The sequence below is a fragment of the Tachypleus tridentatus genome, chromosome 8 (assembly GCF_004210375.1).
Source record: "Tachypleus tridentatus isolate NWPU-2018 chromosome 8, ASM421037v1, whole genome shotgun sequence".
NCBI lineage: Eukaryota > Metazoa > Arthropoda > Merostomata > Xiphosura > Limulidae > Tachypleus > Tachypleus tridentatus.
The window spans coordinates 124939053-125063392 of NC_134832.1; the positions used below are offsets into that span (position 1 = coordinate 124939053).

The 124340-nt window shown below is 33.1% G+C and overlaps 2 protein-coding genes across 10 annotated transcripts; one reads left to right on the forward strand and one right to left on the reverse strand.

Moving 5' to 3' along the window:
* Positions 1 to 2304: 2304 nt before the first annotated feature.
* LOC143223421 (dual serine/threonine and tyrosine protein kinase-like) lies at positions 2305 to 26398 on the reverse strand. Of its 8 annotated transcripts, none has more exons than XM_076451369.1 (7): positions 26298 to 26396; positions 13260 to 13459; positions 12619 to 12787; positions 11905 to 12096; positions 10599 to 10917; positions 6294 to 6440; positions 2305 to 3604 (listed from the first exon to the last, which is right to left on the reverse strand). In XM_076451369.1, the coding sequence occupies exons 1-3, from the start codon at positions 26365 to 26367 to the stop codon at positions 12704 to 12706; spliced, it is 354 nt and encodes a 117-aa protein (XP_076307484.1). In that variant the 5' UTR covers positions 26368 to 26396; the 3' UTR covers positions 2305 to 3604; positions 6294 to 6440; positions 10599 to 10917; positions 11905 to 12096; positions 12619 to 12703. The 8 variants fall into 8 exon arrangements, 5 of the variants coding, with proteins under 5 accessions (XP_076307484.1, XP_076307482.1, XP_076307483.1 ...); XM_076451367.1 differs by lacking the exon at positions 2305 to 3604 and adding an exon at positions 5366 to 5501; XM_076451368.1 differs by lacking the exon at positions 2305 to 3604 and adding an exon at positions 5366 to 5501 and having other exon boundaries at positions 10599 to 10943.
* Positions 26399 to 47085: 20687 nt separating this feature from the next.
* Positions 47086 to 87254, forward strand: LOC143223422 (uncharacterized). 2 transcript variants are annotated; one of them, XM_076451372.1, is made up of 6 exons: positions 47086 to 47602; positions 57927 to 57983; positions 78615 to 78692; positions 79189 to 80473; positions 81274 to 81397; positions 82058 to 87254. In XM_076451372.1, the coding sequence occupies exons 2-4, from the start codon at positions 57963 to 57965 to the stop codon at positions 79450 to 79452; spliced, it is 363 nt and encodes a 120-aa protein (XP_076307487.1). In that variant the 5' UTR covers positions 47086 to 47602; positions 57927 to 57962; the 3' UTR covers positions 79453 to 80473; positions 81274 to 81397; positions 82058 to 87254. The 2 variants fall into 2 exon arrangements, with proteins under 2 accessions (XP_076307487.1, XP_076307488.1); XM_076451373.1 differs by having other exon boundaries at positions 80369 to 80473.
* The last annotated feature ends 37086 nt before the right edge of the window (positions 87255 to 124340 follow it).

The window sequence follows — 124340 nt, forward strand, 5'->3', positions numbered from 1 at the left end:
TGTTGACATCTTAACACCCAAGTGTCCAGCTGTTGGAAGGTTTTGGAAATAGACAGCTGCATAATGGAAGTACCAACTATTGTTGATATTTTTGTTCACTAGTCTTATTATTTTTGACATAACAAGCCCTCTTGTAGACATAATGAATCCCACTCTGGTAAACACATCTGTCTTCAGGTTGTATGGCACAACTAATTTGCTATCAGGATTTCTCAGCAATATTCTAGATCACTCTGTAATTGGTTTCAATATCATTTATTTCTTGAGCATCTTTTAGTTGAGTGTTGGACCATATTCATTCTTCTTTGTCACTTGTGGATATTACATCTTATAATTTGTTGTACCTCTTTTGTCATTTGTGGATATTACATCTTATAATTTGTTGTACCTCTTTTGTCACTTGTGGATATTACATCTTATAATTTGTTGTACCTCTTTTGTCACTTGTGGATATTACATCTTATAATTTGTTGTACCTCTTTTGTCACTTGTGGATATTACATCTTATAATTTGTTGTACCTCTTTTGTCACTTGTGGATATTACATCTTATAATTTGTTGTACCTCTTTTCAACATTTATACTCTTCATTATCATATGGTCTTCAAGAAAATTCACCAGGGTTTTCATGATTACATTTAAGGCAATGCACTACTGAAATTTCCAGTTTTCATCAAGAAACCTATAAACTGGTTCAATTAAATATTGAATCTCTCATTGCACTTGGTGCAGATGTGGTATTGTCAGCTAAATACATCCAAGTAATTTATGTTTCTCAATGTTTAGTTAACCCTTTGTTGTTTATTTGATCTGGTTGTGCTTTAAGGCTCATCCTTTTAGTATTGTCTCATTGGTGTGTTAATAACTGTTAGTTCCTCAGAGCCTTGGCTGTAATGACCACATTTAGTATATTCATACCATTTTTTACTGACATCCTTTGAGATGACTTGTTTTTCTCTATGAGTTTTTTGTAACCAATTCCTGGCAATACATTATTTCAAGATACACTTGAAACATTTATGGTCTGTAGTTTATTTCCTCCATGTTGTATAACTCATCCTCTTGGTTCTTCCAGATCAATCATCAGTTAGAGTTCGTGTTTGAGAACTGTTTATTTTAGCATTGTAAGTTCTGAATTGAGCCAGATATATCTCCAATTGTAACATTTTTATCATAGTCCATTATTTTGTCAACTATTTTCAATGTTATTGAATTGGCTAACTACATTCTGGAACCATATTTGGTAGTGATATGGCTGGATTATTCTAGGAAGGTCCTTGAATAACAGATGACACAGAAGTAGTAGTAACAGGTGTAGACCAATTAGGATCTATTAAATATTTAATAATAAATGGTATTTGCATTGGAACTCTTGGACAGAAGCAAAAAAAATGTATTTAGTTTGATCCTTGCATTTACCAATTAACTTTCTAATTTTTTTATTCTGTCACTGATGTTCTATTATACCTCACTGATTTTGCTGTTATAATCTTTCTATACTTCAATATTTTTGTTCTAATCTCTATACAAATCACCAATAGTTTCATCGTCTTCTATTACTCATTTTCGTTCTTGATTTTTCTTTAAATACTACACCTCTTTCTTTTAACACCTCCCAAATTCCTATTTCTAATCTCTTGATTTTATTTCAACTTTCTGTTTGATTCTAATTTTTATCTTTCAGTTCTTTCAATTCTCTGTCATTCTGTTTGTTCTTATTTCCACTGTATCATCGTCTATAGCTGGTTTTCTGGTGGGCACAAAGCCATCTTGAAACTTGAAATTTATTCAAAGTTCTATTTTATTTACACCAAAAGTAACCTCCCCTCATTGTGACAACAGTTTTGTAACATTCTACTACTGGGCAGTGTTCAACCCAAACATCACAGACAGAGTTTGTATCAAACTTTAAAACAGTAAAAAAAAAAAGTTAACTTTCAACTGTTCACTCATAAACAACATAAACATACCAAGTTTGTTTCATTCCCTTTTATGCCAGAAATTGCTAATGAAATTACTAGCCTATTTAATAATTTAAACATTGGTGTAAAAACTTTATTCAAACCTTCACATAAAATCAACCCGATACTACCAAAGTCAGACAAATGTTTTTTGAAATATGTAGTATGTTCAATTATCAATAAACACTCTTGCCTATGTTTATAAATTGTTTGCTTGCCTTTGTATGATTATTACATTAAGGTTAGGAACTCTGTCTAGGATAAATTTTAAGTTATAACAGAAATTGTTTATAACACGTTTGGTATGAAATGAAACAGAAAAATGACAAATTTCTTATATTTAATGGAAATTTCATTAGATTTTATTTTATCATAGTAGAAAAAATACATGCACTAGGAGACTTCAGTGTCATAATCGATACTAATAAAGTGTTATGTGTTTGAGCTAATATAAAACATTATGGAACAAACTTCACAAGTTAGTCTCAAATCAACTCAACTATATTTTATAAAACAAATGTGTAGAGATCAACACTAAAAGTTTAAAACTTCCATACAATGACTTTAGTATCATAACAACTTATTTACTTAATTATAACAACAGAGGTAGAAAAGTAAAAAAGATACATCCCTCAAACACATTCTTTGAAATAGTTTGTGATTAACACCAAGAATAATGTAAAACAGAAAGAAAATAGAATTACTCCACTTATTTTTCAAGTTTGATCTAGTAAACTTAAATTATGCAGTAACCAAACATAAAGCTTCTATATCCTTCCCAATGCACTGTACCTCCAGATACACTCTTCCTAATTTATTGTACATCCAGAGATACACCCTTCCCAATTTATTGTACATCCAGAGATACACTCTTCCCAATTTATTGTACATCCAGAGATACACTCTTCCCAATTTATTGTACATCCAGAGATACACTCTTCCCAATTTATTGTACATCCAGATATACCCTTTCCAATTTATTGTACATCCAGAGATACGCTCTTCCCAATTTATTGTACATCCACACATACGCTCTTCCCAATTTCTTGGTGCATCCACGGTGGAAACAGAAGTTATCTTTACAAATATTGCATAGAAATGCTTTACAATATTAACTTGTTCTGAACAGTTTTAAGCAATTCAAACATCATATTCACACACAATTATTTTATGTCATTTAGTTAAAACCAATTAAAATTAATTCTATAGTAAAAAAATAGTTTATATGTGAAAACCTTCAAAGGTAGTAATTCACTCATAGTTGGATGAGATGCCTCATATTTATTATACATTGAAAATTCATTTGACTTGTGTAAACCAGATTTTCAAAATGGAATATTCTCACTATATCAGATTTAACTGAAACAAAAGTTAGTGATGACACATTTCATAAACTTGTTTATCAAAATTAGCATCATCTCACAAAGTCTAACATTTAATTTCTGAAGGAAAGAAAGTGATACAAACTCAAATCTGTAGCAAATATAAATCTTGTTAAACTACAGTGTTGCTTCCATTTTGAGTAAAATCTATTTCAGTGGATTTTAAGATCCAATAACACCCAATGTGTGGATGTTCTGAGCCAAACATGGACTAGTTCAGTAAATGAGCAAGCTCAAATATTTTGTCATGAACACCAGCTGCCTGCAAACAAAATAGGTTAATGTGCCTGTTAAAAACACCAGAGAAAAAACGAAAATTACTACGACAATGAACTAGCTATAATATACAAATATGATTTTATATACAACATTTTTGGCACCCGGATACAATAGAGAAGCTGACTGTGTCATGAATACTGAATACATAGAATTCTACTAAATTCTACAAAATATCATTAACAACAATAATAAACATGTAAGAAAATAGTACTTTTTTAGTTTTGCTTGTAAGATATAATTCATTAAAGTTAACCTCACAGAGTTCAAAATTAATGGTGATTAGCTAGCAAAAGTTCCAATAAGGTTTAGAGTTTAGCTATCAATCACCAAAAAATACTGGAACTTAAAAAGAAATGTGGTTAAAAACCAAACACGTATAGGAAAACCACAGCATGATAATCAATCAACAAGCCTTTTCTGGTAGCTAGGTGTGTGTCATTTTCACTTATCTTTTATGGGACTCCCAAAGTTTAAAATACTAAATAAAAGGAGAAAACTGAAATAATGTCTGTCTGTTTTTCTATACACTTGTACTTTTAATTTAGATCTAAATGTTCATAACATATTAAGAACTATGAAACTGAAAACTTCCTGTGAATTTCAAATTTACAAAATGATAGTAAATTTTGAAATTATAAAAACATTTATAATAAGGATGTGTTTTTACAGATATTTTGGTAAAAATGTATAAGAGTTATGGGAAAATACTTAACATTATTAATAAAAACCGAATAGATCAGTAGTTATTACAGTGTGGTCACAAAAAAAAAAAGAAAACCTAATCTGTTAAAATGTACTTCACATTAATGAGTTAAATATACCTTTGACAAAATACATGAATTACTGATGGTTTCAAAACTAAAGCTAACTCATAACTGTTAATCATTGAATGGATTCTATTGGATTATTTGGTACAAATAATTCCAGGTCTGGTCCAGTAACAATAACAACTTCATTTGCTTATTTCTTAACATTTACCTAAAGCTACTGATACTTATAAACTGATACAAAAGTTGTGCCAATTTACTTCCAGTATTTCCTTGCTAAGTAATCAATTAAACATACATGATAGCTTGCACTGAAAACAGTTATCATTTCTCAGTAAATGAACTGACTTACTCAGTAATTTCTCTGACACTGAACTAAGTCACTCACTAATTTCTCAGTATATGCTCATTCATTACTCAGTGATTCACTTTACTTACCTATGTGCCTCTACTTGCTACAAGAATTTCCCATGTGTGCTTCTACTTGCTACATGAATTTTCTACACGTGCCTCTCTACTCACTACACAAATTTTCTACAGGTGCCTCTCTACTCACTACACAAATTTTCTACAGGTGCCTCTCTACTCACTACACAAATTTTCTACAGGTGCCTCTCTACTCGCTACACAAATTTTCTACAGGTGCCTCTCTACTCGCTACACAAATTTTCTACAGGTGCCTCTCTACTCGCTACACAAATTTTCTACAGGTGCCTCTCTACTCGCTACACAAATTTTCTACAGGTGCTCTCTCTCTACACAAATTTTCTGCAGGTGCCTCTCTACTCTACACACAAATTTTCTACAGGTGCCTCTCTACACTACACACAAATTTTCTACAGGTGCTACTGCTACAGATTTTCTACAGGTGCCTCTCTACTACTCACACAAATTTTCTACAGGTGCCTCTCTACTCACTACACAAATTTTCTACAGGTGCCTCTCTACACAAATTTTCTACAGGTGCCTCTCTACTCGCTACACAAATTTTCTACAGGTGCCTCTCTACTCGCTACACAAATTTTCTGTAGGTGCCTCTACTTGCTACACGAATTTTCTGCAGGTGCCTCTACTGGCTCCAAGAATTTTTCAAATGTACCCTCTAGCAAGCATCTAAATTTAAAACATTGAACACAGTATAATTATTTAGTCACATTCATAAGTAATTGACTTTAGAGAAAAAATATATAAAATTTGAACTTTATTACAAATAACATTTGAAATAATAAAAATAGTTGATGAACTAAAACATTTATATTGCTAGATATATTATTGACACAGTTTGGTAGAAGTAAAACTTTATTTAAATATCTTTGGTGACATTAAGTTTGTTTTACTTTTTCTTAGACACGTGAATGTAAAACAATATATATTTAAACATTAGAAGCAACGACCCTTGAATGATGAAGTATAAAAATTGTTTATATAAAACAACATCCTAGACACAGTAGTGTGAAGCTTAAAACAGTTTTAGTAGGACTAGTATTCAAACATGAAGACCACAATAAAGAAAAACTAACACAAAAATTAAATAGCTATTACTTTAGAGAGAAAGTAAGACACACAAAAGAAGGTTTAGAAAGTATTTGTAACATAGCTAGAGGTTGGCCCAGAAAAAGGTACATCAAAATGACACTTTAAATTGCTTTCAGGTTCTAATAGAAATATATGTAACATTGAACCACACTCAAAACAATGAATCACCTCAAACCAGTCCATTTCAATCATTGTTTTATGTTCATTCATGAAAAAACAGTGTGTTTTATGTAAATAAATATACCTGTTAGTATTGAAGTTATTTGTTAAAAGGTACTTCACATTAATGAGTTAAATATATCTTTTAGTACTGTACACAGATCTGAGAGTACCATATTATTTACGAGAAAATTCATGACAATTACAAACCTACAAAACTGTCTCTGAGACAATCAACAGATCCAATCAGCCTTGCAGCCACTGAGCTTTTCAGTTTGTTGAGAAGTCGGTTTTGAATCTCCATTTTACAAATTTGAATCTCTCATAGTGACTCTCTTTTCTCTGACAGACATAATCCTGGGGAAAAAACTAAACTTTAAACATTTCATGTTTTGTTTGATGCTAAACACAAAGATATCTGTGCTGGGGCCACCATGTTTATTGGAACCCAATATTTAACATTATAAGACCAGTGAATATTCCATGTACAGAAAAAGTATAAAAATGAATTAGCAAGTAATAATTGTAACATGTGATGAGTAAATAACAGAATGCTGAAATGCACAAACATAACATTACTCAGTCCGTGTTTCACTTAAAAAAATACACAGAGAAAGTATGCATTCAGGAGTATCAAGTTACAATAATAAAATATTGATGGGTTTGTAACATACAAAATAAAAACCTAAAATAAATACTAGTTACAATAAACACACCAAAATAAAAATTATTTAAGTTTAATTCTTGAACTTTTTAAAAGTATTACTAATAACCAAGAAACTGTTTTACTGTAAGTCAGCAAACTACAGAAAAATATAACATAAGAACAATGAAAATTATTTACAATAAAGTGTAAATTCGCACTAACAGAACAATACCACATTTATATAAGTTGTTTCTACGTATCAATTGCCATTTTCAGTCAAACACTAGACTGAAGAAGATATGCGAAACGTTGAAACTAGTATAATGTATCAATTTGAAATTGTACTTAGTGCCAATTTAAATTTTATTGTAAACTTCTTTAAACAGTATCACTTATTTACCTATTATTTTAATAATACCCATTCTTTACAATCTAGACATTAAAAATTGGTCAATAAATAATGCAATAATAATTCTTCATTAGCTGGATATTAAGTTAAAATAATAATGTAAGATTAACTATTTTCTATTACTTGAACACTAGGATAAAGCTGAATCTGTAATATAGGGAGGTGCAACATTATTTTCTAGAAGTTCAAAAAACTAACTAAGGAAATACAACCATGCTGTTTTCAATACATTGTAGTCCAATTCAAACAGTTTTTACTTATGTGTCTAGGCTTCCAAATGTTCACCGTTTGTTAGTACTTCTAACTAATATTTAATTTCGGTCCATATTCACTGTAACATGTCCACAGTTACAGTAACAATGGCAACTGTTATCCCAGTCTTTAGCTATCTGATGTTTATTTATAGGTATACATGATGTCCTTAACATACCCCCTATACTTCTTTCACGTAATGACACCTGTAATTACACTGCACCACAGTCATTGGCTTGGCCTTTGCAAACCAAACAATGCATTTAGGCTTTTCTTAACATGTCCTTAACATACCCCCTATACTTCTTTCATGTAATGACACCTGTAGTTAACACTGCACCACAGTCATTGGGCCTTTGCAAACCAAACAATGCATTGAGGCTTTTCTTGCACAGATGCAATTTCACAGAGTAATATTAGTTACTAGAAACAAGATGGCTAAAGAGCAACAGGAGGTTTGATCTGGAAAAGCGTGTTGTGATGTTGTTCACTACAGATTGACTGCCAAATGGCATAAAGCTGAGCCTTTAAATATGGGATAGGCATAGCTGGACAGCACTACAGCAGACAGTATGAGCTGCAGTATTGGTGAGTCCAGTACTAGAAATAACAACATGCCCAGGTATTGAGAAAACTGGATGGAAACAGAAGATAACGAAAAATTGGCCAGTCATTTTTGAACATTGACAAGAACAGGGTAAGAATAAATGTGAAGTGATTACAGAGCCAGTAGCAAACTAAGAAAGTCAGTGTAAATTGTACAATCAAAGTACTGCATAAATTCTGCATGATCCAAAACAAGATAAATGACATACAAATTGGCAGTGAACACAGAAACTGTAGAGGGGATCCTATGAGCAACCACTGAACCACAACAAACCACAGCATAGCCCCCAAGAGTCATCTGATTTTGAACCATCCATACAAATGGAAACAAAAGAATGGGTCGAAAGATGTTTGGCAAGTAGAAGACAATACTTCCATTCAGGAGTATTTGACTTTCTCAGGTAACTCAAAGAAAGGTTACAGGTGGGGATGGTAATAAGCCCTAGTGGGATGGGCTGATCAGTGGAGACAACAACGTCATAAAAGAACAGACACAATTCAGCCAACTGCACCTGGATACGAAGGCCAAAAGAAAGAATGGCAGACTGTCTATTCCAAAAAACCATAACCTACTGAGAAAGGAAGACACAACCCCAGGTGGGATGCTGTGGAAAGGATCAAAGTTTACAAGAACAATGCAAACAAAGATGCAAACAGTGGAGGTGAAGAAGAGGGGTTCATAGGACTATATGTACAAACTCTGACTGGAGGAGTGCAAAAAGCCTCCCCCCCCCTTGTGGAGAGCTGAAGCCCCCCAGATGGTGAATGAGGTCCAATGTGTTCAAGGTTAACGTACTGGCAGAACCCTAAACAGAGATTCCATAGTCCAGTTTGGATTAAATGAGGGCATGATAGATCTTGAGCACGAAATATCTATCTGCTCCCCAAGAGGTGAAAGAGAGGACACAGTAGATGTTCAGTGCCTTCATACACTTGACACATAACTGCTTTAAGTGAGAAATAAAGGTAACCCCCAAGAACTTTGTCACAGGAACCATGAGAAGAACATTACCCCCAAAATGAAGCTCAGGATTGGAGTTATACCCCAACAGTAACAAAAGTGCATGCAAATAGTTTTGGAGAAAGAAAGTTAAAATCATTTTCTGTGGTTCACTTTAATAAATGATTGAGGGTAGTATGAAACTGCCTCTCAGTAAATCTCATGTTCTTATATCCACAGAATGCAAAAATTCTTTAAATGGTGTAAGAAAAACACTGAAGGAGGCACAGAAAGGTCCATCTGTACTCCCACTGTAGCAGCAACATATGTCCGAGACTGAGTAAGAAACAATAACTTCTGAACCTCAAGGTAAGAAATGCTAACAGTTTCCAAATGCTCTTTCTTCTACATCCATTTAGGGAAAGAACAATAGTGAGAGGGATGGGACCACCACAATTAACACAGTAAGGATCCAGTTCACATTTGCAGGTGGTCATGGTCTTTGCAACCACAATGAGCACAAGTCACAGATCCATAACAAGATGACTTTGAATGACTAAACTGTTGACACTGGAAACATATATATCATTGGCAGGTGGATATGGCAGTGTAAAAGTCAAAATAGGAGGATTTATAAGTAGCATAATTCATTTTTTTGTTTTATGAGTGAAGATAGGTTGCATTTCAGAAACTACTTGGCTGGAGAAACCAAACAGAATATCTGACTCGGGGATGTTCTTCAAATCCCTCTCAACAATGACTCCTTATGAGAATTTCTAAGTAGTATAGGGAATAATCTCAACAGGTATATCCCCAATGGCCTTTGATTTCAGTAGGAGTTTCCTGTGTTATGGTGCAGATGTTTCCACAAAGATATCCTAAGACCATAGCTTCTTAATTGACTTTGAAAAGCTGACAGGCCTCTCTAATCTCTTCTGAACGAAAAAGGGAGGCATCTGCCCTAAAGTTTTGTCTGAAAAGGAATAAGGAATGCAATATAAAAAAATGAGGTGCATGCTCAGAATTGGTTGAAGATTGTTGGTCAGTCTTCAAGACTTTGGCATTTTCCAATTAGCTGTTATTTTTTTCTACTTTATTTTTTTGAAAATTTGGGAGATTCAATGCCCACTGAACCCATCCATCGTGAAGTCCTGTGAGGGGACAGACTAGAATACCAAACAAGGCTACTACAGCAATGCCAAGGCTTTGTGAGCACTATACCCAAACATCAGCATCAGACACAATGCCCATAACACCCATTGAGAATGTTCAACACTGGTACTCAGTTGACCCTAGCTCAAGAGGGCAGCCAATTGACCCTGAAGGGCCATCTATCTACAGGAATTTAAGGCCAAAAAGGTGTTTTGCAGCATCCCAGACACCCCTCAACTAATATAATCTCTCTCCTCCCCTTCATGGCTTGCTAAACATAGCAAACATATGAGTTGATGTTTAGATCCTAGAGAAAATAACTAAATATAATACAGAACCTTCCCTGGGAGTTCCCATCATCACATAATAGGAATCCACCTCGAGAAGTTTAAAATAGGAAAGATAATGTTTAATCACCCTGTATAATAAAAATGGTTCTATAATTTTCCTTTTCTTATCTTGTATCTATCCTGGAAACATTCAAGGTGTGATGGAAAATTGTGAACTTACCTTGGAAAAGTTTCAAAATTGACTACTAGTTTGCTTTCCACTTCATACGGTTCATTAAACCATTTTTGATGTTTCCGTTTTGATTGCATGAGCACAGAAGAAAGGTAACCTAATCCACAGAGCTGCTGATATACTGAACTTCCTTTCTTTGGAGAAGCAAGCCGAGATTCCTTGTGAAACTGTGAATGAGTACATAACAAAGCACTTCTGGCATGTTGTTCAGATTCATTTAATTCGCATGTTGGCAAAGGTTGAGAGCAAACAAAAAATACTGGATGTGTTGGTGCAATCTTTTTAGGGTAATCAGATCATCCAGTTCCTAGAAATGAGTGATTCCTTCATAATCTAAATTCCAAAATACAAGGTGAATAGAACTAAACAGCAAGTTGTTCAACTTAATGGAATAAAAGAAAAATGGGGAAAGATACACACTCTTTCTCAACTAAAAAGAAATCAAAATTTTGGTCAATGTATTTAATTTGATTTAATGATAACATATTTACCACTTTAACACATCAAACATAAATAATTTACGAAAATCACTGTTTTAGAAGTTAGTAGAGTAAAAAATAATTATATTATTAAATGATAAACACTAATAGAACAAATAACCATTCTTCAAACTAGCAAAAAAGCATTGCTTCTGATTACATAATGTAACAAAACTTTTACTTTCTCTTGTTCCTGGACAGAAAGTGTTATTTGCCAATTGCTTATGCCTAAAGTAAATGGAAAAGGCCTATTTTCCTCTTCAAACTTTGCTTTTGTGACCTGGGAGGGTATAATGAAAAATGTGATGGGAAACTATATTTGGGGACTGATACTGAAAGTGATTTACATTATAGTCATAAATCTCATAAAACTACTTACTTCTAAACATTTTTGTATAACTTTAGTACAAATACATGTAAATCTTGATTTATATATTGTTTTATTCAGACCTTATGTATATGAAAATGTGCAAATTTGCCTGTTTTTATTATCCAGGTCATAAAAGCAAAGTTTGAATGGAATAATGGCCATTTTCTGTACTTTTACAACATAAGGAATTAAGAAATAACACACTATCCAGAAACAAAATTTGTGTTACATAGTGTTATTGCTCAATTAATAACAAATATCCCATTTTCAATCATAAATTTTAGACATATTAACTGCTATTGTTTTGTTAATTAATTTTTAAAGGTGCAGAGAAAACTAGTTAGCATCTCAGACTTTAGGCCATTACACAATGAATTTTGTGAAACACTGTACCATTAAAATATATTATACAAAAACAAAAAGTGAAATTAAAAATAAACTGTACTTTTTCTGCTAACATGTCTTCCTTAAAACAGTAAATTATGACTGGAGTCAGTCCTTTGCAACATATTTCATACACTTCGCAAAACTGGGTGTTATGACTGGATAGAGACACTACCACGTGAACATCATCTCATAAAAGAGCATGTCAAAGATGGATTTGTAACACAACTGTATTTATGTCAGGATCTTCATTCTGTAACAAAGAAATCTGAACATTAATACTTCAATATACAAACACAAGTAAAAAGACAGATAGTTGAAGAACAAAACAACATATAAACAAACACATATATATTATTCTATCAGGCTTCCTTCTCCCACTTGTTTTTAAAACGTTTTCTGTTCTCTTGGTTGATTTATCTATATTATTTTATAAACTGTTAAAAAACAACTTTTAGGAACAGCAGTAAAATAAATAACAGCAGTTTTCAGTTTTATTATACTGTAATTTTCCAATTACAACATAACATTTTTTAGAAAGAAATAACTGCTATGAAAAAAACACATGGAATGTGTGTGAAACATTTTCATGTAAGCCGACAAATAACTTTACAAAGCTATGCTATGGACATGATTTAACGAAAAATTTGTTCTTTTATTTCTTGGTAATATTGGCTTGTAGAAGGTACTGCATGTATAAAGTGCACTTTATAATTCAAATATTATGGTAAAATATACCAACACTGTTAATATTACATGAAGAAAGTTTACTCACATGATATAATTAACTTCCTACTTATACTGACTTAATGTTTTTTCACCTGCATTTCAAGGTTGGCTGTAGGAACAGTATTCAAAGGTTAGTCAACTAATTGATCTACAAGTTCATAGCTGTTGGCTAAAGCCAGAGTAATCTGTGTCTGGCTACCATAGGAAAAGCAGACCTAAAGAAATCAGAATAACATCAAGAAACTGATTACAACTGGTACAACAACTTACAACTACCAGACTTAAACCCAGGTAACCACACTACCAACTGAACTAAATGGTTAAACTCTAGCTATTTGTTAGTAAAGCACTTTTAAAATCAAATTCATGCCCACTCAAATAATGAACTACTGACTCAGAAGAGAATCTGTATGTATGTCTAAAGGTTATAGTTAAAGTGGACATACTGAACTACTGACCCAGAAGAGAATCTGTATATATATCTACAAGTTACAGATTACAAGTGGACACACTGAACTACTACCCAGAAGAGAATCTGTACATATATATCAAAAGGTTAGTTTACAAGTGGACATACTGAACAACTGACCCAGAAGAGAATATATTTATATCTATAGGCTACAGTTTACGAGTGGACATAACAAACTACTGACCCAGAAAAGAATCTGTATATCTAACTATATATACCATTCTCCAGCTAAGAGATTTCTCCTCATAGTCTTGTGCAGGAAACAGCATTGGTAGAAGGGGCTGTCCAAACAATTCATTCACCACAGATGCTTTAGCCCAACAATTCTGTCCAAGAATAATCAAACCCAAAGGTTGTTTAGTAATCTTCCAAACAAACTCTTCTTCCCGAGTTGAAAGTTTGACTCTAAGTAACTGACCTAAAGAAACAAGCACAGTCTATAAGAGTGAATGAAACAATGTTATATGCTGGTTCTTATTAGTTTATTTAAAGACTACTGAATTTGTATGTCGACAACGTAAAGAATGAGTAAACATGATTTTGGAACACAAGTAAAAGATGCCATCATTCGTTTCAGTTCTAACAGCTATGTTATATAGTGATCTGGTCCAATCAGTTCTAACAGCTATGTTATACAGTGATCTGGTCCAATCAGTTCTAACAGTTATGTTATACAGTGATCTGGTCCAATCAGTTCTAACAGCTATGTTATGTAGTGATCTGGTCCAATCAGTTCTAACAGCTATGTTATATAGTGATCTGGTCCAATCAGTTCTAACAGCTATGTTATACAGTGATCTGGTCCAATCAGTTCTAACAGCTATGTTATACAGTGATCTGGTCCAATCAGTTCTAACAGCTATGTTATACAGTGATCTGGTCCAATCAGTTCTAACAGCTATGTTATACAGTGATCTGGTCCAATCAGTTCTAACAGCTATGTTATACAGTGATCTGGTCCAATCAGTTCTAACAGCTATGTTATACAGTGATCTGGTCCAATCAGTTCTAACAGCTATGTTATACAGTGATCTGGTCAATCAGTTCTAACAGCTATGTTATACAGTGATCTGGTCCAATCAGTTCTAACAGCTATGTTATACAGTGATCTGGTCCAATCAGTTCTAACAGCTATGTTATACAGTGATCTGGTCCAATCAGTTCTAACAGCTATGTTATACAGTGATCTGGTCCAATCAGTTTTAACAGCTATGTTATACAGTGATCTGGTCCAATCAGTTCTAACAGCTATGTTATATAGCGATCTGGCCAATCAGTTCTAACAGCTATGTTATACAGTGATCTGGTCCAATCAGTTCTAACAGCTATGTTATACAGTGATCTGGTCCAATCAGTTCTAACAGCTATGTTATATAGTGATCTGGTTCAATCAGTTCTAAGAGCTATGTTTATTGATTTGCACATATTTTGAGTCTTCACATTAAACAATACAGTAATAATAAAGAATTTAATGTTGTGATATCAGGAACATTACTGAATTGATGATAATACTGATGTGACATGATTTAAAAAATTACACTGTATTAAAACTTCTACAGAAAGTTTCTATGTTTAAATTAATAAAATGTAGTGACACATGCAAGTACAGTTACACCTAGTAGTGTAAAGTGTAGTAACTACTGTAAGAATAGTTACATCTAGTAGCGTGACGTAGTAATGCATGAAAGTACACTTACACCTAGTTGTGTGAAGTGTAGTGACGCATGCAAGTAAAATTATACCTAAAGTGTAATGACACATTCAAGTACAGTTACACCTAGTTATGTGAAGTGTAGCGATACATATAAGTACAGTTACACCTAGAAATGTGAAATGTAGTGAAACATGGAACTACAGTTACATCAAGTAGGATTAAATGTAATGACACATGCCAGTATAGTCATACCCAATAATATAAAGTTTAGGAACAGATTAAATTATAGCCATACCTAGTAATATAAAGTATATGTGACACTAGAAGGTACAGCTACCTCCAGTAATATGAAGTGTAGTGACACATACAAGCAAGGTTGTTAAAGAATGCAAAAATAAAAGATGCAACATTTCAAAGGAAAATTATTTTATCATTGAAAACAGACTTTAGGACAGCTATAAACATTAAAGCCATACAACAACACAATCCAAAGCACTGCACTCATGCACCAAATGAAGATTATGGTTACAAGGAAACAACAACACAACTCAAAGAACTATTCTGATAAAGGTAGACATCAAATGAAACTTCAAATTGAAAAGCTTTCACAAACACCTTAAAACCGTGTTCATGAAAAAAAAGTATTGAAGAAACAGAAATCACAGCAACCCCATCTCTTCCAACACACATGAAAGTCTACTAATACAACTGTATGGTGAATTTCTGGTCTTGGAGGTGACATTCTTAAGTGGTGTAGAAGTGACCTCTGTTTGTTTTTTTTGGCAGAAGCTCATTAAAATGTGAAGTGTTATCAATTTCAGCATAACGATTAAAGTTGCATAACACTTCTGTATAAAGTGTAAACAATGATTGCTTTATAAACACATAAAGATTGTAATATCCAGTACTTATTATATCTAAATCAGATACCGAACATGCCAGTAAAGTCACCATGTGTAAAATGATTCATGTAATGACACATGCCAGATACGTTACCGTAGATATATCTGTAGTCAAATTAGTTTCTTCATTGTAACAGCACTTATTAAAATACAAGATTTAAAAAATAACCTAAAAGAACTGCAGGCGCCAAAATCTATTTTAGGCCTAGCATAAGCCTTTATTGAGAACGGCTTATAATCAACAAATTAACTTTATAACTTGTGTAGGCTTTCGGCTTAAGTTTAGGTAGGGCTAAGCTCTACCAAACTTAATAATTTCAACAAATAAACAGTCTAACAAATTCACATTAAACGTTTTTAAATACTTTATTAAGCTTCTAATATGTTTTTTTTTTGTACAAAACTGTTTACTCGTGTACTTACAACTGCCTTTTATTACAATCCGTTGGAAGCGTACGTGCATGAATGCGCTTTTACACAGTAGGATACGCAGGCATGTTCAGGACAAGGCCAAAACCGATTAGAACAGCTACAGACGCATAGTCAGTAATGTAACCACAGATAATGTGGTTCATGTATTAACATGAAAACCGCATATATACAGCACTTATTGAAATAAGAATATTATGCCAATATCGATTTGTTAGTAAAACGTATAACGCATAAACATTCAGCTTTAACATGCGATTCATAAATCTCTCTCTCTCGGTGTTTAGGTATGATATCTTAGACTTAAAGGGTCAGGTTCTCTTTGACCTCTTCCTCCTTTCCGTATTTATGTGGTCGTGCAGTATTCGATAGTGGTAGTTACTGCATTTTTGGGTCAGAGTAAACTGAATATTACTCCGACCCTTTCAGGGCAATGTCCATGTATTGTTACACATGTACGAGGTATGTTCAAAAAATACGCGGACTGACGTCATAAAACAAAATGTACTTTATTTAGAAGTTACAGGTCTGGGACCCCTTCAAAGTACTCTCCTCCCCAACGCACACACTTATCCCAACGGTGTTCTCACTTGTTGAAACAGTCCTGGTACGCTTCTTTTGTAATGTCATCCAGCTCCTTCGTCGCATTTGCCTTAATCTCGGGAATCGTTTCAAATCTTCTTCCTTTCAAGGGTCTTTTGTGCTTGGGGAACAAGAAAAAATCGCAAGGAGCAAGGTCAGGTGAGTAGGGGGGTGGGGAAGAACAGTGATCGAGTGTTTGGCCAAAAACTCACGAGTTCTGAGGGCTGAATTTCGCAGCAACGCGGTGCATCTTCAATTTTTCGGTCAAAATCTCGTAACAAGATCCAACTGATATCCCACACTCCTCAGCAAGCTCCCTGACAGTCAGACGTCGATTTGCCCGCACCAGGGTGTTGATTTTGTCGACGTGTGGGTCGTCAGTTGACGTGGAAGGACGTCCAGGACGCTCGTGATCTTCAGTGGACTGTCGACCATCCTTAAAACGTTCATGCCACTTGAAACATGCCGTACGCTTCATAGCAACATCACCGTAAGCCGTGTTAAGCATTGCAAAAGTTTCAGTCGTAGAGTTTCCAAGTTTAACACAAAATTTCACAGTAAGTCGTTGCTCCTTCAGGTCATTCATTCTGAAATCCGCCAAACGAAAAAATCGCACTTCACTTAAAACCGCATAGCTAATTCACAAATGAAAATATCTGCAATCGGGAAATGGCGTCGTAATCAGCTGATCTGTGCGAACCTAGCGACACCAAGCGGATTCCCCTGGAACCAACTGGAGCCGCGCAATTCAAACAGTCCGCGTATTTTTTGAACAGCCCTCGTATGAGTATTGTTTTGCTCTATCAGTAAGATGTCAAGTTTATTGGTGGCACTTTTTTTATCATTATGTATGTGTGTGTGTGTGTGTGTGTGTATACACATTTTTTATTATATATTTATTATTATTTTTATTTATTTACTTAGTTATTATTATTTTTTATGTTTAAAATATATATTGACCGGGGAGAGGTGTTTAGGACTAACTTCATCATGTATGAGGTATCTGTCTGGTTCACACAGTAATTCGTTTTTCATCTAATTTTTATCAAAGTACGTTATTGTATTATGTAGGAGTCTATCTGGTATGGTTGGTATGTTTGAATATTTGTGTATGAATTGAGATGATGTTCTTGGAACTCTGTATGCTGTTGTGAGGAGTGTGGTTTGGATTGTTTGCAGTTTGGTTTTAATTATTTTGTCACTTTTGTTTCATGCTGGAGCTGCATAGTCTATTACTGGTCTAATATACGTTTTGTTAATTTTTAGTATGTTGTCTGTAGATGCTCCACTATTCTTGCCAGTTAGAATCCTAGTACAGTCGATTCATAAATGTATATATAGAAACTTCGTTTTAAAATTAACAAATTTTCTCTAGTTAAGTTTTAATACACCCTATGAGTGTATAGCCCGTCATTTTTGAAGGGGCAAGAACTACCATCACCCACCCGATGGAATACCCTAACCTAACAGTCAAATATCGCTAAAGTCCTTTCTAAGCTAATCAAAATTAATATCACCGAGGAAATGAATTTGTGGCGTATTCACTGAATAATTATCGGTAAAAATAAATGATATTAACAGCTTTTAATATATAGAAAAGCCGGTATGTTTTGATGATACTACGACCCAACACGGCTTTTTATGTCATATTACTTAGCGACTAAAGTATAACTAGTTTATACTTTTAGTTTATAGACTAAAAATATTAAGTGTATAAATAACAACTGGAAAAATATTTGTTGATTTCTTGATTTAGAGTCTTCGTTGATTAAAGAGGTTTGTTTGCTTAATTAAAAACGTTGGTGATATAACAGAAAATATCTTAATATAGAAACGATTTAAGTTTGATAAAATTGAACCAGTATTTTCACTTCCATGATAAATTTTATGTGCTTGTCCTCAGGCTAGGTGACTGCACACTACGTCTTTACTTTAGTCTTAGTGTACCAACACTCATTACACTTATAATGTTTCTCATCAAACTCACGGCCCCCCTTCATCCCTCGTCACTAAAAATCGTAACATGCAGACGGTAATCGAACTACTCTATCAGGATAAATGCATTTTGGAATTTACGACTCTCCCATTTCGAGAATTAAAGCGTGACGTAACACACTGGCTTTTATATAGGTTAGATAATTTATAAAAGGTTCTCCACCTTTGTACATACATGCACGTGTCTGGTTTAAAGTAATACAATACAAGAGGCTTGGAAAAAAAGTAACTTTTTAGATGAGCCTGTAAGATCCGGAGTTTGACCATTCACATGCCAAAGCATAAAGGCCTTTATCAGAAACATAATAATAAAAAGACTTGCATATATATGTGTGTGTGCATACATATATATATATATACATTTTATATGACTTAGGGGTCATTGTTCAAAAAGTTATGTTTTTAAAAAAATGCATAACATTTCAAACTACTGAATCAGTTTCCATAGTTACGAAGCATGAATAATATTCTCATTAGAAATACTGGCCATTTCGTATCCCCAACAGCGGAAATAATAATAATAATAAAAAAAGAGGCAATTTCAATAGTCACAGCACTTGAAATTCTTTTCAGCAGGGTTAGAGGTTTTCTCTCTTCCTCTTTCTCTCTCTCTATATATGTATACACACACACATATTTTTGTGTCCCAGCAATACCAGGCGTGAGGCGCGCGCATGCTCGATTCAAATATGTTACTCATCAGGATCTCTACCAGCCAACCCTGAAATTTAAATTATTTGAAGCATGTTAGAATAAGTTGATCTACGAGTCCTTGGACGTGGCCAAATACACTAACCGAAAGGGATGACCTCCTGAGTCCAAAACTACAACTAGATCTCAAATCGGTTCAAGTGAACTAAAGGTCTGTACTTGAAAAAAAAAAAAAAAAATGAAAAGGGAACCATCAATACCCACGGCTGTAATTAGATCTCAAAACGATTAATAGATGGAGCTATGAGCTAAAAGTCTGTACTTTGAAAACTTGGGGCCATTCTATGAACCGCTATGCTGCGGCTGAAAACAGCAACAACTAAAAAATAAATAAAAAACATAGGCGTTCTGGCCACTGTTTTGCGGCTAACAAAAACACTTTAATCAATAACTTCATGTCACGCAGGCACCAATATCGGTGGAATACGTGGAGCTTTCGTAATATTCAGACAATCACGGAGTAGGGTTTGTTGTTACCACTATGCACGTCAGAGGCCGAGCGTTACCGGCTCACAGCAAGTGGCCGTGCGATTACATTAGTCCTAAAGCGCACTTCTAATTATTTCTTCACTCCAGAACCACAAGGATGAAAGTTCATCCACGAGGACGTCACGCAAGCATTTTATTCGAGGGGGTGGGTGCGGTTCTAAGGAAAAACAAGCATCCACAGCGCCTGTTACATGTTAACAGTTTTAGGCAACTGTTAAATCCATGTTACAACATAAAACTTTGATAATATTTAATTGGTAAAGTTGCACAAGTTGAAAGGTACACTTTGCAGATATTAGATAATTACAGCGCAACAAGTGTTACATTGTTAAAATACATACAGCCAGGATATGCAGCGATAAACAGACAATCCGTTGATTAAAATGCATCATGTGCAGAATATGAAATGATAAACAAACAAACAGTGATATTCTATTGATTAAAATGCATCATACAGCTAGGATATGAAGTGATAAACAAAAACTGATAACTGTTGAATAAAATAATCATACAGTCAGGATTTGAAGTGATAAACAGACAAACAGTGATATCCTATTTATTAAAACACATCATATAGCTAGAATATAAAGTGATAAACAGAAAAAATTGATAGCTGTTGAATAAAATTCATCATACAGCCAGGATATGATGTGATAACGACAAACAGTAATAACCTGTTGATTAAAATACATCATACAACTAAGATACGAACTGTGAAAAGCTAGACATACAAAAATAAATAACTCTCTGTACAGCCACATACAAGGACGGTTTTTATGTGTTGTTTTTTAAGATGCTCGTTATAAAACGTCTGCAATAACGAAAATGTTCTTAGTCCCTTTACGTGTTTGTTTCATATATCAGAAACGGTCAGAGTTGGAAACAACACCGATATATTATTTTTAGTTGTTGATCGGCGAATAATACATTGTTTTCTTGTTGATATATTACACAAGTATTGATACATTGTTCAGTGTTCTGACACTATACATGAATTAACGTAAGTACAAAGCTTTCCAAGTGACCCTAATGAGACGGTTAAGCATGGCTCAAAGTCTACCCCTAAAGAAAACCATCACGGAGCCAACGACCCCAAGCAACGCTTTATTTGACTGATAGTAAAAAAAAAAAAAAAAATTCGTTGTTTTCTCTATACTCCCATAAGTCGGTTGATTGTTTTTGTTCAAATGCTAGTTTTTTTGTTTTTTTTTACAAGTCCTGAGACTTTTTTACAGTAACTGACCGATATGCAAGGGGGTCAAGTTCCGAGAACAAAACTACGTATTTCTTTTATTAACAAGAAGTCTTTTGGACTGTCTGACACACAATAGAAGAGGATCGAGTCGCGAGTCCCACGTGGGAAGCACAGAGCAATAAATAATGTGAAATGTCCTATAAATGTCGAGAAGTATATTCTATAAGCTTCGAGAAATTTCGGTAAGGATACAGGGATATTAAACAGGAGGTTTCTGTTTGTTTGAAGTCAAGGGCAAAGTTACACAATGGGCTATATATGCTCTGCCCACCAAGGGTATCGAAACTCTGATTCTAGCGCTGTAAGTCCGTAGACATGTAACTGAGTCACTGGGGGAAGATTAAAAGGGAAGTTACAAAAACAGTAAGTACAGTGGTTATTAAAGCAATTGTCAAAAACTAATGCAACTTAACTAACAACGCGATGTTATGTTGCATACGGAGCTGTTTTATAGCTAGTATTAACAATACGTAATGTTGTTAAATTAATAATAGAAACACATTTATGCAAATTATTAGCTGCTCACACAATTTCCAATGAAATAAAAATGTTTCCATGATACCCTGTAAAACTTTTAAACACGCCATTAGTAACACGAATGTTGTGAGAATTACCACAAGTTATCTGCGATGAACATGTGAGCTGTTAAAGTAGTCTTGTAATATGGAACTATTAAAAAAATGTATTTAGAAAGTCGGTTACTATAAAGTTGCGACTGTTCGTTTAATTGAAAACTTTAGAACGTTTGATCAATGTAACGCTTCATTATAAGCCTCAAACACCGACTGATTTATAACATTTTATTATAGCCTCACACCGACTAATTTGTATCATTTCATTATAGCATTACACCGATTGATTTATAACATTTCATTATAGCCTCACGCCGACTGATTTATAACATTTCATTATAGCTTTACACCGATTGTTTTGTAGCAATTCATTATAGCTTTACACCGATTATTTTGTAGCAATTCATTATAGCCTTACACTGACTGATTTGTAACATTTCATTATATATAGCCTTTCACCGACTGATTTGTATCATTTCATTATAGCCTTACACCGACTAATTGGTAACATTTCATTTTCGCCTCACACCGACTGATTTCTATCATTTTATTATAGCTTTACACTGACTGATTTCTATCATTTCATTATAGCTTTACACTGATTGATTTGTAACAATTCATTATAGCCTTACACTGACTGATTTGTATCATTTCATTATAGCTTTATACCGACTGATTTGTAACATTTCATTATATATAGCCTTACAGCGATTGATTTGTAACATTTCATTTTCGCCTTACACCGACTGATTTCTATCATTTTATTATAGCCTCACACCGGCTGATTTATAGCATTCGGAAGTTATATAAAAACTATTCAACAAAATGTAAGGTGCACATAGAAACAACGACTATTAGACTTTCCATTTCTACTGCTAGAGTTTGTACAATATATCTATAACCTGAACGCAAAGAACTGTTTTTCCATGATAACCAGCCGCAGTTTGTAATTTGCAGTCACAATAGAATAAAATATATTTAGTTAGGCAAAGATAACAATTGTCTAACGCAACATAAATGGACTCTGGATGCTATATTTAGATAAAGTGGACAGTCGTTTGGTGCAATAAAATAAAGGATAACAAAATAAGTTCACCAACAAATTTGTTTGATAATTTCAACGTGATTATATCATCTCTCTTTTTTACATTTCTTGTAATCAATTAAGTACCTCTGCTACGATTAGTCAACGGGAGAACATTCCTTTTATTTCTTTCACTCATTTTCGAAACAGAGTGCAAGTTGTTGTATTCTAAACCACCTGAAAACACGCCAGTTGTACTATGAAAACATGCAATAAAAATGTTTTTTGATACATTTACGGTAGAGAGACAAAATTAGTTCACGATAATAAGTAGGTGACACCAAACATAACAACGATTGACACCCAAACCGCAACTAATGTTTACACCATTTCAACATTAGTTACTTATTACTGAACCACTCATTTTTCCTGTTATTTATCATACGACATGTAAATTTGTTTACGTGATTTGTCGTCATTGCAACAGGTGACAGAGAAATCTAAAGTTTATATATGAGACATGTTGTTATTTATGTATATGCTGGTTTGGTCAAGCATGGCCCAGTGATTAATGTATCGGATTACGTATTTGGAAATCCAATGTTTGTGACCCGTCACCGCAAAATAATAATACAAAAAAAAAACAAATAGCGTTGCGAACTTTAGGGCTTAGGATTCTTTATAAGCTTGACAATTAATTCCCAATATTCGATTAGAGAAACCATAACATTTGGTTGTAAATGTTGTTAACTAGTTGCCTTCCATCTATGATCTGTCATTTAAAAATTAGGGATGTTTGTCATAAACAGTCCTCGTGTTACATTGCACGAATTTCTAAACTCATGATACTTGTATTGGTTATCACTGTATAATTTCAACTTTTTATTTGGGTGCCAATTATTACTTTTTACCCATTTTTGGTAATTACTGTACAATTAACATTTTTTTCTAGTGTTTCCGGAAAAATTCCCAGAGGAGCAGACGCACAACAACACGTGTCACCATATACATCTTTAAGTCCATTCATTTGAAAGCTGTGTTTTGTCCTAGACTTAATAAACAGGTGGCGTCATCTAAGTTCTCTATTCTATCACGTCTTTGCACTACGTACACTCCTTGTCAATTAATTTAATTTTTTTTCTATTCTTTTAGCTTCCGAGTCAATTTGTACTTGCGTGTTTTTTAGCTTTTTTCAAGGAAGTTCCATATTACTGACAGTATCTGCGATGGTTACACACCGTACGCGGCCCGGCATGACCAGGTGGGTTAGGGCGTGCGACTCATAATCTGCGGGTCGGGGGTTCGCATCCCCATCGCACCAAACATGCTCGCCTTTTAAGCCGTGGGGGCGTTATAAGTGACGATCAATCCCACTATTCGTTGGTAAAAAAGTAGCCCAAGAGTTGGCGGTGGGTGGTGATGACTAGCTACCTTCCCTCTTGTCTTTCACTGCTAAATTTGGGACAGCTAGCGCAGATAGCTCTCGAGTAGCTTTAGATAGTAATAATTGGACACACAAGTTGATTATTTTCATAAAAGTAATTGATTACTTTGCATGAAACTAACTGATGTAATCAATTCTCATAGGTATACAATTGTATTTCATTCTGATTAAGAAATTTTGAAATTTGATCATGAATCTTACAACAATAAGTTATTTTTTGATCTGGCCTAAAGCTGAGCAATGTAAATCTAAATCAGATAGTCAAAGTGAGAGAAAAATAGGGCCACCATCAATATAGACACCCATTTATTTTAGTTTCTGTTCAAAGACATTAAAATTACAATTGGTTGATATAAATAAATCAACTTTTTTTAGACTGTTTGCAAATTTTTAACACTGCTTCCACAAGCTAGACACCCAGGATTTATGCTGAATGGCTGGCCTTAATAAATAACATCCTTCTAGAATGAGCTGAAACTCACTTTTAGAGTTTTCAGGTTGAGCAAAAATCTCCCACAAAGTTTTATGAAAAAAAATATGCAGATTTAGTAATGCTATTGCAAGTTTTTGACTTCCATAGTACACAGTAGTAAACTTGGAAGATGTGTATGTTGTGTTATTGACTATTTGCTTTCATTTTTGCCTTTTGTTTTCAGAGTAGATACAAAGGCCATGACCTTCACATCAGTGGGATAGTTCTCATCTAGCTATTTCAAAAGTTTGTTCTTCAATCTATCTTTCATTTCTTTAAACATCATTGACTAGCATATCAGTGCAAGCATAAATTTCTCTGGCAAAATTTGTTGCATATTATTGGCATATGAGAAAAGATTTGTATCATCAGATTTAATTGTATTTCTAGTCATGTTCATAAGATCATCTGGATCCCCTGGAAGTAATGTAGTACTAAGAATCCTTAATCCTGCCATACAGAATGCAAGCAATCAACTGCTCTATTCAAGAGCACTGAAACTTGATCTTTTCATCAAGCTTCCTGATTTGGAAAGTTTAATGTTGTTGTGGATTCAATACCAAATTGAATTGGCATTGCTCCTGTGCCATGTTCAAATACCACAACAAAGTCTTGCTTTTCCACTTCAATTCTTGGATTATCTGCATCATTCATTCAGTGTCACAAACTCCATGGGATCCTCAGAAGTACTGCTAGGCATTTCATCTTCATCACTCTCCAGTGGAATAGATGAATCAGTCCTTCCTTTTCTCTTTCCTCATACTTTTAATTTACCTTGCAGCTCTTTCACACCTACTTTTTGTGCCATTTTGATCTCCAAGTTTGAACCATTGCATCTATACTGTCACTTTGAACTTACAAGCCACTTTCTTCTTTTCCTGTATTAATGTTACTTTATCAATAGAGGATCAGCACACTTAATCACTGAATGTTGTAGCATGTTGATATCTGTTTTATGGCCAGCTGTAGATTACACAAACTGTGTAACAGTTGTCTGTTTTTTTGCCAATGAGGTTTTGGTAAAGGCATCAGCCAATAAACAAAATATCCAGATTGACAGCAAAGTACAATTATCTACCCATGTTGTTTCTGGTCTTGTATCTGAATTTGTTTTAATGAAAAACTATTTAATATTATAAAAAATAGTTTTTCATAGTTTAAAACTTTCACATAAAGAGTCACTAAAGCATTAAAGTTAAAAGGAAAAGTACTTGTCCTATTAAGTACTCTTGATGATTTACTAGCTGCTTCACATGGACAAGTGACAGTAAGAATAAAACCATAATGATTTGTAGGACTCACTCAACAACTGGAAAAGCCTTTTTTTCTGATTACCATAGAGCCACAATTCAAAGTGATAGGACATGCACTTATTTCACCATTGCCTTTAAAGTTTAAAAATCGTAAATTTACAATTTATGTTGTTCCTACTTATGAGTTATATACTAATAATTTCATTTTAAAATGTTGTCCAAATCTATTTACATTGAACATAACATTTGTAATAATATTGCAGATACTACTTATAATTAGCATGAACAATTATTATGTAGCTAACTAACTCATTTTTGTATTAACACTCACAGACTGGAATTAGGCTTAGCCGCTACCGTAAATTCAAGGTACAGTATATTACTTTAAAGTACAAATATTGTACTGGTTACAATTTATACAATTCAGAATTTCAATGCCTATGTATACAACAATAAAATTTAAAATTGTTTTACTTTGATATATCTCATTCTTCTGATCAACCTTTTTTTTTCCTGGTTCGTTTGGTTTTCTCTTTGGAGACATCACTTCACTAAAATAAAACTATAAAAAATTGTCAGTTTCCTGCGGAGTAAGCTATCTATATATGTTATCAAGTGACCTCTACAGTTTCGAACAAAGAGTACAGCCGAATCTGCAAGAAAGTTCTCGTCATATTAAGAAAATAAAAAAAGCATACGTATGTTTATATTCTTATCATTGTCAGTAGAACAGAATATTTTGTAATATTAATAGTATTATTAGGTTAAAAGGTGAGAAATAGGACTTGACTGATATCATAATAGTTGTCTCCAGATCCTAAGATGAGTAATTAATATGATTTTAATCTGTAATTTTTGATATATTGCATTAGTTCTAGAACTAATGCTCATACCCACGAAATGTGTAAAGCTAAAATTCTATGTAGGATGCTAATCAAACTCAAAGCTGGTAGTAGAGGTAGTTGTAAGTTAATTATTGCAAATACAAATTATAAATTAAAGTTCTTCAAACTGTGTATGAGACTGGGATAAATGGCTCATTTATTATCTGAGTTCATAATATTTTGTGACACAATAGCTTGTAAGTTATTCAAAATTTCGAATAGAAAGACTTGCATTCTCAAAGCAGTATATTTTAATTTTAGATTATAACATAGTTTAGTAACAAACTTTTCAAATATTTGTTGGACATCAGTTTGTTTGTTTAGAATCAAGCACAAAGCTGCACAATGGGCTATCTGTGCTCTATCCACCATGGGCATCGAAACCCAGATTTTAGTGGTGTGAGTCTGCAGACATACCACTGTGCCATTAGGGGCTTGGACATCAGTATGAGCACTTTTCTAACATCTAAATTGTATTTTATTAGGTGTCAGTTAAGTCCTCAAATGTTACCTTGAGAGTATTAATAATAGACGTAATACATTTAGCAGATTAAGTAAAAAATGTTAATTCTTAAAGCTTTTGTCTTTGATTGATAATGTAGTACCAAAGAAACTGCTGTTGTGGCATATAACACAACTCATTAAGGATATTCATTTGAAGCATTCTTGGAAATTTCATACACACATATATATTCTTGTGGGATCACTGGCCATTAATAGGAAGCCAAAGGGTCTGATATTACTGAAGATGAAAACATTTTTTAAGTTGTTCAGTTACTTATTTTGCTTATGCTTGTGATTTTTTTTGATAAAATACAAATAATTTTCACAATAAAATGTTATTACCTAAATTTCAAATATTTTCACATTTTATAGAAATGTAATATAAAAACATTTTCACCATTTCAGTGTTAATTTGATAAAATATACATATATACTGAATATACTTTATATATGTATATATACAGTCATAAACTATAGCAGTTTATAAAATATTTTTTAAAAATATTTTAAGTGTAATATTTTTATCATTTCAGTTATATATGATTATACAAGATAACATCTACACTCTCATTTAATTTTGAAAGGTAATTTTTTTAAACATTTAATTATTTTCCTATTGTAAATAATATGATATGATGATGGATTTTTAATGAATCTTTGAATGCATTGGAACCTTTTTAACAATAAAATATTGTTTTCACTGCATAATACTCCTGTCTTACAGGTAAGTATCAGTTATTCTCTTTGAAATGAAACATCTGTTTTCAATTGCCTACCTTTAAACTTCATACAACTTTTGAACCACTTACTTAATCAAATGAGATTCTGGTTCTTATTCCATAGTATCAACTATTATTTGTATCTTGATAAAATTATTGCAAATATTAACAACAAAGGCACCATATATAAATATGTTTGGAATCCCATTGGAAAATAATGGTGGTGTAAAGGTTTAACATTATTTAAGTATGATTATTTACACACATTGAAAAACCTTCAGTAGTCTAATGTATTTGACTGAGGTGAAAAAAGCTAAAAGAATTAGGAATCTTTTTTTTAGAGAATATATAATTTGAAAACAAGAAGGCTATTTTAACCTTGACATAAGATTTTGATGTGGGCTACCATTGCATTTAATAGCTTATAAGGCTCACTGGCTTACAACAACTACAGTAGTGGTTGGAATACTATTGATGTGAGTAGTTTGTTATAACAACAGTTTTTATAATATGAAGTTTGTGAATGTTAACTTAGAAAAGGTATTCACTCCATAACAACTGTTATACAAGTGTTCATTGTCTGTTCCCTAGTAGGACAGAGGTAAGTCTTTGAATTTATAATGCTAAAATCAGGGTTTTGATTCCCCTTGGTGGACACAGCAGATAGCTCGTTGTTGCTTTGCTCTAACAAAACAAACACATTATGTCTAATATGTCTAGAATATTATCTACCATCCACTCACCATATTGTCTGACTGAAATTATATATGAATGAAATCATTAGATCATTAATGCATGTAATAAACCTTTGAAGTCCAAAGTACATGTGGTTTTTATTTTAATTAATGCATTCAGAGGGAGATTTTAAGTTTCTAGCTTGTTATATTATATTCATAAAGTTTATTTGCAATTTTTCTCTATTTTGTTTCACACAACTATTTAAAAGTTATCATATTTTATCAGAATATCTCTCCTTTATGATTGAACCTTTTTATATTTATTACTCATGTTAGATAATAGCATTTGGTCAATCTAGAATCTCTTAAAGCTGAAAAAAAATTATATCTAAGACAGCTCATATCCTTATGTTTTCATTATCAACTTTGAGGGTTATTTTTAGGAGTCACATATAAACAATTTGCTAACGTGTTCATGGGCTATGTAGCAGTGGTAGTGGATTTATCAAGTGGAAGCTGACGTATGCCTTCCATAGAGAGCCATTGTGTGGGTTTTCTGTACAATAAAACACAGCTGACTACAGTACAATGTTTTATCTCATTAGACAGGACTTAGTGTACAAATAGTACTGATATGTATTTTTTTTTCTGGTCACAATCAGCTATGTTTTTTTGAGTGGTTATGATACATGCTTTATTAAATAGTGGGGTTTAACTACATTGATTTAGTGATTATGTTGTGAATTTCATTTCCTGAAGAAAGGTAATTATAGCCTTTAGTTGTTAATTATCATCCCTATCTGGTGAAACATAACAGAAGTGATCATGTTGTATATTTTGTTTTTTAGTGAGGTATGAGTGTAATGCGTTATGTAATCATAGTATTTGATTTTTGTCCTGTTGAAATGTAAATCCAGTGTTTTGGTATCATGAAAATTCTAGTCAAAAATAATAATATCTAGATATTTTCAAACATTTGTTAACTTTTCATAAGTCTATACAATCACTGTCTTCAGCAATTTTTACTCGTGAAAAAATTTAAAGGAACTCAGCATTAACAGTTTTTATGCCCCTGTGAAAGTGTTTCATGTGCATAACATCAGGGTCATAAAAGCAAGAACTTGTTTACCCTTTTTAATACTACTAAAGTATTAGAGTATAAATATTTGATCATATTTTATATTTTGTAATGTCATTAAAACTTTTAATTACTTTTCCATTATTTACAATTTGTTACCCTCTTATAAGTTACAAAAAGCAATGTGCTCATTACCTTTGAAGGAGTTTCAAAATGACAGGGATTATAATTTTGTTGTTTTCTGACAATAATTATATTTGCTCAGGCTGCAAGCTGAGAAGTGATGCATTAAATTAATTTTGGTTCTCATTTATTATGTTTATAAAGAATACTTGATTATGAGTTCCAATAAAAATTGCTAAGTTTATCAGCAGCTTTACTTAAAACCTATAGATACCTACCTTGTAGCTTAATATTGGAAAATGTCACTACCACAGCAGCTTCTTGGATATAAAATATGGCAATTGTCAGTCAGGTTTTCAAAGAAATCTATGCAGTCTTGATGACATTCTGTAAGCCCTGACATAATGTGATTGGGATTAACTTGTTGCCGCTTGCTGATAATATTAGTAGCAGGTTACCACAGAGATGTATTGTTCTTAGCATACATATACAGTAAATGCCATTGAAATAATGTACTTTATGTAATTTCAGATTACTGTACCTATATAACCAGCTGTTTCATGTAGGGTGAAATTCTCCTGCAGGGTTAAGAACCTAAAAGAACAAACCAACATTTACTATTATGGAGTATATATAGTTGCAAATCTACAGTATGACTTAAATGAGTCTTACAAATCATAAATGTTCAAGTCTGATTGTAAGCACTTGTCTGTAATAGCAGATTCATTGCTCTTAACTTTAACCCTCTGTTCCAAGACACATTTCTTGAGACGTCTCTGAACCAAGTAGTTTAGAAATAGTAGATATTTTATTTTTACCTGAAAACATTGAATGAATTTTTATTTCTTAAAAAGTTATAGAAGTTGCTATTTAAGAGATGTTTCCTTGTAGGAAAGACAAATAGAAAGTTCACTAACATAAGTTTCAGTATTAAATGATAAAGATAAAAAACAAACCAACATGCAAATCAGGTATATATTGTAATGATGTAAGGAAAACACTAGGTAAAAAAAAATTAATTAAAGAAAAAACAAAATATAGGAGTTTGAAAGTGTTTACAAGAGGATAACTTATTGTTTAATTTTAAAAGTATAATAAAGAGAACAGACTACTAATATTCATCATTGGTACACCTCACCATTTCAAACAATACAATAGTCCTCTTCCACTAGATGGTTGGTGTTTAACCTTCCAGTCCTCTTTACCTCAAAATTAATATCTGTAATGCTAAACATCTTTTTTCTTGATCATTTAATGGGAGTGTGTACAAAGAAAGCATATACTCATATCAAGAATTTCAACTTACATTCTTAGTCCAGTGAATAATGTCACTCCATGACCTTTGTTCACTGACAGCATTGGTCATGAAACATTTTCAGTCATTATCATACTTGGTCAACCAGGAATATTTTAGTTATAACCCATTTAACCTGAACTCTATATACAGTACTAAAACATACCTAGGAGTGGATCCACTAAGATCTTACTATACCAGTTAAATGTCTCCTTTATTTCAATTAATTCTATAGCTACCCCAATGCACCAATTTTTTAATGATTTTTATTTTACGATTTTCCAATCTTAATTCAGTCCAACCCTTTTTAAAAACAAATAGATTTACTTTAGTTTCTCAGATTCGATTATTTTATTACTGTGATTTTATCTGAATCTTTTTCAGTCTTCGAATTCTATCGTATTCTCTGTTTCTGTTTCCAAAACTTAGTTTACTTCAAATGTTTAGAGTTCCCAAGTTCATGTTGAAAATAGTGTACTGAGTAAGAGAGAGAAAAATGATACTTTTCTATAGACCTTTACAAAGCAGAATATTTAGGATAAAGAACATTTTAAAGTCAAATCTAACACATAGTACCTCAGTACACACCCACACTATCCCCTTACTATGTGTGCAAAGTTTTAGGTTCTTTTCTCTTGGATGCATTGCAGTCACACATACAACTCGTCATAATGTTAATGGCTAACTCTATGTAACCAAGTTATCCAGCTCAGACAGTTCTTCTTTTAGATTGGCTCTTAAAACGTGTAAACAGATAAACTGTTGTTTCATGAACAGAAACCAGAAGTGTGTTGGTCATTAGTTTGGTGCCAAATCTTCTCACTACCTCCATATGATCATTCCAACGTACTGGTCATTCTGAAAGTCCATTGACCAATGAAACTAAAGTGGTGACCTGAAAATGAACATGTCCAGTAAGGTAAGGGACTGTACATTTTAACTAATGACAGCACCAGAAACAAACTCCTACGGTCAAGATTCTAAAGGTTGTCTTGTGGTCTTTCTACAAAACACGGTGATGTTTCCTTCTTCACCATTCAATAACTTTATTGGTGCTATCTTCCTCATAGTTCCAGGACCTACTAAAGCTACATCTTGTAATGTTCTTTGGAGAAACACAGTAAGCCAAAAATTAAAGAAAAAAAACAGGTAAAGACCTAACTATACCTTAGTAACGAATGACACCATGTGAACTAGATGTACTTCCAAACTGAAATTAAAAGAAACAAGTATTTTCATTTCATGCTTTTATAGTTCATATGTCATGCTGTGTTTTAGCCAAGAGAGTGCATAATTCTACTCGTGATTCATGGCATGCGCACGTTTTACTGATTTCTAGTACTCGTCTGGATAAATAGTAACCTATGTTTATATCTCTAGTATTTGCTTAGATAAACAATAATCTATGTTCTGATCGCTAGTATTTTACTGGATAGATACTGTTTGTGTTACGATCCTTAGCACTTGCCTGATTAAAAATATGCTCAAATTACGTTTTCTTACAATAAATAGTTACAGGTGTTCATATAGTCTATAGTCACTCTATAGTCTTAAATACATTGTTCCCAAACTTCTAATCTGTAACAGTTGGGGATTGTGAGTAATAAAATACCTCCAGATATTAGTATCATAATCACATTAAAATTTAACATTAATCCTTCTCTCTAAATATTCCACTTCTATAAATACACTATAAAACTGAATATGCACGTTTCGAACCCAAGAACTTTCATTTTGAGATCAGGTACAAGGTTAGAGGTCGTGAATCGCTGCACTACACTTTTCTGATAACTTATATACAGCTGTTGTATACTTGGTATGATCTTGTGTTTAAGGCGCTCGACTCTGAATTTAAGGGTCATGGGTTCGAATCTCCGTCACCAAAAATATTTGCCCTTTCATCCATGGGGCATTATATATGACGGTCAGTCCCATTATTTGCTAGTGAAAGCATAGTCCAAGAGTTGGTGGTGGATGGTGTTTAGCTATCTTTCCTCTAGTTTATGGTTGCTAAATTATGAAAAGTAAGTAGAGATAGCCCTTGTCCTGCTTTTCGCAAAATTCAAACCAAAGTTATATATTTGTGGATTTAGAAGGCTAAACACCAGGTTTCGATATCTGTGGTGGGCAGAGTACGGATAGCTCATTGTGCAGTTTTGTGCTTAACTTCAACCATTTCAAACCACATTTTATGTGTGTCCTATCCTCCGCTTGGGATGATTTGTTTTTGAATTTCGCGCAAAGCTACTTGAGCGCTATCTGCGCTAGCCGTCCCTAATTTAGAAGTGTAAGACTAGAGAAAAGGCAGCTAATCATCACCACCCACGGCCAACACTTGGGTTTCTCTTTTATCAACAAATAGTGGGATTGACCGTTACATTATAACGCCCCCAGGGCTAAAAGGGCGAGCATGTTTGGTGCGACGGGGTTTCGAACCCGCGACCCTCAGATTACGAGTCGAACGCCTCAACCCACTTGGCCATGTCAGGCCACGCATAGATGAACAATAAACTTATGCTATAAGAAGGCTTATTTCTTTTTGAAACATGTGCACCCTAGAGTAAAAGACAAAAGAAAAGATATAACATTATTTCATAGACTGTTTAGACAGAGTATTAGTGCTGAATCTAAGTTAAATGGACGACAACTATTGTAGAAACAAAAGTTTAGAGGAAGACGTTTCGATATAAGATTTCACCGTCCATTCAACTTAGTTTTAAAAAATATAATAGTTTGTGGGTTAAGCTCGACCGAGTGATTTTCATTCGGGCAATGCATCTAAAGATCCATAGTTCACGTTTCACCTGAATAAAAGCGCGCCAATAGTTTTAATAGTGGCAGTGAGATTGAAGAATTCGAATAGAGCAATTCCAGAGTTGATAGTAAATGCTGTTTGTATCTATCCATCTATCAGTTCAAAATTAGGGAAAGCTAGCACAGAGACCTCTTGCGTACTTATGTTCAAATATCCAAGTAAAACAACATTTCGTTTTGTCGCGTCAATAATAGTTCAGCGGGCTTATGACACTAAAGTCAGGGAATTCGATTTCTCGCTGTAGACAGAAAGTACATAGTAAAATATGTAGCTTTGTGCTAACCTAAGAGACAAACAAACAATCGTTTTGTTACATTTCAATGTCGACACCACACTGTTAAAAATAATTATAAACCATATTCCGAGCTATAAAATTCAAACCCAAAACAGTGTCATTAGTTACTTTCTTAAAAATAATGACAGAAATCTTCAGTAGTTGGCTCTGTTCACATACAGTAACAGATGAAATCATAGTAAACAAGACCATAACCGTCACAAACTCACTTCAATTTAGATTTATTACTAAATCATTGTTGCATCTGATAGATACCGCACCCTGCGATTTTTTTATCTGATATAGATGTGGGACGTTATGAGCTCCAAAACCCACATCTCGTTCTCCTGATTTCAATTGATTTTGATTATTTTATTGCTCTTGAATTTCTTCATGTGATTCTGGTGAGTGATGGTTAAAACTGATAGTCAGTGTTTCCAACCACAATGTGGTTTCTACGTCATCAGTCAGTGTTTCCAACCACAATGTGGGTAATACGTCATCAGTCACCTTCAAAATCTAGAGTACAGTTTATATATCACATTATAGCCTGTATGCTGGGGATCCTTTTAATTGGTGCAGCGTCTTTGATTTTTGTTCGGATTTATTTTTGTTTATTACAAATATATGATATACAATATACTAATTATAGAAATGTAAACTAATTTGTTATCGATAAGTGCTACACCTATGAAACGTTATAAATGTAAAACTATGCCATGCATATTAACTGTAGAACTGTTTGTTTATTTTTGTTAAAAATTAAATACACAATGGGCTATCTGTGGCTGCCCATCACGCTTACCTTGTTGTTGTTGTTTTGGATTAAGCACAAAGCTACACAATGGATATTTGTGCTCTGCCCACCACGGGTATCGAAACCCGGATTTTAGGGTGTAAGTCCGCAGACATACCGCTGAGCCACTGGGGACCCCACGCTTACCTGAACTTATTTTGTAGTATTATAAGTCCACAGAAATATAGAAGTGAAAGCCATTGAGTCATTGTTTAAGTAACACATATTAACATATACCTGCATAAAACATAGTGGAGTTTTATATAAGTAAAAAAATAACGTATTTAAAAAATGTAAAATATGTCACATATCTGAAGTCTTATTTTACAATAGAGTAAAACTACATTTACTAAAATCATATTGTGTTGTTGTTTTCAATCAGAAGATACTTTTAAAGTGACTCTAAAAGCGAAAACTATAAATCTAGTGTTATAATATGAAAAGATCAATGTTGACACTTCGTCTTGTGGTGATGGCATCACTTCTAGCAGCTCGCCCTCTGACATTAGTGACATGATCATATTATGCTGCCTGATAACATCCTCCTTTTTGGAAAAACATGGGTTTTCATATTAAGTATTTGAAACAAAAATTGATATTAAATTTGGTTATTACTCCAACTTGTATATTAATTAATTTAATTTTGCATATCACATACATATCCATCACCTAATTAATTTATTAATGTTTAATTAAATAAAGTATTACTTAGATATTGATTAAGAATTTGCACTTCACCATATATTAATCACATTATTAATTACTCTTTAATTAATAAATCTCCCCCAGTAACACCTCAACCACACTCCCTCCTGGTATTGTCCTTTGGCAGATAGTGCATGGCCAGCAAGATCTGCTCACATCTCTGATGATTCCTGGGCAATGGACATAACAAGTAGATCTATCTGCTATCTTCTTTGCTCTTAGATGTCCTTGCACAGTCAACTCGTGAATTTGTTTCATCAGTTGAGTCCTCTATTCTGTTGTTATGATTTGCTACACTTCCCCAGTATAATTTCTCTGTTTGATTTGGTACAGCAATTCCTTCTAATTCTCTGCTCTCTAAGTGCTTTACCCCTTTGTCTTCTGCTCGATTTTCTCCCATATATTGTCACAAAGATTGTGCAGTGAAAAGTGATTCTTTTACGCTTCCTTCAATTCCTGCAAACCTACATTCGTGATATCACCTTTTGATCTTTGTAAGATCTTCGTGTTATGTTTGCTCTTATTTTCTTGAGTTCTATTGGTGACTGCCAATGCTTCTTCGTTTATATATACATGCATATGTTTTTCATACATATAGTCTTTGATAGGTCTGATATAGCACTCCCTTTTGTTTCTCTATTCTGTTGGTACCGTCTCCTTTGTCTTCTGTTAAATTTTCTCCCAGGCATTGTCCCAAAGTTTCTGCAATGGAGGGACTTTCTTTCATGATTCCTTTAGTTCCTACAAACCTACATTCGGGATGTCCCTTTTTGACATTTGTAAGGTCTTGATGTCTTGCTTGCTCTTCTTTTCTTGACCACTAGTGGTGTGGTTTATTGATTATGGTTTATCAATTTTCTTTTGGTCTGGTATCTGAGTTTCTACTAGCTGGTATGTTTTAAACAATTTGGTCAAATTTGGATGTTTTATACTGTTGTCTCCAGGTCTCCCACATAATATAGTGCATTTATCTTTATTTTCTTATGGGACACTTTTTCATTGTCCCACCAATAAGTACACATACACATTCACATGTGTAGTTTGCCTCTCATTTGATCATAATATAGTAGACTGGTTCTCACTACTGCAAACAATTTCTTGTAGGCACTTCACTCTTTTGTCCCCAACATATTCTTCACTCACTGGCATGTTGTGATTTGTTGGTACTTCTGATAATCTGTAACATGCTCCAATCACTATTGGCACTGTTGATCCATTTGTTAACTTAAGTCGATTGTTAGTCGTGTACTGATTAACCATGGAAATGGAACTTCCTTCTCATAGTAAATCTGGCACCTTTTATTGATTCTCTTTCTTTTGGCAGCAGCATCTATGCTGACAGTCAAACTTTCTAGTTTCTTAACAACACCGGCTATAGAAGTTGCTATAGCAGCTTTATACTGAGATTTCTGCTGTTGCTTGTTAGTAATGGACTTCCATTCCTTCGCAACGTTACATATTTTATAACAAATATAACATTTCTTTACCCATTTGTCTGTTAACCCCATGTAACCTTTGGTAGACTCCTGTTTCTAGTCAAATACCAGTTGTTGTTTCAAATAATAATCTCTTCAAAATAAGACAAATGTGTGTACGAAAAATATTTTGTAATCTGAGGGTCGCGGGTTCGCATCCGAGTCGCGCTAAACATACTCGCCCTCCTAGCCGTGGGAGCGTTATAATGTGACGGTCAATCCCACTTTTCGTTGGTAAAAGAGTAGCCCAAGAGTTGGCGGTGGGTGGTGATGACTAGCTGCCTTCCTTCTAGTCTTACACTGCTAAATTAGGGACGGCTAGGTGCAGTGGGCTAACAAGCTACTCACTTAAACACCTGTTACGGAAACCGCAGTAATTGCGGCCCTATATTCCTCAAAGGAATTGAGTGGCAAAAAAAAAAAAACAATATAAATATTTTTCTCACAGTACTATTAGTAAATTATTCACTTAGTAAGTACCCCATGGGTTACAACAGTTGTATCATAACTTTAAAAAATTGTCTACTTCTCATCAAAATCCACAGAGAATTGTTCAATTAATATAGATCCCCCTTTTACAATACACATTATTATGTTTATTAAACTTTGAAACTAACTTTATCATATCGCTCGATATGGTTAATTATTCTCACACCAGCTAACTTCACGATTTCTCTCATTGACTAATTTTCTGAGAAAAGAACAATTTTTCTCAATCTAGCTCAGTTGGTTGGTAGCCCATATATTTATAAATTGTTCATTGAGGCCTCAAACTTTCTGTAAACTACGCAGTGACGTTTGAGTGTAACAATACAAACTTGAGGAAACATAAAAAATACAGTAACTTGGCGTCAATAATTGACTCACACAATGTATGACTCTTACAACGTTGGGCCTGGCATGGCCAAACGTGTTAAGAAGTGCGACTCGTAATCTGAGGGTCGCGGGTTTGCATCCCCGTCGCGCCAAACATGGTCGCCCTTTCAGCCGTGGGGCGTTATAATTAGACGGTTAATCCCACTATTCATTGGTAAAAGAGTAGCCCAAGAGTTGGCGGTGGGTGGTGATGACTAGCTGCCTTCCCTCTCGTCTTACACTACTAAATTAGGGCTATCAAAAAATGATAGCAAGAGTGTTGAAAGTGATTATTTAAGTTTGGTTGTATAACGTGGTAAGTTTGTTTGTTTGCCACGTCATACAACCAAAGTTAAATAATCACTTTCAACACTCTTGCTATTATATTTTTAAATCATTAAATATTAACTCACCAAATAAATTGAATAATAACTCTTAAACTAAACAGTTTTGTATATCCAAAAAATATTAATTACTAATTTGAAATCATTCTTTCCCCAACTTGTGTGTCTACAGTGAAGTTATAATTTATAAAGCTTCTTTAATAAAATATCATTTTCTTTGAAACAAACATGGATTCTCAAAGCGATAAAACAGGCAATTTTTAAATACTCTATAACTTTTTATTTTCTGTTTACATAGATTTTATTTCAATTTTTTATCGATGTGAAGTTTGTGAAAATTCGGGACAAGAAAACATAAATCGAGTTCCACTCTCTCTTATTAGTGAAGAAAATCGTCCGATCATAGAAATTCATCTGTTGTTGTCTTGTATCTGGCTTTCTAATTCAGTTAAACACTGGTCAAAATATTCTTGTGGATTTAAATATGTTTCAGGAGCTTACTTTTCTCAATTTTTCTATCTACTCTAGTTCTCGGAACCCTCTGAATCTGATGATTTCCTTTCGTGAAACAAATCTCGCAGTTCTTTGAAGTAAAGAGGTCTCATTGATTTGTATTTATTAAATTTGTTGTTACGTCTACGATGTGAAGATACCTTCTTCCTTTCAGTTAACAGAGTTTCTGATATATATGAGACTATTGGTTGATATTTATGAGGCTGTGTTGTTATAAAATATTTGGCATGTGATCCTTCAAGACTCGTGATAATGTTTGTTATTTTACTTGAGACATTACTATTTTGGATGTCCTTCCTATTAGTAAAAACATTCGCCTTTGTTTCTTTCTAAAAATAACAAGAATCAGGATAGGTTGATGTTAGTTATCATTACAGGGAAATTACCTTTTGGAAATTAATACAATGAAACTACCGATAACTGGGCTATATAAATTTAGTGGATATCAATTAAAATACGTTTTCAAACAACACTTTTATTGAAATATCCAAATTGTGAGCAAGCTAATTGACTCTATAAATTGATTTCTAATAAGTAAAATGGGAATGGAATGTTTATCTTATGCATATCGAAATATTTACAACTTTACTTCGGGGAAAAACTCTGTAGAAAGTATATTTCTCTGGTACTAAACAGAACAAAATGTAAACAATTACTAACAAGCGTTATCAGAAATTTGAGAATTTCAAAAATAATCAAACTAAAAAAGAAATTGAAATAAAAAACGTTGGTACAAACAACTATACTTTAGAGAATGATAAATAGCGTGATGTATATTTTAATTTAGTTGCTGCAATTGTCGAGAATTTTACTCTACGTTGTTTTTGTTGTTCTTTTTTATCGAAAAAACTTCAAAACGGACTATCTGTGTCTGCTCACCAAGAGCATTAATACCCGACTATTAGAGTTATAAGTATTCGGTCGTATTACTGGGCTCCACCAAATGTCCTTAATCTGTGGGTGCCTTTGTATTTAAAATTCGAATATTTTAATATTTGTTTGGAAGCAGTTTAACATCGAGATGGCGCTGCAAAATTCATCAAAATCGATTTGAACTGAAGCGCAAGAAGAATACAAACACGATAATAATGATGCTTCATAAAAAGTAAAGTAAAATACATTTTAACTCTATGTGGTGCGTAAATGAGTCCAGTGATTTTATATAGAAAGTTTCTAGCGAGCATAAATGTAAACTTGTTCGAGAATTTCTGCTGTTTAAAATTTTGGCATGACGAAAGGGGTGTTTGAACATCAGATAAGATACATCAAAGTTCTACAGTTATCCAAGCAAAGAAAATTTGGCTCATGCCGGTTTGTCAAACAGCAAAAGAAAATAAGCAAATATAAATGTCCCGGCATGGTCAGGTGGTTAAGGCGCTTGGCTCGTAATCCGAAGGTCGTGGATTCGAATTTCCGTTACACCGAACATGCTCACTCTCTCAGCCGTGGGAGCATTACAATGTGACGATCAATCCCACTGTTCGTTTGCAAAATAATAGGTCAAGAGTTGGCGGTGGGTGGTGATGACTAGCTGCCTTCCCTCTTGTCTTGCACTACTAAATTAGCAATTGTAGTGTATGAAGTCCTCACATACGTATAAATGTCTCTCTACTGCTAAATTGAATGAGTGAGAGCCAACTTTACGAGGTAATGACTCATAAACAGAATCATGCAGTACGAATCTATAGAATAAACATTTATGGTTTGGAGACGGGTTAAATGGTAATGAAGAAAATATTATTATATACTAGCGCAAGTACTAGACCCCTGGACGGAATTTACGTAAATCATAATTAATAAAAAGTTATCTAATGACATGAAGAATTGTCTCCCTTATATATGACCAGATCAATAAAAACCTTAAGATAAAATACTGATAAAACGCTTTCCTTTCCCCGTAGCGGTCTTAGATCCATAATTTGAAACAGCTTCTATCCAAGTGGAACGGTTTTAAAATGGTCATATTAGAAGCATCTTTCATATATCTTCCCAAATGTTAATACAGTAGAAAATATGTAATTTTTACAATTTTGTTGTTCATACATTTCACTTTATACTTTGAGTACATAGATTAACAAGAATATCAGGTCATACTTTTGTTGCTAAGCGACTTGGCATAAAGTTGTTGTTGTATACCTATACCAAGTTAAGATTCATCCGTAACTGTGTCAATAGCGCAATAACTGTGAAAACACATGACTCATAAACAGAGTCAATAGAGTACAACAATTTCGAAAATGTTTTGAGATGGCTGCAATGATAAAGAAGAAACCTGTATTATATGTATATATCTACACACAACGTCTCTAGAAGCTAGTTATCAAGTATCCATTTAAACCGACTACAATTTACTTCTAAAAATCGATACCATTAAATTTAAACGTTTCTTATAAGGTGGAAGATTAGAGTGTAAAGTTAATACATTATATTTATAACGGTGTCTAAACTTCACGCAGAACACCAGCATAAAAATGTATAGAAAGTAAGTAAACATATGTGACTGAAGGTATATTACATTCTTGTTATGTTCGTCTATTTGTGCTCTACCCACCACAGCTATCGATAGCCAGTTTCTAGCGTTGTAAGTCCCAGACACTCGGTATGAAATGTGATGACATTTCCCGTTATCACAATACTTACTTCAGGAAGATGAAAATTCTGGACTTTTTTGGCCCTCTTCTCTTTTACACTTTTACATTTTCTCTTCTCGTCTCTATTAACAGACTGATCTTCATCTTTTTGTGGTACAAGTGAATATTTAATTTTTTTTCTATCATCTTTATTTGTATGGTCTTCTGTGTTCACTGATTTAACTGTTTTACATCTACAACAATTGCACTTCCAAATAATGACACTAGAAAAGAAAAGCGCTAATAAATAACATGGATGATTTAATTTGACTCTTATTTGTACATCAGTGTTATGTCAATTTAAAATGGAATATAATTATAATCTAGAAATAATAATATTTAACAACGACAGCTTCAGAGACGTTCTCTCCCAGTGGAACGTCAGTAAGTATATGAACATATAAAACGAAAATAGGCGGGTTCAGTTCCCCACGGTGGACATGGCAAGTTGACCACTGTTGCATCTCTTTAAAATAAAGTTAACAAATGTAAACAGGAATAAATTGTTATAGCTTAAGAGGGATAATTGAATAATTATTATACTCGCTGATAAATTTCAATTTTAAGACCATATTGAAATAAACTGAAAATCATTAATTAGTCAAAGAACTATTTTGAATGAAAATGCCTTTTATATTTACCTCAATTACTCGAATTGTAATAGTTTAGGTTACCCATATTTTACACGTTTCAATTTTAAGTATTTGTACTGACACGCACAGTACCTTATTGTATTTACATATAAAAAACAGGTTGAACAATAACATACTTACAAGGAATGTTTTTCATCAGAAGAACTTGTATTATTATAAAAAAGTGATCCACAATTTAAGCTTTAAGTGAATCTCCACACTTAAAATACACTTTATTGTAAACTAATGATGCTAATTTCCCCTTATATATTTCTTTTTAATGCAAGCGTTTGTAACCTTTTGATTATTTATCATTCTAATTAAAAGAAAGTAACTAATATTTTTTTATTTCTCAGCCCCTTTAAATTCATTATTAAGTATATACACACATGGTTCAACTATTAATAACATAGAAACTATATTAAGATATATTCAACGAAACATAAAAAATACTGTTTTGTTCTTACCTTAAAAAAATTAACAAAAGTGGTATTCCTACTGCAGCAGTTACCAATGGAATCGTATGTTCTGACATGGATGGTGCTGAAATGGAAAAATACAAGTTAAAAAGAAAGTTAGTTAAGTGCAATTTGTTTTTTGTTATGTGATAGTATTGAAGGAGGCTACGTTTCATTTGGTATACCTACAGTGAAAATAACAAGGTAACCACAGCGTTCTGAGTTACTGGAATCGAAGAAGTTCCACTCTTTATTCAAACACGAATAAGTTTAATGCATATGGATAAAACAGTACAGGTAAAGAAGTGTGAAGTATCACTTTAGATTTACTTTCTTCCTTGATAATCCAAGTAAAGATATTTACTTATCATATATTATGACAACCAAATACACTGACTGTGTTTTCATATCAAATCAGGATGATCATTTGATGCGTCACGTGACTGACCACCATTACAGCAAAAGTAACGAGTTCTCAGACTTCCAAGGATGTATGATTGTCGACACTGACTTACTAGCAATTTGTAAACTGAATACTGTTTATATGTTTCACTATTCAAATAAATCTGTAATTAGTGTCTAAATGAACTACAAACGAAAGAGAATATATTGGAAAACTATCGGTAACAATTCAAAGGGAAAGTGCATGGAAAGTCTCTTTGTTGTAAACAAATCTAAAACTCTGCTCTAGTCAACCAGTTTTTCTAAAATAGTCAAGGTTTAAATAATATAACAATACCAGGAGGAAGAAAATACTTATGGCATGCAATTACTGGTTCATAAACTTACTTCAGACAAAAAAAAAGCTTAAACTGTGAACAGTGAATTTGTGGGAATGATAGACGTGGTTTGGTGAATCATGTTTTACCTGAGTTGCTATGAGTGGTGAAATGGTAAGAGATTTATTATTTAGACTAGAAAATAATGTCCACAATGTACTGGAATATTATAAGAGATCGGATCTTCACACATTACTACATTTTTTACCTTCATGAATAAGGGATTGAAGAAATTTAACAGGAAGAAAGAACAACACGCGTCAACACAAACATCGTCACTCACAGTAATATTTTTACATCACGACATTTTGTCACCAACCTTTCCACACTTATTGTCTCACGTTAAAGGTACGTTTTACGTAATCTTATATGTTGCATAACTTACTTTTCTGTGGAGAAGGAACGTATGTTTTTTCCTCCGTTCCTGGTTGACTTGGATCTAAGAAAAAAGCTTGAAATGTAAACAATGTTAACTTTGGCAATTAAAAATAGAATAATGGATGAAGTATATAATAACTAATTTACTGCTTAGTTTGTTCAAAACAGTTTTTCCTTTTTCGATTTATTTAAAAATTAGAATTCACAAATACTGATCACACATATAAACGCTTTAAAGGAAAGCACAACTTACAACACAGGTTATTTCTCAGTATGAATCCTTCAGGACATTGGTAGTTTTCACTAGGTTGTACGCATGCTAAAATAAAGTATAAGATGGTTCGTAGTTCAAGTATTGTTGACATAATAAATAATATTTTGCACTGTTTGTTTGGAATTTAGCACAAAACTACATCATGGGCTATCTATGTTCTGCCCATCACGGATATCGAAACCCGGTTTCTAGCATTGGAAGCACGCAGACATTTTGTGGGCCACTAGGGGAATTTTTGACCTGATACGACACTTTAGGCTCATAACAAATTATTAACTACTTTTCTTCGTGAAAGCTCATACATTGGAAATCCTGTAAGGTATAAACAAAATCTAACAAATATAGTTGATGGCTTATCTTGCTCTTTATCTATTGTATCGTAAGGCAAGGAGGTTTCAACTCAATGTATTTTCATAACTAATAATAAATAAGGATTTACAATGCTAAGGTTAAGGGTTCGATTTCCCCTCGGTAGGTGCAGTGGATATTTCCTTTTGTAGCTTTGCTAAATGAAAAACGCAAATTTTGGTAATTAAAGGCCCGGCATGGCCAGATGTGTTAAAGCATTCGACTCGTAATATGAAGGTCACAGGTTCGAATCCCCATCACACCAAACATGTTCACCCTTTCAGCCGTGGGGGCATTATAACGTAACGGTCAATCCCATTATTCGTTGGTAAAAGAGTAGCCCAAGAGTTGGCAGTGGGTGGTGATGACTAGCTGTCTTCCATCTAGTCTTACACTGCTAACTTAGGGACGGCTAGCGCAGATAGCCATCGTGTAGTTTTGTGCGGAATTCAAAAACAAACAAACAAACAATCGTAATTAAAAATATATATTACATGTCTGGACGGAAAATAAAGTGAAGCGTGAGAAAGAACATAAACCAAAAAAATTAAAATTATTTACAAAATCATGTGTTGTTTCTACTTTACGGAATAGCGAGTTAACAACACGCAGTGCTGTATTTATTCTAGAAGTTTGTCTTTTTCATTAATATGTGACGTGTTTAAAATAAACTTCCAACAAATGAAGATGTCTACCCAGATCAGAATTACAGATATGCTCAGTAACAGATATAATTAATCAAATAAGCTCTTCAAACTTTGTTATTTCAAATGATAAGAATGTATTGTTTCATCGCTTGAATGTGAAAAGTGGCTAAACAATGTCTCTGAATACCAGAACTTGGCTGTGTGTTTGTAACAAAAGAAACATTTTTCTGCTATAACACTGTAGCATTTTGTAATTTCAATATTTTCACAGACGATTAAAGAAATCATTCAACACTTTTGATTTTTTAAAATTATTTGTTCTATGACTTGTAAAGAAAATAACAAAACCTTTCTAATTTCTAACATAAGGTTATCTCGTTTTCTGACTTCACGGAATGTCTAATTTGATTAATTGTGTAATGCTATTGATTAAATTTATTCATATCTATGTATGTATTTAGTTATTGTATATAATAATAATAAACCAAAAATTATTTCGTAATGATAAATTTATATCTGCAGACAAGTTTGATTTTCAACATTTTAACACCTCAGGCTTAACACGGAAACAATGGCGGTGAGTTGTATGTAGGTAGTTGGAAAGGTGATTTCATGGATTTTGGAAAATTAATGTACAATCATTAAATATATATCGAACTTATAACACTTTACATAGATTGTAGTAAAAATGGATGGAATCCGAATCATAATTTAAACTTGTTTTTTTTTTAACTTCTAAACAATACCAAAATCGATTCTTATAAGCATTTACCTTCCAAGAAATGAGTGATGAAAATTGGTTTGTGTGCTTTTATCTCCCAGTTTCTTGAGTATTCAATAACGCACTTATACACACCGGTATCAGAAAAATCAAATTTATAAATCATCAAATCACCCGTGGCTTTGTTTACCCGAATTTTATCATTGTCTGTTGCTATTCCACCGTAGGGGCCAAACCAATAATACTTGAAAATCTCAAAGCTATAGCTTTCGATCCTATAGCTGTCAGGGACACATGCAATCACCTGTGGGGCGCCAAGTATAATACTTTCAGGTTTAAGTTTTATGTGTCCAGGCATTGCGATCATTACAGCATATAATGCTGTAAAAAATCAATGTTTTGAAAAAGAACTTCACCATCTCTATATCTTAAAGTTTGTTTGCAGTGGTAACTTGAAGGTTTTACAAAATGTCTCCTAATTATCTATGTTGCTAAGATACTGTTTCATTGTTAATATTATAAATATTGTAAGCACGTAATAATCACAAACAATATGTCATAAAAGTTACGGAGTTACGGATTAAACACTAAAAGCTGATAAAAGTTACGGAGTTACGGATTAAACGCAAAAAGCTGACAAAGTACAGAAACTAAAAGTTGTAAAATTTATGATGAGGCTACAGAAACCACAATTCCATTTTTAAACAGCTTTGATTTGAATTTAAAATATACAAATTCAAAAATATGTGAAAAAACATCTAATGTTTACGTTATTTTTATTACAAAATAAGATATTGTTGTTTCACAACATGCTTAGAGGCAACAAAGAAACACCACAAACAATATATCATAAAAGTTACGGAGTTTCGGATTAAACACTAAAAGCTGATAAAAGTTACGGATTAAACGCTAAAAGCTGACAAAGTACAGAAACTAAAAGGTGTAAAATTTATGATGAGGCTACAGAAACCGCAATTCCATTTTTAAACAGTCTTGATTTGAATTTAAAATATACAAATTCAAAAATGTGTGAAAAACATCTAATGTATGCGTTATTTTTATTACAAAATAAGGTATTGTTGTTTCACAATAATACTTGCTAAATAATCACAATTATTGTTGTGAAAATAGTTCAAACAACTCGCCTGGCAGATAAATTACATATACGGAATTTAAAAAGTTTCTATTTTTCCCTTAAGTTTCCCCAATTTGAGTTAAAATATTAAAAAATAAAAGCATTATAAACAAACTGTTTACATACTGGTGGGAACAGAATTACAAGAAAAAGAAATTTATTTATTTTCTCCCATGAAGAGCCCTAGGGCGCTGAATATAAAAATCGTTAATAACGTCACAGGCTTACTTCCAATATGTTTTCACAAGTGTAATTAATTGTGATCACACTCTATCAGTTTAAAAAAAAGTCTTTACCGTAAGATTCGTTGCTGTGACAAACTGCTTATATAAATATTGTGCTTATTGTGTCTGATCATCGGCAATGGATAGGTCAAAGTATAGTTGATATAATATTGTACATGTTTGTTTTTGGAAAATTCGTGAGTGCTCAAGAAGCACATGAGGTAGATAGAGCACAGAGTGCCGGTTTTGTAACCATGGCTGGAGGTGCAAGCAACCCTGTTAATGGAATTATCTGCAATTATTCAATGAGAGACTGATCGTTTTGTGAGTCAGCCACTTTCTCTTGAAGTTATTCACCTCATGAACAATTTGAACCTGTTCATTCCGAGAAAGATTTTTATAGCCTTTTTCCACCACAGGATTTTCTCATGTTTCCTTGTACACCTCCTGCAGAGTGAGCTCGGTCTAATATTGCGTATTTAGGTATGATTTCTCAGGTATGTGATGTTTTATCCCTTTTTATGATTTCCTACAATCCTCATCCTTTTTTGTTGTATGATAGTTCTTAGTTTTTCTTTACCTTATTTAGTTTTCCCACTTTCTTTGGATATTAGGGTTCATACAAAGCATTTTACTTCATAATTGGTTGAGAGTTCCAGCATGTCTTGCTTCCTATGTGCTGTGGATAGTTTGTTTGACGAATCATCAAGTTGCCTATCCGTTTTAAGACTCACAGGTGTTGGAATCTATTTTGCCAATTTGGGAGTACCCCCTGACTTCCAATGCTTTTAACCTATGCCTCTGTCTTATCCTTACTTTTGTGGTATTTATCTACCATACATTTACTTTCAGATACTATGTGCCAAAATCCTGAGGTTTTTGAGGAACAGCCTCTCCTTTGTTACTTCTAAGATGACATTTTTCATTCTCTACTCTCACCTTGCATACATAATTTTTCTGTTTTTGAAACATACTGGGTCAAAATGCAGCCTTCTGTCAGATTTATTTGCTGCCCACTTAGGGAATCATGTGTAGCTCTGTTTCTTAGTATATTTTCAAATGTATTCCAGACACTTTGGAATTGCATGCTGGGAACACCTACATCAACACTCTACCCTTTCGTTTTTGGTAGTTGAATCAAGACAAGCTCTTATTCCTGTTTCCCATCCTAGTGCTTCCCAGCTTTTACCTGTTCCTCTTTCCAGGTGTTCTTTTCAGTATAGATCATCATAATATCAACAGTACCAGTTGATAACTGGATGGGAGCTCAGCTGTGTGACTTTCTTCCCCTTTGGCAATGTTTCACCACAGATTGCTGGATTATTTGGACATGTTCTATGCTTCCCTTACCTTCCTCTTTTTATCACAGATATCCATTTCTTTCCTTCTTCAGGATCCCATTAACAGCCAGCTTCTGTCGGAGGCAGTTCAAGACCTGTCCAACAGAACATTGAATCTGGAAATCATCTCTCTCACAGTTTCTATTCCAGCTGTTTGTTGTTGTCATTAAAACTGAAGACTGGCTATCTGTCATAGTCTTTCAATCAATTTCTCAGTCTCCTTTTTTTGTTTTATAATGAAATTGTTTCTCCCCTTGGTTGGTGTTCTTTCTCCTATTAGCTTATTGATGTTGGCAGTCTGATTTATTTGCCATTAATGTTTCATATACTCTTTATCATTTAACATATTTTATTTATCCAGGTTATTCTTTCCTCCATAAAATCTTGGCTGCTAGATATGGTTACTCTGATTTCCCTTCCTTCCATATCCTGTCCTTCTGTGTCCTGTATGTGCTCTTCATTGTTATATTGCAAAGCTTCCATTCATGATTTCCATTTCCATCTATTTATCCCTTGGAAACCATCTTCTGTTAGTGATTTTTCTCCTTCCACCATATGGGTTCAACTTTTGATTTGATTGGTTTATTCCTATGTTTCTTTATCCTCCCATACATTGCTCCAGGTGTCTTCTCATCAAATTTGGCATCTTACCTTTTCTCTGGCATCTCATCTTCATCGTCTGTTGGAGGAAATTCTTAGGCATATGGTCTACATGTAATATGTTTCTCTCATTATTTGCATAGGCTTTTTACTTCCTCTTCAGGATGTTGTCTTCTACCTGTGACTATTCTTTAGACTTCCATGTGACAACAAGCTTGGATAAGTTATATTTCATCTTTTTCTACATTTTCAGAGGCCTTATTTCCATTCTCATTGTAATTCTCTGTTTGGATCACACTCCATGGCAAGTGTTGCCTGATCAAGTATTCTTTAACCTTAAAATCCACACTTTTCTGCCATGTATACACACCTAAATATATTCCATGGCCATTCAGTGCACACTGTTGAGAGGGGGGTATTCAACAAGGTTGCTTGAGGATTAACTTTGCAAGAAAATTGCCTCACAAATACACCCATCCCAGACTGTACCAATCATGGACTACAGGAATAAAACAGAATGTGATAGCTGCCTGTCCTGTCATTCCTTATATTGAATACATCAGCTTGGTTTACTTCAAAAAAACAGTTTCATGGTCACCTATTTCACTATCTGAGGTGTTGACATATTTCCAAACTTTCCACCATGTATCACACTCCCTTTTCTTCGAGTGGAGTTTGGTGTCCTTATCAATTTTCAATTCCAAGTCACTGTGGTAGTGGAATGTGGGGCATTGTCCTGAATTGTTTAATGGCATAAAATATCTACAAAAATACAATTCAGTGCAGAGTAGGGAAGTGGTTTTCTGCTGGTGTAGATGACATCATATATATAGACCAAAGGAGTGAGACCTCAAATTGCAGTTCACTCGTTTGGTTGGGTTTCATCATCCTGGTCCCATATGAAAGTCAGTTCCCATTGGCTGGATTTTGGATATAGAGTAAAAGCAAAAACATAAGTTTTTGCACATTGTAGTATGGATGTTTGACTTCCTCCTTCAATTATACTTTATCTGTATTGTGGAGGCAGGGCTGAATTATTTATCAGGCACAGTGCCTAGTGCCTATGCAAACTATAGGTCCATGAACATTTTTCATAAAAGTTAATTTTTGGTTTAACTTATATGGCTGGTAGGGCCTACAAACAATAGGTGCCTACGACCAACAATCGTCTTGATACAGCATGATTCTGTACATAAAATGTACTTCCTCTCCACTCAAAATGAGTGCTTCAATTCTCCACTAAAACTCAAAACAGTAATTTGATAGAACTGAATAGAGGAAGTTGCATGTATAATGAGTGTATAGCACTTTCCTTTGTGGAGGATTATCCTTGATAATTTGCATGAGAGGCATTAAAATGAGTCATTTCCAAAGGAAGGGAGGAAAAAGGCTTGTGGCATGTTTTTCTTTCTTTTTTTAAAGGGCAGCACTAAATGAGACTAGTTATATGAAATACATTTTCAGTATAGGAAACATAACTTTCACTGTTGCCCTGCTTAATATCTTATTTTGTTGGAAATCACCTATATTTTCATGAAAATTGGGATCATCTAGAAATTTTTCCCTCTCTCCAGTATGTTTTCTTGGCCTCCAAATTAACAAGGCACCTTATATCCAATTTTATATTGTAAGCCTCAATATGGATATATCATCCAGTTGTAAAAAGAGACCCAAGGCATCTCTCAGTCCTAACTTGTTAATTTGGAGGTCAAAAAAACATCCTGGATGGAGGGAAACATTTCTAGAAGATCCCAAAATATTAAAGAGTCAGTGAGTTTAGTACAAAGGTAGATAAAAAAGATTGAAGTAGGCGATGCAACTTTGAACATTTTACAGTTTTAAGTCAGATTTATCATACTAATAAGATACAGTGTATAATGTAAGCCAGTAGTGAAAAGGAAAGCATGGTTTTCTGTGGACAAATATTTAGTCCCATCTCTTTAAGTAAGGTGTACTTTCCCTGAATTCAGCTTGATAGTGAGGATGAATCACATGTATTAACCTGGTTTTGCTTGTGTTATTCAGTTGTTATAGTAGTGAGGTACAATGTATGTATAATGTAAGTACTGTGGTTCCTGGGACACAAACAGCACAGCATAAATATAGACTTTAATACAATAACAGTTTCCTTACTTGACTATTTTCCATGTATTGCAACAAAGGCATTTCTGTTGAATTAGACAATGACTGAAGATGGAAATTGGTCATTTAGCAAACACATTATGCCCATGATCTTTGTATGGATGATTTATGGACAAAATTGAAAGTGCTTTTGTTGTTATTTTTTAAAGCTTTTAACATCTGGGGAAATAAGGTTAACACAATATGTTCAAATCAAGAAATTTTAAGAGTTTGGAAAATTTGTACCTTATGGACCATCACACTTTAATGTTATTACCTAAAATTGAAACTGTTTATTTAAACCACATCTGAAACATAAAACCATTTTTATCAAAATCTAATTTCAAAGATACCCAAGAATAATTAACTTCTTAATGTTTTAGGTCAATTAGGAATTGTATTTTTTTTTATGAGATTTAGTTTTCTGTGAAGAGATTTATTTTTGTTGTTGATTAATTAATGAAATTCCTATTGTAGTTTTGTTCTTATTTATTTTTCAGTTGTGTTTTGTAAATAATCCGAATACTTAATAATCCGAATACTTTATTTTCTCTTTCATGCACCGTATTACTAACTCTATTTATCATCATCAACAGAGAGTGCAGGGAAATGTTTTTAAAATTAACAAAAACGTGTACATACCTTTTACATCTTTATAGAAATTTATTAGTATAGTCATCTTTTTCACATATTTGTAATTTAATGTCTTTATCTTTTCATTTATAGTTTATTTTTAACTCTCCTTTAAAATTTTTTGTCTCTATTTATTTTGATATGTTAACTGATACCAATAGGCTTTTTATGAAGAAGTTATTTTGACAAATTCCCCACATAGATGTGTTGCCAAAACAGGATGGCTGTTATAGATTCCATCTTGTTTATAAAGCTTTCACAATCCATGTAACAAGTTAAGCTTATAAAAACCATTAAATCACCCAAATATGATTTTTAAAACATAAATTATACACAGGCAACTAAAATATAAAAATTAGATTTAAGTACAGTTCAACTGTCTCTAACTATAGCATTTTGAGGTAACAAACCACTGTAAGTGCTGTAGACAATAGTACTGCAGGCTGTTACTTCGACTTCAGTACAAAAACTCTATACCAATATCATAATAAGTATTGGTGGAGTGGAGTGTAAACTGAGCTCTTTATAACAGCTTTGTACACTTGTATTAACTAATTACTTGTACATCATAAATTTGTTTCCAAAGTATAGAAGATTGTCATAGCACCCATAAAAGGCTGTAAAATCTATTTCTCTTTTGCAGTGGATTCAGTTCTAAGACTGCATTTATTGTATGTCTCAAAAGGACATGTGAAAATACATTGGCATCTAGACAGTTGTATGCATTGCGAGCTTATGTGTTTACAGTGAGTTTTTGTTAAATTGGAGATTTTATTTATATAACTTGGATCATGTGACAAGCAAACTATGTGAGCAAAATATTTATTTTAAATGTTTCTGTTGTAACAAAGAATTAAAACTTGGATAACATAAACATTAAATTATATACTATAATGTTAATTTCATTCACATGCATGGATTGTAAAGATGTTTAATTACATTTTGCACATAATTCAGTAACTTGCATATAAATTAATTTTAAAATGCTGCTGTTCTGATCAGATAAACAGATATGACTTTCAGTGTTATTTTGTTTATCAACACTACTCATCATTGAGGTTCTGATGTGAGTACATAAGACTATGTGATTTAAATGCTTCTGTGTGCATTTTAATCTGGAATTTTTTTGCCTGTTGGCTTCAGTCAAGAACACTTTTTATATATCTGGCAACCAAATGTATACACGAGATTTACATTCATTGTCAGTGACATCCGTCTATGTATTTATGGCATTTGAACTCGTGATTACAAATGTCACATATATGTTTGTAATTGATACATTTTTTGTTGACTTTGCTCTCTTGAACTTAGAGGAATCCAGTTACATGTCTTATCACAGCTGTAAATGAGAGTGACTTATTTTGTCACGTAATTCTTGGAATTGCAATTTCTTCATGCTTTTGTTGTCTTTTTTTATATTTTTTCTGTTGACTAAATCACTGGACATTTTTACAGGCTTTAAAAGAATTTCAAAGTAATTGTTAATCAGATTGTTTACTTCTGCTATAATTATTTTGGTGAACTTTGTATTTGGTCATTCTAATTTGCTTGAGAAACATCTCTAGAATACTTTAGAATCCTCTTTTCTTACTCTTTCCTGAAACATCAGGCAGGTCTAGTTATCTGAATGGTAAATGGTGAACAAGTTTTTGTATTTGTCTAGTTCATCCCATAGTTCTGATGCTCATGAACTGTCACTGAAATTTTCACAAAAGAAATATTGTTTTTATAAACACCTAAAGTTAAAAAAGGACAAAAACAGTTACTGTATGGTCACTTCAGTCTGATTGTTAATTGAGAACTTTTTATTAACTACTAGATACTAGTTACTCATTACTTTTTATCCTGTGTTTTGACTAATCTGCTTCCATATTCTTGGAAATCTCAAAGAACTATTTATTTAGTGGTTGTGGCTGAAAATCAATCATTAGTCTTCTTGATACAGAGACTGGTTTATATATATACAGTAGTTTTAATATTCAGTGACCATCATGGAGGTCTGTTTTCTCTTTTTTTTAACTTAAGGGAGTTTCAAGTTTGTGTTATGTGAATTTTGTTGCATATTGCTTTTTCTTTGTATTAGAGGATGATCTTGTGTGTGTCTCAGGTTAATAGGCTGGCTTTTATTGGTCACGAGCCATTGTTAGGGAAGGTTGTATAAAGTTTTACTTGTACAGGTCTCATGCTTTTCTAGGTACAAGAAAGCACTGTGCTGGTCTACAGTATATAAAATCCTCTCTTACTTCACAAAAGAAATATTGTTTTTATAAACACCTAAAGTTAAAAAAAGGACAAAAACAGTTACATTATTTAACTAGTTTTTCAAGCAACTGCCCTTTATTAGGTTTGATATTGTTTAAGTTTATTTACTTTTATCTTGTTTCAACATAACTGCTCATTGTTATTTGTGAATATTTTCCACTTTTAGAAAGAAATGAAGGATGTTTATTGGATAGCATTGTTAAATTCTATAACAGTATGACATCATTCTCAGTCCTAGAATTAATGACCTTTGTGCATCTCTTAAAAAAATTTCAAAACAACTTTGTAATTTATTTTTATTTTTTTATTAATATCACTTATATTTTAATTCATTTTTCTATTTCCCATATATTAGTATTGTTTCCTATATATTAATATCAATATTATCACCTATATTTTTATTCATTTTTCTTTTTCCCGTATATTAGTGTTGTTTCCTATATATTAATATCACCTATATTTTTATTCATTTTTCTATTTCACATATATTAGTATTGTTTCCTATATATTAATATCACCTATATTTTTATTCATTTTTCTATTTCCCATATATTAGTATTGTTTCCTATATATTATCACCTATATTTTTATTCATTTTTTTATTTCCCATATATTAGTATTATTTCCTATATATTAATATCACCTATATTTTTATTCATTTTTTTATTTCCCATATATTAGTATTGTTTCCTATATATTAATATCACCTATATTTTTATTCATTTTTTTTATTTCCCATATATTAGTATTGTTCCCTATATATTAATATCACCTATATTCTTATTCCTTTTCTATTTCCCATATATTGGTATTGTTTCCTATATATTAATATCACCTATATTTTTATTCATTTTTCTATTTCCCGTATATTAGTATTGTTTCCTATATATTAATATCACCTATATTTTCATTTTTCTATTTCCCAAATATTAGTATTGTTTCCTATATATTAATATCACCTATATTTTTATTCACTTTTTTATTTCCCGTATATTAGTATTGTTTCCTACATATTAATATCACCTGTATTTTCATTTTTCTGTTTCCCAAATATTAGTATTGTTTCCTATATATTAATATCACCTATATTTTTATTCATTTTTTTATTTCCCATATATTAGTATTGTTTCCTATATATTAATATCACCTATATTTTTATTCATTTTTCTATTTCCCATATATTAGTATTGTTTCCTATATATTAATATCACCTATATTTTTATTCATTTTCTATTTCCCGTATATTAGTGTTGTTTCCTATATATTAATATCAATATTAATATCACCTATATTTTTATTCATTTTTCTATTTCCCATATATTAGTATTGTTTCCTATATATTATATGTTAATATCACCTATATTTTTTTATTCATTTCCCATATATTAGTATTGTTTCCTATATATTAATATCACCTATATTTTTTTATTTCCCCCTATATATTAATATATATTAGTATTGTTTCCTATTATATTAATATCACCTGTATTTTATATTAATATTTATTCTACATATTTTCACCAAATATTAGTATTGTTTCCTATATATTAATATCACCTATATTTTTATTCATTTTTTTTATTTCCCATATATTTCCCAAATATTATTGTTTCCTATATATTAATATCACCTATATTTTTATTCATTTTTCTATATATTAATATCACCTATATTTTTATTCATTTTTCTATTTCCCGTATATTAGTGTTGTTTCCTATATATTAATATCACCTATATTTTCATTTTTTTTATTTCCCATATATTAGTATTGTTTCTTACATATTAATATCAATATTAATATAACCTATATTTTTATTCATTTTTCTATTTCCCGTATATTAGTATTGTTTCTTACATATTAATATCAATATTAATATAACCTATATTTTTATTCATTTTTCTATTTCCCGTATATTAGTATTGTTTTCTGTATATTAATATCACCTATATTTTTATTCATTTTTCTATTTCCAATATATTAGTATTGTTTCCTATATATTTCTTTACATTATCATTTTCTGTAATTCCCGTTCCTTTTTATTTTTCTATTCTGTGAAAACTGTTGTCACTGCCATCTTTCATGTAATGCACACATTTTTTTATGTACATCTAAACATGACAGGAATGTCTTATGTTATTACTGACATAAATGACATCAACATCTGTACTTGTAATGTGCCCTACTAATCATTGCTCTTTATTATCCTAAAAAGGAATATATAGTCAATTCTAGTTAAAATATTTTATGTCACCTTTATTGGGTTATATGTAGTACTGATAAAGATTTAAGCACTCATTCAGTTTCCCATGTTTCACATGTACATAAATAGTCAAAGGATTGTTAGGCTAGTTTGACCAGCTTGAAATGAATAGTGTATTTTGTTCAGTTTAAATTCTTGCTCTTGCTCAGTATGTTAGTTATTGATATTTCTTTCCCAAAAGTTTAGTAATGCATTTGAAAGCCATACTGTGTAACATTGAATAGATTCAAAATAGTTATTGGTATCTGAATAGACCTATTCGCTTAAAAGTTCCACCAGTCTACAGAAATACAGAGATAAAAGTTATAGTTTTGTAAATCACCTTTTGAGTATATGTATAAAGATTGGCTCTGCTTACTGTTAATAGGAAGATTTTGAATTTTTAATGAAACATTAAGAACAAGTTATGAAGTACTTTATAAAAATGATAAAAGTAGGATGAGATAGACTTAAAAATTGAAATAACTAACTTTATTTTAACTAAACATTTTAGTAAACTGAAAACATTGAAGATCTACATGTTGCATTCTTTGGAAATAAGAAGCTTTATGGCTGTCACATATTTACAGTGTTAAAGAGTATAATGTGTGTGGTAGAAGGAACACTCTAAATGTCCCTCTGGTGTTAATATATATAATAAACAGTTTGTGTCATGCTTCTTCTTTGTTTTAATAGTAATGGTCTACAATTTATATCATTGTTTTGTATCAAAACTCCCAGTTGATATTGTTAGTTCAACTATGGTATTTATGTTGAATGTTTAATGTACATATTGGATTTTTTTTTTCTTGTTAACTTTGGTGATACAAGAAAACAATTTAATTCAGAAATTATTTAAAATTTAGAATTGATATTTTGTCTTTATTGAGCTTAGAGTAAGTTATTGCACAGTACATTTTTAAGCTTAATTATAAAACAAATAATACCCTAGGCTCACTTATTGCACCACGATAAGTTAAATAGCATTTTATTTATATTTTTTTTCAGTTGTTTATTAACATTGAGGTATAGACAAAAGTAAGATAAAAAGTTACCAAGGGTTTCAATGGAGTAGTGTTTCTACTAAGCCTTTGTTATAATAATGTTTTACACCCAATGCTTATATTTAGGCCATTAAATACACCTTCTGTTACTAATGTTAAGATCAGATGATAGCTGGTTGTGTCTAAGTGTGAATGTGTAGTATTTAAAGTACGTCATTCCCTCCAGTCTTACACTGTTAAATTAGGGATAGCTAGCTGACTTCCGTCTAGTTTTACACTGTTAAATTAGGGATGGCTAGTGCAGATAGCCCTCATGTAGCATTGCATGAAATTCAAAAACAAACATAATTAAAGATGTTTTAACTGTGGAAACTCTACTAAGTAAAATAGTTACATATATTTTTTGATATCATATCTTCCAATTATTTTAGTTTAGTCACAGAGTCCATCAGTCTCCTTTCACTAAAACTGATTTCTTATTATTACTTTCTGACTTATAGTGTACAATTCCTTCTTCTTGTAATTTTTGTTAGTTAATTTACGTATAACAGTTTACTTTATTTTGGTGCACTGGAATTTATCTTGCAGAATTTTTGTAGTTATATTTTCTTTTACTTCCAGATCTTTTCATGACATGGGACTGGGCAACCTACTTTCATGACTATGGACAAGAAAATAGTAAGTACTTAAAGGTAAACCCACAAGTTGCTGTAGTTCTGCTTGAAAAGTAAGTGGAACATATAAGTAATCAAAGTTAATTTTAAATGTCACTATGTTGTGCTTTATTATTAATTGTTAAAGTCTTTCCAATAATTATTATGCATGTTTTGATTTTCAAAAAATGAAAAAGAAAACGTATAGCCACCTGAAAAGTTGTACGTTTAGTTACCTAGTCATATGTTGCCCTTAAGATACCTGATACTATTGATGTCTTACTCCAAGACATGTCCTGCAAGATGTCAAGTTTCATTTTTTAAATGAAAAGTTAAGTCTTATTTAGTTTCTCAACTAGCCTTTGACAGGTGTAAATACAAATTTAGAAAGAATGAAGGTAAGATGATAAATAGTTGTAGACTGTGAATAAAGTAATGTTTTATTTTTACTTTCTTTAATGTTAGTTTGTTTTCAGTATTGGTTAAATTGTTTGATATATATATATATATATATATATTTGTTTATGAGGATTATTTTGCATTGTTATCTTAAGATATGTGTTTAGAACAAAACTAAACCTCCTAAGCTAGCAGAATCTTGTGTTTGGGATTATAGCAAAAAATTTGCTTGCATTAAGGGTACCATGACAGATGAATCAATACCTTCTAATCATAATAAGTTTGGTGGTATGTTAGATGTATATAATATTCGTTACTCATTTAATTTTTATTTGAACTATATAGGTATTTTGTTTTGATCAGAAGTTTGAAACAGTTGTAGATTTTATTACCAGAAAGTTTCTCTCCGTAGATTTTTTATCATAGTAATATATTAAACATAACTTGAGAATTCTCTGTATTAATACCATAATTATTAATGAATCAATTTTAACTGTCAAAAGTTTAATAATAGTTGAATGTCTGTTGTGTGGTCAGTTAATCATACATGCATACAATTTGCACATATTCACAAGATGATAGGTTCCAATGCTTCAAATTAAATAAACATTCTTAGATTTTCATCTCCACGTGTAATGTGAGAGTAATAAAACATTGAATACAAAGTAGATAATTATTATCAATATATTATTTTTCTAAGGTAGATAGAAATAAAATCTTAAATTTATGGTATAATGTGAAAAACTAAAATTCTATTTTACAATTTGAAGTTAATAATCATGAATGTGTTAGTTAATTTAGCCATAATTAGTTTCATTTAACAGAAAATCACTTAAATTCAGAATGTTTGTTTATTCATATATTTAACAGTGCTTACCACAAATTTGCACAATTAATTGATACTTTATTGCATATAAATACGATAGTTTTCCTTAACCTTTTTTTTATGATAACTAGGTGTCTAGGCTTTCTATGATGAAAGAACACCTCATATCTGTTAAAGCATGTCTTGTTAGTTGGCATAACTAAGAATATAGGTACTTGTAGGAATATCATGAAGTGTATATTTTGTACAGGTTGATCTATAAGTAATTTTAAAAAATTTTATATTTAAGGTTGTTCTATGTGTAAGCTTCTTTAAAATAGAAGTTATATATGGTTTTTACTATCAGCTTTGAGTTGTACTTACAAGATAAAATTCATGTTTTTTGTTTGTGTGTTGAAATATCCTGAAGTCATTCAATCAAAGTAATTTTTTAGAAATATGTAAAGCATACAAGTGTTTGAGTAATTTTTCACAGTAATTATATGTGTTTAGAAGTTACACTGTGCACAAAAGAAGGTTCTCCACTACAATAAAAATACAACTGTTCATGAGTAATTTGTTGATCCTGATTCTAAAAATTGTTGAATATTACTGATCACCCCTAGTTTTTGAGCTATGTTAGGTTTATTCTAAATATTCTTATATATTGTGAAAATAACTCTCTCTGATAACTTTATTTATTTATTGAAAATTGCATTTAAGAATGTTAAAAACTTTCATCATGGTATTATTTTTTTTTTTTTTTACAAAATACCTGACTGACTTGTTGCATCTTTTATGTATGTTGTTAGTTTCATGCTATAAGAATCAACAGTAATCTTCCATCATCACAGTATTCCACTGTCTTTCTTGATGTTACTGTTCTATTATAGACATAACTTAAGGGAAGTGCTCACCAAGATCACTTGATAAGAAGCTTAATTAAAAGTGTGAGAAGTGTAACTGTAGTGACATCTTGGAGCCAGTTTTCCTCTAGTTCTTAGGGATATCATTAATCGTCACAACATAGTTTTCATCTCTAAATTCTTAAGAAAATTTTAACAACCAGTTTGAGTGATTTCCTCGCAGTAAGTTCTTTCTGACTGAGTAATGTTTCAAAATCATCATTCATCAGCACTTCCCAAATCTGTGGACCAACAAAGATACCACCTTTTAGTTTTTACTTCACTAACTTTTTGAAACTAATAGACAGATGGAGTGATGGAAGAAACATATCTTAATGATTCACTGAAAGTTGAAACTCAACTTTCTGTTTTCCTGGTACGTAATTCTCTCACTGGCCATTCCATTTTTTTTAAATGAATTTTATTATATCGGTTATCCCAGACAGACAAAAAGCTACGGTGTTTGGTATACTCACTTTATAGACTTAGCAGTAGTGGATATTTGATTGCTTCTTGTATAAGCTGCATGTTCTACTGTGTTCACAGCATTAATAACAGCAACCAATGGCTTAGTGTCCCCATTATGTAAAAGGACAGTTTTCAGACTAACTTTAGATGAATTGGTAAAATGTTTTCTTTCTTGAGAATATATTCAGTACTTGATTCTTCAATTAGTGCATCAACATTTGTACAGAAACACAAAGTATCTTGCATGCTGTAGTGAGAAGCAAAACGTTTATGATAAATTCCATTGCCGTAAATGAAAGTTCCCTATGCTGTTTCAGTATAAAACAAGTCACAAATCTGATCATTTCGGTCATCTTGTGTGATCAGATGAGGCAGTTTATGCTGAGATGCCACAGGGGTAAAATTACTAAATGAAGAAAGTAAAGATGATTCATTGTCCTTTTTGCAGTATAATTTCTATTTCCCACTTTGCTGCTGGATGTGACACAAGAAAATCATCCCCATGAGATACTGGTTTCATCACAGATGCAATCTCTGGATATTTAGTGTATTGTTTAGTTTTCTCTGAATATCCAGAAATATTAATGCAAAAATAACAGTAAGTTAGATGATCTTTGGGCTCACACTGTATTATTGAAATTGTCAATGACACAATTGCTCTTCTTTTATGTAGCCACTGTGTGGAGCCAGATTTGGAAACTGTACAACACATATGTAGCATAAACTGTTTAGGTGGTTTTTGGACTTTACTTGAAGTGAAAGCAGTCATTACATGAAATAATTTTCCAAAAAGTATAAAAGAATTATGTTTACAGAACTAGTTTAAAATATTTTAAAAACAAAATTTTGATTTTATTTGATTATATCACAGGTATGATGTGAGGAAGATGGACTTTGTTTTGAGTAAAGCAGAGCCAGACAAAGTAACCAACTGAGTGAGTGAGTGAAAAGCAGTTGAGAGAGAGGTGTATCACTCTGCCCATTTTAAGCTCAGTTGAGGGACTCCTCAAATGTTCCTGGGCAGAAAAGGTGAACATGGGAATGAAGCAAAATTGGTGCAAGTCATTATAATTTTATCAAGAACAAGTAGCACATATAAACAATATATATGGAGTTTTACACCAATACAATACAGTTACTGTTTGAAGTTATCAAAAATTTATTCCTTTTGTTCATTAAACTTTCTATGTAAACTTAATTTCACAGTATAAACCTATTGAACTGAGCTGATTGTATGGTATTACACATATTGTTGATAAAGTAGTTAGATACTACAGTATCTTAAAATCTAGAGGTGATGGACAAATTCTGATTACCTATCTGAAACCAAAACTATTTAATTACCAAGAATCACTTGAGTTTTCTCTAGTAGCAAATGATTTGTTATGCAGTGTTACCTAAAGCATTGTTTAGGGCAAATTTGTGTGTGTGCAGACTTGTAAAAGAATTGATTCATTGATGAATTTGTGTTATAAAAATAAAAAGTTTTTTTTTGTTTTTTACTTTACAATGGTGCGTTTACACTTTATATTTTATAATGCATGCTTTTGAACCAATTGCAATGTTTATTTACTTGTGAAAAGTGTATAACTACCTTTCAAGTTGTTTTAGAAATGAAATTATTGCTAAAAATACAAGTTTCAAATAATGCTACATTTTTTCAAAGGGTCTTATTTTTTTTTAGGTAGGTCTTGTTCAGGCTTGTGAATGAAAAGGATTTGTACAATGTTAATAATATAATTTACTAATTTTTTAAAATATTATTAATTTGACATATCCATACTTTTAGTGTGATTTAATGTTCTTTACTCCCTTAATGGTGAGACAAGCAGACAAAAAGAAAAATATATTTTCAGCATTAAAAAAGAATCAACGAGACGAAGAAGTTGGTAGAAACTGTCCTAAAACAGCTCAGACAGTTAACATCAAACAGTGATTAGTATAATTGTACTTAATTCTTCCCTTTGTTACATATTTTGGTTTCCTATAATTACTGGCTTGGTGAAAAGTATCCATTCAGTTTTTTGTGTGTTTAATGAATAAGTAAAATGTGACTGTTCAATGTCACAAACATTGATATCAATTATTCTGAGAAGTGACTGAACCAGGCTTTCAGTTTCTACGTGATGAAGCAAAACCAAAACACTATTTGTGCATACCCACCAGATACCTGTCACAATCAGCAAAACCTTTTCAGGGAGCAAAACATTTTAAAAAAAATTGTTGTGCAGTGTAATTTGTGTATGGAGTAAAAAGGTTTATTATTTTAATTATACCTAATACAAATGTTAGATTAGACTAGCTTTCCCATAAGTTATTTCTATGTAATTCAATAGAGAGTGTGAGCAAGAAATTCTGAAATTTGTATATTCCCATTGTTGTATGACTTTCCAGTAACATAACAAGTACGTGATATGTATCTCAGGACAACTGGTTATACCAAAATAAAACTGAGAACAATGTTTTGACCTTCTTAGGTCATCTTCAGATTAACAAAGGAGTTTGCAACAGTTGTTCTGAAATACATTTTTACTTCAAGTTGGTCTCTCATCATCACGAAATGCATGATATATTGTTAATCACTTAACCTCCCCTACATGTTGATATGGCATGTTTTGTAAACATATAAATACAAAGATTTTTCTTTTTTTCCAGTGTTGCTTTTGCTTGTTTTTAAGTGGTGTAAAATGAGCAGGAGAATATGTCAATGTGAGGTTTCATAGTACTAAAAAACATAGGATTTTATAGTTAACTGAAGACTTTTAAGAATTACTACATAAGTGTTATTAATACAGATTATCTTTAGATACGTCTATGATCTGGCTGTCTAAGTAGGTCATAAAGGTTTTTAAGATTTTATTTCTTAGAAATAGCAAATAACATAAGTTGAATCTTTCAAACTGCATTATTCAAGAAAAAGTTAAAATACTTCCCAGAATTATTATGGTTTTTATACCTTGTGTATTATATAGAAACTGAAATACATCATGATGTATTCTTCCATATTAATATTGCTCTTGATACGTAGTCTTAAATGTGTTTAAAGATGGAACCTCTTTGCTTTCTACTTTTAGAATTACATTTCCCTGACATTGAAATCCTGACATAAGTAAGGAATTTTTTAGCATTAGTCATATATAAAAGAATTTCTAAAGTGTGGGACATCAGGTTTACAATTTTACCTATTTAAGGTTCAAAATATTTATTCTTCAGCTTTGTTTTTGTTAAGGTCTGGCACTAAAATTGTACTAATGTACAACTTGTAATTATAAATATTTATTCTTTATCAGTGAGAGTTAAATATTTTCTTTAGGAGTGGTTGGAAAGAAATAGTTTTATTGCATATGAGTTCTGCAGTTATAACACTTAGAGAGACATAAAACAGGTAGATAATTGTGACTAACCAACAATAATTGGCTTTATAAGTACAATGAAATTATTTACATAGCTAAAACTCATTCAAAACAAAAAGCATAAGCTGCTATGTTACTGTAACTTTATTGAATGTTATTTTTATACATTTTAAAAATGTATGTTGGTACATTTTATCTGTTTTTATAACTTAAAAAAAATTAAAACAACTCGTAACAAGTGTGTGGTGCAAGTATTGTGTACATATTAACTGAAAGCATGAATTCTCATACTGTACATAGCTATCTTTAATATTAAATTAGTTTTCATAATTTTTGTGTGTTTTTCAATAGTTTGGTCACTGATATTCTTAGGGTGAATAAAAACAAGTGATAAAAGTCTGCTTAATGTAAATCACACACTACAGCATTGAAGTGTTTTATCTTATTACTCTCAACATGGCTACAGTTCAGTTACATTCATCTCTTGCAAAAAGGTGATATAACTATTTTAATTTCAGGAACTGATCCTAAATCTGTACTGTGTGTTTTTTATAAGTGAAAAGAAGACTATTTACGTAGACTTGAGATATGAAGATAATGTAGTTTATCTTGTTATCTATGTATCTACTAAAAACGTAAAGTATAAAAGTCTTTTAAATCAACTGTACAGTTTTCTGTGTTTGCATTATTAGTGTTAAACTCCTGAAGTGTTTTAAGAGTTTAAATGGCAATATTTAGTTGTACCTTTTAGAAAATTAATGTAGATAAATCTAATTCTGTTAAGGGTTTATATCTTTCTTTTCAAATATAAAAAGTTTAAATTCTATATTTTTTGGTCAAGATGAATTTTTATCTAATAAATAATTTGGATTTCAATCAGTTAGTTATTACATACTGCACTTGATAAACCAGAATAAACATATGATGTCATAGAAGAATATTCCTGCAGCTTTCAAATAGTCAAAATATTTTCAGAAGTAAAACCACAACAACAAAAGAAACAAAATTCCTGTCTTTGTTATTTTTCATCTTTTCCCTGAGCCTTACATTAAGATCATTTGTTCACAATCATAAGAGCTCTGGGTATCTAATATGTTGACAAACCAAATTACTGCTGCAGTAATATATGATCAGTGTATTGACTATAGAAATTCCCATTATAGCTGAACATGCTATAGGTAAGATTTTCAAGGAATTTAGTTCAACATTATATACAGACTTTAATTCTCAGGAAATTAGATTCATGGGTTTGGCCAGTGATTTCTTCTTTTCAGTGAAACAATGTTTCTAAGTAAGAATGTAATCAATAAGAAGACATTTGGACTCTCTGTTTTTCTTTTTTTTTAACAATTTTTATTTTAGTCTGTCATACTCCACACCATTTCAGGAGTTTTAGTTTTCCACTGCTTTTCATGCTTCCAAGTTGTTTGCTTTGGTAGAGAATTGCTCTTCTCATACTTTTGTTTCTGTTGATACCAGTTCTACCAGGGGACCAGTACATGTTGATAAACTTTACCATACTTCAAATATGGTTGATATGCCTGTGGTAGTTGTGACTCAGATGTCATTTGTGTGGCTTAACTCTTATTTACACATGGGAGAATTGAGTATTTCATGTCATTAATGTATGGATTTTGGTAAATTAGGTATTTATATTTCCTTTATCATCTGAGTTACTATAAATGAATTATAAATGAGATGTTGATTATTACTTGTGTTATTACCAGATAAATTTAATCATTTTGCAAGTACGTTAATGTTACATGCTTTGTGGTCTCAAAAAATTTCATGGCATTGTTAGTTCATTATTAGTAATTTATCTAGGTATGTTTAGGCCTAGATTGTTTGTAAGTTGCATATTATTACTATTAGTAACATATAATTCTTTTATTTTTCAAAATTGTTAATTATGTGCTTAACCATTTTCTCTTCATAATCCACAATTTAATATTCTTCCCCACAGTGTCCACTTCATTGATATTTATTGCTCTAAATCATGTTTTCCATTTCAGGACTTTCCTGTTTGTTTGGACAAACCTCAATTCTTCTTTTACTCTATGATAATTTGTGCTCTTCTCTCTGTGAATAACTAGATAATGTTTACTTCTACTCATTCACAGTCCATAGACCACACTTCACTGATCCTACAAGATACAACAGAGGGAGGATTCCTAATGACAGTGGGGGAAATTCATTCTTAACTCCTCTCAATAACCCATTCATTTGGGGTAGTTTTCTTCTTTTCAACCTCATTTGGGCCTAGCCTTCTCCTTTTCAGGTTTGGAGCAAGCAGTTCACATGTTCTTCACCTCACATTTCTTGCAGTTAAATGTATTCTATCTTTGGGGATGTGAACTATGGATCAAACTTGTATGTATTCACTTTAGTGGGAACTGTGAGATCAGAGAAACTTCTCACCCATACACACTGCCTGCATCCATATACTAGTAACAACAATTACTAGCTCATGTCTTGCCTTATGATTGTATGTTATAAAATGTTTTCATTTTATGTTGAATTTTCTTCATTAGTAAAACTTGTGATTTCTATGCTTATGTGATGTTAACGTGCATCTGCTTACAGAAGAACTGAGTCATTTAACCAATCAAAATAAGTGTTTGTGATAATTATTTTAGCAATCAATCAAAATTATGATTAAATCAGTTGTCATGAAAATAATAACCTGATTGAAATTAATGTTTCTCGTTATTTCAAATATCCAGATGATCAAAATATTTGTTAGGTACAAACTTACATAAGAGGCAGGTGTGGGGATGCTTTATGACTTCCATTGCCATTAAATTTACTATTCCTGTCATTGTTATTGCAAAGCTACAGAAGCTATCTACCACTGCACCAATTTTGAACCATTGACTGTCAACTCTCTGGCTATTTAAATAATTAGGTGTAAATTTCTTGTATTTTGATTTTTTCTCACACTGTGTGATGTTTTTGCTTTACAGTTGTATCACTATTATTTAAAGTTGTGTAAGCATGAGCAGATCTAGGACAGGAGCCCAAGTGGTCCAATCATTCATATTTTTAGTAGTAACAACGGTATTCTTTAGTTCTGTATGAGAGAATGCAGGTGAAGTGAAGAGATCCATAGGGATTTACTTCATACACATTTTTCAGAGATTAATAATTATGTTGTTTTATATTATATTTGAAGAGGCATTAATTTAAGGTAGAGATAAGGGAGTTGAAACCTCATCCCTTCTAGCTATTCTTTTTTTCTTTTTTGAAAAGTAATCGTGTATCATTTAATGCTTTTATCTGTGGGGTCTCAACTCCTCCCTCCATTTCCCTCCTTAATTTGATTAGGAAAACAGTCAATAGTATTGAAAATAAATATTAGGTTTCAATATCTGTTTGATTGGTCTATTAATTACCTTTATTATTATTTATTTGAATTTAGTTTATTTTGAATCTACAACAGTCAGGTGTAGCTTCAGCCATTAACTTATGAATACAATAATATGAACATCAACTGAATGTTTCCCTGGTAAATTATCAGGCCTTGGCTTTTTTCCAGAAATTAACAGTGTGCATGCATTCTAGACTTTATGGAGAATTGTTTTCCTTAAAGTAAGTGTTATTTTTTGGAATTTATAATGCACAATGGAGGGGTTTAGACATTTTCATTGTTGGTTGGTTAGCTTGGCATTTTATGGTGCAAAGCAACTAAGCTATATGCACCAGACATTTTGGTAATGAAGTTATAAAAAATTTACCTTTTTTCTCTAAATGATAATAAAAAACTTTATTTTAACCCAAATTTTGAAATAACTATTTATGGTTGTTATTTCTTACATCATTTGTAGCCCTTATATTTATGACACTTGTAGCTCTTGTAACAAATGTCTACTTTAAAATCTGTTTTTCATTGTTTGAAAGTTATAATGTCACAAATGTTTTAGTACTGTTGATATCCAAAATAAGTAAAAATGCAAGTGACAAAAAAAGAATTGAAAACAGACTGATGTTTGCAAACACTAAAATGTGAATGTAGGTGTAGACATGGTTTTCCTTTCAAAATATAATAATTTATTTCAATTAAAGTTTTCAAATGTTTGTCTAACTGTTTTTATTTCCTAACTGATCACAGTAGTAGAAATAAAGATATAGATTTTAAATTGTTCATTACAACCAATATGAAGTAATAATAATAGACTTTCTAATTAATTTTATCACTAATTACTTGTAACACATAGGTTGTATAAATAAAAAAACATGTGATGTACACTTATTAATTAAACTACTAGAAATCTAATTGGACCCCCTCTTCATAAAAGAAAGAAAGAGAAACTATTCTTGCTATGAGAACAGTTGTTGAGAAAGTTTAAATATGCTTGGATATAGCACATAGTTAGACTATCATATGTTGATAAAGTTAAAATATAGGTTGTTTTTTATAGCTTTGTAAAGTTTCTTTTCTGCTCCCTTTGTTGTGAATTCTGAATGTATTTGTGTATAAAATTATACATATTTTAAAGCTATAGAAATTTTCTTCAAAGAGAAAATATGTGATAACTAGGCATAAGGTAAGTAAGCTTATACAGTTTAAAGATGGGTTGAATGGATAACAAATCTTATTAAAAGTTTAACATGATAATGAATGTACAGTGTTTGGAAAAGGTTTTGTCATCATCAGGTTTAATAATATACCTATACACTGAAATATATGTTGTATGAAGCAAAGAGGTTGCATAACTTGAGATTGCTTAAAGCAGGGGTGTGCAACATTTTTCGTCGGTGGGCCATATGACCAACTTCATCAATCAAGCGGGGCCACTTAAAAAACAAGCTTATTCGTGTACATGCACAATAAATTAAAAAAAATTCTCAAAATGCAAGCAATAATATTTTATATTTTTGCATGAGTGATCATTTTAGTGCGACACTTGAAATTTAGAGTCCTTGCAGAGCTTGTCAATATCAGCTTTGACAGAAGTGGTTGCCACTCTTAACTGACTGGTCAAATGTTCATCAGTCAGCTGACTTCTACATTTGGTTTTGATGAGCTTCATTTTGGAGAAAAATTGCTCACAGCAGTAGGTGCTACCAAAAGGGAGGCAATTCTTTGTGCATGACGGACAAATTGGGAAACTTTTCACGTACACAGAGTTTGTAAAAGTCTAGCAAACTGTTTTCAGAGAATTTCCTTTTAGTGTCCATGTCAGCCTGCAGTTCAATGAGTTCCATTTGGCAATCATCAGGACTGTCTTCCACTGCCAAATCAAAGGTTGTGCGAACAATTTCAATCTAATTTCAGTTTGTCTGAAATCTGGAAATCTGTTTGCAAACTCATCACGCAGCTTTTTGTACACTGGTTCCATATTTGGTGCAATCCAGATTAGGAAATTCCAGTTTCCTGGTTGCAAGACATGTAAAATGGGTCAATATGGCTCTTCTCAACTGAACCTGAAAAGTTCCAATTTCTTCTCAAAAGCACAAATATGCTCAAACAACTTATTCACAAGTTGACTTTTCCCTTGTAGTTTTAAGTTTAAATCAGACAGATGCTGTGTAATGTCTGTGAGGAATGCTAAGTCATTCAGCCAGTTCTCATTGCTCAAGAAGTCCACATTCTGACGCTTGCTCTCCATGAAGAACTTAATCTCCTCTCGAGATTCCAGAATCTCTTCAAAGTAGCAGCTCTACTAAGCCAACGCACAGCAGAGAAGTACAAAACATCTGAATACTCACTGTCCAGCTCATCTAAAAAAAGTTTTAAATTGTCGATGATTTAATCCTCGTGTTCGAATATAATTTACGCATTGGACGACATTTTCATGACTTCTGCAAAATCCAGAACTTTGGTGCACAAGCTCTCTTGGTGAATAATGCAATGGCTTACAACCACGCCTTGTGCTCCAATTGCAGTTAGAAATTTCTTGGTGAATCCATTTGTCCTACCTGTCATGGAAGGAGCACCATCTGTTGTAACACCACATAATTTATAAGGATTCAGTTCAAACTTTTCTACAACCTTAAGCACTTGTTCACAAATATCCTGTCCTGTGATTGTGGAGGAAAGACTTGCCATATCTAAAAACTCTTCGAAAACATCAAAGCCTGCAGTAACAGCTCTGATGAAAATGACAAGTTGGGATGTGTCATTGATATCAGTGCTTTCATCCAAAGCCAGACTGAAAGCTTCACACGAATTCAATCTCTCTTTCAAAGTTTCTTGTCCTCTGAAAGATCTTTTGTCCTGCGTGAGACAGTAAAGCGGGAAAGGCTAGTTTGCTCCACCAAATATTTTTTCTCTGGACATGCATATTCTGTGAATATTGTTAAACAATTTTTAATAAATTCTCCATCACTGAAAGGCTTTCCCTTTTCTGCCATACATTCACAAAGCTTAAAACTCAGTTTTGTCACCAGTTCTGAATTTTTCTTGAAAGAAAAACACCTTGTTGCTTTTCAATGGATGTTTTTAAATGTTCAATTTTGTCCTTTCGTGCCTGACCAACAATTTCATCAAACTGGGAGGAGTGCTTAGTTGCGTAATGTCGCTTAATATTGTACTCTTTCATGACTGCAATTGTAGTTTGACAGACGAGGCAGACAACACCTTGATTATGTGGGACAACAAGATATTTTGTGCACCATTCACTGTTGAATAACCTTCCCTCATCATCAATTTTTCGTTTCTTAACTGCTGACATTTTACTAGCCCTGAAATCAAAACAAAAATTATTCTCACGAAAATATCATAGTAGAAAAAAACATAGAATTTATTTACACATGGAACCTCTTATGGACAGAAACACATGTTTCTAAATTGGCATCCCGATCATAGCCTTCCGGTACTTAAATTAATTGAGAATAGCAAAATACAGTGTGACCTCGCCTATTCGCGGTTCGCCATTCGCGGGTTATGCGCGAACTGCGTTTTTGTAGGTCACAGAGACTGAAAGGGCTTTTCGAGGAGATTTCTGTTGTATTTACTCAATCAAGCCGTTTTTATCAATTGTCGTCTTCACCAAACAAGATTGGACTGCTATTGGCTGACTGCCTCAGCTTCCCCAACAACGCAAACGGCAAAGCACAGCCCGGTAACGCACGGTACAATTTAGTGAAATACATAACAGTATGCAATATTGCTACATTATTACTGCATCAATGAGTATAAGTATCATTAGTGTTTGGGAAGCATTTCATATAGTATATAATCGCATACATATACGTTTTAAAACTGCATCCAATATTCGCGGTTTTTCGCTATTCGCGGGAGGGTAAAGAACGTAACCCCCGCGAATAACGAGGTCACACTGTACATAGAATCAGATGCATCTGAAAGCAAAAAATTTTAATAAATTCAGTAAAGTCACAACAATATGCTAAATAATAATCAATTTACCTTCAATCTCTTGTAGTAACTGTAAAAGGTAATAAAATTTTCACCAATAATGAATGACGGACAGCAGAGGTTAGGGAAAATTGTCGCCAGCGGGCGAAGGCGAGGTTCAGGACATGACGTTGAGTCGTAGACAATAGTGCTAGTGCACGTCACCTATTCATGCCCTAAGGAGGCCGACCAATCGAATTCGGCCTGCTCCTCTCTAGCAAAGATAATTTTAGAAGTTTGTCGAGTCGAAGCCTGGGAATCCCGTAGGATCGATGCTTTTAAAAATATTCCATTTGCGTTGGATTACAGATCAGGCCACATGGTTAGATTACAACAACTAGGGCCACACTAAATGGCTTGGCGGGCCGGGTTGTGGCCCGCGGGCCGCCTGTTGCACACCCCTGGCTTAAAGCATAATAAAGTTATTTTGTTGATGCTCTGTTTATAATTAATATTTTTACTTTTTAATAAACACATTATAATTTTATTAAGTTGCAGTGTTTGTAAACATATTTTTTAATATGTTCACCAAATAAAAAACTGTCATCAAATTGTACAAGTTTACTATTTAGTGAATATGGTAGAAAATTGCAAAATATTGTGATGTTGCAAATATTTATTAAATAATGTTCTATTATGTTTATTTTGTTCAAATAATGAAGATAAATTGTTTAACTAAAAAATGACAACTGTTAGAAAGATGAAGGCTGTCATGTGAAATTAAGGGTAATTTGAAAATTAGTGAAAAAAAACAATTCAGAATGAAAGACAAAATTAAAAATGATACCACATTAGAATAATGTTGTGGTTGAAAAAAAGTTAAGAAGTAAGCATGTGCCTTTTCTTGTATGGGTTGTAAAAGGTGTGGTACTAATGCGTTGTAAAGATGTGGTGCCAATGGGTTGAGTGTAATTGATCAGTTCAAGGAATCAGTTATTATTTTCCACAAAGTAGGGTACACAATTATTATCTAATGAGATTATTAGGGATTTAGTAACAAAAAAGGGAAGAGGAACATTATTTAATGTTGTCCTTTGTATAATTTTTGCTTCTTTGACAAGTACTCTCAACTGGTGGTAATAAATACAAACTGTAGATGTTTAAATCCTGATTTATGCTTAAACAGAACTAATTTACAAAAATTGCAAACTTGTTAAGCATTTTTAAGAAGAAACCCCCCACTAATATAGTAAGTTCAAATACAGAAAATCAAGATTTTCTAATTTGTTTACCATACCACTTGGATGGAAAGTACCCAAGTTATAAAAGACTTCTATTTAATGTTGTTTTTAAGCATTAAACACACAGAAAATACAATTTTGTCATTTAAAAACTTTAACACCCCGTTAAATATACTTGATAGTCAGACATGTATAGATAATATATAAATCTGTAACTGCAAAAGGTGATGCATTTGGTTTGTTCTCCCAAAACATCTCAGTGATGGCATACTTAACATGTGGTGAAACTTGTGGTTACCATGAAACACATTCATCTATTTAAAAAAACTGATACTGACACTCATAATGTATAAATATTAAAAACAGACTTATTTGTGAGCTTTCTGATATGTTAGTTATTAAACTTTCTATATTCCACTTGGTAACAAAACATTTTGTATCATAAATTTAATACCTGTTTAGTTCAATAACTGACTGTGTTCAAGAAGTATTATCTTCAAAATTGACTTACTAAAAAAGTATCTTATTGTAAAAGACTACTAACTATTATGGTATTATTTTTGAAATAGAAATCCTGTAACCCAAGCACTTTTGAAAGGTTGACCTTTCTTCCTCAGGGACAAAATGGGTGTGGTAGTATAATTGAAGAGTGATATATATATTTGGTTTTCCCGGAAACATTTATTTTTCTATGAACTATTGTAAGCTTTTTATTTCTGGTACAATGTAGCCTTTGGCAAGAGTGTACGTGAAAAGGTGTTATGGATATTTTAGTTTAGAAATGGCTAAATATGTGAAAATATATAAAATTGTGCTTAGGTGTTTAAGTAAAATAAATATGACACCTGGAGATTGACTGATAAAAAATATACTAATCAGTTTATAAAAACAGGTATGAAAAATTATCTTAAAAATGGTAAGTTTTAGGAAATTTGGTCTTCATAAAACTATTTAATGAATAAAGTTATTTTTCTGATGAAACCAATGAATGTAGATCACTGATTCCAGGATCTGTGTTAATTACAAAAGGTTTAACAGTATTTAGATGAGCAATCCCAAGTAATACTAAACTTTCAAATAGAATTTCTCTTATTATTATCTATCAGTTTAAACTCAAACATTTCATGGATTTTGAAGAAACATTTTTATCTTCTACGGCTCAATCATTGTCCTAAACAGATATTTCCTGAAGTTCTTGTTGCCTCCTTCCAAAAAAACAACTCTAAAAGGTATCCTTGTTCACAGAAAAGTGAATAACATCCTATTCAAAAATGAGTGTCGTCCATGCAATAAAGCCTTTTGTCAAACCTGCAAGTTCATAAAAACCACTAACTCATTTTCTGACATGTACAAACAAAGAAACTTTATATAAAGAAATCAGTTGTTAAACAGAAAACACCATTTTTATTGCACAATGTAAAAAAATGCAGTCATCAATATGTAGGATGTAAACAACCTTTAGAGAACATTTCAACAACCATAAATCTTCTATTAACACTGAAAATGATTTCCCAGTTGCTCAACACTTTTACCAACCCACTTGGGTTATAGGATTTACCATTACATTTCTACCAAGACTTCTTGAACCTAGATGTTTTTCTGTCATGAATGATGTGTTAAAATTCTTTGTTTCTCAATGACTAACTATTAGAGCTGTAAGGATTATTGTTGATTTCTTGTTGCTCTAATTCTGAATTTTTACTATATGATATATATATAGTAAATATATATATTATAAAAACTTATTTTAATTTTTTTTGAGTGATAATGTAATCATTTTTAAACAATCCACTTAACTCTGCATACAGTAGTAATTCTTGTGTGCCTACTCTTTGAGTTTTTGCTCATGCCACTAACCTTGAACTATTTCCCACCTAAATCACATGTTTTGACATGAATTCCATTAGTACATAACACAGTCATCATGTAGTAATATTCCTTCACCAGTAGGAAGGTCATACATTCTCCGTACTCATGGGTCCTTACAAGAACTTGCACTTGAAATTATCTTTGTTCATAATTTAGGCACATTCATTTTTTAATTTTGAAAGATTTTGTGCAATCTTTGATTTATTCATTAATCTATTTTATCAAGTTACTATCTTTTTGATAATATGAATTTCATGAAATTTATAATTGTTTCTTTTCATGGTTTCTGTGCAAGTGAGATCTATTTGTGTGTGACACCCTTTTCTCTGTCATTTACATTCCCCAGTCTTCCGTACATGACTTACGTCTTGCTCCACTCATTTGCCACGAGGTATCAAGATGCTCTTCTTTCCTTGGAGTTTTGGGTGGAAGTTTCTTGTCATCATTTTATCATGTCTTTACTCTATCATCTTTACCATTCCTTGACCCATGTACACTTGTTATTTCATAATTTCCTCTTCTCACTTTCTCTGCCTCCTCTGACCATACTCTCCTCCCAGGGGTTTATCCTTTGTCTATTCCACTGGAAGCTACCTTTAACTTTTGAACCTAGTTGACTTGGTTCCTTTTTTATCTTTTCTACTCACTTCATAACCGACCTTTTCATCACTTTGCTTTCTACCCTTTGTCTATCGTCTCTTCCTCCTATTCCTCTCTCCCTATTGTTTTTCTTCTGTTTTCTGATCCTTAGCACCATTGTCTCAATGACACAGTGTTAGAGCTTTTGGCTTTAGATGCCTTATGGAATGTTATTTTTTCCTGTGGGTTACTGTTCCCACCTCTTTGTTGAACCCTGAATCCTGGAGACTGATGTCTTTTCTTTGTACTTCTCTAAACCACTTTTGATGATTCCTTTGTTCTAAATAAAGGAGTTTCACTGTCTTAATAGGTTGTTTTCCCCCAACCTTTAAATTAAGGTGGTCCATGTCTTGGTTACCTTTCATCACCTTCCAATAATCCCATCATCACAATACACTACTGTTTTGTGGTTCCACTTTTTTGGCATGACTCTTGCTCCTTATGTCTCTAGCCATGTTATGAGGGCTTTAACTTGCTACATTCACAGTCTTGGCCTTTGTTTCTTTTCTGTTCTGGACACATGGCTGCATTTTGCTTCTACCTTTTCTACAGATATATCTTAATTTTTGAGTTGTTTCTGACTCTTATATTTGTTCCTTTTCTCTCCACTCCTTATTTGGGCTCATCCATTTTCATTTGTTTGCAAATTATGGAATATCTGGTTACCTGAGCTCTTTTGATCCAATGGTCACATAACGAACGGTCTGGCTGAATACACCATCTTGCTTGTGCTATTCATTTCTGTACGTGTTCCCTGCCATCTCCCCCTTCTCCCTCCCAGTGTCTTGTTGAAGTTCTGTAACACCCCTTGTCAAGTTCTGTTGATAGCACATTATTGACCAGCTCTTTCTTGGTTTCCTCCTTTTACAACTTTCTTTATTACTGTTTCATCTGGGAATGTTGTCCTTTATTGTTCACATGTGGGATTGTCCATTTTTTTTCTCAATGGGCACTTTCTTATGTTGCATTGCCCTTCTTTCATACTGCTTGATTCATCCTTTCACTCTTGGATCCCAAACACAGTTGGTAATGGTCTGTCCAGATGATGAACTCCTTCCTGTACAGATAGTTCTGGAACTTTTTAATGGTAAGTATGATGGCTAGACATGCTCATTCAGTAACAGAGTAGTTCTCACTACTTAACAGCTTTTTTACTTGTATATATTACTGGAAATGGTCCATCTCTATATTATTGCAAGAGATCTTTCCCAATTTCAATGACCGAAGCATGAGCCTAAACAGTCAATGGTTTGTTGAAGTCTGGAATGCAATCAGGTGTCGTCATTTCTACTTTACTTTGTTCGATAAGCCTTTCTTGGTCAGGTTAGTCAATGATGCACTAATTTCAACATAGTTTGGGATGAATTTCCTGTAATATAAAAATAAATCCAGAAAGGATCTGACTTGTTGCTTTTTAGTCAGAGCTAGTGTATTTTGTATTTGGAATACCTTCTTTTCCTTGGCTGTCTTTCAGTCCCAGCACTTGGATGGTCTGATGGTGAGACCTGCTGCTCTCACGTGTTGTAACAGCTTTCTATATTTCTTTATATAGTCTTCCCATTTCACAGTATGTGTCAGGATGGCATCTGCATAGTGCTTGATATTGGTGGTGTTGCACAGCATCCTTCTTATCATGCAGTTGAATGTTTCTGCGGAGTTGATTTGGCGCTTGCTGAAATTGGTAACATCCATCTAGTATTAAAAATTCATTAGGATTTGGCAATTACCTTTACTGAGGTTGATCTTTGAAGAGAACCTGACCTGATAGTTTCTAGGTTGTCCATAGGTTCAGAGTTGAACTTCATCACAAGATTCAGCTTTTGGAAAATTATTTAGAAACAGTTAACCTGTCTCTAATTTTTGTGATTAAAACTGGTAAATGGTAGGCTGAATTTGAAGGCTTAACAATTCCAGCTTCCAACATTGCCTCAGCTTCCTGCTTTGTGAGGTATTTCATTGCATAAGGCATCTGAAAGGGCTTCACTTCAGCTGGATGCTGTGTTGTTGTGTTGCACAAGGCCTATCTTTCCTGGTCTATCCATGAAGATATCTCTCCTCTTTCCATTCTTTTATCAAAATTTGACATGATTATATATCATGTGATCTCCATGCCATTTGCACTTTTACTATAGTTGTGCACATATTGGTGTATTTATTTCCTCTGTCCTTCACATTTTCTTCTACCACAACTTACCACTGTGTAATCATGGCTGTGGCTTACCAAATGTTATACACTTACTTAATAGTAATGTAAATTTATAAGTGTGTTGGGCCACGAAATTTTCTACAGTATGTATCTCTGACTTGCTGGCAGTAAAATTGACAAAAAATGAACAACATGCACTCCACTTGTTTTTTAAAATAATATGTTTGAAACAAGTTAAATGCATGTACAAAATTATTTACACTATGGAGATAATATTTGTATCTTAGACACTATACAGTTTTCTTTTTATTGTTCAAAGTCCACTAAAGCCAATTCAATTGCTTTAGAATTCAGTTGACAAGCTAAACTTTTATTTCTTTTAATCACAGTAGTGTCATGATATCACATAAACTACTATGGTTGTATCCTTAACTCTCAGTATTATTCTGTTTCTTGTACTTCCAATTATCATCTTTCTTTTGTTGAAGTCCACATATGTGGGTTCAATTGGTTTAGAACACCCTTTTATGAGACATATTATTCTCCTTATCTCTTTCAAACTTTAAATGTCACCCTGACCTACCAACCATTCACTTCCACAACAGTTAACTTTACAAAGTCTAACTTTTCTGTGACAGAAGTTCTCTCTCATGTGACTTTTACTCTTTTTTCATTCATCTAGTTGTAGTCATTTATACATGTATCACAGTCTTGACATCACTGGATTGTAAACACAGTGTTCAATAGCCTCAACATCAGTGAGTTACAAAGTAAATTAATTAGTAACACTACCTGCACTAAACAGTCTTATATTCAAGTTGGTGTAAAGTTTAGACATGTTTTCTCTGAATGCTTTGTTATTACGTTATTATTGAATAATATCATAATTTTATAAAGTTATATTTCCTGTACATAAATCATTATCTGTATGCATTCATAAAATTACATCTTGCTCTATGTAATTTATAAAACTGTGTTCTCTGTGTGCTTTATAATATATTATTGTATTATATCTAATTTTTACAATTGTGTCATTACATTCTGTGTACTTCAAGAGAGCAGCTCTTGGGTCTAACTTGACAAGAATTTCATTTTAAGCATTTTTGGCTTGGAAAAAGGAAAAGTATTTTATTCTCTGTCTATCCACACTTCAATACAAGTTTACTTATTGAATTTCATATTTTGTACTCTTGTCTTACTCTATGTTTATGAAGGATGGTATACTTTTAAAATATTTTCATAAAAATGTACATAAGTTGGTATCATTGTTTTATGTTGTTTAGATTTTTTGTACACTAGACTTCATTCACTTATAACAATTTAGATCTTTATTACATTCTTTTAATGAAAATGTGTGTAAAGTGTAACAGTTAATATACAAATTTGGGAAATAAGTACATACACATATATATAAGTATAAAAGACATTGTGTATAAAAATTTTTATTTTTGTCTAATTGCATGTGTGTTCAATATTTAATTGAAATATATTTTGTAAGCATAGTATCAACAAAAAATATTATTTTGCTTTGTAGATAGCAGAGAAGAAGGAAAAAGCTCAAGTGGAACAGGACAGGAAAAAAGCAGAGTTTAAAGCTGATCATCACATTGGTGTAAGTGATATTGTAAAACTGTGTGACTGTCATCATATGATGAGTGTTATTAGTAAGTTAAAGTTTGTTGACCATCATCTTGGTGTAATTATATTAGATGAACTCTACTGGTCACCCCTTAATTGAGGAAATATAACTGCATGTTATCATCATAGTGTATCATCTATTGTAAATATTGATATTGTTTGATTGACATAAGAAGCAAGTGATCAACAGTTTGTAAAATCATTCTTGAAATTACTGATCATTGCTGTGATATAAATAATAATATATTTATTTTAAACATAGCTTGTACTTTGCTTAAGAAGAGGTAAGCTAACCTTAAAAATAGCAAGACAACTTGATGTAGAATTTTAACATTATATAGTACAAAATGCATTATTAATGAGTGTTGTCATAGAGCATATTTAAACTTGTCAGGTTTATTCTTTTAATTGTTAAGTACGTTGATCTGAAGAGTAAACTAGAATTTTCATAGTTATGAGTCTTCAAACAGCTCAGTGGACGAGAGATGTTTACATTCAACCCAGACTTGGCTGTAGAAGGCCAGATGGGTGAGTCTTCAAACAGCTCAGTGGACGAGATGTTTACATTCAACCCAGACTTGGCTGTAGAAGGCTGGATGGGTGAGTCTTCAAACAGCTCAGTGGACGAGATGTTTACATTCAACCCAGACTTGGCTGTAGAAGGCTACATGGGTGAGTCTTCAAACAGCTCAGTGGACGAGAGATGTTTACATTCAACCCAGACTTGGCTGTAGAAGGCCAGATGGGTGAGTCTTCAAACAGCTTAGTGGACAAGAGATGTTTACATTCAACCCAGACTTGGCTGTAGAAGGCCAGATGGGTGAGTCTTCAAACAGCTCAGTGGACGAGAGATGTTTACATTCAACCCAGACTTGGCTGTAGAAGGCCGGATGGGTGAGTCTTCAAACAACTCAGTGGACGAGAGATGTTTACATTCAACCCAGACTTGGCTGTAGAAGGCCAGATGGGTGAGTCTTCAAACAGCTCAGTGGACGAGAGATGTTTACATTCAACCCAGACTTGGCTGTAGAAGGCTACATGGGTGAGTCTTCAAACAGCTCAGTGGACGATAGATGTTTACATTCAACCCAGACTTGGCTGTAGAAGGCTACATGGGTGAGTCTTCAAACAGCTCAGTGGACGAGAGATGTTTACATTCAACCCAGACTTGGCTGTAGAAGGCCAGATGGGTGAGTCTTCAAACAGCTCAGTGGACGAGAGATGTTTACATTCAACCCAGACTTGGCTGTAGAAGGCCAGATGGGTGAGTCTTCAAACAGCTCAGTGGACAAGAGATGTTTACATTCAACCCAGACTTGGCTGTAGAAGGCCAGATGGGTGAGTCTTCAAACAGCTCAGTGGACGAGAGATGTTTACATTCAACCCAGACTTGGCTGTAGAAGGCCGGATGGGTGAGTCTTCAAACAGCTCAGTGGACGAGAGATGTTTACATTCAACCCAGACTTGGCTGTAGAAGGCTACATGGGTGAGTCTTCAAACAGCTCAGTGGACGAGAGATGTTTACATTCAACCCAGACTTGGCTGTAGAAGGCCAGATGGGTGAGTCTTCAAACAGCTCAGTGGACGAGAGATGTTTACATTCAACCCAGACTTGGCTGTAGAAGGCTACATGGGTGAGTCTTCAAACAGCTCAGTGGACGAGAGATGTTTACATTCAACCCAGACTTGGCTGTAGAAGGCTAGATGGGTGAAGATGAGGCAGCATATGATCTATTTCCTCAAGAAGGAAGTGAGGTATTAATATTTCATCTATTATCAAAGCATGAGGTCTTGTTTGCATGCTATTTTATCTCTTAAGGATTTTCATGGAAATGTTATTAAGGAATGTTGCTTAATTAAACAGTATGTGTTTTATCCAGTTCATCAGTGTCATTTGATATCATAGTTTGTTTCTTCTAAAAGAAAAAAAAAGTTGTACAGTGAAACATTTATATATTTTTATTTCTGTCTCCACATTACAGGCTGTGGTATCACAAGGATGTTGGAAGAATTCTCTTTATACAAAAAAAGATATAATTATAATCTCTCTCTTTTTTGATTAATACCAGCACACTTGGTTGTTAGTGTTGACACATCAGTGAACTGTTTTGTGTCTTTTTGTAGCTGGGAAATTGAAAATTGATTTTAAAAGGCTTTTATAGTTTTGGAGGAAATAAAAATACACATTTAAACTCAAGCCAAAAGTTTAAAAAATACATATATTAATTTATTTCATGTTTTTAACCATCATTTAAGAATCAGTCCCAGTTCCAGATTTTTCTTAACTGGAAAGGGAGGCAGTAAGACACATGCTGGGATTAAATCTGAAATTATGGTAAAACTAAATTTATGGATAATAGTAGCTTTGGGGTTGGAGAACTATTTTAGCTTCCTCTCACTAGTGCTAGCTCTGTTAAGAAATATAATTATAAATTAATATATATAAATATTACTTTTAAATTTGGTCAATGCTAACGTGTATGAGATATATTTATCATAAAATTTGAGGACATTAGAACATATAAAAATTTAATCTTTGTGAACTTTCTTTGCAGTTGCAGAACTGTGATTCATATCTGGAACTAACAGCTGAGACCCTTATCCTGCAAGCAAATGTAGGATTAACATTGTTAATTAGTAATCTTTATGAAGTAAACAGAAGAAAAGCAAACCTATATGGTAAGAAGATGTACTCAGTATCAAGTATGTATTACATTAAGAAAGTAACTGTTATAGTTGTGCCTTAAATTTAATTCAAGTGTCTGTTGAAGTAGGAAAGTTATCGCTAAGGTTTAATATGAAGTATCTATTTTAATAAGAGAATTGCTGACAAAATTTTGAAAAGTATATGTCATAATAATATGAAGTTAGAACATAATGTAAATTAGCTGTTAAAATAAGATTCTGTTAAAAACCATTATTATCAACTGTAATAATAATTAATTTGTATTTAACGCTCATTAATTTAAAAAAAGATGTTTAGACTTATTTAATGAAACCACAAATATTTCATTTTTAGAAAAAATCACAACATTGAAAATGTTAAAAGAAAGGTCTGTCTGTAAAAGGTAGTTTGCAAATTTTTTTTACAGATGATAAAGAAGCTTGAATGAAGCTTATATCTAATAAGAATGATAAATGTATTGATATATGTAAAAATTATATATTTGCTTTGTTAGTTATTGTCAATATTTCAAAATGTATTGAGAAAAATCAGGACAGATTGTGTTGATTAAATATCATATAGATAATTATATCAGTAATTGTTGGTATCGTTGTTAGTGGTATTTTGTACAAACATGGTGTTCATTATGATTGTTTTATTAAATAAATTTGTAGGAGAGGAGAGGAAGCTCCCTGAAGCAGCTGATTGAGAAGATCATCTTGCTGCTACAGTAGATGGAAAAGCTGTTCCAATCAATGAAAACCTATTTGGTGAAGAATTGGATATGGAATAACCAATGCATAATAAGTAGAAATCCTATAAAGTTACAATGTCTGAAACTTAACTGTAGTTTGTGTTACTGAACATTGACAGTGACTTGTGTCTCCCAGATTCTTCTTAAAGATAATTTCAAGATTGTTTTACAAAGTGCTGATGTCCCACCACAGATATGATCTGTACCACTAGTAGATGTCTGCTCTTCATTTATTTATTACTTACCTACCTACAGCTGAACATTTTTTGTTAATAGTTAAAAAAAAACATTCTATTGAACCTAATGTTTTGTTTAAAGCAAGTTATTAAGTTTGGTTTTAGCAATTTATTGCTCAATGCAGTGATTAATATAGTGTTTCTAGAATTGATATACTAAAGTTACCTTAAAAACAAAAATTATGTAAGATTGATAAAATGTTTTAAGTAAAACAAGATATAACAGGAGTAAATGTGATTTTTAAAGAGCAATAATTTTTCTATCTTTAGGAATTTGGTTGTGAAATGTATATTTTTCATTGAATATCTTGTTATAAATATTCATTATTGCAAAATAAATGGTGAAAAAATGAAGCAGTGTGAGTTTAATTCATTGATTGGCACATATCAAATAGTGTTTTTAATTTTTGTAAATGCATAGTTGTATTTATTGAATACAAAAAAATATTTAATCAACTTTCTACAAAATTCACAGAAGGATATAAACAAAAGCAAACATAATGCATTTCTGACAGTTAAATAGAAATAACAAAAAAGTAAAAACAGATGTATTGATATTTAACCCACACAGTGTGTCTGCACTGAATTACTAAGCTCAGATTTAGACCTTGAACATGGACCAAGAAAACAGTGAGAGAGTTTGCAACTGATGAAACTACATTCTAATCATGAAAGTAATACGGTCTGAACACTATATTTAGTTACCTATGCTCATAACTAGGTATGTTTTTATTTCTGATCTATGTAAAAGACTTGCTTTGATCAAAGGTTAATATTAATTCTTTACCAATTTCTTGTGATATACTAATCAGTTTTTAATTTAATTATATTTACAATAACATCAAGTTAATGCATACATATTTTACAGATTATTGAATGTTACTAAAAGTTATTTCTAGTCCATGTTCAAGGTTTCAAACAGCCTAATCCCCAAACTTAGTAATTCAGTTTTTAAATGTATAAATATATTTTCTGTATATTTTTATATTAATTATGGAATTTTAAGCACAATTCTAACATGGTAAACTGTGAAACCTGAATACATTTATTTAATGGTTTGTCTTATTTTATTGCAGACAAACAACTACTATATGAAATAGTTTCAAACTTCAAAATTATTTTTATGAAATGTATAACTTGCCCAAATAAAAGTTAACATTTTTATACTGAAACTGTATTTCAGACAGGTATTTACCTCTTCTCACCTCAAAGCTGTTTCAATCTTGATTTGCTCTCTAAACATTGCAAAAAAAAACAACTTTTCACCTAGCTCATCAGTCTTTTAAAACATGTTCTGATCATGCAACTACCCTCCAACAATCCTACTGTACCAGCACAGCTAATGCAGTCTATTATTCTAGCATAACCCTCACGTTCAAGAACTGTCATATTCAAACAAGAAACACTGGCAAATTATTGAGGAAGGAAGTGGTTGAAGTGAGGCAAGTATGTATCAATATACATTGTCAGGATTAGAAAATGTTAACTTATGAAATGGTCTTACTTCTCACCTCACTTTGAAAAAACTAGAGGGGCAGATGAACATGCAAAAACACAAAATCAAGCAGAAAGTAATCACACTGAAAGAACTGGTGTGCAAGATTAAAAACAGAAGTTACATCCGTGTGGTATAGAACTATTTCTCAAATGGGTATGTTCTTTACCCAGTAAAGAACACAGTACCACAAAGAGGAAATAACAGGAAAGACATACCGTACCAAATCAGTATAAGTGTTGGAGAACGAGACTTGAATATCACGACAAAGTTGAAATATCTAGTATTGAAGTGATAGCAATTCATATAAGTGCCAATTGTACATCTTCAGGTTACACTGAATTATGACAAGTGCAATCTAACCAGTTGAAACACCTCATATGAGATACTGTAAGCAACAAGTACAACTTATCTAGTCAAAATGCTTCGAATCGGATATTGTGAGCAATAATTGCAGTCCATCCAGGCTAAACAGCCAGAGAAAATACCTTTGATGTGCAGCTGTGTTATGAGGATACATGTATATATATGTATTTATATTTAAGAGTGTGAACAAGAGAATTGTCATAACTAGCTCATTGTCAGCATACATATCCTACTTATGTCACTTATGCAGCAAAACAAAGTACCAAACATAATGACAGTGAAACATATAAAGGTACAAGAGAGGCTAGGACTAAAGGACCATGAAGGGTACATGAACAGACCAAGTACAGTCTGCCCAGGCAGAAAACGTTCAGAGGAAGTGTCTTGGAATACAACAAATAATGCCTTGTGAAGTACATCTGGGTAAAAACATCCAGTAGAAGAACTTTACATGAGTTTGCAAGATCAACAAGTGCAGTATTCTCAGGTAGAAAACACTCAGGGGAATTGTCTTCGAGATAAAATATTATGGTCAAGAGTAATCCACCAGGAAAAACATCTGGAGAAAGCATTTTAGGATATGCTGGATAATGCCAAGTGCAGACCATCCAGGCAAAAAACATCCAGTGGAAGTACCATGCATGAGAACTATTTGATCAACAAGTGTAGTCTGCCCAGAGAATCACCTTGGATATACAATACTGTGGCCAAGTGAGGTCCACAGGGAAAGACATCCATGGAAAGCACCTTAAGATATGTTGGATTATGCCAAGTGCAGTCCATCCAGGCAAAAATCTTTCAATGGAAGTGCTTTGCATGAGAACTATTTGATGAACAAGAGTGGTCTCCCCTGGTAACACCCAGGAGGTAGCACCTTTGGTATAAATATGATCTGGTCAAATACTGGTATAAAAACATGCAGAGAAAGTGTCTTGGGTTAAGACAGATTATGTCAAGTGCAGTCCATCTGAGCAGGAAATATCCTGTGGAAACACCTTTCATAAGAATTTTGTGAGCAACAAGTGCAGTCAACCTGAGCAAAAATGTTCAGGAGAAGTGCCTTGGATCGTGATTATTATATTACAATGTAATCATTGTTCAGTATCACAGTAAGAATAACAATGCTAGCCCTCTTGTTGTTGTGTGGCTACACATAATCTACAAATTCAATTTTAGTTTATTGTACAAAAACTACTCAGGAGGAATCTTCCTTGGTCCACCACTCCAGGAAGTTGAAAGGACTCCTCTACTCCACTAGAAAAAAAGGGAATGGAATACATGTTGGGGAGTCCAGAGGAATGACACAGCAGATACAGTGCTATGGGTGTCTGCAATTCCCAATACAGAAAGACCCTAATTATAGGAGCCATGAGTCAGTAGGGATAGGCAAAAATCCTTATCTGCTTTTCTCCACAGACCACAGTTGTCCAGAAAAATAACAGTTGTCCTATAAGCTATGAAAATGGACTTAAAACAAAAAATAATAAGCAACACCTAAAGTACAAAACCACTAAATGAACTTAGAAGGAAAAAGATAAATAAACATCAAACTTGTTAGTCCACTCAAAAAACACAAAGAACACAAAAATAAAACCTATCCTGAAGAACATGAGAAGAAACAGGCAACCAGTTAATAATAATAATTATTTTTAAACTCAAATCCAATCACAAATTAGACACAACTGGTGGTAAAGAAAAAACAACTTGCAAGCATTTACAGTGAAAGGAAGTACAAATAATGAGCCAACACACCCAAAAAGTGGTCAAAGTTATAATTACCCAAACAGTAATGATCCTGCATAACTTGGACATGTATAGAAAATTAAACAAATTGAAACTAAAGTATCTGAGATGATAGAAGTATAATAATCTAACTTAACAAATACTGAACATATAAAACATGAAAGAGCAAACTTTATAGAGTGAGAAAATTAGACCAATCCAAAAGCTAAAATGACTTGCTAAATGTGGATATACCTACTAGGAGGGAGGAAAACTTACCACAGACCTTCTGGGAAGAATAACAATACCTTACCCAGGAGATTACATGAAGGTATAAAAAGTTGGAAAGTACAACAGAAAGAAATCTCCACACAGTAGTTAGAACCTTCCTACAAAAAAATCCCCAAAAATCAAAGCCTGTGTTTCCCCAACAGATATCAACCCTGAGAACTGGAGATTGTGTCAAAATCATGGCTACTATGGATGGAAATTCATCACCTGCCATAATAAATCTCATATTTATATGAAAAATCAGAATTTGGAAAATGGAATTATTTCTAAAACAAATGAATAGAAACAGCATAAATTAAACACAGGAAGTTAAAACTGATACAAATTTGTGATTAAGCATAATCCAAATTTTGTAGTCACATGTACAAATTAAAAACACATATCTATACACTACAGGGTGCCCCTACTCATCCATATGTTATTATGTTACATTCAATTACGCATGTATTATAAATTTGTTTCTTCTTTTTTCAGAGAAATATGGCCGATGTAAGCCCATTTACACTTGAAGAGCGTATTGTGACAAATACCTGGGTACATGAGTGCAGCGAGAATGAGGGACAGCACACAGATACACTGGATACATAAGATATATGGATGGGTAGGGACTTACGGACCAGCCTGTAAAATGCTGATCAAGAAAGTGTAAGTTGTGCTAGAATAATAGAGTGAGCTAGCTGTTCTAGCACAGATGGTGCAGTATACTGTACATATAGTATTATACAATGGTGGCAGGAATTACATGTAGCTATTTGAAAACAATGGTTAACAAATGAGATTTTAACATAAGCTTTAATTTCTTAATATCAAAATGAAATATTTAAATTAATTGTCAATCTTCAATTTCTTTATAACACATTTTTGCTCCAAATTTCACAAATAAGATAATCTTTTTACCCCTATTTCAACTTTTCAGTTTTAATACTTTTAATGAAGATTACAAACTTTTATTATAAATACTGCTAAGACAATACAGTTTTATATCCTGCAATTACCTTGTTTTACTCAGATATAAATAAGTATAATCTACACACAACGCCCTCTTTTATTTAAAATATATTAAAATATAATTCAGGAAAGTACTAAAAACAGTCCTATCAAAAATTATGGTCAACTTTTAAAGATACTTGAAGTTTGACTGCAAAATGTAAAAGATCCACAAATAGTAAATTACTTCATTTCTTCTGTATTTTTTACTTGTTATTATAAGAGTAACTAAAATGTAAAAATTAGAAAACTGTTTGGATACAGGAATATCAATGTAAAAATAAATTAAAAAATAATTGATTAATTTATGCAAGAAGATTGTTTTTTGTTTGTTTTTTTGGAATTTCGCACAAAGCTACTCGAGGGCTATCTGTGCTAGCCGTCCCTAATTTAGCAGTGTAAGACTAGAGGGAAGGCAGCTAGTCATCACCACCCACCGCCAACTCTTGGGCTACTCTTTTACCAACGAATAGTGGGATTGACCGTCACACTATACACCCCCACGGCTGGGAGGGCGAGCATGTTTAGCGCAACGCGGGCGCGAACCCGCGACCCTCGGGTTACGAGTCGCACGCCTTACGCGCTTGGCCATGCCAGGCCTATGCAAGAAGAATGCAAGCAAGAAGCTATTCTGCACCATAATTTGAACTACATATATGTATATACTGACAAGGTGATTTCTAGCTTGTTACACAGGTTTATTGGTTACATATAGTTCAAACAGCAGTAAAATAATAAAATGAGATGCAGTGTTACAAGCCTGAGGCTGTTTATGATAACTGTAATTTTATGCATCATTCTAGAAAGAAAAAAAGGATAATTTATATTTATTTTGCATTTTGTGCGGTGATTACAAGGTCAGTTAACTGGATGAGCCCTGTACAGTGTTAGGGTAAATAAAATAACAAAAATATAACGTTCTATGCAAAAGAAAACTTCTGATATTCATGTAAGAACTTCTAGGAGTTATGCAAATGAAATTTGAAAATTGGTAAGACGAAAACCAATTTTAATCCTGACATTAAATTACTTTTACTCAGACTAGTCTAAGTCATATTCTGACTCTTTAAGTTCACACACAAATTCCAGTGAAATGTTTCCGTATAGTTTTTTTTCTACAGAGGTAACGTTTTTTGTTGGATGTGTATTGCCAAAGTATCATCAGTTCTCTAAGTTTGTAGAAGATTCTCGACACCAAGAATCAACTAAGTAAGTGTTGCAGAAGATGTGGAGTGTTGTTTAATAGGGTGCTTAAAGTGTATGTTGCAAAAAATTGTTTCATTTACATTCGATATTAAAGTACCTTCTATCATGATGAGATGTGATATTTCTATGATAAAGTAAACGATTATGCCTCTGCTGTTTTCAGAGTGAGGTATACTGTATGTGATGAATCCGGGGATTGTAGTGTTTTGTTTTTCTGTACAATGTGTTTCAGACATTGTGATGATGTTGGTGTTTACATGTTTGTTTATGTTGTAAATTTATATTATTTTATCTTTGACGTTTCCTTGACAGTTGATGTGTAGAATTTTAATGTGTTTGATTATTTTGTTGTGCTACTTCTCTTGCATAAATTATAAGTGATAAGTGATGTGGTTTGAGGTTGGGAAGGTGGAAGTAGTTTTTGGCCAGACTACAGAGAGCCTTGAGGGGCTCGTGTCTTGGTTCGAAAGTGGGGAATTCACTCAGTTCAATTAACATGGCTAGTAAATTTGTGGTGAATTCGGTGGGGTTGAAGGTGTGAGTTGTCTTTGTGCGTGTAGCTTCGGCATATGTGCGCGTTGTTTGAGGTTGGGTGGCTGTATAAGAATGTTGGAGTTTCTGGTAGTGGTTGTTTTGTGGTATGAGTTGTTGAATGAGTGTTGAGGGGCTGTGTGTTGGTGTTTATATTTTTAAATAGAATTCTGTTTCTGATCTGTATGTATTTGGGACAGCCTTTGTAACTGAACTGACTGCATGAGATCCCTGACAGTTTGCACATGTGATTTGATTGCGCTCATTGAGGCACTGAGCGACCTCGTGCGGTCCTTTACATCTCATACATCTGTCTTTGGTCATACAATTAACATTAGTGTGTCCGAACTTTTGGCATTTGTAACATTGTGGGATTGGTTTTTTGATGTGGTTTCTCTGGTTCGATCGTGTGTTTTTTAAAGAATGGGAAGCCACTGTCTTTTAGTAATTTGTTTTGTTCACCTTTCGTGTTTACGGTTACTTTGACAAGTGGAGTTTTTTTTGTTTCGTTTTAAATGAGATTATTCGTTCGGTTTTTGTTATGTCGTAGCCTTGCATTTTACGTTCTTCCGTGATTTCGTTATCTTCGATGTCAAAATCGACACCTCTGGTATCGATATCTTGTATCGTTAGTTTCGTGGTTCTTAGAGCTATTAGAATTGTTTAAAACCTCACTCACCGTAGTCTTTTTCCTCCTTTGTCTCCATTTTTAGTCGGCTGGCTGGTTTGTTGGTCCGGTGCCGAGTCCGAGTTTTCACTGTCTGAGGCTTTTCCTTCAATTACCTTGTTCAGGATTTCTATTATCTCTTCATTTGATATGGCTTCTTCTGTTGACCTCGTAACTATCTTGTTATTTTTTTCCGATTCTCATTGTTTTACTAGTCCTTATAAGGACTGAGGCGTTGCCTTTTTTAGAAAAAACTAAAAAACAAAAACAAATTCAAATAATTGCCTGTCCTCTACACTATTCTTTCTAGTGCACACGTCCCTTTCCCTTCCTGACCGACCTACTCGCCGCCGACCGAAAGCACCTCTTCGCGGAAGCTTCGCCAGGCCAACGCTGCCTACCCTACACAAACAATGCCCTTTGCACAGGAAATCGCCGACGGAAGAGTACCTCCAAAACGCCACATTTCCTGTACGGCCGATGGAACACGGGACTTGAAGTCTCTCTTCAGTTTGAAGACTGTTGCGAGAATATTTTTAAATTGATCGGTCCATATTCATTTTCTGTTGAATGTGATGCATGGAAATTTAATGGTGAGGGAGAATGTGTCCAGCATTTTATGTTTGATTTTTGGAACGGATTTATTTTTCCGGGTGATTTTTCACTTGAAGATTGTAGCTTGAGTTTTGGTTGTGTTCAGTGCTACTCGCCAAGTACTAGGCAGTTTCTCTGTTAAGGGTGGTTTGGACTTTCGAGATCGCCAGCAGGGCTTCATGTAACTTGCTCCATACTGTTAAATCGTCAGCGTACTGAGAGGCGTTGATACACGTTAGCTTCGTGAAGAAAATGTTATTAACATACATGATATATTCTACATATCTGAGTACAGAACCTTGCTGAGAGGTAAACGGTGTGAGATGTTGCAATATTGATTTTGACTTTGGTTGTTCTGTTGTCAAAAATGCTTGAGATCTATCTTGTTAAGGTTGGCGGGAGATTGAATAGAGGCAGTTTCTATTTGAGACCATGATGCTCGAATGAATCGAAAGCTTGTTTCACGTCAAGAAATAATCCCACTGTGGTGTGATTTTTATTCAAACCCTGTATGACTGAGTTTGTTCACCTTACTAAGCGGTCAGCGGTCTGTCTGTTTCTTTGAGAGGCGTTTTATACTTTAAATAGTAGCGTATTTTCCCCGAAGTTTATCAACACTGTTAATCAGACTAATCGGAATCTACACCGCGCCCAAATTCGGGTTCCATTTGAGACACCCTAGCGGATTTTTTTTTCTTTTCGTAAAAGAATCAAATTTCATGTTATCCAAAGATAAGATTATAATTTTGGAGACATACCATTTTAACACCATTTTCGTTTATTTTCGAGAACAACTAAAACAACAACTCATGTTAGTTTTGTTACAGGAAGTTCAGAAAATATGATTTTATATTATTGTTATGAGATAAAAGGCTGTTTATTGTAGATGTTGTTAATTTATTTTGAGAGTAAATCACTTATGATTGTTCGTAACATGACATTTACAAGCTATTAATTTAAAGTAAACATTATAACGAGTTTAATTACGTAACTCGATAATAGTTGCACATTGTGTTTGTAACCCATTGCTGTTGAAATTATCGATTGTCGTGTGAAAATTATTAATGACAAGAATATAGCAAATAGACGATTAGGTAATAAAGATAAATAGTGTGAAATGAGTGGGAAAAGTAGACAGACCGACAAAAAACGGTCGCGGGTTCGAATCCCTGTCCCACCAAACATGCTCACCCTCTCAGCAGTGGGAGCGTTATAATGTGACGGTCAAGAGTTGGCGGTGGGCGGTGATGACTAGCTGCCTTCCTTCTAGTCTTATATTGCTAAAATTATGGACGGATAGCACATATAGCTCTTTAGTAGCTTTGCGCGAAATTCAAAACAACTCAAACCGACGAAAAACAGGCAAAAAGTTATGAAACGGAAAGTTAATGATCTTGGAAGGTCTGACGATTAATATAGGCATAACGGTTAATATATAACAGTAAGTGTTGAGAAAAAGTTAAAAAGAATCATTTATTTCGTCAAAGGGATATTTTTTTAAATCAAAGTTTTTAGCTTAATTTCTGTAACATGTATCTTGAAAAAGCCAACTAAGCCTAATATTACCATTAACCGACTTAAGTCTTACCGAAACAATCAGGCAGACTGTTATGGCGAGATAGCAAAGAAAAAATTATTTTACTGCAAAGAAATTGATGAAATTAAAAAAATATGCTGTTAGGTTTAACGTTTCTAAAAAAGTTGCAAATGAGAAATATTGACACCAACCTTCCTTAAGGTAAAAATGAACATTCAGGCAACCAAAAAAATAAAATATATCATTGAAAAATCCTAAACAAATCGTTTAAAACAAAACTATAAGAGAGAAACACAGAGCTGAAATTTCTCTACAAAAATGAAATGAATTTCCGAAGCAAACTTACAAGTTTAACTTCCTCTGACGATTAAACTTTCGTTAATACATAAAACCAACTACTATAAAGGCTTAGCCATCAATTGGAGGCTAGACAGAGAGCTAGAAAATCTGTCCGTCAGTTAAAAAAAAAAAAAAAAAATCCAGACTGTAACGAACAATACAATCCAGTTTACGAACTTTCAATTCAGTGAACCTCACACTCCAGTCCTAAATAAATGTGTAAACTACGCAGTAACTCATTTCACCATTCCAGTGTTAAATTTAAAAAACAGCCTTGAAGACCTCTGCAGAAAAGTAATAATAAAATCAAATCGTAAATCCAATCAACAACAATTCCAAAGTCAAAGGCCACAAAAAGAATCTGCGTCTAATTCATCTGTGGACAAAGAAGAGCCATCAGAAACATTTAACATTCCAAAAAACAAGAGTAATTTAATGACCAATTTCCATAACAAACCAAAAGCGGGTATATTAATAAACTTTATTGATTAATTAAGTGAAAAACTTCATAAATACTAAACAAAAGTAAACCTATAAAACAAAATTTGACATCAGAAGAAAAAAGAGGCTTAAAACGTGTTAGGAACAAAGATAATATTGTCATTCAAAGAACCGATAAAGGAAATTCAATTTTTATTCTAACAATCAAACAATATTGTTCCTTAAAGGAAAATATATTGAATGATACGTCTAAGTTTGTTTAGTCGAATACTGACACTAACCCAATACACAACAAAAGAACCAGAAATCTACTTAAAATGCAAGTAAAAGAAAAACTATTCAACTATTTTTTTTTTTGCATACAAACCAAGCTAGAACAACAAAAGCAACGGTTTACCATACGTTCAGAAAACATTACCCCCCAATCATGTATCATTATAACTTTCTAAACTGTAACTTTCATAAACACTTTAACTGCATTTTAACAAGTTATTTTACCAAAATAAGCACCCGATTAAACAACACTTCACATCTTCTGCAACACTTACGTAGTTTATACAGTAAGGTTATTATGTTTAGCTTTGATGTCTTAAACCTATTTCTTCAAACCCCTTGTCACGAAGCAATGCCACTTTGCTGAAGAAAATAGTTCACAAGATTTCAAAAACGAGAATCAATATAAAACATGAACATCTTATTGAAATGTTACGACTAGCCACATTTATTTATTTTCAATACAAAAATTCTTACATAGTTCAGTCTCACGGAGAAACCGTGGGGAAATACATTGTCCGGTAGTTGAAAGTTCTTTTGTTGTATCACATTATTGTATAGCACGAATCAGTCACTTCCAAATAGAAACCTGCAATTTTGTTTAGATATACAGATGAAGTTTTCTTTGATTTTGCTTGTCAAGATGAACAAACATATTTTCTCTAACATAAACAATCTACAAAAAACAACAACAAATATTTCACAGAGAAAAACGATACGATTAATATTTGAAACGTTAACATCACACGACCCCCTCAAGATTTCACAACTAAAATTAATAGAAAAAACACATACAATGAAAATTACATAAACTGATTTTCTAATCACGTAAACCACCAAAATCTAGGCACCTTAAAAGGCACTCTAAATTTAGGATACACTATGTACACAACAGAAAACATCAATAAAAAAATTACAGTATTCCCTCGCTCTTTGCGGGGGTTACGTTCTTTACCCCCCGCGAATAGCGAAAAAACCACGAATATTGGATGCAGTTCTAAAACTTCTCTGTATGAGATTATATATGGTACTAAATGCTTCCCAGACACTTTCTAAAGACACTCTTACTCATTAATACAGTAATAATGTAGTAATATTGCATGCAATCATGTATTTCACTAATGTAGTAATGATAATGTAAACACATTTTAATTTTGTACTGCAACAATATTTTAATCAAAAAGAAACGTAAGTACAGGAGGAATGTAACACCGCATAGTATAGTTACCCATACTGTATTACTGTACCGTAAAGTCATTTTCTATGCGTACAACACATGTATTAGAATTGACAGAAAGTGGAACAAATTTAAAGGCAAACTTAGACAGATAAATACAGTACGCACAGTTCAGGTAATAATAATACAGTACAGTACAATTCAGTAATAATATGCAATTAAAAAGATTATTAATACACGGTCACAAAAATATGCATTTATAAAAAAAATACGTACTGTATTGCAATAATAATTGAAAAAAAATTAATATTGTTTGTGCACTCACCAATAATGAATGATAATAAAATGATGATGAAATTTGCTGTGCCATACGATGATGATGATAACACTAATGTACAGTATGGCACAGCTTAGCTGCTGCTTTACAGCACTTTAGGTAATTACTCCTCATCTTCAGGCACTTAAGGAGAAACCTCATTTCTTCAGGAGAGTCAAGAGGTTGTGTTGTTTCTTTAGGAGAGTCAGGAGGAGGTGTCGTACTTTCTTCGGGTGTGGCCTGGTTTGACGTTTTGGGTACCTTCTTTAGGAACATGGTTATTGGCAGCTGGTTCCGTTGTTTTTCAATAGTGATGAATAGAGTTTTGTAGGTCGACATGGTAGAGTTAATTGCATTTGAGAATTGCAGCGAACGAACCATGTAAGGGTCCCATGACTTGGCAGTCTCTTGCAAATCCTTTGCTTTTGACATGAGTTCAGCCAACCGTTCTAGAGTTAGACCCTCGTCCTCTTCCTCTTGTGATGGTTCTTCCTGGCCCTCTGTTTCTTCTTCACTGGCAGATTTCGTCAACTCTGCCAAATCTTCGTCCGTTAGAGGCTGAGAGTGGGCGTTAATCAGGTCATTGAACTCTTCATAAGTTATGTCATCAAAGCCTTCACCACCGATTAACTTTGCTAGTTTAACTGACTTGTTGACAGCATCATGTTGAATTTCATCTGGTGAGAACCCTTTGTAATCATGAACATATTCTGGCCACAGATTTTTCCAACATGCATTAAATGTTTCTTTTTTCATGTCTTGAAGTGACTTGTGTATGACTGTCAGGCACGATGCAATTGTGAAATTGCGCCAGTACACTTTCAACTAGAAGTCCTCATTCTCGTCTATTTCATCAACTAATTGTTGAAGACAGTTGCCAGTGTAAAGTGCCTTAAAGGCACGAATCACTCCTTGATTCATAGGCTGGAGGAGGGATGTTGTGTTGGGAGGGAGGAACTCGATCTGGACTCCCTCATGATACAAATTCACAGGGTGACCGCCAGCATTATCCATGATCAGCAACACTCGAAATTCGAGTTCTTTTTTGCGAAGGTATTCTACCACTTGAGGGATGAAACACTGATGAAACCAGTTGGATGTCAGGAGCTTCGTAATCCAGGCCTTGGAATTATGCATCCAGAAGACAGGCAAAGTGTTTTTATTTTTGTTCTTCAGAGCCCTGGGCTTTGCAGATTTATAAATGAGGCCGGGTTTCATCATCCAGCCAGCAGCATTGCCACACATAATAAGTGTCACTCTGTCCTTTTGTGCTTTGAATCCTGGGGCTTTCAGTTCGTCCTTCATGATGAAAGTTCTGGAAGGCATTTTTTTCCCAGAACAACGCAGTCTCGTCCATGTTGAAAACCTGCTCTGGCTTGTATCCCTTCTCCTCAATGAGTTTCTTAAAGGCCTCAGGATACTTTGCTGCAGCTTCTGTGTCTGCAGATGCAGCTTCTCCGTGGGATTTTCCAAATCGTAGTTGGTAACGTTTCAGGAAACGATCGAACCAACCCTTGCTGGCATGAAATTCTTCGGCATCAGCTGCTGTTGATGGTCCTGGTTGTCCTTCAGTGAATTGAGAATATAATTTCAATGCCTTCTTTTGAATGATCTTGGTGTCCAAAGGGATATTTTTCTTTCGCAAGTCTTGTATCCACAATGCTAAGGCAGATTCCATCCTCACGGTTGCCTTGTTTCTTACAACATTCACCATCTTAGCACTTCCACAAAAATTCGTATCTACACTAGCTCTGATTGCTTGTTCATTTTTCTTTATGTAACGCACGGTGCTCTCATTCACTCCGTAATGGCGTCCTACAGCAGCATAACCTTTTCCTTCCTTTATCATATCAAGCAGTTGTACCTTCTCATGCAGGGTCATAACCTTTTTTTGGCGCTTAGGTTCCTTGCCAGAAGCTGGAGGTGTAGGGCGTTTGAATGGCATTGTAGGGTGTAAATAATATTGTAAAAAATAAACACTTGAATTTACAGTCCAAACAACCACGTTGAAAACTCACGCGCGAATGAAAGAGAGAAACAGCTGATCAGCAGCACGCGTATGCAGCCAATCAGCAAGAAGGAGAAACTAAAGCTGTCAGCCATTGGCTAAATTCAAACCTATTTCCTAGCCTCCTCGGGACCGAGCGCTGTGTGTGTGCGTGTGTAGTGCGTTACCGGCTGTGCTTTGCCGTTTACGTTGTGGGGGAAGCTGAGGCAGTCAGCCAATAGCAGCTCAGCCCATTGTTCGATAAAGACGTCAATCGATAAAACTGCTTGAGAGAGTAAATACAGACATACCCTCGAAAAGCGCTTTTAGTCTCTATGACCTACAAAAACCCGGTTTACCGAGCATTCGTTTTTATGACGTTATGACGCTAGCATGGTATACCGGCATACGATGCGATAGGGTTAAGAGCCTAACCCGCGAATATGCGGGGCCGCGAATGGGGAACCGCGAACAGGTGAGTGTATACTGTATACACTGAACTAAATGTTTCATTAACGTTAAATGCAGTAGTTATTGAACCTGTTAATACATTAAAAACACACACATACTTGAATGTCAGGCCAAAAGGACAACAATAAACACCTTCCCAAGTCCATGAAAATATTATTAAAAATAAACTGTTTTTGAACAGAGGCCCGGCATGGCCTAGCGCGTAAGGCGTGCGACTCGTAATACGAGGGTCGCGGGTTCGCGCCCGCGACGCGCTAAACATGCTCGCCCTCCCAGCCCTGGGGGTGTATAATGTGACGGTCAATCCCACTATTCGTTGGTAAAAGAGTAGCCCAAGAGTAGGCGGTGGGTGGTGATGACAAGCCGTCTTCCCTCTAGTCTTACCCTGCTAAATTAGGGACGGCTAGCACAGATAGCCCTCGAGTAGCTTTGTGCGAAGTTCCCAAAACAAACAAACATTTTTTGAACAGAACATCACAGGACAAAAACGTGATCCTGACACAAGAAAAATCGGAGAAACTTTATTTATAAAATCAAACAATCTCACTGTTAAAAAACACCCAAACATGTCTCTATATATCTTTGATAGTTCTTCCTCACATGTTCCTTACTTTATATATTTTGCATGAAATATTACACAGATTTTATATTGATTCCTCATTCTATTGTTTTTGTTTAACTATGCCTAAATAATTTTAAAATTCATGGGGATTAATATTTATTTGACAAGAAACTCACTTAAAATAAAAATGTATTCAGGACGGCTGATGAGGGTGTTAACACTTTTGCAAAACTGTTCTGAGATACATTAATATTTACATGAATAAGTAACTACAATCAGTTCTATAATTTAAATACGTTGTTAGATTTTCAGGATTGATTTAAATACTAAAACGTTCTTTACTATAAAAACTTGTCTTCTTTATAACGATCGCAACAGTGATCGAAACATCGTCCCTGTTCTAACAATTAATATTACTATGAAAGCTGTATGTTGTAGTAAACTCGAGCAGTTGCAAATTATCGTCAAAGGGGCCAAACTGTATTGTAATGTATCAATTTCTACTAGATCTACTAGGCTATACACCGTAGGCCTAATTAAGGTATTGGATGTCAGAAATGAATTTGAAATGGTACTGATGTATACTGAGGTATTACATATACCAGTATTTAGGTATGAATAAGCGATCAAGCAGCCAAATCATAAAAGACAATGACCGCTTGTGAAAATTAGGCGCAGACTAAGCACGTTTTTGGTCCTAATGTTGTTTTTTCTTGTCCAATTTTAAATTTGAAAAGAAGATTTTAAATAGATGTAGCAGAGAGATGTCGAAAAGTGTATCCTTAAACTCAGTTACAGTACAATTTTATTTTTAGTTTCCCTTCTGATGAAGCAGTTCGTCAACAAGGGTTGAAGAATGTAAGTCGTGAAGAATTTCAGGCATCACAGGGTGCGCAGTAAAAACTTTCTGGCAAAATGAGATGTATAAAACTACTTGGACAACACCGTCAATACTTATTAATATTTTAAAAAGAAAACTCATATTTTTATTTTTGAAAAATAAACTCAATGACTTTATAACATATATAAAATATATAATAATGACTGCCTATGTTCGTTACTGTTTACAGGACACGTATATTTAATTTTCGCTCTGTTTAAAAAATGAGATAACAACAAACAACCAATGGCCTTTTTTGTGAAAACCTGCTTTGCTTAAAAAAATATTTTTCATCTATTTCCAGGAGTGCACCCAAGAGACATAAAAGAAGATGACATATTGAAGTCTGAACTGAAGTCTGCCTCTGGCAGTACCTACTTTCATCCCAGGTCATCCTCGATATAAGCAAGTTGTACAATCACAAAGTAGACAACTTCCAAGAAAACGAGTTCCTGAAATCAAGCAAACATATCCAGTACCTGCCAAGAAAAAGACATCATGTGTCGAGTATTCATACCGTTCAATTGTCCCAGTGGAAGATCAGCTTGAAGCAGTTAAAGACAAGCTAAAAAAGTACAAAACGATTAAAGAGTATGCAAGCAATAAGTGAAAAGGAAAACTGATTCTATCGCAAAACTGCTACAAATTCTAACATGATTCAAGTGTTCGTCTGTCTGTCTTGGGTGAGATGACTGAACATTGTACTGATGATAACCCACAGGAGGAAGATCATCACGTCACACAAATTGTCAGGTTGATCAGTAGACTATTTTGTAAAATACTCGTGCATCACCATGGTTGTTCGATATGTCAATAACAAAGAGGTCTTCCGTCGTCATGAATTGACGAAGACTAGTTTATTCTTGCATCAGTGATGAATCTGCATTTTCGACAGAATAATGATTAACAATTTTCTACAGTAGTTCATTTGTTATATAGATGTTAAAATCAAAACTGGATGTTGCAACAATTCTTTTTCTATTATTGCAAAATGTTATAATTTGAAGCACTCCAAAAAGAGCAAATATGAAAACTTTGTGTATGTATACCAAAATAATTACTATTATGAAATACTTGGTGATCAGTTAAACTGTTTAAAATGTCATACATAATGTATTCCTTTTATGTATGAGGACCTGAGATCATCATACATTTACATCTTATTCTATTAATTTATGTAAAAATTGCTAAACCGTGTATGTCTCTTTAAAGTTGTTATATATATATAATACTGCACAATAATGTGACACTGTAAAAATGATTTTATATTTAATGTATATAATGTTCACACATATCGGATGTACAATGTAGTAGTATTATTTGAAACAAAATAGATGCTTAATTAGCTGTGCTGTTACCCTATAAACAAAAAAATTGTCAATAATATATAATTATACATATAATTATAGTGTATATATTTTATAATTTAGCTGTGTTGTTACACAGGTGTTTCTTTTGTTCTGAAGGTCCATACATTCACCTGTAATTTGTGTAAATTCTTTCCTTCCATATGCCTGTTCTGAAATTAACATTGTAAAATTTAATATATCTTTGGCATTGTATACATATGATGTAACTAATGCTAGTTGTCATACCTTCCAAATAACAGTACATATTGTGACTTGTTGTTCAGTAACATACATAATGTTGGTCTGACTATGTATTCTTCACTGTTATCTCACGAAATGTATGCGATATAATGAGTTGAATATAAAACTCAAAAAAGTGATTGACGATTGTAAAAGCTAGAACTATGATATGCTAAATATCCCGATTGATCACAAGTCAAAATTACCCCTTGCATCGTTTTACGATATACGAAACATGGCAGGTTTCCAGTCCGGGTAAGATTTCCAGAAAGGATTTCCGGGTCATAACAGCGAGGGCCGAAACAGCACTGGCAGCATATTAGTCTTTATCATTTTTTTTATCTTCTTGCTCATTTAATATCAGCTTCTACAAGATGAATGGGAATTAGCACACAATGAACTGAAATAGCACCCAGTCGCACATTTTGAAGCTAACGAGCCATTGGGCCTAAATTCGCCACTGGATTTATAAGTCTGTAGATAGGGCATTTCAATGTGGAATTTGAACATTTTTGTATTGCAGACTGCCTACAATGCTTTTCAGTCAAAAGTATGGGAAATTTATATGTTGAAATTTATATAAACTCATTGGCGAATTTAGACACCATGGCTCGTACTCATACGTAAATATAGACTAAATTTCTACAGAATCAGGTACGTTATGATGCCCACTGGGCGTTATTCGACAATAAGGCTAGCTATTAAGAGCGCAAGTTTACTTTATGTACGCAATTTGCTTCATAATTGCTATAATTGCAGACATGTTAAGACAATTATATGGTTTTCTCAGGTAATTTCACCCCTTCGAAACTCACACGTGCTAGTGTGTTGTTGATATTGTTCCTGTTTTAACGGCGGTTTTGAAACCTCTATTACGTCACAGTCTGTGATTGGTCAATGTGTGAGAGTGCTCTCTCTCTTTCTCTCTCTCTCTGTGTGTGTGTTTATAACTATGAATATACGTATTATTATATTTGGTTTGTTGTTGTTCTAACATTAAAGCATAATTGTAATACTAACTATATAGCTACACTAACATATTACATATATAACTATTTTATGAGATACAAAAATAGTGAGGACTACGGCATATTTTATGATGAACTGTAGATGTGTAATGAAAAAGTTGTTGCTCTGAATAGGAATGGGATTTTTTCAACCCATATATACTTTACTTAGAGACCGTACTAAATTACAGGGATTTTGAGGATACTAATTCAGTAATTTGATATATTTTTCATTGTTAAAAAGTTAATGTTTGAAGCCTACAAAAATGATCTCCACACTCTATCCACAAGGCTTAGAAACGCACGTGCTGTTGTTCTATGCACGAGCACAGTATCTAGAAATAATGTTTTTCAATGCATTTCTCATTTACTTTCTATGTTTTAAGAAATCTAATTAAAATTTAAACATTTATGATTCATTAGTAATATGTATATTTATACACATACGTGTAACCGAAGTATTACTGTAATTTTCAGTATTCTTTTGTAAACTAATTACATAGTTACGCTTACTGCATTTGTGTTATTCTAATTTTATAAACTATAGTAAATTTAAAACCACGTTCGAAAATTTACAACTTTAAAATAAGAGGATAGAAAATTTTATAAGTACGTGCCCAAATACCATCTTCATTCACATACGCTGCGAATACACATTCTGGTAGTTATAAATATGATCATAAAATAAACAAACATTCTACAAAACAGAACAGTTTGGTTAAAATACAAACTTAGTAGCTTTATGTAAGAACTGATTATTTCCACACACTAAAAAGAAAAACTAAATGTAAATAATCTAAAGCAAAATGATCCACTAGCACCTTGACTTTTGTAGAAAATAACTGATGTTGTGAGAGGGCACACATACCAAGACTTGAGAAGCAAATACACACACATTTAGTTACTATAATTATTTGCAAAGAAAAATGAGAAACCTGATTTCTTTTTTTTCAAATAACTTGTTTAACTAGTGGAAATTGTCATAGGAGACTAAATAACAAATACTAAACAAATTTTAATAAAATATAAATTTTCAGGTTTTTTAGCTCCCTGATCATTTCAACAACTTAGAATGCTAGTGCCGTAAGTACATTCACTTCATCCTTCATGGAATATTGATTCATATTTGAATATCTATCTTAGTTCTTTAATATTCACATTAACTCATCTTGTCAGGCTTTACATCACACTAAATCTCATACTGTACAATATTCCAATAAAGAAATTCCACAAAAGAGTAAATTTTGGTACTGTCACTTACTGACTGGGATAAATCATTAGTGTGTTCTCACTAGTTACTTCTCCATCATTTGAATTTTTTTGATTCTCCCTTGTCTTCTTAACAAATTCATTTTTTCTGAAAAAGTTAGTTTCATTTAAAATGTCTTATTTTTACATGATACAAATTAAAATGATTAAAAAATAATGTGTTTCATTTTTAAAAATGACTACAAATACGGAGATGAATTTTTTAAACCAATATTTTAACTCCTTTCCAAAAGCAAAATTTCCATAAAGTTTCTAAATTTAAATATTTCATAGGTTCTGGTAAAATTTAAGTAAGAGACAGATTATAGACTTAATTAATGGCAAAAAAATCCAACAACTTACTATAGTTATTTTGATTTGAAAGCTACTTAAAACAAGGTTGAATATTTATGTTAAGATCCCCTCAAAAGTACATGTTTGATAAGTTTATCAACAGAATTCCACATATAACAACTTATTTTGTTGCACTTTAATTCTTTCCCAGTTCTGTGCTTTAAGCAAAATAAAAGTGAAGACAATTTTAAAAGTATGTTGAGCTGCATTGTAAAAAATATCTAAATGCATAACTTGGTATAAAATAACCCACTTCTCAATAATGGGAATATCAGCTGGATATGACCTGTTCATAAGTATGTCATCTTTAAATATTCCACAAAACTGGGTTATATGCAAACAACTGCTAAAGATGTCAAAGTAAAATATAAATTGTAAAATAAAGTTAGAACTAAAAAGAAAATCAGGTAAAAAGGCCCATGGCCCAAAAGAAAAAACAAAAAAGATCAAATCTGTCAATGTCACCATTGTTTATGATCTTGTCCACTGTAAGGTATATGCTTGAGAAACATTTCTACAATGGTGCTGCTGCTTACAGACATGACAGTAAAAAGTGTGCAACTGTAACAAGTGTGACTGAATCTACACACTGATGGGTCAGTATTAATTAAAAGACAGATGAGTTTAAAACAAAAATAATGCATATCCTATTCACAACAATTTTCTTCTCCTGAATTTTATGGAAACAAGGTGGCTAGAGAGTAACAGTAGGTTTAATCTGGTAAAGCTTATGACATTGTTCACCTTAATCCAACTACCACACAACTGAGCCTTGAATGGAGACCACTAGTTCACATGTGGGACAGGCACAGCTGTGACAGTATCAGAGCAGACAGAATCAGCTGCAGTATCAGCAAGCTCTTTTCTACAAATACTGACAGCCAGGTATCCATAAAAACTGGATTGAAACAGAAGATAAACAAAAAATGGTCCAACTGTCATTGAATATTGACAATAAAAGGGTGATAACTAAGACTAAGTAATTACAGGGTCAGCGGACAGCTTAGACAGTCAGTGTAAGTAGTACAATCGATGTACTTCAAAGCTTTTGTGTGATCCAGGGCAAAAGAAATGGCATAATTTGATAGAGAACACAAACTATAAAGAGGAACCTCTGAGCTGTAACAAAACATCAGAGCCCACAAAGTCACCTGATTTTGAACCCTCTGTAATAAACGGAAAGAGGAAATGTTTGGCAGAGAAGATCGTACCTCTAATCAGGAGTATCTACCTTCCTCAGATGACTCAAAGAAAGGTCACAAGTGGGTATGGTAATTAGCCACAGTTGGATGGGCTGATTATTGGAGATAGCAAATATTATTCAATTACAGGCTCTATTCAGCCAGCTGCACCTGGATATGAGGGCCAAAAGAAGGAATAAAAGACCATCTATTACAGAAGAGCATAGCCTCCTCAGGTAGGAAGATAACTTTAAGTGGGATGCTCTGAAAGAATTAAAGCTTGGTAGCATATGTAGAGAAAGTTAACAACAGCAGAGATGATGTGGAGGAGGATTTATGGCACAAATTCTGGATTGGAGAAATGTGGAAAGCCACTGTGCAGAGCTAAACCCACAGAAAGCAAAGGGGGGTCCAACATCTTCAAGACAAAGGTACTAACAAAACCATTGATCAGAGATCCATAATTAAGTTTGCATCGAATGAGGGTATAGTAGATACTGAGAATACAAAACATTGATCCACTTCAATAGGTTGGAGAGAGCATGGAGGATGTCCACTGCTCTTTTTACACTTCAAAAGGTGCTTGATGTGAGAAACAAAAGCAAGTTTACAATAAAAGAGTCAAGAAGTTTTGCCACCAACAAGGTTTACATCCCAATGGAGTTCCACCTAATTTCTAAGTGATGTTTGTCTCATGATCTGGGAGAAAGATATAGTAACACCATATGCTGCAATCCATTTCAACAGGCAACAGAGAGCAGTCAATTATAGAATGCAAGATTTATTGAAAGCCAACTTCTGACATGAAATGCAGAAGTCGTCAAACAAAGAGTCTGTTTGCAATTGTAGAAGGAAGATGTTGAATAATATCAATGATTATCATGCTGAAAAGCATGACCTTCAAGGCACAGCATTGAAGGATTCCACGTTACTGTGTAAAAAGGGGAAAGGATGGAACCCACAGTGTTGTGTAATCAATAGTCATGTGAAAATAATACAAACAAGAATGAATAAGTGGCCAAGCAACTCATATGAATGGAAGTCAAACACAAGATGTACTCTTATTTGAAGAAGGCTTCCCTGATTCAGGTTAAGTCAAATGAGGTGGTCCACAGTGGAACTCTGTCAACAGAACCCACTTCATGTGGGTGAGAAGAGGTTGTTTGATTCATGGAACAAAACTAGGCAAGCATTAGCCATTCTCTCTAAGACCTTACAAAGATAGCTATTCAAAGCAATTTGCTGATAATTAGTAGGGATATTGGTATATTTCCCAGGCTTAGAAAAATAAATGACAATAGCCTTGCATCAATCATCAGGAAAAATGTTCTACTGCCATATCCAGTTAAAAATAACCACAAGAACACGCTGGATGGTCCAAAGGAATCACGTTATTCGCCATGAAAAAGTTCTTTGTCCTGACATTGGCATTGTGGATTGCAGCGTTGTCCTGCTGAAAGATCCAGTCATTTACACACAAGCGAGGACTTTCAGTCAACAAGGATGCTCTCTCCAACATGCCAATGTAGCCAGTTGCTGTTTGACCCCCTTGCATAACCTGAAGCTCCATTGTTCCATAAAAGGAGAAAGCATTCCAGATCATGATGGATTTTTCGGCGCCTGTCCTGTGAAAGTGGGTTTTCTCGGGGCACTCCCGTTTTCCCCCCCACAGCAAAACCTTAGGCATTGGATTTTTAGATCCCAGCACAGGCAACTTTACTGCCAGACCCTGAGTCGGGTCGTTTGAGTTCATGTTCATATTTACTTTGACTTCTGCCTTTCAGGACGGGACCTGGCCGTTCTCTCCAGTGCTGCCTTTGCCTCGGTCTAGGATAACATTAAGAATGACCTCCTTCACCCAAAAAAAGAGTAAAAAATTATTTAATAAATAAATAAATAAAACTAAACCTAATAACCTTTCACAACGTTCCTGAACACCCCAGTTGGAGAGAGAATTCTTACGATTTCTCTCTCTAAACTAAACCCCTGCCACGTTAGTTTGCGTTTGTAATCATGATTGAACCTACTTCATTGTGTCGTGTATAAAATGACTCCGGTGGGATATCATTATCGTACCAGTAACGTTGGAAGCCATTTGGACCATCCAGGTTAAATCTTGTCTCATCAGAAAACAAAACCATTTTCCACTTTTCTACATCCCATGTTTGGTGCTTCTCAGCAAAGTGTAACCGAGCTGTTTCGTGGTGTGGAAGGAGGCTTGGCCTTTGAAAACGTTTACAGATGTTAAAGTTTTTTTCTCGTAGATGCTGTCTTATTATTCTTGAGCTGCATTCTGCGTCCGTAATGGTCTTAATCTGGTTCGACGATCGACTGGTGTCTTGCCGGACAACCCGTCGAATCATCCTACTCAACGCCGCGAAATTGTCTTGGGCCGACCACTCGAAATTCTCGTTCTGAATCCCTCAGGATCTGTCAAAAAATTTGCAACAGCAGTTTTACTACGCCCAATCTCACCAGCAATGGCACGCTGAGAGAGACCTTGCTTTTGCAGCTCGACAATTCTGCCTTGTTTTTACCCAATGTAACACAGGAGATGTCAGTGAGAGATGTTGACAACGCTAATGCTTGAACACAAATGACTAAATTTCGTTACGTGTTTACCGATCAACGCTTCGTTTCAGTACGGTCTTAAACTTCTGACCAGCTAGTATTTAGGCTAATTTCATAGCGTTAACATTTTTCATATTAGATGCTAAAAGAGTTTTTTATTTTCCACTTTTTATTTTAATCTTTCGAAGCTCTATTTAAATAAGTGGTTGAGTCTAACAACGCAAAATGCATATTTTTTCTTTATGTTCGTTGGTCTTAAGATTTTGGACAGCAGTGTATATTGGACGTATATTTATATTGATAAATATCATTATCGTTGAAAATAATTTAACATTAATATTATTTGTTCTCCATTTATATTAATCAAAGTGTCGTTAAATTATAAAAATAACAAACCATCATAGATTAATATTTGCATTAGATATTGCTAGGCGAAAATATTAAAAACTACATACGTGATACTTAAAAATGAAATGAGTTTAATGTATTCCTAACATTTGGGCTAGTTAATCATCAAAGTTTATCCTCCTCTATACAAATATCGATTATTTGATGAAAAGAAATTTATTCCAGGTAAATATAATACAAATATATCTAATTAAGCACTGGAATATCTCACCTTTATTTTTCTTTTATTAATTTTTTTCACCAGAATTTTGACTTTAAAAGTCATTGTTTAAGAAATAGTTTTACTGAGAACCTGTAACAAAAAGATACAAGTATCGTTTTTCAACTAAACATAAATAATCTAAAATAAAAACATATATTATTTTTAAAATATAAGCATGTGCAATATAATAAATCGCGAATTTTTAGAAAAATGCACAATTAGTCAATAAATTTTCCAAAATAAATTAAGATGTTATTATATTTATACTTTGTTTTTTATTATAATAGAAATAGAATTCATTTATCCTATACTTTCATTCTTTTACTATTATTTGTTTTCTCTGTAAGTCTTAGTAACTTTACACAAAATTTTAATTGAGTGATTAATTATTTGAAGCTCAGCATAAAGTTACACGACTGGTTATTTCTGCTTTGCCCACCACATGTACTAAAACCAGGTTTCTGGGGTAGTAAGTCCACAGACATACCGCCAAGAATTTGTAAAATATTTTTTAAGAGTAATATTTTATGTTTTACATTAGTACCCCAAAAGAGAAAACATGAAAATATTGTTCTATAGATACCTTCATTAAAACGTTTACTGCCATAAAATACACAATTTACAAACAATCTAACATGGAATTAATGTACATTTATCTTATATATATATATATATAATCACAATTTGCTTTTATAAATGTAATGTAACCTATATTACATGACTTAAAATTAGACATACATTTATATAAATTACATGTTAGATGCCCTGAAGAAAGCCTTCTATATGTCAGTAAACAGTTTATTGAATGTATTTGAAAAATGTAAAGTTTTCAAATCACTATATTTTCATGTGTTTCATTTCTGGGATCGTAATGTAAAACATTAATAATTATTTTTTGAAAAAATTTTGATAAATATTTAGTGCCATTCTGAATACCTCACAGTCAGAGCGAGAAGAAATTGTTAGTGTAAAGACGACAGGAATTGTCAAATCATGAAAACATTTACTAAGACTTAGAGAAAATAAAAAATAAATAAAATATGAAATTATATAAGAAATAAATTTCATTTGTATTATTATATTATATTAGTTGAAGAGCAGTATTTGTATGTTTTTCTCTTAAAGTTTCTAAGCAGAACTATTTCCTGAAGAGCGAACTTTGGAGTTACCAGTAGAAGAAATTAATAATAAAAAAAGGAAATAAAAGCTATATATTCTAATATTTTGTTATTCATATCCACGAGAGAGTCTTTTTTCATGCTTTGCATATGTATCCCATTGGCACAATGGCAAATATGAGGAATTACAACGTCAGAAACCTGGTTTCGATACTAGTAATAAGCAGAGCACAGATAATCCATTGTGTAGCTTTGGTTTAAATTTAAACAAACGAAGAAAGTTTTGGTTAAATATACATAGTTTTTGTTTCATTAGAATCCGATGATCTGCAACAAGCCTAAAGTTGTGAAAAGTGTCTCTTTCTGTTTCAACGAAGAAGGTAAAATATATCTTTAAGAGTTTCAGTGAGAATCTTTCTAAAACATTTGTATTATCTGTAGACCAGAGGAAAAACCTCCTCCTCTCATCCCTCGCAAATTTACCCCAATTGCAGATCTCTAATACTCTATTTTCCTGTAGAAGATGCACGTATCAACAACATTCACGTCCTTCTAATGATTATCATAATTTAAACACCAGACTGTCGAACGTGAATACAATGTTGAGTTCTTACACAACTCATAACATTTATAAACGTTGTTGTATAGTGTCTAACAAATGTATCTCAGATAAAACAAATACATTATGAGAAGTCTTTTACAAAGAAATACATTTGACCTTCGTCTCTGTTTCATGATTCATTGTATTTGTTTCCTCTTTCGTATTTCCAGTGTTTCACGGATATCATTGGTTCTAATACCTTACGGTTAAGCCCACAATGACGATCTTCACTCATAATATTTTAATTATGTTTGTTGTAAATAGTCTGCTATGGCCGAATTATCATTATTTTTACTTCTTCTACATACTTAATGTAAACGATATTTTAGATCACGTTCTGTCTGTTTATTATAGTTTTTTCCATGTCAACATTCAAATTTATGAATTTCAATTTTCTCTGTTAACTGTATGTTGACTTTAGTATCATCAAATATTTGTTGTATCTTATCTATCTATTTAAATATAGGACAAAAAAGTTGTTTATTTTAAAGGCATTAACTAATAATGAAACATGGAACTTAAGGTACAGGTAAACGTTCCTTTAAATGCTTGAGTAAAGACCATCATTAGGCTAATACAACAATGAACTGGCATACAAAGATTTATAAATATAACGAAGTGATCTTAATACATTCGCATGGGATACTATGTATGTGCCTTGTTTTGTTCCTGTAGTAAAAATTATTCAGGGTTAGGTAATAAGGTGTTTATTTTATTTCAACGTTTAATGTCAGTGCTCAAGTTATTCTAGAGAATAGTAATTTCTCGTATAGAATGGAATGTCGGTAGGAGACCAGGGTTTATATAATATTTTTTAAGGTTTTGAACTTTAATAAAAGGCCCATCTATTATGGGCTTAACCTGTAGACGGTGTTACATTTTGTAATTAGTTCTATTAAGTTTCTAAGTCTTCTTTGTGGATACAAAGTTGTAATAAAATGTAATAGTGAGTTTCTAAATATATGGTTTTCTCCCTAGAAAGAAAAGAAAATTGTTTACTTCACGTCTTATATACGTATCTTGATGTGTGTGTGTGTGATTGTGTGTATAATAATTCGTAAATATATCAGTTAGAAGCCTCTTATAAATGAAGTTATTATTGACAAGAATTTTATAATCTTCCTTTTTCAGATATATTGTCAGAGAAAACTGAGCAGGTGGGAGTTTCGAAATCATTAAAATCCTGCCTGAAAAAAACATCATGCTTTGTAAAGGCCGAAGTCCCGTCATTTTGAAATAAACCTGACACTCAGTTCAGTTCTCCGAGGGGACTGTTATAATATGATGACGCAGATATGAACTATTTGTGGTAAAAGTGTAACACAGTTCAGTTCACATTGGGTGGTGTATGATATATGATCAGTATCACTATTTGTTAGTCTATAACCCAGTTGTTAACAATTAGCGGTGATAATTATATGTCTTCTTTTTCTAGTCTATAACTCCTAAGTTTAGCATTTATGAAGTTACGAAAACTGGTGAAGTACTAAATAAACATTTTGAAACTAGAAAGACGTTTCCATATGTTTTCTAAATCAAATAGGACACGTTCGGTTTGAAAAATATGTGTATCAGTTAATGTATATTATGTATTATTCTTTATAGTTGTCTTTCAATCACCATGGTGAACATATATATTGATAGATTTGAAGAACATACACCAGTGATGTGTATTAGCTACTATCAAACAGTCATGGTGTTATAATTGTTTGTTTTTTGTATTAGTTACTATCAAACAGTCATGGTGTTATAGTTGTTTATTTGTTTTGTGTATTAGCTACTATCAAGTAGTCATGGTGTTATAATTGTTTATTTGTTTTGTGTATTAGCTACTATCAAACAGTCATGGTATTATAATTGTTAATTTGTTTTGTGTATTAGCTACTATAAAACAGTCATGGTGTTATAATTGTTTGTTTGTTTTGTGTATTAGCTACTATCAAACAGTCATGGTGTTATAATTATGGTGTTTATTTGTTTTGTGTATTAGCTACTATCAAACAGTCATGGTGTTATAATTGTTTGTTTGTTTTGTGTATTAGTTACTATCAAACAGTCATGATGTTATAATTGTTTGTTTGTTTTGTGTATTAGTTACTATCAAACAGTCATGATGTTATAATTGTTTGTTTGTTTTGTGTATTAGTTACTATCAAACAGTCATGGTGTTATAATTGTTTGTTTTGAATTTCGCGTAAAGCTACAGGAAAGCCATCTGCTCTAACTGTCATTAATATAGCAGCGGATGACTAAAGGAAAGGCAGCTTGTCATCACCACCCACCACTAACTTTTGGGCTACTCTTCAATCAAAGAATAGTGGGATTGACCATGAATTAAAAATTCTCCCACGGGTGAAAGGGCGGGAATGTTTGATGTGATGGGGATTCGAACTCGCGACTCTTAGATTACGAGTCCAGGGCCCTTCTACCCACGTGGTCATGCCGGGCCAGCTGAACGCAACCTTTTATGTCATCTTTGTCTTCAATACTTTCTAAGTGTGGATTTTCAATTATAATTTTATCTGAACCTTAAATTCTTGTATTTGAAAATAAGGAAGACAAATTTTGTGACGTATTTTACGTGACCCTCAAATACACATTGAATATTTAGTCGATATTTATGCCAACATGTAAATATTCTAGCACGTTTAATTTCACAGGACGAACTTGTTTAAATTAGTGAATCGTGACATTTGTCAATGTTATCAAAGTTATTAGCCACTAAACCTAATGCCAGGATTTATCAATATAATACAGTTTACATAAATAAATATAAATCTATAGATCTTCTCTGATGAAATTCACTTTTCTGTAAATGTACCAAAACAAATTCAGTATTTGTAATTATTGTTTCTATTTCAGTGACAAAAAATCGAAAAATTCTCTTAAGAAGTTTCTCCACCGTTTATGAAAATCTGTTTCTCGTGAAGTGGAGAAATATTATGTTTCGTCATTTTGAAAGATCCAGACGATCATGTCACACTAAGGTAACCAATGTGTGACGATCTGTAAGTATCTGGTTTTTATGATTTTAGTAGGATACTGAATTTTTATACTGCGTATATACAACGTGATGTATTGTATTACAAGAAGCAAATTTTAATTCATTAATTGTAGCTATTAACAAGTGGTCAGGCCATGGCCTTACCGCTTTCAAAAACCTACGTTTCTGACTACATACGACTGAATAATCATTTTTCTTAGATGACGGTTAAACACTTAAACTTTGTGGGTAAGTGGCTTTACAGAGAATGTTGGGTTTGTTTTCTGTACTTTTCTGATACAACTGGAAGTCGTACTGACTATTTAGATGTATTTTACCTGGTAAAATGACGATATTTTGTTAGTAGTCAAGTTATTACATAAAAGTGTTCTTTATACAATAATCATTATCTGATCCACAAAATGGTATTATTATCATGAACTTTATCGGGGCACTAGTGATCTAGAAAAAAACTCCTTATGAGATTGTATGTGAAGAGCAGATGAACTCTAACTTACAATGGATATTTAGTTTGTGTTTTTTTTTTAGACTATCATACATTTAAACAGATATATGTTAAAGGTCGAGAGTTCATAATTTTCCTAACCCTTCTGGAAATGTCTCTGAATAGATTTATACTGATATTTTCAATTGAGATTACTTACTAGATTTATCTACATTTTGGCTCAAATTTTATACACTAAGAGACACAACTTTTTTCATAACCATGCAGTGTTTTTATGTTTTTACCAACATCCGTGTGGCATGACACTAATTGGATACTTTAACTTTTAATCCATGTTACTATAAAAGAAAAACAACAATCTGTACTTTAACTACAACTGTTTTCTCCCCACGTGACGTATCAAACCCCACTCACGTCACTCTACACCGGAGGATACTAATCATATGGTATCAATTCTCAACCGCTCTCCGAATACACAGCAGCTCTTTTTTTATTATTATTGCGGTGTAAGAGAGCCTTTGGTGATCTTCTGTTTTAACCATTTGCACTATTATACTGTAGGGTGTTATCTGTCTGTCTCTCAGTCAGTAAACATTAAAATGATGCCATATAAGGGTACTTAACGTTGTAATTTGTACTGTCGTGACGTTAGTGTAACGTGTACATGCCATAAATCACGAAAAGAATTATAAACTGTACGATACAACACAACATGACGTATGAACTTGAAAAAATATTTTTATTACTATTCATTTTACTTTTATTTGCTGTTGAAAGAAAACACGTTAGAGGTCGTTTCACCAAATATCTAGTTTATTAATATATTTCGTAGGTTCGAATTTAACGAAAGATAAAAGGATTATGTATTCAACTTATTATTTTGTAGTTAATTCATTACAGGAAAAACAAAACTAACCTGGCAAGTATCATGATATAATATCTCAGAAAATAAGATAAGGGATAATTTCAAAATACAATAACAATTATTTCTAACTGATGATTATGCCTTACCAAAGGTCAAAAGGATGAAATTATTAAAAGTCAAAATTTACCTCATGTACAAGTTACTGTTATTGTAGTTTAATATTATTTATTCAACCTAGCAGGTTCCTTACCAGATATCAGTGGCCCGACATAGTCAGATGGTTAAGACACTTGACTCGTAATCTGTAGGTTGCCGGTTTGAATCCCTGTCACACCAAACGTTTTTGCCCCTGTGGGGCATTATAATGTGATGGTCAATCCCACTATTTGTTAGTAAAATAGGAGGCCAAGAGTTGTTAGTGGGTGGTGATAACTAGCTGCCTTCCTCTAGTCTTATACTGCTAAATTAGGGACGGCTAGCGCAGATAGCCCTCGAGTAACTTTGCCCGAAATTCAAAAACAAAACAGATATCAAGACGAAGCTAGTTTAGACGCTATTTAATCTTGTACCAATCGGCATTTTCTTTTATTTCAAACTTAAGTAAAAGTTACTTGAATCATTAATTGGTTTTCAAATCAGAGACGGATTAAGCGTTTTACATCGTATTTGAAAAGATTTTATCTTAATGTTTTTAAATTTCTCTTTATTAGTTTTACTTTTTGAGCTAAAAAATAAAGTTTGTAAAATAGCTATTGTGGGCCTGTCGCAGATACCCCCTTGTTAAGATTAAACCCACACACAAACATATTTTATTTAGTGAATAAAACCCACCATCAATTCTTGAACCTCCCTTTAAGGACAGTTCATGTAGTGGCAAAAAAAAGAAAAAGATTCAGTGCATTGTCATTATTTTTTATACCAAAAACACTTGAACAACATTCAATATAACCATTATGATTCATTTGTTAGAATTATGAATTGTCAGTTTGGGAAATCCTTACTTATAGAAAATGATAAAGAGTACTGGGACAAAACATCAGTTTTATCATTTGTAACTGTCGAATCATTAACGAGAATAAGATAATTTGATGTAAGAGAGATTTTAATTGGTTAACGCGATCTATATTTTCAAGCATTTTGTTTCTGTGTACGGATACTACTTTTTCGGGCTATTTCATATTCGTGTTTAACTTTACTTACATAGGCGAACAAGGCTAGTTAGATATTCTTGGATGAAGTTTATTTGGGTAGAGAGAACGCTGTAACAATGATAAATCCTACAACGATTCATTTATATATATATATTGTCTTGATGGTTTGAGGAGTGGTCATAACCCAGATGAGAGATTATGAAACGTTGAATTTGCTCATTAGGTTGTTTGTTTTATGCAGGTGACGGAAGTTTAGCGCATTACAGAACAAAATATGCATGACCGTCGGTCATCGTTGACCCGCTAATTATTGAAGATTTGAAACTGGGACTTCTGTTTCCATTTTTATTAATAATCGTATTATATATGTTTTTGTTGTTGTTTTGAATTAAGCACAAAGCTACACAATGGGCTATCTGTGCTCTGCCCACCACTGTTATTGAAACCCGGTTTTTAGCGTTGTAAGTCCGCAGACATACCGCTGAGCCACTATTCGTTGGTAAAAGAGTAGCCCAAGAGTTGGCGGTGGGTGGTGATGACTAGCCGCCTTCCCTCTAGTCTTACACTGCTAAATTAGTGATGGCTAGCGCAGATAGCCCTTGAGTAGCTTTGCACGAAATTCAAAACAAACAAACAAAAAAACAAACCTCACCATTTAATTAAATTATCCTTAAAGACAATAATATCATAGAATAAGTAAAATTAAAAGTATATGTCAGTATTAAGTTCCTAAATAAAACCCACACATTACATCTAATGAAACATGAACACATAACTGTTACACTGATCTAAAACCACTGTATTTTTACTTATGGCCTGAAAATAAATACTAAGTACCAAATACCAGTGATCTATTGTTAACACTGTTGCTACAAATACAAATGTTTAAAAACCAATTATTAAAGATGTATTTATATGAAAACGTTTCACAACAAAATCTGTTATTATCTCTGTAGGTTTTTGTTTTGCCATCCAAGTAAGTCTGACAGAAATGAGATAAGTAATATGATATTTATTCAATCTGGAACCCTATCCCAGCATATTTGGACTTGGATAGAAGATCGACACAGTACGTTAGAGATAACAACTTTCCTGTTGTTCTGCAGACAACTGACCTGTCTCTTGAAGAGGTTCAGAAATTAATCAGTATCTTATCCAATGCACTTTCTGATTTTACTACCTTATTGGAAGGTTTTACTCCGAAATTTAATATACATCTCATTAAACATGTTATCCAGCAGTTAACAGAACTGACAAAAATAGAAACTGAAAAATGTTTGTTCTTTGACAGTCATCATCAGATTGAAAATACTCGAAAGAAGAGACCAGATATTTCACTGTCAGCTTTTATCGGTTTGAAACATCTTTGTCAGCCTCTGCATGGAGATGTTGAGCTGTTGGATCTCACTGTTATGAAATACCTTCCATCAAACATCCTGATGTTGAGGGAAGTCAATCTATCCCTCGAGCCCAGCAAATAGTTAAAGATAACGCTGTTAATTTTATTTGTTACCTTATGAAGAAGAACCAAGAAGCTTCATTGAAGGGTGTGAGAGTTCTTTTCTAACACTTGTGTATTAAAGTTGTTGATATATCAGACTTTAGATGTAAAGTAGCCAAAGCTTGTTTTGAGATACTGAAATGTTTTCCTACTGGATCATTTACTGAAATGGTTGAATGGCTGCATAGGTTGGTACGACATGCTAAGGTTAATTATAGGGTTTTTAGCTTGGAAATATTTTCATTGCTGGTCAATGAACCAGAAAGAAACCAGAAGTAAAAAAAAATAATTTCAGCAGACAAACAACTTGCCAACGAGATTGAATTCGATCTTCGTTGCTTTGAACAACAGCAAGAGGAGGAAAAACAAGAAAAAAGGAACATTGAAAATGCTTTAAGGCAGAGAAACTCGAAGAGAGCATCTGAGAAAGGTAACATATCTCAGCCAATCATTAATCCTGCCGAGCTAGCCATCCCATACACTGTTTCCAGAATTTACACACCAAAAAGTAACTTAATGAATTCAGTTAAGAAAACTGTGGAAGCAGCAAAGCTAGTTTCTTCCTAAAGACAGTTATCAAGAGCAAAAAGTTCAAGAAACACATGTGATGAAAACGATTCTCCAAATCTATGTGGTAGACAAGAAAATGCACTAAACAGAGTAAAGCTGGCTAGTTTTCCAGTTGTTTTGTTAGACAGAATGGATGTTGAGGCAGCTCAAACAAAACTACAAGAAATTAGTGTGATGTAAGGAATAGGAGCAGAATTGAAGAACATTCTCAAACTCCAAACCATCATACTCCAAAGAAAAGTGTTATTTCTTCAGTGTTGAAGAGGGCAATTAGCACACCTTCTGGTGTGATTAGCAACAAAACCTTTCAAAATCCTCTTGATGTCAGTGATATTCCCTTTGTTGAACCAAACTGTGAGAAAACAAAAGACAGATAAGGGAGAAGTCAGTTCAACTCCTTTGATTCTTCTCCACCTACAGTCTCCAGAAGTCCTTTGTGAGCTTTGAGTGTGGCACTTGAAAACGTGAACTTAATATGAGAAACAAGGAACCTTGGTTTTGATTTTATTGTGTATGTACATATTTCATGTGAATAGTGTTTAGAATGGAGACACCTTAAAGATGTCTCACTTATTAGGGTTTAAATAGTTTTTAAAATTCATGCTGATATTGGTAGAACAGATTGTGTATTTTTAAAGTGTAAATTTGACTTTATAAAAGTGTAGAGTGAGGGAATTTCTCAGTTTTTAAATAAAATTACTTTGAAAAATTGGTTCTCGGCCTGACCTGAATTTTCAGTTTTGTTTATTTGTACAGATTACCCTCACTCTTTACCTGCTACTTGTCTCAGATTCCTTTTGCACGTTTCCTGACTTATCGACATCTCTCATGTTCTTCTTAAGCCTGTCCTTATTTCTGAATATTTCTCAGGTTTCTTTTTGTTAACTGTATTTTGTCTGTAATAGTTCTGATAATCTTCTCCATTCTTTTCATCTTACAGATTTACTTAAGTTATTTTATAATAATTTGTCACTTTCCCCACATAATCTGTTTACTCTCATCATGATTCTTTATCCTATCTTATGTAGTCTTATAATAAAAATAGCTTGTTTCTTTCATATAATAATTTTAAGGCCAATTATTCTTGATAAGCGTACAAGAAATGTTAAGTACATAATCTGCAGTATATATTTGAAATTATACATTGTAAACAAATTTATTATTTTTTCTTTGCAAATCCTCTAATACGAAAGTATTAAAACTGTAAACCAAAAATATATTTCTCATTTTTCATTAATATTCACAATATGACAAGAGTAGGTGTTTTTTAATAATTACACGACCATCTAACTCGTCAACTGTAGAGCACAGTAATAGAATGAAGTACATCTAGTACTTTATATTTACAGTTGAAATTCAGATATTTTCACAAGTACCGTCAATACATCATATAACTTAATAACTGAGATTGAAGATTGATTTATTGAATGGCGGTGAAGTAATCCAATAGGTTTATATCGTCCTAGCCAACTACTGTACTGGGTTACTCACTTTATGTGGGAAAGATCAGTGTAAAGTGGAGCATATTGCGTGTTTATGTTTTTCTTATAGCAAAGCCACAAAGTGCTATCTGCTCAGCCCACCGAGGGGAATCGAACCCCTGATTTTAGCGTTGTAAATCCGGAGACATACCGCTGCACTAGTGGGGGGCGGAGCATGTTGCAGAAACATATGTATTGGTATTTTAAATTTACAGATGGCATGCTATCTTAAGAATACAGATTCCTTTAATTTAATAACGTAATTTTCAATAGAGCATGAAGTTGTGTATTTGTAAAAAAAACAAGCACAATTATAATGCCAAAACGCAAACCAAAGATAACTATTTTAACAGTTTGTATGAAACTGGTAAGAGCGAGATAAAAGCTCTTATCAGGTGGGTGTATCCCTCCATTAAAAACATCTTCCAAAGCTAAATAAATTAGAAACCCTTAAAAATTAACTAGAATTGAAGTTGCTCGTTATCATCACTTTTACACGAAGTTAAATCCAAATGATAACCTGACATTAATATAAATAAAAAAGATTTAACCTGCTGTAATAAAAACAAGTTACCAAAATAAAAGTTTAGTGAAACATTACTAAACGATAATAGTATCCTAACTTCAACATTGTCTCCAAACAAAAGAGGAATAGCCATTTTTTATATGCTGCTTATATTAATCATCTTCCACTACCCTGAAACGGGCCTCATTCAAATAAGTACTAATAAAATCCGCCATCTTACATGATTAAAACAAAAATAGACTCGGTGTAAATCTAACAGTAACATTTCACGCTCATTCATAATTATAATATATTACTTTATACCAGACTTGAAAATGTTTTCTCTATGAATTAATACCTCGGATATCCAACTTCCAAATGCACGAAAACATCAGCAGAGGCCACGACCAAACTTTTGTTGTTTTTATTATTTCTCTGTGTAAGACTAGTTATTACCACTAACTCTTGCGCTACTCTTTTACCAACGAATAGTTAAGTTGACCGTCACATTATAACGCCCCCACAGCTGAAAGGGCAAGCATGTTTTTAGCGCGACAGGAATGCGAACCCGCGACCCTCAGATTACGAGTTGAGTGCCTTAACCACCTAGCCATGCTTCAAACAATCTCTATTAATACTTTGAAGTACGAAGTTTTACAAGTTAGCTGTCGTTAACTAGGGTCCCGGCATGGCCATGCGTGTTAAGGCGTGCGACTCGTAATCTGAGGGTCACGGGTTCGCATTCCTGTCGCACTAAAAACATGCTTGCCCTTTCAGCCGTGGGGACGTTATAATGTGACGGTCAATCCCACTATTCGTTGGTAAAAGAGTAGCCCAAGATTTGGCAGTGAGTGGTGATGACTAGCTGCCTTCCCTCTAGTCTTACACTGCAAAATTAGGGACTGCTAGCACAGATAGCCCTCGAGTAGCTTTGTGCGAAATTCAAAAACAAACAAACGTTAACTAGGAAGAAATCAGAAATGCAAAAACAGTTATCAATGAATTCACTAAAGCCATTAAAGAAATAATAAACGAAATTCAAAACAGCTATGAAAGACGTTGCCTTCGTCGATTATGTATCAACACCCGTGACAGGACAGTAGAAACAAACAGAAGAAGAATCCTAAAAAAAAACCAGAAGAAGTGGGTACAAATTGATAACACGAGAATCATTCACCCCGCTTCTAGAAGTTACGATATCTTTACTTTTAAAAGTTTTCAGAGTCACGAAAGAGAAAATATTTCTCAGAAATTTTTAATCTCTGTTTTTGAAAATACTAAGATTGTTTAAGGATATTGCTTGTAGCTTCATGTAACAATTACTCATTTGATAGCATAAATCCATTTTAAAATCCATACAAGTTCAAATAACACAAAAGTAAAAAGAATTTAAAGAAAAATGTAATTAAACATACAACTTTGATAATGATAAGTGGAATTCTTTGTAATCAGTGACAAGTGGTAAATTAGGTTTCAAGTTTTTATCATTTTAAACAGCTTGTTTGGATGAATAATTCGCAACAATAAGTGAATGGCACCAATTTTAAATGTTCTAGAAATTTCAATAAAAATATAGTTGTATGATCAAAAACACCATCCATAAAATACCACAACTCTTGTTTTCTTTTATCTTTTTTAATGGTCACAATTTATTGATGAATTTCATTGAAACAGATATTTCCAGGTGACTGTTGATAAATCACTTGGTTTCAGATACTTTACTTAATATTTTAAACAGCTTGGTTGACTAAATGATTCACAAAAATGAATTAGTAACATTAATGATACATATTATTTACATTCCTGTATAAATGTAGGATTACCGGGGAAATAACATACATTTAAAAACAACGTACATGTACTATCAAGATGATTTGTAAACTCTAAGTCAGTTTACTAACATTATATTTACTGCGGTATGTCTGCGGACTCTCACCGCAAGAACAGTAGAACTAATGTAGTGAGGGGTGAAGAAGAATATGCTGAAATAGCTTACCATAACAAAATGCCCCCCAGTGGCTCAGCGGCATGTCTTCGGACTTAGAACGCTAAAAACCGGTTTTCAATACCCGTAATAGGTAGAGCACAAATAGTCCATTGTGTAGCTTTGCTTTTACTTCTAAACAAACAAAGAATTCTGTAAACATCCTGCCGACTTAAATATTTGCTAAAATTACGTTATTTAGATATTTTAAAGTAGTATCTATACCAAAAAGATAATTTGATATCAACTGTCAACTTAACTCACAATGACGATACGGATTTCTTTCCATTGTTTCGTGTATTTCAGTTTTTTTACAGCTCCATTATGAAACAACTCATTTCGTCCTTCTTTAAAAAATTAATTTAAACAACTATTTTTGTATCTATTTTCTTCTCGTAATTATAGAAACTCAAGTTTTTAAAACACCTCATTTACTGTAAATGTTTAATAAAATCACTGTTCTCACAAGACAATGCTTCCTTCTTGGTCTAAAGAGTATTACTCATATGTACTTATTGGAAACGTTTCAGTTTCTTACGTATTTCTTTCTCATTTTTTGTTTATTTTTAAATTTAAATTCTAGGTGATCTACTCATTATTAAATAACTGATTAACCTACACCACTGCTTTAATTTATTTTCTAGTCATACTTACGGAAACATATGGCCAGGCGGTTAAGGCGCTCGACTGGTCATTTGAGGGTCGCAGGTTCGAATCCCCGTCGCACCAAACATGTTCGCCCTTTCAGTCGTCGGGCATTCTAATGCGGCGGTCAATCCCACTATTCGTTGGTAAAAGAGTAGGCCAAGAGTTAGCGGTGGGTGGTGATGACTAGCTGCCTTCCATCTAGTCTTACACTGCTAAATTATGAACTGCTAGCTCAGATATCTCTCTTGGAGTTTTGCGCGAAATTAAAAATCAAACGAAAACTTATACAAAGTTTGCGAATCATTCTAATGGAAGTAAGGTATCGTTCGTTTGAAGTTTTTACTTGAAATAATATAAATATTCTCAATTAGCAACCATATCTGCATTTAATTAAGTAATAAAACTAAACATTTCTCCCTTGGTTTGCCATCCACATGCTTGATGGATTCGCTCACGGTTGTAACACAGCACATATTTGGTACTCGAGAGTCTTAGTTTTTGGACGTATGGAATAAACGAAACACTGACAAACATTGTAAAGATGATTTTTTTAAAATCTAGAAGTGAAGTAAACATTGCGACCTAGTCTGATCTTTGATAAGGTTTTATTCGCTTATAAAGACGTGATTCTGTTTAAAACATAAAACATACAAATCGCCTTCAAATATTTTAACGTTACAGCTAATAAAATAACGTTAGCTTGAAAAAATCCGAGTGCATCAAAGTAGTTATCAATGTTCACAGAATGTTAATAATTTTCTTTTAATTCTGCTATAAATAATTATTAAACAAGTTCGTTTACGAATCTCACACATCTTCAAACGTGTTTGAATAATTGGACGATCTTTAGTAGAGAACCATTAGATCTGTGTTTATGAATTGATACGGAGATATACCTAATAAAAACTTACTTTAAAACTTAACCTGTCCTTACCAGAGTAAGAAAGTAGTTTCATTAGTTCAGACTTAAAAGATGTCCTTACTTTAAAAAGTTTCATTAGTTCAGACTTAAAAGATGTCCAAAAGTTAAATTTCTAACTTGTAAAATCCTTAGAACAATTGAAACACTTTAATTATTAAAACTAATGAGAAAATAATAAAGCTAGATATTTGTGAGAAGTTCGAGTTATTTTTGTTTTAGAATTTCGCACAAAGCTACTCGAGCGCTATCTGCGCTAGCCGTCCCCAATATAACAGTGTAAGACTAGAGGGAAGGCAGCTAGTCATCACCACCCACCGCTAACTCTTGGGCTACTCTTTTACCAACGAATAGTGTGATTGACCGTCACATATAACGCCCCCATGGCTGAATAGGCGAGCATGTTTGGATGCGAACCCACGACCCTCAGATTACGAGTCGCACGCCTTAACCCACCTGGCCATGCAGGGCCAATTCCAGTTATCTTTAAAGTGATATCAGTTATTTGTAAAACAAAGTAATAAGTGAATTTCACGTTCGTGAAAATTTTAATTGGGTAACCTCTTTTTTTTTTTTTTTTATGGTATCCATCCCAATTCTTCAACGAATATTTTATGCCATATATATACCAGGTTTCTGACAGAAAACTGCGTTTTATCGCAGGTAGAAAAATAAGAAAGCTGAGATATTGGAGGGTTTGTGTGACGGAACCTACTCTTTATCATGATAACTGGACCAGAAGTGTATTGATATTCATAGTGAAAACTGTGACATGACACAATACTTTATGAGATCGAAATTTAGTTTCTTTTAGATTTCTATCATGATGTTTACATTCATTGAGAAAGCCAACAGAGGCATACTTCCTTTGTGGAAGCTAATTTTCCATTGAAACCAGTGTAACTATCATGATTCTACTCGACTTTGTGATTGTATAGGTGGGGTGTATTTGAGAGGTGGCCTTGGATGAAGTTGAAAACTAAGTGTGGGAAATCTATTCATGGAAGGTGTATCAAACTAAGCCACTCAGAAAGCACAATTGAATGAAAACGAGGCTACGTTCAGTTATATATAACGACTCGAAGCGTATTTGAAACACTCCAAATAACAATCAAGATGATGATAAACTACATTCTTTTAGCTTTCGTCTTCTCACTTCACAGCGGAGTTTATGCCGTTCCGCATATAATACAAAAGGTTATGTTCGAGGAAGGAATGTGTGGTAAGAGATGATGTAAGAGTTTAACCGATTAACGAAACTGTTTTCACAGATCACAATTATCCGGTTAAAAAAGTAGATGTAAAATGACAATTTTACGATTAACTGCACTTTGTTTAAAAATCAAAATAATTCAGTAAGAAAGTTCGTGTAGAATAACTGAAATTGCGGTTTTATGAGTAACGAAACTATTTAAAGCCTGAGTTTTCTTAAATATAATTATTTTCAACTGTCGTCGGTTCTCTTTAGCGCTTTTTTTTTGTAAGTCAATTTCATGCGGGGATTTTTCTTTTACACTTTTCTTCCCAAGTCGCCCTCGGTGAACTCAGCAGATAGCCCGATGTCGCTTTGCTATAAGAAAAAACACACACAACCCAAGTCGTTCATTTGCTTTTAAGATAAGATATTAATCAACAATAAAACTGGCAGTCTATCTTTTGTTGTTGTTATTGTTGACTGTTTTCGTGCTGTTTTATATCAATTGCTAAATTAACAACAATGAACTCAAACTCGATACAAACTGTTTTATTCATCCCCAGTTGTCCAGCGATAAGTTTGAAAATTTATAACGCTAAAAACCAAGCAACTGTATCAGTGATGATTTCAGAACAGCTACCCCATCGTGTAGCTTTTCCCTTAACAAACTTATTATTCATCCTCTGGTGTTCTTTGCTTATTTTATATAAGGCTTAGAGACTGTATTGGAACGAAAGTACTGTGCATTTTGTGTAAGTTATCCGTTATATTTTGTTTGTTTTTTTAATTTCAGGCCCTGGTGTTGCAGACAATATAAAACTCAATAGACATCAATGTATTATGAACAGCACATCTGAAATTGTTTGTTTAGTTTTATCGTTGCAGAAGTTATTTTTAAATTTAACTTATTTCTATTCCCATTTAATTATCCGGTGTTTTTCTGTACATCACAACTAATTTATTATTTAAGAGAGGATTACATAAGTCATATGAACTTTCAAATGTTGAACATATGTGTTATTTTCCTCAAATATCATAAATGCTTTATTAAACAAGAGGGGATTCAGATATTAAATATTAGGTGTGTTTTTCCACACATGTTCACATACGTTCTTCCAGTAAAACAGTATCATATGATACTCTATTACTTGCCTACACAATGTCTTTTCAGTTAAAAAGCGTCTTGTGACACATAATTCAAAACATTCACATAAAAGAAATGTTTTAATTACCAACAACTTTTATAATATTCGTTATTCTCTTCTTTAGGTAAAAAACATAAAGAAAACTGTGTCGGGAGGAAATGTTCCCCCAGATGGATGACCTGCAATTTCTGAACAGCGTCTATACGGATTGTCAGAAGGAGAAAAAGGCAAGCAAGCTATACTGTCTTTTTGACAATTTACTGTGTAATGCGTTATTTTGTAAACATCTGTTGTTATGCTGGGCAGGTTTTCTAAATGTTAATGCTCTCAAGTTAAACTTGATTAAAAACATTAAGCCCAGAAATAAAAAACTCTTGCCGTATGAACAAGAAAGCTTTAAAACGCTCATCATCGTACTTATAAATTTCACAAT

Excerpts from the sequence above, each read along its gene's own strand:
- LOC143223421 (XM_076451369.1), bottom strand. The coding sequence starts at position 26,367 with ATGTCTCCAAAGAGAAAACCAAACGAACCAGGAAAAAAAAAGGTTGAT. Across the intron at positions 13,460-26,297 it reads GAAGAATGAGATATATCAAA|GTCAGTTACTTAGAGTCAAA; the intron begins GTAAAACAATTT and ends TTGTTTCTTTAG. Across the intron at positions 12,788-13,259 it reads AATCTCTTAGCTGGAGAATG|GTCTGCTTTTCCTATGGTAG; the intron begins GTATATATAGTT and ends TGATTTCTTTAG.
- LOC143223422 (XM_076451372.1), top strand. The coding sequence starts at position 57,963 with ATGACTATGGACAAGAAAATA. Across the intron at positions 57,984-78,614 it reads TGACTATGGACAAGAAAATA|ATAGCAGAGAAGAAGGAAAA; the intron begins GTAAGTACTTAA and ends TTTGCTTTGTAG. Across the intron at positions 78,693-79,188 it reads AAGCTGATCATCACATTGGT|CTCAGTGGACGAGAGATGTT; the intron begins GTAAGTGATATT and ends GTCTTCAAACAG.